Raw genomic sequence first — 126,901 nt, 5'->3', positions numbered from 1 at the left:
TGTCCTGAAGTAGCATAGTAACAATCACCCAGCAAATTTCTTTAACTGTTTGAAGCTTTCTGTGGGTGTTGTCTTTGCCCTTGTGGTCCGGAAGGCAGGCTGGCTCCCCAGCTCTTCCCCTGGGCTGGCTGACACGGACCCTTCCTGTCCTTGGTGTCAGGCGATGGGAATGACCGACCCACCACCGGCTTGTTCTCTTTGAAATCCTACCTCGTTTGGGTTCCTGACAGGCCCTGTGTTAGGAAAGACTAGAGAAACATCACACGAAACCCGACCGAGGCCTACTTGAGGCGAAGGAGAAAACAAAAAAAATATTTTATGAAGTAATGCGGCTGAGGTGTCACCCACTGGGTGCGGGATCGTGGCTATTTTTTCTCCCAGAAAAAAAAAATTGTTACGACTGTAGATGAGTCCGTCTCTGAGAAGGGCCGGTTAGAAGGACCGACGTCTGCAGACGTGCTGAGTCTGTGGTTGCAGGTGCCAGATGTTAAGCAGCACTGAGGGACTGGCGGTGGCCAAGGTCATTTCCTTCACTTAATGATAGTCCCCACTCCTGTGCCTGCTCCTCCCGCCCTTTATTTCTTGGCGGATCCTGGGGTGGAGCTAACCCCGGACACATCTGAAGCAGCAGAAGCTCTGACATCTTTTTTTAAATGCAACTTAATTTGTGATAGCTTTCAATGGCCCATGGCTTTTCTCACTGACCTCTAAGTACAGGCTGCGGGAGACGAGCATGTCATGAGTTAGTGCAGGGCGCACAATCCACAGGACCCTCCAGCAGACCTCTGAGTTGGCCGCCGTCACCCCCATGTTCTGGTTGAAGGCCGGGCAATTGCAACTGGGAACAGAACCAGGTTTGAATAACTCACACGTTCTTCCCCCTCACCCACCGCACTGCCTGTGTGCGTGCTTTTCTGTCTTGGGACAACTTTCTCATTACTGAAGTGGTATCATGTGGAAAAAACGTCAAAACCAACGACTTCAAGCCCCCGTATCTGTTTTCACAACGTTCTGACCAAGGTAAAAGAGATTAAGTTTTCTTTTCCTGGCTGTATCTTTGGGATAACCGAGGCACACTGTTGTCGGAAACGGGGCTGCTTGTTGTTAAGGCAGCGCAAGGAAACAAGTAAACAATCAGCAAAAGAAATACGTGAATCTGTATACCACTCTTTAAAAATGTTGGAAACCTTTGGAGGACTTACTGCATTTTCATTCTTCATATAAATGTTTGGTGCTCTGTGTAGTCAGCCATAGTCTTTTTCTTTCCAGTTTAAACTTTCCTCCAGAAAGATGTGGAAAAGGAGAGATGGGCTTGGTCAAGCCTTCCCAAGCCCGTTCGTCAAGTCGTCTGCATTTGTGTCCTTTCTTTAAAAAGATGCTTTACGATGTAGGAGAGCGGTTTTTGTAAATTAATAGCATCATTAAAAATAAGCTGGCCGCCTCTTGCGCCTCCCACAACTTCTTGTCATGCAAGGCTGCCCTGCCGTGCCGGGCTGTGCAGACAGGAGTTTCGCCATGGCCCTGGGCCCGGGGGAATATTAACTTACAAGGCTTCCCCTATTTTGCTTTTACATGTCTGAAACTATTTCAAAACTTACCGACTGAAATACAAGTTATTTAGTACACTTCACTAGAACGTGAGAAGTGCTTTTGTTCCTCCCCCCGCCCCCATTTAGTGTGTTTTTAAGCTATGTCCCGGCTGCTTCTGAATATCTGCAGGGACAAGTAGTCCAAGGTTATAAAAGGACAGTTCAATTAAAAAATAAGGTTGAGTTCTTCTAGGGTGAGATCCTGGGTGCAATTTAAGTGCTACTCTCTGAGTTTGAAAAAGCGTTTTCTTTTGTCACATTGCATGCCCTAGTTGCATGGGGTTGCTCCGTGGGAACCGAACTGGGAAACCGGGTCCTTTGGTTTCCAGCCGCCGGAGCCTCCTGACTTTGCAAAGGTGCCCTTGCCCCCTTCTCTCTCTCTCTCTCTCTCTGGGCTCTCTCTCCAGGCATCGGGTGCCAGACTGGGGCCGGGGGCCTGACCCCCTGAAGCCTCCTGGACAGTGTGAATTTTTACCACTTGGATCACCTTTCCTGCCTGCCTAAGCAGCCGGGGGCAAGCGGGACCATTTCTGTCCTCGCAGGAACCTCTCCCTGACACGGGGACAGACGCGGCCTGGGTCCAGGCACAGGAGTCTGGGAAGTGTTTATGGGGCTCCGGCAGCTGCAAAGGTTTGAGTCTCTTTGGCAGATGTTTGCTGTTCCAGCCACTTCATTAATGTTGGAAACTAAACCTCTGACTCTTCCTGACCAAAGCCCCCAGTCGTGATTGACAGCTGGGGCAGGCTTCCTCCCACAGAAGCCCTGCTCCGTCTGTGGGCAGCGGGAGTGAAAAGAGGGATGCAAGCAAAATGGAGACAGTGTTAGACGATGTTGCTAAAAAAAACCCAAATATGGAGGAAAGCGAGGAGAGATTCATTTAAGGAGAAAGACAAATTAAGTACAACTAGTTAAGATGTGAAGTCCCATCGTGTGCTTGGGTCTTTATATTAAATAATTATCCCAGGTTTCATGCATTTCTTCATCCCTGACAGATTCCCTGACAACCTTCTTTGTGCCGGGTGGACACTGGTATAGGCACGAAGACCGGTAGGAATCACAGCCCTGCGGAGTGGGGACATGTCTCACAGAGGAGATGACGTCTGAGATTGGTCTTCAACTAGTTTTTCAGGCCCAGAAGGAGGGAGGGGCTGAGGTGAGGAGGACATTCCCACAAATGGAGCCTCTTGTGTAAAGGCACAGGTTAGGAAAGGCCAGCCTTGTGAAGCAGGTACCATGGTTCCCATTTACGAATGAAAACACCGAGGCTCAGCTTTGGTTATAAAGGACAGACAGCTCGAGGCTCCAGACTGCAAGGTCTAGAATCTCTCCCCCCATTCTACCTGGGAACTTACGCCCTCAGACCCCCTCTGAGCTCTGTTGCCTCTGCAGCAGAAAATAGAAAAGATGGAAAATACAAGGATTAGTTGAAACCAAAGAGTTTATTTCTTTAGCTATTTAAAACTGCACATTTCAAATGAAAGGAGCAGCGTGCGGGAAAATCTGGACGAATTTTGTGCCCGTGGTCGGGTGGAATGCGGGGCCGAGGGAGACAGCTGGAGATGCCCGCGGAGTCGAGCTTCCGGAGCGCCGGCTCTGTCAGCTCCTGTGAGCTGCTCGTAGCCTTCGGTGCTCCGAGACGCGCGGGCGCAGGAGCGCAGCTCCAGACCGGGGGTTGAAGAGAGGGAAGTTGGAGAGGAAGAGGAGAAGGAGTAAGGAATGGAAGAGAGGGAAATAAAGAAGGGGGTAGAAGATGGGGAGGAGAAGCGAGGATAGAGAGAAAAGAGTTGGCTGGAGGAGAGGAAGGTGAAGGTGCTGCGAACAGTGGGAGAAAGGGAGAGATTGGAGGACTGCTTGGAAAGGAGTTAGCGGCTGTGAAAGGAATGGGGAGGCCCCAAAGGAGTCAGGAGGAAGAAAGGCAAAGAAAGGCACTGCAAAGACCGGCCCGGGCGCCAGAGCGCGCGCATTCCGGGAGCGCACTGTGGGGACTGACAAGAGAGTCGAAACGCATAACGCTCAGTCCCCGGATGGCCAGATGGAACGAAGAGTCTCCCCTCAGTCCGCGCTGCCCGTGGGGCCGCCCCCCGGCACGCCGCAATCAAATTCCTCCAGACACTCATTTCCCTGCGGCTGCTGACAGCTCCGCACTTCCCAAGGGCAATTATACTTTCCCACCCTAGACTGTCCCTGGCGCGAACGCCGCGCCCTTGGGACCTCTCGGGTCCCTGCTCCCCCTGCACCCAGGAGAACCCCTCAGTCTTGGCGCCAGACGGCAAGACCGGGCTGATCGGAGGGTGAGCATCCTCCGCGCGTCGGGGAATGGCGGGCTAGCCGCGGGGGCGGCCACTGGAGCCGGAAGCGCGTCCAGGCCCGCGGTGGTCACCGCTGGGCCTTGCTGCGGGAAGCGCGCCGCCTTCGCCACCCCTGGCCACTGTGCTGGCGGGCCCTGGAGACTCCCTTGCCTGGATTAGGAGAATAAAGGGAAACGGTTGTAAATGGAAAAGGAGGGGATGAAGGGGCACATTCAGACTACTTCGGGAATGAAGTTCCTCAAAGGAACCTTGTATGTTGCTCGGCTCTGATTCGTTTTATTACGATCTGTTTGCTCCGTGCTTAATGATTAATTCTCCATCTGTGTCCCTTCCCTCAGAGTCGAACCACGGATCCCGGCTCGAGGGTTGATAAGCTTACCCCGGGCAAACAGCTCCTGGGAGAGCCCCCCGAGACTGGGGCCGATTCCAGGTTTCAGTGAAGAAATGGCACCAGCCCCAAACTGGGTCTCTCAGAAGGCTATCCGCACGCATCTGAACCCAGAGCCCCGGGGAGGTTTCCGTGGACCACTGGCGTGGTGGCTGGGCGAGGGACTCCTCGCCCAATAACTACGACTGAAAACAAAAGTTTCTACAGATATGGTTTGGGCGGTCAAGCAGGAGGAAGAAGAGCAGCCGCTAAATATGCATGTGCCTGTGCGGCTCCCCGAGCCCTGCGCGTGGGGAGGGATGGGAACCAAAGTCTCCTAGCCGGGAGTGTCCGGTTCTCCGAGATGCCGCGAACGTTCTGCCGGAGAAGCGTACGCCGGCGCTCTGGGATCGCGCTGCGCTGGTCCTTTCCGGGACTGAAAAAGTTTATAAACAGAATTTTAAAATAAAAAGGAACACACGCTTTTGTTGGTTACTCTTCTATACTTCCAGTTTATTTCTCGGGTACCGGACAGGGCGAGGGTCGTCTCTGATATGGGATCTCCACGGGGCAGTCAAGTTTGCTCTCCGCGCAAACGCCGTGTGCTCTGCGTCCGCGGGCAGCGAGCGTAGAGGAAGGACGGGGCAGCCGCAGTCCTAGGGTGAGGGCCGGAGGGGGTCCGCAGGGAGGGAGAGAGGTACACTGGTGCCCGGGGGCGCCGGCTCTGTGGCCAAAGCCCCCCTGAGACTCCGAGGGGACTCGGTTTCTTTCTAGTAAGAGAGGTAATCGCGCGGGTGCGCTGGGTTGGCGGCAGCGGGAGCGAGGCCAGGAGGCTGAAAAGACGCACTCGAAGGAGGTGCCCCGGGATCCGCGCAGGGCAGGGGCCCAGTCCAGGCCTGCGGGCTGGGCGGGGCGCGCTCCCGGTACTGCGCGCACTCTGGAGCGCGCGCACACTGTACACTCACGCACACGCACACACCTGGAGCTCGCTCCAGAAGGGGGGCGGGAAGGAGAGCCCAAGCTAGTGTCTTAAAATAGAGAGGCAGGCATAGGAGCGTGAGACGCCAACAGGCGGGAGCAGGCAAGGAGAGCGGCGGGCTCGCGGCGCGCAGGCTCCTGCCCGGGTGGCACAAGCTGGCTGGGCGCATACGCCCCTCCGAGTGTAGTGACTCCGCACCCGGCCCTGCAGGAAGCGCGCTCTGATTGACAGTTGCCGTGTCCCAAAAAGGCGCGGCGAAGATGCTGATCTGCGGGTGGGTCTAGACGCGCGGCCGGCGCGCCGGGTGCCCGCTCCCCTTCACGCCCATCTAGGGTTCCGTGGCCTCCTGGCTGCGGAGGCGCGGGGCAGAGACCGGGTGCCCGCTCCCCTTCACGCCCATCTAGGGTTCCGTGGCCTCCTGGCTGCGGAGGCGCGGGGCAGAGACCCTACCGGCGAGCCTGCTTTGCGGCCCCTGCTCACGATGCACTGCCACGCGGAGCTGAGGCTGAGCTCGCCCGGCCAACTGAAAGCAGCCAGGCGGCGCTACAAGACTTTCATGATCGATGAGATCCTTTCCAAGGAGACCTGCGACTACTTTGAAAAACTTTCCCTCTATTCCGTGTGCCCGTCGCTGGTCGTACGACCCAAGCCCCTGCATTCCTGTTCCGGTAAGATGCCCCGCTAGGGGGGTTAGTCGGGTGCGGTAACTCTTAGGCGGGTGTTGGGCGCTTTACCGCCTCTGTCCTCCCGCCGGGGGCGAGCGGGAAGGCCCCGGGGAGTCCTCTTCCGTGCCCCCGCAGAAAACTAAACTGGTCAGAGGCGGGCACTGCAAAGGCGAGTGCAGCCAGGGAAAGGTGGTCAAGGTGTCGATCACTAGGTTGGAAATGAAGGGGATGGCAACCGCGCCCCCGAAGCTGGCAGCGCGAGCGGAAGGGCGCTTCCTCCTTTTCAGCGTCGCCGCGGTTCTCAGCCAGAAAGTTCCAACTCTTGACTTGGTTCAGAGCCTAAATCATTGTTTCAGGAAGTGGTGTTGCTTCTCATCTGGAGCAAACTCCAGCCTCTTGTCTTTACTGGGAATTTTACAAGTTAATCGGTAACTGGAGGCTCTCAACAAAATCCTGTGCTCTCTGGACTTGACTCAGAAGGACCTCTTTGTGGGGAAGTAGTTCTGGAATTCGCAGCACTGTGGTGCGAACCCAGGGGTGCGGTTTAAGTGCCCGCTAAACTGAGCTAAAAAAAAACCCCAACGATAACAATAAAAACATCCTCAGATCCGGGGTCCTTTGTCTGCAACTGCTGAGAGCAATAGTGACGGTAAAGAGCACTTCATAAGAACACTAAAAACGGTGTGGCTTATGTAAAAACGAATCCAAAAGTATCTATGATAAACTTGGAATGCATTGAGAAAGGATTTAAACTATTTAAACACGGGTGTGGCAAAACAAAACAGCCCAGAAAGTTGAAGCAATTTTTTTTATCAGAAAAGTGATTGACCGTGCTCTCAACTCAAGGTGGAAATATGGTATTTCTAAACCAAAGGAAACTTTGAGGTTATGTCTGTTGCATGGGTGGCATGAAATTAATTTAATTATATCTACATTGAAAAAGGCAAGCGAAGAGCTAGCAGCGTGTTTGAAAAACGCTGTTGGAATGTTCAGGCCCAGAGCGGCTAGCTAGCGCACAGGCTTGGAATCCCTCCTGTTCTGTTGGTTCCTTGGAGGTCCCGGTTGGACAGCCAGCGTGTGTGTGGACACGTACTGTCCTATTAAAACCCAGTCGTTCCTGCATGCATTCGGTTATGAAGTGGTCGTCATGTTCACTCGCACCTTTGTAAAGTAAATTGTGTCTGTGAGGCAGAACTAGGCCCAATAGTCCACAACAAGGCTTGTAATGCTGAATTTTAAAAAGCAAGAAATATGCAAAAGAAGAAACAAAAAAGAAATTTTAGGAACAAAGTCGATATCCTTGACATCCTTGGTGTTTTTGCCTTTGTGTGCCTGCTGTATGCAAATCCCTGGACAAAGTGCCTACACAGATGTTGGGCAGGGGAGGGAGGCTGAATCCTGTTTTGAACGTGAATAATCATTTGCTACAATAACTCCAATCCTTTTGAGGCAACCGAGAGGATCTGTTTTAACCTCAAATCTCAACGCAGCCTGCTCAGACTGCGTACTTGGAGGTTCTAGGACAAAACAGAGCACCTTCTAAACACCCAGGGAGAGCACAGTGCCAGCAATTTTTTTTTTAGTGACTTTGTGCCGTGCGTTGATTTGAAGGCAGCTTTGCCTGTCTTTTAGCAGTCAGGGAATTGGATCATAGAAGAAAACATGCCAGAAAATGAGTAATAAATAGCCTCTGAAAACAGTGATTCCATCAGCAGCCCCCGCCATCAGTGGGGGCTAAGTTTCTTGTTTGGGAAATAAATCAGAGGAAAATAGAATGATTCATGTAATGCTTTCTTGGAGTTAAAAGTGAACTGCACATATATCACGAACTGAAAGTGTTGCTCAGTTTTGTGCTTTTGGTGTCCTTTGATGATTTGGGGGAGAGGGTGTTGCTGGCCGAGGTTTTCTCGCCCCATCATTGAGCACTCGCTTTCTTCACATTGTTCTTTTGAATATGTGTTGTGATTTTGCTCCAGTTAAGATTTAAAAGACAGAAACTGGGATTTACCAGTGGAATTAAACCCATAAAAACTGGCTACAGTAGTTCATACTTTCCGATTCAAAGCTTTCAGTAGGTTTACGATTACAGTTAAAGCCTTACATGTATTAGATCATGGGAATCCCATTAGTGACTTCGTTAAGGTTTTGCAAAAACCCTACTAACCCTACTTTCAAAGCATTTTTGTTGATTTTAACAGTTATGTTCAGGGTCAAAATCTTAGATGGGATGAATTTAATCTTTTTTTAGCAATTAATTTTTAAAAAAACAGCAATATGTTCCTGTCATCCTTCATCCCTAATGAAACTATAATTTTCCCCCTGTGTGCAGATAACTGGAACTAAATACAGAAAAAGTTCAAATCCAGTGAAAGGCACAAATTGAAATTAAAGTTACGGAATTTCCTCATCCTTTGATTTGCTCTCTTAAGATTTAAACCATGAGCAGAAGTGAACTTTGTCAGGTAAAAGAATGAAAACCAAGATAAAAAAGTTACCACCCTGCACAATAAATGCATAAAATTGGGGTGGAAAGAGAGGGATAGCATTTAAGAAGCTACCACACCATTGAACAGTCCTTGCTGTTTCGATTTAGTAGCTGAAGGGTCCGTGCGAGGTGCTGAAGCCCCTCGGCGGGAGTGCATGGATTCAGGCACACTGGGCAGTGGAACCACTTCACATCAGGAAGGTCATCGCCTGACAGTAGTTTACTATCAGACACTCTAACCTGAGTGAAATACTCATCTTTAAAAAAAGTATTCTTTATCTTAACAGGCCCTTTCTTAGTATAAATGTGGTAATTTTAGTCTTAGAAAGCTGTGTCTACATCACAGTAATCTCCTAAATCGCATTGTAATCCTTGAGAAAGGGAATCCTTGCCTTCTAAGCCAAAGTAAAGGAACGTTTATTATTAAATTTAAAATAAAAATTAAAAAAACTAAGCACAAAAGGAGCCTCCATTTGAACACAGGTTTGTTATTCAGATCATTATTGAGTGAGATGTGGAATATGTTCAGAATTAACTTAGTATATAACATGTTGGTCTTTTCTTTAAATTTGATTCCAATAATCCTCATTCAGAGTAGAGACATATTGCCATTTAGAAATCAGTACCAATCACTGAAACATTTGAACACTGGCGGTGACTGAAGGCCAAAGGTGAGGCGCAGTTTACCATCGTGAATGCTACCTAACTCCAGGGAGCATTGTTGATTTTTCTGGTGGTGATTTACATTTCTTCACGGAAGGTCACTTGAAGAAACCCTGCTTCCCAGGACGGAATGGGTCACAGGGGTACCGGCACAGTGGCTTTGGAAGGATTTCTCCTTCAGTTTGGTCTTTAGACACAGGCAGCGTTTCTAAATTTGAGGAGTGTTGGAAAAAATGAATAACTTGCTTCACAAAGACAATCATGTGACCTTTGGCCTAAGAGTTTTTGTACGAGCATATTGAGAAAGCAACCCACTGTGCTAATTACTTGTAATTTATTGTAATTGCTTATATTATAACCTGGAATTACCCTAGACTGGCACATGCACATTTGCGGGAGGTGAATGTAGATATTTGGATATTTTACAACCCATGCCTAGGACATGACTTTTAATTATTCAATTAAAACCATAGTCTAACTCCTCTCCCCTCCGTGGCAGAATGGTTCTGCAGGCTCTCTCTACGACCTACCTTGGCCAGTCTTGTCAGACAGCTGACTGGGTTATGGAACTGGAAAGGATCACAGGCCAGTCTCTGCAAGTAGAAGGTACTTTGTTGCAAAGCGCTAGTGTCAAACCAGTGCTTAAACATCTTTTCAGTCCAGACTATACACTTCTGTCCTCGTTAGGGTGCTCAGAAATCAGGAAGACTTTCCCAGCGTGGTTACACACCCAGGGTAAATTCGTGCAGTCACACCCAGGGGACAGTCAGCCAGCCAATTAAAAGGGGGCATTTCGGGAAGGGTGTTTATCTTAGGAGGCGGCATTGAGAACATTTTATCCTTTGGTGGGTCCAAGAGAAACAAGTGGTTTGGGGTGGTGTCCTTGGGTTCATTTTTTGTCACAAAGATTGGGTGTCATCTCAGTGAAAGATGAAATGAGGTGCAGATGTGTATAATGACATCTTTGGGAGGTAGGGAGCCAGTCAGGGCTTCATGGACTTTGCTCCAGGGGTCCCCCCAACTCGCCTCTGTCTTTTAGTCAGAAACCAAACCCGTAGGAGCTTGGGAACTGGGAGCTAGGCACCGGAATGTTAATGGAGAAATGTAGACTGGGGTTGGGGAAACCGATCATTATAAACAAGCATTTGCATTTTTGCCAGAGGCAAAAAGGCTTTTATTAGCAATTACTCATAACTGCTTCTCCTCTTCCCATTGTAAGGGTAAATAAATCAAGAGCTACTCAGGATACAGGACTCATTCAGGGTCAGACTGTGTTTGGGGCTGAGTTCTTTTGCCATCCCCAACTGTGGTTTCATTATTCCTTAGATTTCATAACTCCTTTGTTGAGTAGAGATGCCGAGGGGTTCTGTAAGGAGGCCGTTTCAACTAGTGAATATTCAGGAACAGTTTCTTCTCGGCTTCTGATTCTTCTAATTAGCGAATAGGAAAATAATCAGAAATTTAGTTTACAAGTTAAAATACCTCTCCAAATTCCTGTAGTCTTCCGTTTCATTGAGTTCAATAATTTATTTCAGAAATATTTATACTTGCTTGGTGATGGCACTGTTATGAGTCATTATTTTCAAGTGTATTTTAAATTTTGAAGGACAGTTAGGATATGTAGGAAAGTTCTCAGAACTACTTGCAAAGCCACTTCCGAGTCCTTCTTAGCTGAGCTCTCGAGTATGTGACTGGCAGTTTGGACCTGGTATAGGGGAACGTTATGACTATTTTCTAATGTTGCTCACTGTATGGAATTTTCTCTTTGAACTCCACCTAAGAAGTGTTATCACCAGCAAAATTGTCATATTAACTTCGTTAAATGCAACTCCAATGAAACTGTATACGTAGTAGCTCTTTTGTGAAACCAGTTTCCTACAGATATGCTGGTTAGTGTGGTTTTCACTCAGATCCCCGGACTGAAAACAGAATTCGTGATACGAGTGTGGGTGGTGTAAAGTTTCTAGCTTTAACCTACCTCAGGGATTTAAACGAAAAGATCGTTAGGTTTGATATACCCCAGAAATCTATGTGAAAAGCAGGAAGGATTGTAAAAAGCGGTAAAGAGAGATTAAGGCAAAACAAAACCTAAGAGGAATAGGGAGAGAGAAAAACTGATTTAAAAAAACAAAACAAAACTCTCGAAGCTACTCGGTTCAGCCTTGCATGAGTCACGGGGTCCTTCAGAATGGCTGTAGGGGCAAGACAGAGGTGGCTTCTGAAATTCTCTGTCTGGGTAAGTGACTAAAGTTGATTTCACTTGGGCACCTACAGCATTTAGCATTCGCTGCAGAGGACTGAATTAATTTGAACCCAGGAACAATTTGGGGTGTTATTTGCACTGTTTTGAGGTCCGGGAGGCAGAGGGACAGAGATGAAAGCCAGGCTCCCTCATTTGTATTAAGCCTGTGAGTGTCGAAGGGTGTTGTGAGCTTCATCCTGCCTGCCTGCCACTTGTCCTGCCAGAGTGCAGTTAATGCAGGGCCTGCAGCTCAGTCCGCTGATGAACCCTTAACTGGAATAGGATTAGAGGGCTGCAAGGATTCGGATGAGATGTGTAGACTGGAGCCCTCCCTTAACCTTCTCTTTGCGGGACGTCGGCGTTCTATACCTGCGTCCCGTGGGGTTGGTGTTTTTAGGGTGGGGAGACGGACCCCACACTCACAGTGAGGGTAGCCTTCCTCTAAGGGAGAACTCCCAGCACCGCCACACAGCGCTCTGCTGCGGTGGCTCCCTTCCCTCAGCAGCGGGATGACGAAGAGGAAAGGAAGAGCAGGACTGAGAATACTCGGGTGGCAGAACCCCTCTGTCCCACCTGCCTGTTGTCTGCCTGTTTCAGCTGATCCTGAGGTTGGAACGGTTCTCTCCTCCTCCACAGCCTGGGTGACAACATTAGACTTGGCATTAGAATTTATCATTAGTGGGGTTTAGATCAGGGCCTTGTACAAAGTCGGTGGCCTTAGCTAACTAAATACTCTGTTTAGAAAAAAATTTTAACCAGAAAAACCCTTGGAAACCCCTCAGGATTTAAATTATTTTTATTGCAGCTTAATAACAGTTAGAGAAAGAAATGTCTTGTTAAAATTAATGCTCTAAATAAAAACACAGTTAATTTTCCGTTGCAGCATCTAATTACTCATCGTCACCAGGGCATTTTTATTTGGCAGTTTAACTTCTTGAAAGTGGAAACTTGGCACCCATTTCAGGAACCAAGCAGGGCACCTAGATGGATATCAGAAGATGGTCTAATTATATTTGGGCTTGAGTTGACTCTTGCACACGATTGCTCTGGAGAAGACAGGCAGGGAGAGGGCCTCTTTCTTTAGACACTAAGGAAAGTCTCTGCTGGTTTTAGTGCCAGCTGAAATTGAACACGGGGAAGAGATCATTCTGAACGTTAGGCAATGGGCAAGCACGTCTGAAAAGGGACCCTGCCAGCCACCGACCGCAGCTGATGTCAGGACTACTTGATAGGCCCGGACCACAACTACGTCTGCTTCCTGACTCCACTGGCAGAGCCCAGGGGATAAGAGCGCACGGCCTTTCTCCGAGGAAAGGTCAAGTTGTAACTGATGAGGAGCCAATCTGAGAGGATCTCAACACCAGACGAAGAATGTTAAGGGTGAAGGCAGGGAGGCTGACGTGATGCCTTTTTATTGCATGTCTCTGGCTTACCAACCTGTCCTTAGGAACATGTTCTCCTGAGTACTGGGGGCAAACGAGTATTTTCACAGGGTGCACTCATTGAATAGGATTGGCTGCCACGTTGGTGATATCGGTGGACTTTTTGGTCATTACTACAGAAAAACTTATGTATGTGATAAATGATACAGTGATTGTCCTTCGGCTCTTCTTATCCAAGGATCACAGATGGCATGTGGGGACAGGGGCTGGTCTTGGGCCCCATGGACTCTTGTGAAGTCATGGCTGTGTTCCCTCTTCTGAACACCTGGCAGGGCTCTAGAACTGACTGACCTGCCAGCCTCCACAGCCCATCCCCCTCTTCCCAGAGTTCTTTTCACTCTTTTTAAAAAAAATATATTTATTTATTTATTTTTAGAGAGAGGGGAAGGAGAAAGAGTGGGAGAGAAACATCAATGTGTGGTTGCTTCTTGTGCTTCCCCCACTTGGGATCTGGCCTGCAACCCAGGCGTGTGCCCTGAGTGGGAATCGAACCTTTGAGCCTTTGGTTTGCAGGCCCACGCTCAAACCACTGAGCTACACCAGCCAGGATTCTTTTCACTTTTTAACGTAATTGATTCAGGCTCACAGTTATTTTCATAGCAGGTCACAGCCACTTGGGGATGGAAGGAAATGTGACTTCGATGTTTGGTTTAAGCAATGTCTAGGGGACTCAACCCCACATTTTTCTAATGGTAACTCACACACAGCCAAGCACTGATGTTAAGCCTCTGTGTCAGGAGAGTTGCTGAAATAGCTCTTCCCAAGACCTTATTCCAAGAGGAGCCACAGATTTAGGAGAAAAGCCAGAAATACTTTATATCTTGCACCTATTCCTAGTTGGAACACTAATAGAAATAATGACCTCTTTTGAGTGCCTGACGTGTAATAGGCACTGAACTAAGTGCTTTATGATCAGCTTCGAATCGCCCCTAAAAGATAGATATTACTGTCTCCACTTTACTAACAGGAGGTTGAGACGTTAAGCAACATTCTCAAAGTCACAGAGTATGGAGAGATCTCTTAGAAATTAGAAAAAAGGCAAGGAGAACAGTGGGCAATTCATAGAAACGAAGGTCTAGATGGCGCGTGAATGCGAAAGGATGCTCTGCCTCACTGGCCATCAGGAAACACGTAGAAGGCAAGATATCACTTCATACCCATTAGGCAAACGCGAAAGAATCTGACCCTGTGGGTTAATGACAAGGATGCGGAGCGGTAGACATTCTCGTAGGCCGCCAGCGGGGGCGCTATTTGGTGCAGTTACTTTGGACAGGGGTGTGGGAGCAGCCAGGAAAACCGCAGACGCACACGTGTGCTTGGCACTTCCTCTTCTGCGTGTGTGCTTAGAGAAACCACCACACGTGTGCCGAGGACATGTGTACAAGAGCACTCATTTCTACGTTGTTCGTGATGTGAAAAATCTAAAACAATCTAACTGCTTTTCAGAAGGAAAAAGGATAATCTTACGTGCTCTAGTTTTTATGCAGTGATGAAAATGAATGGATCAGATCTACATGTGTTAATATGGATAAATTTTAGGAATACAATGCTGAGGGAAAAGACAAGTTGTGGATTGACACAGTCTGACCCTGTTCACACAATGCTTGAAAACGTGTAAGCTAATACCACATACTGTTTAGGGAGGTAAGGGCACGGGATTAGAGCAGGCCACCCGCAGGTTTGTATTTTCCTGTGTGTGTATTTATTAAGGAAAAGGCCGAATGTAGAGGTGGCCCAGCATTGGGATTTGACAGAGCTCAGTCATGGGTACACAGGTGTCCATTAAGTTATCCTTTGTACTTTTTTGTATGTTTGAAATTTTCTATAGTATAAACATTGAAAAATGATAGTATGAGAGGCCCCCAATATGCATGAAACCCTTGATCTTATGGAGCTTTTGATGGCTTTCTTAATAGCTCTTCTATCCCGAAACAGAAGCTTTTCAGTCGCACAAAGGGGAAATTAAAAAAAAAATAGTCAGACGCATGTACAGCTCACACTGAAACAGCCACTGCGGCCACTGCAGTTGGTGTTGGGAATCTTCCTTACTTGCTTTGGCTGGCTGGGGACGTTGTTTATCACCAAGATAGCCGCGCGTCCCCCGGAGTGCTTTGGCGTATGAGCAAATGGTTTCTGGGCTGGGTTCTAGGGCTGGAAATGTGTGTTTGTTTTTTCCAACTACACATTAATAATCATACAAGCAACAGTCATTGGGTCCCCCACCCCCCTCCTTAATAGTGTTTAAAACCCCAATAAATAGCCTTTTATTGCATCTTGCTTTTGTAACTATTTGCTGGTATGATATGTCATTCTTGGGTTTTGAGAACGATCCATTGTTATTGACAACTTAACTTTAAAAAATCATCTAGGGACAGCTGTGAACACCACCGACCTGAAGATGTTACAATGTAGTTTCTTAACAGGGAAGAATGATGTCGATATGGGTTTACAAACTGGCTGAGTCTCTTTATATTCTGTAACCAGGACTGGATTTTAAAATTGCATTTGATGTGTGGTATCAGGGACTGTTAGGGAGGGATGGGAACTGTCACCATGGTGACCGCACAGAGAGCTGTCTGTTTGGGATAATAAATGGTCATCCTGTGGTTTGCAGAAGTTAACCAAGACCACATACAGTGACAACTGGGGAGGGCAGATGCTTTGTTCAGCCCATCTTAACAACCCAGCCATTTATCTCTTCTCTGCAAAATACATAGTGCCCACTTAGAAATATTACCTGAAGACATTTTGACAAAAAATGCAGCCTTTTAGGAGCTCTGCCTTCCTGTGTTTCTTCAGAGGAAAAATACTCCTTAGCGTGAATGAAACAGTTTGTACCGTCAAGAGCTCGCCAGAGGGTTTCCCCTCTCCCGAGCAGCCCCCTCTGCGGAGGCACACACGGAGCAGAGGAGAAAGTGCTAAATCAAAGCCCTCTCGGGCCCTCGCCAGACCTTTTATAGCCAGGGCCGCTGTACCCTGACCTTTGGCAGGGCGCACCACGGTCAGCAGGAATTACTGACCACATCCAGAGGACTGTGGCCAAATTGGACACGACTGAAAGGAAGGTGGATCTATCAGATTTGTTGCCAGCGGACAGACTTTCCTGGGTGGCGGGAGCTAGTCCTCTGAGCACGCAGTGCCCAGCGGCTGGGCTGAGTCCAGTGGGCTGAACCGACCGGTGCCGTCGGCCTCCTGCGTCCCTTCGGGGGAATCTTACTCCTCGTACAGCGAGGGAGCTGGCTGGACCTGGGGCTGTGGGCCGAGCGGTCGCACCCAGAGAGACATCCTGGAGAGCCGCCCTGCGGCTGCGGAAGGGAGAGAAAACGCAGGAGGCCTGCTCCTGCGACCCAGGGAAGTCTGATCCCAGGAGACAGACCAGCAGACCCGCCTGGGAGCGTCTCTGAACTACTTGGGGGAAAGACAGGGGAGATTTAGGGTGTTTACGGTAGCTTTTAGCAAGTTTCACCAAGAGAGAGGAATACATTTTAACAAGGTTCCAATCCGAGTCCTTTCTTTTTCATGAGTGAAAATGTTACTGAAATTGTTGGTGAATCACCCCGGAGGAGGTTCTTTGGGAGGCTGTTGTCACTTTTGCTGTCCCTGGATATCACAGTAACCCATTCATGCTCTTAAGTGGGTCAGACAGCTGCGTATTTTGGAAGAGCGTTTTCAATCAGTTTAGAGAAGAGAGTAAAGGCACATCCTATGGGCAGTTAGAACAATTAAATCCATGAAGAGAGTCTGCTTCAGTTTTTAGGGAACTCAAAAATAGAAATGACAGCAACTCTGAATGGTGGTGTTGTGCGCCAGGCACCGGGTGCTTGCCTACCTTAAGGCACTCAGGCGAAATCGAGGGTCTAAATGAAATGGAGCTGTCACCGATCTTCAGGTGAGCAAAGTGAAACTCAGGAAGTTAAGGACTAGCGAGCAGGCCACAGGAGTAAGTGGCCCAGCTGACACTGGAACTCAGGTCTGTCTCTTTCAGTGTAAAGTTCCATGCAGCCTGGAATTTATTATTTGACAGTATGTAAACCTGCACTCATGTCTATCCCTTCCCACAGAGGCCCCCTGCTGTATAAAAATCAAGGTCCGCAGGAATTTATTGGAACCGATGAACCTCTTTATACATTTTAAAAATCATTTCATGTATGCCGGTAAGTCTCTCATTCCCTGTGATGATGGGAGTTTCTGAGTGATTCCACAAGAATTCTAAGAAGTAGCGCAGCCTTCTGAGAAAGTGTGGTGGTGGGGAGATTATAGGCTTGAAGCTGTCCTGCAGAGGGACAGGGTCCTTAACTATCTGACATTCCCAAGGTTCCTTAAGTCATGGAGCTTCCGGGGACTGTGGTTCTCTGAAGAAAGCCTTTCCAGGGTAAATGAAGGTGGAATTTCCTTTCATTTATTATTGTGAACCAGAGAGAAAAGGCTTAACAACTTAATGCCAGACAAATGCCTTTTTAAAAAAATATAATTTTTAAAAAATATTTTATTTATTTACTTTTAGAGAGAGGGGAAGGGAGGGAGAAAGGGAGGGAGAGAAACATCAATGTGTGGTTGGCTTTCACATGCCCACGCCCCCTACTAGAGATCTGGCCTGCAATCCAGGCATGTATCCTGACTGGGAATCGAACCAGTGACTTTTTGGTTCTCAGGCCCGTGCTCAATCCACTAAGCCACACCAGCCAGGGCCTGACAAATGCCTTGATAATTAAGGCTTGGGATATTTGTAATGAAATATTTGTTAAGTTCAGTAGGAAAAAAAAGTCTGGCCAAATGGTTTGGTATCTCTTAAACAAAGGACTAAGAGATTAATTTTTCACATTATATGTAGTTGTGCTGGGGTGCTCTTGGGAAACTGTATTTTTAAAAAGTTTTCTCTATGACTATAATGAAAAGTCAAGTTTGGTTACCCCTATAGTGTAGATAACAGCTCAAGGATGAGGCTGATATCATTTATACCCTAGGACTGAAATGTATGAAGCCATTTAGTGGATGGATTTTCGAGTCAGATGGTCCTGGGTTTGTTTGCATGTATTGTCTGTGTGACCTCAGGCAAGTCATTCAATCTCTCTGTCATGCAATTTCCTCATCTGGAAAAGGAAGATAACAATAACTGCCTAATAGGGTTAGTCATGTAGGTTAAATGAGATAATGTATGTAAAGCTTTTAGTGTAGTTCCTGGCACATACGTGCTCAGTAATTGATGGTTTCTATTAAAAACAATTACCTTATAATAATAGCCTCCTCTTGGTTGACTGAAGCACAGCCCTTCAGGGAAAGATCAGTGTGATGGTGAAGTAAACTCAAGAAAAACTAAATATCCTGAAAAAGTCCCCACTTCACTCTGGAGCGTTCTCGTGGGTTGCATCATTGCACTGGCTGCCTTCTAAGGCCTCTTGCCACCTGGGTGGTCTGCCAGCTTTTCAAGTTCCAGTGTTCCCTGGATAGCTGTGTTTCACCTCTCCCCGCCCTTCTGTTCTAGGGTGTGAATTCAGAATTTTGTACATTTGTAAAGGAATGGCATGCACAGGTCCACACTACAGCATCACATGTGTGTTGCTACTTCATTTTGTAGAAGAGTCGTTTAGGGTTAATTATCCCAAAGAAATACTTCCTCATGCAGCTGTGCGCCTCAGGAGGTTTTTTTTTTTTTTTTTTTTTTAGAGAAGTGGCAGAATTTCTCAACGTGTTTAATTTCTTCTTTGAAGAGTAAAGTTAGGGATCGCCTTTCCTTTTAGAAGAGAATGTGGTGTGGAAAAAGGTAGTCGTGTGGGGCTCATGGTTGTCCTGGTGTTGTATTGGGTCTGTGATTCAGCGGGAGCTGTTAGAAGGAGCCCTGATTTTACGGCTCTCAGGTGGCTACAGTTAGGACGGTGTGCTGAGTGGTAACGATACCCGTTTTGGGGAAAGGGCTGCATGGACAAGGCTTCTGCATGGATTTTTCCTGGAATTGTGATTCTCAACTAATCGCCACCGGTGTCTCAGGAAGTCAAGTGTTGGCTGATGTAATACTTTACCTTGTGAATCCGTTCCACAGTGTGAGAAAAATTCCCGTGATGAGGCCGTCTCCTTTTTCATGGTGTGAAGGAAGCCCCAGTGAGTAGGGCATCATTACCTGGGCACAACCACTCATCGTGAAGGTTCCTATCAGCAATTTCTAGTGGCCTCATCCAGGTTCGGGGGGGGGGTGCCAGGTGGAAGCAGGGGGGCTGGGACATGTGTCTGTGNCTCATCGTGAAGGTTCCTATCAGCAATTTCTAGTGGCCTCATCCAGGTTCGGGGGGGGGGGGTGCCAGGTGGAAGCAGGGGGGCTGGGACATGTGTCTGTGTCCTCATCGCTGCCATGGAGCCGTACTGACTTGTCAAGGAGGACTGACTTGGTCCCCAAGCTCCTCAGAACCATTGTTCAAATAGGACTCGGTTGGAGATAGGGATCTCTGGCAGCTTGTCCAGAACACTCTGTCAAGCCTATGAATTCAGAGAAGCGGTGCACACGCATGTGTTTGTTCCAGTGGGGAGGAGGCGGGAGACGGGAAGGGACCGTGGCAAACACGGAAAGAAGAGTCAGGGCAAGGAAGCCAGTCGTTCTCCTGAGCAGGGATCTTCAGAGGCTTGCTCAGCATTTGTTGTCCCCAGTGGGAAGTCCACTTTTAACCTGAGCATGGAATCTTCCATTTCGGACGTCGCCCTGGGAGGATGTGCTCATTACCAGAGGCGTTCCTCAGGACTGACAGCGGCCAAGGACTCAGGATTGGGCAACGGCCCGCCCAGCTGCACATGCAGCCTAATCATCATATATATTAACGATGTCTTAAAGAATTTCATCATCCTGGGTCACAAAGGATCATTATTGTTACATTCTGACACACTAATGGTGTTCCTGTGGCGCCACCCAGGCAGTCTTGTGCCCTTGATGTGAGGGGCCAGTGGGGGAGCAGGGGTTCGAGTGTAGATCTCATCAGAAAGCTGCTCTTCTTGGGCCCCCACTGCCCCATTCTGTGACACCTCAGCACCCCGGTCTCTGCTATCGGTGAGACAGCCCCACCTCCCCAGGGTGTCGGGGAGGGGTGACTGATTAAGGAGACTAAGGCAGTGCTTTGAAAAGCTGCAAGTGCCTCGAACATGAGCCATGACTTCACGGTGCGGGGCGGAGGGGGGTGGGGAAGCTGGCAGACTCGAAGCTGTCGCTGTGTTTTTCTAGACAGCTAGGCCAGAGGGAGAGCAAACCCAGCTTACCGCCTCCTTTGCTACTGCCATGAGCTAACAGTGGATTTTATATTTGTAAGTGGTTGAAAAGAAACACAAAGAAGAAGAACATTTTGTGACATGAACACCGTGTGAACCCCAAACAGTGTCCGTGAAGTTTCACGGGAGCACAGCCACACCCATCTCTTCATGGGTCGTCGGTGGCTTTGGTGCTGCAACGGCAGAGGGGAGCAGTTTCGACAGACACTGTATGGCCCACAGGCCCGAAACAGTTGCTCCCTGGCCACGGGCAGGGAGAGTTTGCCCACCCTTGAACTAGACCGTTGGAAGTGGGGCTCCTCCGTTGCACAAAACTGTTATGACTGATCCACAACAGGTGATGTCATTTGTTCTGGGTCAGAAAAACGCCTCCTTTGCTTCTCCCCCGACCAGGGTTCTGCTGTTAGCCTGTGCGGTGGGAAAGGCCCCAGAGTGGGAGTTTGGGGGGGGGGGGATTTTGCAGCAATTCTCTTAAACTGAGATTGGGCCCTTCACTCTGAGGATAGATTTCCAAATCTTTCTAGAAATAAATAATAGGGGATTTCTATACAGTGAGAGAGGGGTTAAAATATTTACTATAAAGTATTTGGGATTCAACTACATTTGGGGTTTTTTTTTAGGGGGGCGTTCTAACTGTCACTGGCTTTCCTATGAAATGTAAGGATGACCTGGGAGTGTGAAAATTATTGTCATTTTCAGTTTGAGGTTTGGGTGACACTTCATCTGCTTCTTATTTCCCTTTAATTTGTAGCCAATCCCTTAGAATAATAGTAATAATAATAATAATAATGGAAGTCATACAATCACATTACCACAGCCCCTCCCAGAAGGGCTGGCATAGCTGGAGAAAGCACTTAACTGCAAGGATACCGTCCACTGTGGAAATGGACGTCTCCATATGCCATGGGGATTTTCAGCTATTCAGGGTCAGGGGCGACCTAGTCTGTTAGGAAGGACGAGGCATGACTCTTAGGTGCCTTGGTGGCACTCTTATTTCCATTTCAGCACTTGGGTCAGGGTGAGACTTCAAGTCTCTGAGGCAGCCTTTGAGGTAATGAAACCCAGTGGGTAGTGGGAGATATGAAATTGTTCTGATTCAGCTATAATTCCCAAGGCTGGGTTTACCCAGACACTAGGCTGAGAATCCTTCAGATTAAACCCATACCACTAAAGTGGAGTTGGAGAGGGGTGTCTATGGGTGGAAGGTAGAGTCACTTCAGAGGGAAAAAATGACTGGTGTTGCTAGGCAAAATTCTACTTCAAAGTGTGTGTGGTACAAGCTACAATGGATTGTCTTACTCCAGGTCAGAGAGGAAGTTCACAGAATGACCATAACGACAATGATTAACAAAATAAATATAATAGCAAACACTTGTAGTTACTACGCATAAGAAACGTTTCTGAATGCCTTACATGAGTTAACCTATTTAACAATAACATCAGAGACTATTATCTCATTTAGTCAACGAGGAAAGAAATAGAAATAGAGAGAAAGGTCTTCTTTGGGTGAGATAGTATGGAAGAGGAGAAGAGAATAACATTCCAGGTTGTGTAGACATTAACTACATTCAGGGATAATCTTTCATTTCTACAGTGCTAGTTAAAAAACAACCACTCAAAAAATATGGGTGGAGAAGCAGAAGAGGAATCCAAACCTGTCGCACATGCTATGTTCTTTTAAATACCACTTCTCGAAAATAGCTGTATGGCCCTGGCTGGTAGGGCTCAGTGGATTGAGCGCGGGCCTGCGAACCACATGATCACGGTTCGATTCCCAGTCAGGGCACATGCCTGGGTTGCAGGCCAGTTCCCGGCAGGGGACACACCAGAGGCAACCATACATTGATATTTCTCTCCTTCTCTCCTTCCCTTCCCCTCTAAAGATAAAATTTTTTAAAAAAGAAAATAGCTGTATGAATCTGCAGTTTCATTTCTAAATTAGAAGCCACAAGCTTCTTTTCATAATAATATTGGGTTTTTTTGCTTCAGTGCATCTGAATTGTATTATCACTTAAAGAATAAAATCGTTAATAGCATCTATCCTGACAGTTCAAGGTTTGCTTTTGAAGATCGCTTTTCTCAGCCCTGCCGGTTGTGCTGGCCCTGGAGAGAATTTTGTTGTGCTCCCACTGCCTGGTTTCTGGCATTGATGGCATTTCCAGTGTCTGATGATGGGGCTGTCGCCGGCTGTGCTGGGAGACAAGCACCGAGCTCAAAGAGGGTGGATGAGGGAGAGCCCAGGCCTCTCCCCCACAGCGTTGTCCACATGCCGCCCTGGGGCTTTCTCGCTAAGGAATCGAAGCTTTGGGAAAGAGCTCTTAATGAGGTCATTTGAATTGGACTGGGTTCGCAGGCAGCCCACGTCCAGCCCTCTCTTTCCGCCCCCATCCTGAAATAGCCACGGTTCAGCATGGAAGAAATGCACTCCCTAATCCTCAGGAGCTGGTGTGCTCTGCATTTGCCAGGCGGTGGGTTTTGACTTTCTTCCCCTAAAGGAGAGCCTCTAAAACTTAAAATCTGTTTTAAAAACCTAGTAGGAACACAACAGGGCTTAAGTCATACCGCGTGGCTCGAGTTTCCAGCCCTGCCACTCGCTTGGTGACTTTGGGCTAGCAGCTGGGCTTTTCCGGGCCTCTCTCTCTTTTTCGACTGAAATAGGTATGATGACCCTGATGCTTCCAGGTTCGCTATAGAGACTGAATGAGCTAACTCTGCTGAATCTTATGTGTGCAAAGGGTTCCGCCTATGAAATAAATGGAAAAGAAGAAATATATATCCTACGTGTTTCCCTGTGTTTCTATGTTGGGAAGCCCAGGGACACATTCACGAGAAGCCAGAGCCTGCCAGAGCCCTGTCTCACATCAGCCGCCTCCTTCCCCTGGGCTCTCTGCAGGCAAGGCTTCCGCCTTACTCTTCCATATTTTGGGCATATAGTGGGTGCTAAAGTCAGGATGGTTTTCTAACTTACTCAACTGCTGAGAGCGGTCTCTTCCCAGTGTCTTTTAGTGCTCTTCTTGCTGTGGACAGGGTCTTTCTCTTGCTCAGCCCTTCCTGCTTTCCCCACACAGTTGACCTTCTCCTGTCCTCGGACCACCCTGAGCCTACACCTACAGCTTTCAGATATTGCTGCCCCCCATCCATTTTGGGGGGGGGTCTAAGAATTTATAATATGTGGCTTGTTACACTTTGCTAACAGGTTTTATTATTAGACATGGTCTGGTCCAGGGTTGTAATCCTTAAATTTAATGCCTTGTTTATCTATAGTACACTGTCTGCTGTTTTTTGGTTTTTTAGAAAATTCTCTAACTTCATGTTAATTGTACTGCACTGTGCAGGATAATGGTCCATTTCCTGCTCATCAGCAAGACTAAAGTGAACCCTGTTTGGGTGGCAGGTAGGAGTTAAATGGCAGCTGTTAAACAGTGCATAGAAACTTCTCTCAATGGCTTAAACATGAGCAAGGAATTGGAGTAATAGAATATGCTGGAATTTGATGAGGACACTGAAGGCTACAGGTCACTAGTGCTCTGGGATTGGAACTTGCAGTTGTAGACAATGACTGCACCTCCCAAGACAAACGCCCTTGAGCATTTAGCCCCACGATGCCCAGAGGAAAGGCTGTTTCAACTACCAGCAAGGTCCCAGTGCAGCTCGTGTGACTTCGTGCTCCCTTGTCACATGACACTCATACCTTTCTTCCTTAAACTTCCATCTAATAGAGACATATGGTCTTGCCACTTGGTGAACCATAAAATTGATGATCAGAATAATTGCAAGACCTTCACAAACTTTCAGAGAGGAAAAGTGCTAAGAGACTTGAAGAAGTAAGTCACCTAAGACACATAACTGGTATTGAATAGTTTTTTGTGAAAGAATCTGACCTAATCTAGTGGATATTGAGAAATGCCCTAAAAATGTTTATAGCATCATGTAAGGGTGCTGACCCATTGGAAAGAAAACTATGAATGACCTCACTAGCCTCTTTTTGTGCACAGGACATTGGACAGATGGCTGTGATTTTGGGGATGTCATACAAAATCTAAACAAGTTTATCAAAAACTGACAATGTCCTAAGAACCCTGAATAATCAATCCAAAAGAACATATGAACCTTAATGTTCATAGCAGCACAATTTATAATAGCCAAGTGCTAGAAGCAACCTAAGTGCCCATCAGTAAATGAGTGGATCAGAAAAATATGGTACATGTACACAATGAAATACTACACAGCAGAGAGAAAGAAGGAGCTCCTACCCCTTGTGACAGCATGGATGGAACTAGAGAGCATTATGCTAAGTGAGGGACAAATACTATATACGCAAACAAAACGTAACCAGGGACATTGAAATTAAGAACAATCTGATAATAACTGGAGAGGAGGTGGGAGGGGATAATGGGAGGAAGGGTTTTCAGGAACATCTGTAGAGGAGAAAACCAAGTGGGGGGGGGTGTGGAAGCAAGGGAGGGAGGTGGGTTTGGCTGGGGCAGGGGAGAGTGATGGGGGGGGAAATGCAGACAATTGTAATTGAACAATAATAAAATAATTTTTAAAAATAAAAATAAATTATTCATTAAAAAAACCTTACAATATCTGCATTAAAAACTTTAGTGAATTAAGTGTAATCCTTACATGAAGGAGGGATCCACACTAAACTTCCTAATTAGAGCACAGAAAAGCCGGCAGCCCTCATTGTTTCAGCTAGAATTCTTTAGTTAGAGCTGGTTGATAACATACTGCTGTGCATCCCCCCCAGGTGTTGTGCTCAGACTGGAGTGTGGTGGTGACAGAGGGCTCCAGCCCTCATCGTTGTCGGAGATGCACATGAGTAAATACAAAGTCGCCAGCACAACATCACAGGACACATTCTGTGGCAGGGGAAGGCCAGTGTGCTGAGGGGTGCCTGGCCCCAACCGGGACTTGGGCGGCACTTAGGGAAGGCAGCCTCTAACCTGAGACTGCAGGGTGAGCAGGCAGGCCAAGCGGAAGGCTCCAGCAGAGGCGGAACATTGCTAAAATGAGTTCCTTTTCCTGAATGCTATCGTGAACATAATGGAACTCTTTTTTTGATGGTTGAAGAACTCCTGACCTTCAGGTAATTATTTTTACCACCAGTCTTTTTATAATGTTATAGATACAGTTATGCATTAGCAGAAGTTGTGTTTCGAAGGGAAGCCAGCATATGCCCCAGCTGGTGTGACTTGCTTGGTTGGAGCAGCATCCTGGAACCGAAGGGTGGTGCTTTCATTCTTGGTCGAGGTACACACCCGCATTGTGGGTGTGACCCCAGGGCCCCGCAATCCTGGTCTGGATTGCAGGAGAGGCAACCAATAATGCTTCTCTCACACTGATGTTTCCTTCTCTCCTTTCCTTTCTCTAAAAGCAATAGGGGAAAAAAGTAAATCTCCATAAACTCAACCTTATACTTGTGTAGGAGAAGGGCAATGCAAACCATTATGGTGAACTGTATGTTTTTGAATCATGACTTGTCCTTACTTCATAAATCCATTTTTCTACCTCCCTTTCATCATTGTTGCTTTGGAGGGTCAGGATATTATCCAAACCTCTTTATCAAAGTAGGGCTTTCTGTTCACCAGGAATGGAGGCTTCATATTTGATATATGAAGTTTACTTTTAATTTTATAATGAGCCCCTAGAATGACACGTATGAGTTCTTTCATTTTCTTTTGAACAGAGATATCGTGCCCATAAGTATGCAGAAATTCTTAAATATCATACAGGAAACTTAGGGAAATGAAAATATGATTATGTACCTACACGTATTTGCCTGTCCCAAGCAGATGTTCAATAAATGTTTGGTGAAATAAATTTAATTGAGAATATAATCATTCACAGATCATTGAGAAGTGTTAGAATCCTAGTTGCAACAGGGGGATTTAAAAAAAAATACATACTTGGTCTTCCCATTGGAATTTCAGAGCTTCGTGTGTGAGTATTTTTTATTCTGGCTCATTTGTCTTTTGTTAGCTGAGTTCACCAGCACCTGTACGGGAGGTCAGGAAGTGTGTTAGTTCACTTTGCACAGAACACAGTGCAGCAGCATTGGCAAAAGCTGAGTTTGATTTCAGTTCTAATACTTGACCTAAGGAGAGAGAGCCAAGTGCCGTGACGGGGTTGGTGAGAGAAGGTGCCTAAGTAGCTGTGAGTTTTCTTGTCCTTAAAAGGCTGGGAATTGCTGTGTTTTGTTCCTTCCTAATACGGTGGCTCAGAGAAAGTCATACCACAGGACTTTACATCCCAAACCTACCATTTTGCGATTTCAGTTCAACTCTAAGGATGTTTTCAGAAAGAGAAAAAGCGTCACCAGTTTTGTCAATAGCTACTCGAGGAACATTCATGACAGGCTTCCTGTATGAGAGCCCGAGGATCAGCCCATGCCCACCCGGTGGGTTAGCCCGTGGTACTGCACTCACAGCGCCCAGGGCCTCAGCCCTGAAGGCTCTCCTGGAGTGTTGTTAGAGGATTATTCCGATTACTGTTGTCCTAGGAAGACTGTCGGAGTGACCTAGAGGGGCAAAGGACAAGTGGCTCTTTGGGCCAAGAAAACAAGTTCCACTTCAAGCCAGCTGTTGCTTCTCTCAAATGTAGAGAGCTGGTTCTTGAGAACCGTAGACCTGCAGAGCACCTTCATCTGGCAGGGAAGAAATAGCTGTTAAAGTCGTCTGAGAAGACATTCACGGAACGCCCACTCTCTGCCATGTGGAGGGAGCAGCTACAAAGATGAATTGTCAAAGGGTTTACTGGGTAATAAAGGGATGCAAATGTAAGTCAATTCAAGTGCTCCTGGGAAAGGTAAGCACAGTGGCACTGTAGGAATACAAAGGAAGGGACTTAGCCTGGTCTGTGTGGGAGGTAGCAAGAAAAGGCTGGGGAAGCTTTTATGGATGAGAAAATCTGAGCTGACTCTTAGAACATGACTAAGAATTAGCCATGGGAATGAGATGTGTGGGGGAGAGGGGAAAACACGACCAAAGATAAAGGGGTTTGAGACAGTGTAGCATGTGTTGGGGAGCTGAGGGCGGGTCAATATTAACAGAACATGAAGTGTAAAGAGAAAGTGCTGAGAGGTGAGGGTGGAAAGGGAGGGGCTCATGCCATGGAGTTTCTATTCTGTAAGCTCTGGAGAATCACTGCATGCATTTATGCAAGGGAATGACAACTGGATTCAAGTTTGGGGACAATCATTTGAAAGGATGACTTTGACTGAGACAAGGCTAAGGGCAGGGGAACCACTTAGGAGGCTCTTGCCATCATCCAGCCCAAAGCCAATGAACTAGGGCGAGTGGCAGAAGTGGACAAGGTTGGCACCTTTGGGAATCCCAGCATTTAATGGGCGGGAGAGAATTAGACTCTAAGTGAAGCCCTAGTGAGAGCGAGAGAAAAGAAAAATCAGAAAAGAGCATCAAGAAGAGAATTTCAAAAGGAATAGGTGATTCGCAGTGTTCAATGTAGCTGAGGGATGCAGTTGACTGAAGACGGAGAAGTGGGCAGGGCAGCGCCCCCTAGGGTGTGCTCTGAGCGCCAGCAGCACCCGCGGTGTCTGGGGACTTGTCAGGAGCGCAAACTCAGGACCCACACCTGAGCGTGGAAATGGCTGTGGCTGACCTGGACATACCTGCTTTGGAATGGTCGAGACAGAATCAATACTGCAGCAAATCCGGGAGGAAACGAGAGATGAGAAAGTGGCAATAATACGGCCTTGCCAGAAACTTGGCTAAGGCAGTGAAGAGAGAAATTGTGAGAGGTGGTTGAAAGTCAAGAAAACACGCACTTAGCATGGCAGAGACTTCAAGCACCTGTTTTTTGGCTTAAAGGAAACCAGAAAGGTTGAGGTCCGTGATAAGCAGGGTGAATAAAGAGAAAACAAATATGGAGAAAATGCCAGTATTCTCACACAGAAGTGAATGAACAAATGTGAGTTGTGGTGGTGTGGGGTGAGCATGCTGGTTGCTGTTGGAGCCGTGAGCTTGGCTCTCAGTTCCAGCTCTGTTGTTCGAGGCTTCTTTGAGAGGCGTCGCTGTGTGTTTGTAATAGCTGACAGCTTTTTAAGGCACAGACCGGTTTGAATTCTCAGTCCCTTCTCAGTAGGTGTGCGAATTTGGACAAACTATTAAGATACTCTGAGCATTAGTTTCCTAATCTCTGAAAAAGGCATAACAAGACCTGCTACACAGGATTGTGAATGAGAATGTGTGTGTATAAACTCCTGGGTGCCCCGTGCTAATACAGCTGATCCTCATCCGATGTGGGTTTGGACTGCATGGCTCCACTTACATGTGGATTTTTTTTTCCCCAGCAAATACCAGTGCTCTTTTCAGTCCATGATTGGGAGTCTGCAGATGCTGAGGGCCGACTGTATGCATTAATTTGAGCATTTCTGGGTTTTAGTGCCTGAGGGGATCCAAAGCCAGTCCCCTGCAGATACCAAGGGACAATTAAGTTTTGGGGAGTCAAGTTATTTGCAGATTTTTGACGTATGAGTTGAGGAGGGTTTTGGTGCTCCTACCACACATTCATTTTTTCAATAGTCTACTGTGTAGATATGATAAACACTCAAGAAATCAAGCTAGTTGATGTAAAAATTAGTGCATGACTAGGTAGGCCATTTAATATGGGAAAGTTGCAATATCCCCATCTGTGAAAAGGGGCTATTAATAGTGCCCTCTCATTTAGAGCATTTTATAAAGACAAAAATGAGCTATTTATGAAACACTTTTATGTTTGAAAAGTTACAGGAGACATTTCAATACGTTTGTACATTCTGAGACTTTAGTGGTCAGGGGATTAACTGACTGGTTAACTCCTTCTGTGACTTGTTCTTAGTCAGCCTTCTAAAGGAGAAGTCGGTCAATTAATTGATCAGTCAACAACTGATAATTGAATGTTTTAAGTATGTAAAGTAACATTCTGGAAACTGAGGGAGATCCAAAACAAAGAAACGACAAAACCCAGGAAAAGTTTAAAATCACCAATAAATTAGATAGTAGAGGAAGGAAGTGATTCTGGCAAAGTGAGGAGCTGAAACCACACACAGTAACGAAGTTGTCCAGCGGAGGATCGCATTTGCAAATCACTTCCTTTTGCAAAGGCACAATGTTTGGAGGATCTGGCTCATACTAAGACCAGTGGTGGGGTGCTGGTGTTCCTGGAATGAGGTGTTGCAGTCCAGGGGCTGAAATGCCTCACCTGTAGCTCCACTGCTTTGCAGAGCTGTGAGCACCTGGGCTTAGCTGTTTGGAGTGGTAGTCACTGTTGGTTGTTGACTTTGAAATCGTCTCTTCCTCTCTACTCCTCAAGCACAGGATAGTTGGAAGAAATAGGAGTGGATATAGCAGGACAGTGCTGCAAAATTAATTTTTATCACGGAAATTGCAGAATAAGGCCTGCGCTGTCTTCTTGCAAGGAGCAATGGTTGAAGGCTGTGTGAAATCTGAATCTGCCCCTGGATGTTATTCCAGGTTCATCCACGAGGCTGCTTCTGGCTTCCAGCCTCTGGCTTTCCGGTGGCAGCTTCCATTCTTTGATAGCTGTTCCCCAACAGACCCCACCACCTGCGGCCACAGCGCTCACTCAGTCTGGGTGTCCCCCCGGCGGGTGGCGATTGTGCAAGGTGTATCTCCGCTACCACTTGTGACTGTTCATTTTCTGTTACCATGTAACTGACCAGCATTTCCTGCTGCAGTTTTGATGTGCGATTGTGGGGTCCTGGATGTGAAAGCAACAACCTAGCCCCCACACTCTGTTTCTTGTTGAGACAATTCTCGATTGCTTCCACTGCGGCTGGATTTCGGGTCAAATGGTAACTTGTGCTTTTCTGAAGGCCTGGCAAGGTCAGTAGTGCTAAGGACAGCACCAGGACAGGGGTTAGTGTGCTGACCCAGGAACCCAGTCTAAGCATGATTTGATCAAAGCTTCCATGAGAGATAATCTAGTATCCATTTCACCCTGAAATCCCCCAAAGGAGAACTGTTGAGGCCCATAGCTTCACAAGCTGCCATTTTTGACTGCCGTTGCCACATCTGTGAGTAAACCCCAGCGAGACTGGAGATTAGGGAGGCTGCAGGCTGTGGTCGTGAACAATACCCCATTCACAGGTGACAAGGGCAGGCCTGTCTCACGTGCCAACCCAAATAGAGCTGGGAAGAGATGTCGCTTTTATATCTTGCTTCGGGTGATTAGAACCAATTAAGAGGGTGACACATAGTAGAGACAGGGGAAGAAAACACAGAAGGTGTCACCTTTTCCCACTTGTCCCAAGAGAGAAAGTGGGGGGTTGCCATCTGCTTCCCAAGTTCACTTATAAATTGCTGGATAACCAGTTTCTCTGTTGACCTTTCTGGGCTCTTCTCCCTCTTGGTTCCTAAAACAATGATGCTGCCTGCTCTGGGAGGGCCCTGTTGTCTGAAGTCTGGTGGGAAATGCTTCTCTCCTTGCAGAGCCTCGCTGTGATTTCATGTCTCAGCCCCAGGGGAACCCAAAGCCTGCCCATTTGGTGTGAGCAGTGAACGGAGGCTTCCAACAGGTGCCGTTGCGCGCTTGTTGGATAAGGAGCCATCCGAGGGCACCAGGCTTGTTTTGATCTTTGGTCAGATGGAAGGCTTTAGTGGGATGCCCTCTCTGGCTGGGGAGGGGCCTCTTTGATCTTCCTTTGCCTAAGAGTCAGAACCCTCTTCTCTGTTTCCTCTAAGGACAAAAATAAATGGAGAAGCTGAGTTTGGGAACAGCTGCATAAACAATGCAATTTGGAAGTATGCAAAAAAATACGTGGGTTATATATACATTCATGCATATATATCCTCTTGATCCATGTTTTGCATCCTTGTGACCATCGCTTGATCTGAGAGGGATTTCCATCCATGCAGTGAAATCCAGACCCTTGGTGCTCAAGGGGTTCAGGCCTCAGATCATTTAGGCAGGAGCATGTCTATCCCCCACGCATGGAGCAGTTCAGGGACAGTCCAGCAACAGGATGATAGAACGGCACCTCTGCCCTTTAATACGCCCAGAGTAGGCTATTCACCCTCCGGAGGGTACACACCTGGAGCAGACAGTCTAGTAGAAGTGAGGGGTTTCCACGCAGACGACAGTCTGTGAGGCTGAGACAAACCCATCTGCGTTCCTCCGCTCCTGTTGCCCAACGAGGACTTTCTTTGGACGTCTCTCACTTATTTACTGGGACCATCCTTCTGGGCTCGCAGGCATGAAGTTTCGGTGTGGCCTTGATTTGTCTCCTTACGTTCCCCTCTGTCCATCAGTCTCCATAAACTGTGTAGTTTCTCCTTTTCATCTGTCTCTTCATTGACACTGTTCGTTCAGGCCACTATTATCAGGACTGTTGTAACAGTTTTCAATTGATAATATAACTTTGCATTTAAAGATGATAAAAGAAAACCGTTTGGGTAATACGTATGAGGGAATGGGAAGCCCAGACACAGCCTCGGGCTCTCAGGAGAGCACAGCAGAACAGTGACTTTCAGAGGGCAGCAGGGGCCGATCTTCCAGCTAGCGCTCTCCCAACTGAGCTATTGTGGCGGCTTCTGGTGAGGATGTGGAGAAAGGGGAACCTGCTGCTGGTGGGAATGCAGACTGGTGCAGCCACTGTGGAAAGTGTTATGGGGATACTGCAAAAAATTAAAAATGGAACTGCCTTTTGACCTAGTGATCTCCCTTCTGGGGGTGTATATCCAAAGGAACCCAAAACATTAATTCAGAAGAACATAAGAACCCCTATGTCCATTGCAGTGTTATTTACAATCACCAAGGTATGGAAGCAGCCCAAGTGTCCATCGGTAGATGAGTGGATAAAAAAACTGTGGCACATTTACACAGTGAAATTCTGCTTGATGTTAAAAAAGAAAATTTTATTCTTTGTGACAACGTGGATAGACTGGGAGACCATTACACTAGGTGAGTAAGCCAGTCAGAGATGATTATCCTCATGTGTGGACAAATGAACAAACTGAACTACTGAGCAAAATAGAAACAGACTCATAGAGAGCAGGTTGACAGCTGTAGGTGGAGGGTTAGGGGCGGAGGGACTGAGCAAAAAGGAAAAAAGACTCATGGACACGAACAACAGTGTGGAGATTGCAGGTGGGTGAGGGAGAGATAAGGGGATTAAAGGGTAATGGAAAAAGTACAAGTTAAAAAAAAGACAGCAGGTTAAAAGTATATAGAACTATTTTTCATATCTCATGCTGGCCTGCAGTTATTTTCCATGACGTTTTCTCCCTAACCTGTCTTACACGTTTGGTCTTCATACCTCTGGTCACGATGTTCCCTCTGCCTAGAAGCCTTGCCTTCCTTCCTTCCGCCTAAACATCTCTGCTGTTCAGAGTGCGCCTCGTTGCCATCTCCTTCCCTCCACGTACCCAGCAGGAGTTCTCATTCCCTTGACAGAGTTTCTAGAACCCTTACAGTACTTATCTGTCTCTTTACTAGATTATGAATTTCTGAACAAAAGTTGTTTTTGTTTTAATTTGTCACAGAGGATAGCATAGTGCCTCTCATATGCAAACTCACAAATAAATACTTAAAAAAAAAACAAAACGGAGCCCTGGCCAGTGTGCCTCAGTTGGTTGGAGAATTGTCCCGTAACTGAAAGGTTGCAGGTTCGATTCCCAGTCAGGACACATGCCTAAGATGTAGGGTCTGTCCCCTGTCCAAACACATATGATCCCTGGTCCCGGTACACATGGGAGGGAACCAATTGGTGTTTAACTCTCCCGTTAATGTTTACCTCTCTCCCTTTCTCTCTTTTTAAAACTGATGAGAAGATGTCCTTGGTTGAGGACACTTCAAATAAAATACAATAAAAATTAAACAGATGGGGGGCCCTGGCTGGCGTAGCTCAGTGGATTGAGCACAGGCCTGCGAACCAAAGGATCGCGGTTCGATTCCCAGTCAGAGCACATGCCTGGGTTGTAGGCCAGTTCCCTGCAGGCCAACTCCCAGCAGGGAACGCACAAAAGGCAACCATACATTTTGATGTTTCTCTCCTTCTCTCCTTCCCCTCTAAAGATAAATAAATAAATAAAATCTAAATAAATAAATAAATAAACAGATGGCATAAAACCATGATAATCACACACTCACTTAATATCCCTTGTGCCATTATTTTTCCAGCTTTATTGAGGTATAACTGACAAATAAAATTACAAGATATTTAAAATATGCAATGCAATGATTTCAGATATATATAAACTATAAAAGGATTTTCCCTATAAGTTAATTAACACACCTCTCACCTTCACATATTTACCTTTGTGTGTATGTGAGAGCCCAAGTTCTGACCAAATTTCAATTACACAGCACGGTGTCACCAACTGCAGTCGCTGTGTTTCCCATTAGGTCCTCAGGCCTTGTTCGTCTTAGAGCTGGAACTCACCACCCTCTTACCAACCTCTCCCTTCTCCGCCCTCCCTCCAGCCCCTGGCAACCTTTTTCCCACTCTCTGTTTCTATGGGTTCTACTTTTTTTTTTAGATTCCATTTATAAAGGATACCTTGCAGTATTTGTCTTTCTCTGTTTTTGTGCCCATTATTTTAAACAACCATTGAAGAAGCTCTTCATGTATAAAAATCACAAAAAATCATTCAGTTCTCACAATAATCATATGGCATCATTATTACTTTTGTTCTCATTTCACAGTTTGGAAAAACAAGGCTCAAAGAAATTAAATAATTCCTCCAGGACTATCCACCTTGTTAGTGGCAGAGTCTGAACTGAGGTTCAGGCCTGACTCCACAGCTCACGTTTATACGCGTCTCTGGGCTGCAGTGTCCCTCAGGGGTCCTGCCTGGAGGTGCCCGGGGAGCGAAGCGCAGCCCCTGCTTCCCGGGAGCTGTCAGGCTGGTGGGGGGGCTGGCGTGGAGTGACAGTTTGACTGCAGTTAGGGGCCACTGGAGGGGCAGTGCCTGTTGTAAATGACTGTGGGGACGTAGGAGAGGGGACACAGGGAAGGGCACCTCACAGCCATCAGTGACTGTGTCTGGGAAGGGGGCTGTGAAGGGAGTGGACATGCGTCTTTTCTCTGTGCTGGGTTAGCCAGCCCCATTGGAGACAACCCGCGATTGTTGCAGTTTAGCCTACATTTCATGCTAAAAAAGTGCACCTACCCTAAGTTTCTGGATTGTTACCGCTTCTGAGGTAATAGGTAGTCTGTAAAATGCATGAAATAGATGATGATGATGATGATGATGACCTCTGTCTTCTTCTTCACCTCACACCTTGGAGCCACACATTCTAAATCTAACTTTCCAGGCAAGGGCCCCTCTAGTATTTGAAGACAGCTTCTCAGCCCCTGCTGAGTCACATCAGACAAACTTCCTCCACGGTCATTTCACACATTCCATGAACCTACTTGGGGCATTTGTTCTGCGTATAATGCTATTTGTTAGGGATCCAAGAAGAAGAAGGCACGACTCTTTTTCTTCTTTTTTTAAATTTAATTCTTGTTCAAGTACAGTTTTCTGTCTTGTATTCCCAGCCATGCCCCCCCCCAGTGCTCCCCACCTCCCTCCCATTTCTGCCCCCCACCTTAGTTATTGTCCATGTGTCCTTTATACTTGTTCATGTGAGTCCATCCCCTTTTCCCCTATGATTCTCTCCCCTCTCCCCTCTGGACCCTGTCAGCACGTTCTGTATTTCAGTGTCTTTGGTTACATTTTGCTTGCTTGTTTGTTTTGTTGTTTAGATTCCTGTTAACGGTGATATCATATGGTATTTGTCTTTCACCACCTGGCTTATTTCGCTCAGCATAATGCTTTCCAGTTCCATCCATGATGTTGCAAAGGGTAGGAGCTCCTTCTTCCTTTCTGCAGCATAGAATTCCATTGTGTAAATGTACCATAGTTTTTTGATCCAGTCATTGACCGATGGGCATCTAGGTTGCTTCCAACTCTTGGCTAGTGTAAATTGCGCTGCTCTTTACTCACCCCACCAACCACCCTCAACCAGCCCAGGAGCTGATAGGCTAGTTCTGTCAGCAATTCATGAGGTAGCATTGTTTCTAATTCCCTGTTCTCGTCACCCTCTGTGCAGACTCGAATGAGGTTTAAAGGGGGTTTACATTTGGACCCAACTCTCCACCCACAGTCTGTGTTCGGTGCTTCTGTTAACGACGCCTTGGGGGGGATGGCTCTCTGAACTGGAGTTTGTTCAGATCCCACCTTTCCACCGTCCCCACTCCATGAACAGCTTTCAACACAGATGTTTTCCATGTTATTTATTCATTCATTCAGTACACGTTGAGTCTCTACTCAGGATTCAGAGCTCTACTAGATGCTGTTTCTAAGATACAGCTTTGGACTAAGATGCAGTTTTAGAGCCAAGCTCAGTCTAGTGGCAAAAACATAAATAAACATAAATTACCAATATAGTGTGATAAATGCAGTGGTAGTAATGGATGCAAGATGCTATCCAGTCACAAAGGTAGGGCATTTAACTCTCTCTTGGCATGGAAGGCAGGGGGTGGGAGAGGGTCAGAGAAGAATTCCTGGAGGATTTGGTGCCTCCTTTAAAGCTTGGAGCACAAATAAAACTGAAACATGTGAAGAAGGAGAACCAGTCAGACAGACCAATTGTTGGGAGCAGGGGAGGGGGCGGCGACTAGAACAGGAGGTTCCAGGATGGGAGAGGAAGGCAGGTGGGCAGGGCTTTGCATGCCATGCTATAGAGATTGGATTTTTGCCCTCAAAGCCATCTAAAGGTATTCAGTAGTCCCCCTGAAATACAGGGGTACATTCTAAGACCCCAGATGGATGCTCGAAACCCCAAATACTACTGAATCTTGTATATAATGGTTTTTTCTTATACATATGCACCTATGATAAACTTAGTTGATAAATTAGACATGGCTGGAGATTAACAACAATAACTAATAATAAAATGGAACAATTATATCAATATATAGTGGACCCTTGAAAAACATGGGTTAGTACGGTGTGGGTCCACTGATAAGCAGATTAAAAAAAATACAGTCGGCCCTCCATATCCCCAAGGTTTCCCATCTATCAATCCAATTAACCACGGATCAAAACAGTAGTGTTGATCCATGGTGGAGAGCCTGAGGACGTGGAGGGCCAGCTGTATACGTGGTCCTATACCATTTTCCATAATCGACTGGCGCACCGGTGGATTTTGGTAACCACCAGAGTCCTAGAACCAATTCCCCACAAATACCTGGGACGACTGAGTTTTGGGGGACTTAAAAGTTATACGTGGAGTTTTGACTGTGTGGGGTGGTACCCTTAACCCCCGCATTGTTCAAGGACCAGCTGCACTATATGAAAAATTATGTGAATGTGTGTCTTTCAGCAAACTAGCATGAATTTCTTTTTTTACCATTTCATGGATAGAAGATTTGTTCTTACTGCAGCAACCTCCGCATATGATTTTTCTTTCCTTATTAAGTCAAGAACGTTTTTTAAAAGATTTTATTTATTTATTTTTAGAGTGGAGGGGAAGGGAGGGAGAAAGAGAGAGAGAAACATCGATGAGTAAGAGAAACATTGATCGGTCACCTCTTGCATGTGTCCCCAACTGGGGACCCAGCCCTGCAACCCATCCCTGGTCATGTGCCCTGACCAGGAATCAAACTGGTAACCTTTTGCTTTGCAGAATGATGCTCAACCCACTGAGCCACACTGGTCAGGGCTTAAGTCAATAACTTTGACTTTGTACTTAAAAAGAAACACTTTCTGGCTTCTCTCTGGCATGTCCAAATTGCTAGCATCACTACTCCCAGGCCTTGGAACAGTAAAACAACAGATTTGAACTCACACGCTTCGATACCAAGACAGTTGATCGATAACCGGATAACTGAGGGGGCAACTTAGTGACAAGTGGGCAGGGAGCATGGACAGCACAGAGATGCTGGACAAAAGTGATTCACACCCCGGATGGGATGGAATGGAATAAAATGAGACTTCACCATGCTACTTAAAGCGGCATGCATTGAAAATTTAGGAATTCTTTATTTCTGCTATTTCCCATTGAATATTATGAGAGCATGGTTCACTGTGGGTAACTGAAACCATAGAAGGAGAAACCACGGAAGGAGGGGACTGTTGTATTTGTAGTGTGTTGGTTTAGCTCATTCCAAGCTTTAAAAATCCTCTTTTGTGTCAAGCAATGTATTATTTCTTTGTGACATAAGAGGATTTGATAAGAATACTTTTTCTAGTTTCTAGACAAATTTTAGATAATATTTGTGGAAAAGGAATAATAAATAAGACCAGGACTGAGGTCTCTAATGTGTCCTGGAAGGTAGCCATTCAACAGCACTGAATGCAATGGTCTCCTCACCCTGCCTGACCTGGCCCTTGCCTGTCCCTCCGAATTCCTGTTGTGCTTCTTCCTTCGCATCCTCGTTGCTGGTCTTGGAACAGAGGAAGCCTTGCCCTGTTTCTGGCCCTTTGCACATGCTGTCCCACTAGTGCGAAAACTCTTTCTATGGCTGTTTTTCCTCAGCCTTCAGATTTCTTCTAGACAGGTCTCCTCTTCAGGGACTCTGCGTCTCAGCCTTCTCACCTGTCAACCTCAACCTGTCTTTTCATAGCACTTATCACACGTTGTGATGATGTATTTGTTTACTTGTTTATTATATTATATGTTTATTATATTTTTACTCTCTCTCTCTAGACTGTAAGCTCTCTGAGAGGAGAAGACCATGTTGATTTTACCCACCACAGGTGATATGAAGTAACAAGGTTTCTATATAAATATCCATGAAATATGGTGGAACATGAACCCTAAGAGATGGGCAATGATCTTTATGCTCTCAGGGTAATTAAAGAGGAGTCTGTCAGTATCCAGAGTCCAGAATGATGGCTACATTATTGACAAGCTGCATTTTAACAAATCTTTTTCCAAATGCATCCATGGACTGGCTTGAAATAGGTCTGTGATGTAGCACTGAGGGTTGGGTGAGGCTCACGTAAGGCCAAGCTCAGAAGAAATGGATTTATTCACTCAGAGACAGGAAGACTCTAAGCTGCATTATGGTCCATAAGCATGTCAATGAGCAAATCGCTTGGTTGTGAGTTACATGTCAACCCTGGCTGCGTAGTAGACTCACCGGGCCTGGCCACAGCCAGCCGTCTGAGGACTTCAGGGGCTGGGCCTGAGAATTCATCTACCGTAAGAGCTTCCAAGTTTATTTTATTTTATTTCATTTCATTTCATTCCTCACTAGAGAATATAGTTATTGATTTTAGAGAGATGGAGGAAGAGGGAGAGAGACAAAGAGAAACAGAGACATCAGCATGAGAGAGAAACACGGACCAGCTGCCTCCCACATGCGCCCCAGCCTGGAACCAAACACACGGCCCTCTGGTGCGTGGGATGCCGCTCCACCCAACGGAGCCACCTGGCCAGAGCCCAGAGTCATCTTGATTTACAACTTGGACTGAGACTCATAGGGATGGGGTGTCTGTGGAAGATAACCGGATATAAAGCAAGACTTTTAAGTGCTTGATTGGAGCTTGAAGTTTATTTCTGAAAACTGAAGCGATGATATAAGGTTGGCCACATAAGTAGTTTAGAAAAGACGTGCCGGTGAACTTGGAGTAGGGAGGTGTTTTCATGCCTGGGGCGTTAGGGACTGCTGACCAAGTGCCGGTTCTGTGCCCAGCCCTGAAGGAGGCTTAGAGGACAAAACAAGGAACTTGTTTTAGACAGAGGGAAACAACAGGACAAGATTGAAAGAAAACAGTTATCTGCTGCTAAATTATGGTTGGAAATGTAAGTGCATTAAGTGTTTGAAGAGGCATCCTTAGATATTTTTGGAAAAAGTTTCTAGTTGCAGGTAGAATTTAAGTTTTGCCTTAAAGAATAAACGTTATAATTTCAAAGGCAAACAGTGAGGACACCATGCTAAATACTTTCCACAGATCACCCCATTTAGTTCTCACAGTATACTTATGTATAAGCCGAGTGTTATTATCTCTGCTGGGTGGGGGGTGGCAAAACCGGGGCTTAGTGAGGTTAAAGAAATTTGTCAGAGGTCACGTAAGTTGTTAGGCGGTGGAGTTGAACTCCAAACCAGGCTGCGTGGCTCTTGAGCTGGGCTTGCAACCGCCAGTGACAGAGCCAATGTGAGCACAGGAGGGAGGCCCAAGGGGGCAAGGTGTGTTTCTTGCACAGTGAGTAAGTAGCAGGTCAGGTTGAGTAGATGTTTGATTGGAAAAGTGAGTTGGGGCCCACTTCAATTTATCAGGGGTTTTGATTGCCGTTTTGTGGAATTTGACTATCTTCTAGACACTGAGGAGTCCTCGAAAGCTTTGGAGGTAGGCAATACAAGGACAAAAAGTATTTTTTTAGGAAGACCATAAAGTCTGAAAACTCAGAGACCAGTTAAAAAGATGTCTCAGTGGCCAAGGCATGAAGGCTGCAGAGCTGAACAAGGTCAGTGTCAGCAGAGCAGGAAAAGATGGGACAGGTGTGGGCACCGGAGGGGAAGGACTGTACTTCATGTCCAGGATGGCAGGCAGTGTGGGAATGGACAGTTATACCTCAGAGGTGTTTTGGTTTGATAGCAGTTTGAATTTCCTTACATTACAGTGAAGTGGGGGAGGTTTGGGGGTTGACAAGGTATATTTTTCTTTCAGGAAAAGGCAATTGGTGCCTTGGCCAGGTGGCTCAGTTGGTCGGAGCATCATCTCATACAAATACACACACAAAGTTGCAAGGTCATGGGTTTGATTCCTAGTCAAGGCAGACACATCCTTAGGTTGTGGGTTCAATCCTTGGTTGCGGAGCCTACAGAAGGCAGCAATCAATGTTTCTCTCTCTCTCTCTCTCTCTCTCTCTAAAATCATATCCTCTAGCATATCCTCAGGTGAGGATTTTTAAAAAATTAAAAAGAAAAAGACAACTGATGATTTTTCTGAAATGAAGCTCTAAATTAGATCTAGGCTTGTAAAGATTCTATGACCTTTGATTAAGTTCAGTCCTGGATATTACTTAATTTAGGCCCTGTGACTAGGCCATTTTATATGGCTTATCTAAGTGCTCCTAGGAGAAAGGAATTACATAAGCACAACCTTTGATTCTAATGTAGGGCTCTGGTAATGCTCGTATTTCTTAGCATACCAGTAAACCTTATTTCTCATTCTCCTGCTTTCATTTTTGTAGTATTAATTACCGCTACTAGCTAGGGTACAGGTCTTTCTTTAACAACCTGGGATCTTTCTCTACTGAAGACCCCCTCTAAGTCTTGGATGGGGAACTTCCACCCATCCTTCCCTAGGCTTCCATATGCTGAGTTGATATTTGTGTCTTCCAGTCCTACGGGAGCCCTACCAGGGGATCGCGCAGTGAGCATAAGTGAGGAATGAATAAGCACCTGCTTGTAACTCTACTGTGATTATTGTCACGTGCCAGCAAGAAAGGCGCCTGATTACCAGTACCCTGGGTATGTGAAAATGCTGTGAGCTAGGTGTGAGAAATTCGAATGCATTATTACTAATGATTTTCACATGGCTAAAGACTTTAGGCCAAAAATAATTAGAGTAAACAACAGAGATGTCGACACAGTTCCCAAATAATGAGGTGGCAATTAATGAGTGGCCTTATTGGGTTTTTTTTTTTTTACTCTGGGGTATTAAGCATTTTATTTCAAGGCATGAAAGCAGGACAGTATTGCTCATTTTTACTTTTATTTAACACTGTCATTTAAATTTAATATTACATCTTTTATTTTTTAATTTAAAAATTACATGATTTCCCCCTCCCTGCTCCACCATAAACCTCATGAGCAAGAGTGGTTTGGGTGCCTTGTAACTTTCTCAGTTCACTCATTGTGATAGGCTCCATAACTGGGCTCTTAATACATGTTCAATGGTGTTAACCATGATAATGATGAGTTTTCGGTGTGCTAGCATTGCCTGACAATGCAGACTCTGGTACTTTTTGTGACTTCCTTGTGTGGGGCCAGGCTGGCCATTTGTCCTCCTCATGCCCCCTTTTCCCTTTGAGACAAAAAAGCATCAGGAAAAGACTTTCTTTCTTCTTTCCTTATCTCTTCTCCCTCCCTCCCTCCCTCCCTTCCCTCCTTCCTTCCCTCCTTTCTTCCCTCCCTCCCTCCCTCCCTCCCTCCCTTCCTTCCTTCCTTCCCTCCTTCCTAGCAAAATCTGCAGAATGTCATGGGAAACGCTCCCTCAGGACTATTCCAGGCAGCCAGCATTCCTTCCTGCAGCTGTGCAGAGATTTCGGATAAGTGATAATGGTCGCTGTGCTGACCTCATTTATTGTAACTTGTATATGAAATGCATCTCCTGTCCCCTTCAGCACGTCTTCCTTCTCCTTCAAAAAAAAACAAATGCTTGCAAAGCACTTCCCAGATCACAGAGCCCTGGTGTCAGAAATGTTTTGGCTCTTTCTTAAAATTAAATTGTTCAGAATCGTAAGCTGATGGGTGAATGTATTCTTCATTGTACAAGACAGGTAGATAAGGCACTTACCAAGGCTTGGTCTAATGAACCCCTCTTCCCTCACCCCAAATTTTCTTTGCACCCCTCCTCCTGAAAAAAAGAGGTGCCAGCATGCCATTTGAAGTTCTGTCTCAAGCCATAGGCAACCTTAGATGTTTTTGAAGTGAAGTCCCACAAATTTCCTTAAATCCTCACATGATACTTTTCTTGAGACCACTTATTATGGGGTCTGACATCACCTGGGCTCTCCATCTGCATCTCAGGCTTCTCAGAGTCCATGCCCTGAAAGACCCATCCAGTTGTCCAGTTTCAGAGATGTGGACTTTTGTATAATCTCTGGCCCATTGTTTTATCTTTGTCTTTCATGCATAGAGTTGCCTTAGATGGGCTGGCTGTTCTCCACGTGGGCACTTCAAGTACAAGGCTTTCCATTTGGTCTGCTCATGAGTTCAGGACCAGGGACTGGTTTGGAGGATGAGACCGAATGTGCTTTTCAAATCTTAACACTGTCATTCCGTGGGTTCTGCCACTTCATCTCTGATTTGGGAATCACACCGGCAGTGTCCGCACCCTAGGTTGTTTACCCAGCCTTGACAGATGGGCGACACTCAGCGATTGTTGTGAAGAGAGCAGGGTGTGGTTAGGGGTGGAGGTGGGAATGCTGGTGAAGAAAGACGAGCAAATGTTGGTGTGTGGAGAAGTGGGAGAAATGGAGCCGGGGATGGCAAAGTTTGGAGGACAGCCTCCTACAGAAACTTTTTCAGGAGTTACTCAGAAAAAAGAGCTGGCTGTGTTTCTGCTCAACTGTCTTGGTCTATAAGGCCCAAAGAACTGTGAAACTAAGAATGGCTCAGATCCTTGGTGATTAAGGTTAATAAGAGGGGTTCTGGTCAGGAAGGAAGTGTGGGTAAGTGCGGTACTCAAATCCTCCGGCAACCACAGCATAATTACAATTAAACTACAGAATAACTGTTGTTCAGAACTGCCCAAGATCTAGCTGAATGGATGTCCTACCACTGAAGATATAAAGAAAAGCCACCTAGAGACTGGTGGAGGCGGGGAGGGATGTGGGGCAGGCAGGTCCCACACCATTCCCATGACTTTTATCTGTGTGGCAGATAAAAGTTGGGAGGGGTATCTTAGCTGTGGACATTCCCCCCTGAGGAACAAGGGATCCCAGGTCCACACCAGAGCCCCCAGCCCAGGGTTCCAGTGCTAGGAAGAAAAGTCCCCATAACTTCTGGCTATAAAAACCAGTAAGATTGTAATGGAATGAGACAGAGGCTTCTAGAGTCCCAGACATTCTTCTTAAAGGGCACATGCATGGACTTACTTTGATTCACTCTCTCTGAGTTCCAGCACTGGGGCAGCAGCTTGAAAGAAACCAGGAACATATGGGGAGGAACTGAATTGTCTGGCACCAGGGCAAAAGCTGGAGGCACAGCTTTGTCCCAGACAGAACTGGAATGGAGCTATATATGAGGCTCCATTGACCTGGCTCATACTGTTAGCCCTGTGCTGGTGATTCTCTGAGATATACCCCATTGAATGTGGGGGCCCACTAAGCCATTTCTACTGGCTTTTCCTTAAAAACAGTCTGACTTGGCTCATGCTGCAGGTGTGTCTAAAATTTCTCAAACAAGTGGTATCTGGCCTTGGCTTGCCCCATACCTCTTGCTAAGAGGCCCTAGGCCTGGCAATAGCAACTTCCAGCCTTGGTTCACAGTTTGGCCTCTCCTAGACACCTCCAAGCCCAGCACAATAAGCAGCCATCAGCAGATCGCTTCATAGCTCATGCTGGGTGGCCCCGGGCAAGGCACAGGCAATGGCTGATCTTGGCCTGGACCTCCTGGGAAGTCACAGCACCAGCATACATCCAGCAGACAGATTCAGACCACATTGAAGCACAACCCAACCACCTCCACAACTGATACACTTACAGGGTGAACTCAGTGGGCACCAGAGCCCTGCTGACTTAACTCTCGCTTCGTGGGGTTGGCCCCTGCAGAGTTGATCCTCCACAGTCGTCACAGCCAGTCCTCAAAGCCAATCAGACTCGGAGTAAATCCCTCCCATTGAGATGCCAACAGTAATCAAGGCTCAACTACAACAGAAGGGTGTACATTTCCCATGGGGGGGGGGGAGCGCACCTGGTGTGTTCAGTGTGGGTGATAAGGAGGCCATGCCACTGGATGCTACAGGANTCAGTGGGCACCAGAGCCCTGCTGACTTAACTCTCGCTTCGTGGGGTTGGCCCCTGCAGAGTTGATCCTCCACAGTCGTCACAGCCAGTCCTTAAAGCCAATCAGCCTCGGAGTAAATCCCTCCCATTGAGATGCCAACAGTAATCAAGGCTCAACTACAACAGAAGGGTGTACATTTCCCATGGGGGGGGGAGCGCACCTGGTATGTTCAGTGTGGGTGATAAGGAGGCCATGCCACTGGATGCTACAGGACATCTACTACATTAGGCCACTCTATTGAGCCTGGGAGATATAGCAGCTCTACCTGATACATAAACAAACACAGGGAAGAAGTCAAAATGAGGAGACAAGGAAACGGGTTCCAAATGAAAGAATGGAACAAAACTCAAGAAATAGAACTAAACAAAATGGAGATGAACAATCTACTAGATACAGAGTTCAGAACACTGGTTATAAGGATGCTCAGTGAACTTAGGAAAAGAGTAGATGAACTCAGTGACAACTTCAACAAAGAGACAGGAAACAGAAAAATAGATTTAGAAAACATAAAAAAAGACCAGTCATAAATAAAGAATGTGTTAACTGAAATGAAGAACGCACTACAGGGAATCACCAGTAGAGTAGATGAAGCAGAGGATCAAAGTAGAGATTTGGAAGATAAGAAAGCAGATAGCACCTAGTCAGAACAGCAAAAACAAAAAGGAATTCAAAAAATGAGGGTAGTATAAGGAGCACCTGGGACTACTCAACATTCCAACAACATTCCAAGCGTACCAACATTCACATTATGAGGGTGCCAGAAGGGGAAGAGAGAGCAACAAACTGAAAAACTATGTGAAAAAATAATGATAGAAAACTTCCTTAACCTGGCAAGAGAAATAGAAGTTTGGAAAGTGTAGAGAGTCCCACACAAGATGAACCCAAAGAGATCCACACCAAGACACATCATATTTAAAATGCCAAAGGTTAAAAACAAAGAGAGAATCTTAAAAGCAGCAAGAGAAAAGTAGTTAGTTACCTACAAGAGAGCTCCTGTAAGACTATCAGCTGATTTCTCAACAGAAACTTTTCAGGTTAGAAGGGATTGGAACAAAATATTTAAAGTGATAAAAAGCAAGGACATACAACCAAGATTACTCTAACCAGCAGAGCTATCATTTAGAATTGAAGGAGAAATAAAGAGCTTCCCAGACAAGAAAAAGCTAAAGTTCATCGCCACCAAACAAGCAGAACAAGAAATGTATTACAAGAACTGTTAAAGGGTAATCTTTAAGAAGAAGAAAAACAAACCCAACCATATGAATAATAAAATGGCAATACATACATACCTATCAATAACTACTTTAAATAATGAAATCATGCTCTCTGCAACAGTATCGATGTACTTGTCATGCTGAGTGAAATAAGTCAGACAGAGGAAGACAAATGCCATAAGATTTCACTTGTCCGTGGACTGTAAAAAACAAACAAAACCCCCAAACAGGCAGAACAAAAACAGGCTCATAGACACAGAGAACATTTTGATGGTTGCCAGGTGGGTGGGATGTTGGGGAGGTGGCTCAAAGTGGTGAAGGGATGAAGAAGTACGAATGGGTAGTAGTCACAGAACAGTCATGGGGATGTAAAGTAGAGCATAAGGAATACAGTCAATAATGTTGTAATAACTATGTGTGGTGTCAAGTAGGTGCTAGATTAATCGGGGTGATCACTTAGTAAGTTGTATAATATCTAATCATTGGTTTGTACACCTGAAACTAGTCTTGAAACTGATATAATATTGTGTGTCTACTGTAATTAGAAAGTAAAAATTAAGGCATGTAAAGCAAAAAAAAACAATAGTAAAAAGTTGCAGAGTGCCTCAGTTATACTGGGAGTTGATATTTTAGGGGCTGATTATCTCCCCCTTGATTTCTGACCTGGTAGAAGCCCTAATCAGTAAGTGAATAGGTTAAAATGGTGTCATCTCTAGTTTGTATACGGTTACTAGCTTAGAAATGTAACAACCTGAACCTGACTCTAATAACTTCATTATAGGCTTAAAATGTAAAGGGCCATTCTGGTTCTTCTCCTCTCTGAATGGATGGTTTCCACTGAGATTTTGGTATGGTATACTTTGGTGGCTGTTGAGGCTACTTTTGGAGGCTTTTGGAGTGCCCTAGGAGTCTGTCTTATCTGTATTTTAAAAGGCATTAGAACACTCCTGCCTTCTGCCAGTCCTTTGCTGAGTTGTGGTGTAACACTGTGGACAGAGCCAGATCAGAGAGGGACACTGCAGTGCCCCAACCCCTTCTCAGCTCCATTCCCCAGGATGGGGAGGTGCTGCTCCTGGAACAACCTCATCCCACCCCCTCACACCTGTGATGAGAGGCCAGGCAGGAACTGTCCTGAAAGGACCCAACTGGGCAGTGGGGTGGAGAGACTTCAGGGTGGGACCATGAGAAGAGAGCCCTGGCAAGACTGAAGGAGCCATGCCTACAGGGCAAAGGGCATGCTTAAGTTCTTCTGTTTGGGGATGTAAAAGCTCCTCTTGTCAAGAATCCTCTTTTTTGTGTGCTGAATCTGAATAGCAGAGATAAATACACATTGTGGTTGTCAGAGGGAAGTGGGCCTATGGCAGACTTGCTTTGAGTCTCTACTGGTAGGTACACAATGGTGTGGGGATTGGGTTCTGTGATGCTGATGGCAAGAAGGGAGATGTTTTGGAAAGGGCCGCGCTGCTCCGGGGGCCTCCTGTCAAACAGTAGTGACACCTACATTTCCATAGGCCTTTTCAGTTTATAATAGAATGTGTACAGTGAAATATGCCAATTAATACATTGACATTTTCATAGTTTCCCATTTTCTAATTAAATTTCAAAACCTTGTTCTGATATCCATCTCATTCAGGAGGTAACAGATCCCAAAATGTTAAAACATACACTCCTTTTAAAAACGTGTGCTTTGAAGTTATCTTGGTGGCGTTCCACACTGCTATGTATTGATCCTATTTTTCTTCTGTTGATAGAATGACAATTTTTGAGCCTGCAACTCTGAGCTCAACATCTCCTGAGAAGTATTTGTTTTTGCAATTATTTTTCTACAGCACTTGCTAATGTGTTACCAGCTGGGGAAATAAATTTGACTAATTAAGGGAAACCCAAAGTGATAGTGGTTTATATCCTTAGGAATAATGGCTGCAAGTTCTATTAGTGCCTCTTCTCACATGGTCAGTGGAGAAACGGCTCATGGAAAATGAGAAAACACCTGGGCCTTTGGCTACAAATCCAAGTTTTTGCCCATTTGTGTGGCTTGGCTCCATTCTTTGGTCTTGTAACATGGTCATTATTTCTGCGTGAGATGGATTTCTATATGTCGTATGTTGTTTTGACCCAAGCCGTTCCCTAGGAAACACAACTGCTGGCTCTCTTTTCTTGCCTGGGTTAAAAGGATAGTGCCCTCACTCCTTCAGGTCCGGCAGAGCCGCTCCTTCATCTTTCAGAAATCTGGGGACTTCACTGGCTTTTCTGTGTGTGGGAATATACATACATTTTGGGGGTGTTCATATGTCTATAGATTTAAATTTTCTACACTGAAACACTTTGCTTCCTATTGGAACACGTTAATGTGAGTTAAGAAAAAACATATATCCTTAAACACTTGCCCTTTTCTTTTGGGACTCGGATGCTGTGTCATGAATATTATGGGTTCTTTGAGATAGGGGTTAACTCTTCTTTTGCCGTATGAGCCAATACCAGTGCGTAACAGCTCACCAGCACACCCTGGAAGAAGCAGAAGGTTCTAACAAGGCATGAATGTACCTAGACTGTCAGGACCACTGGAATATCAAAAAAGAAAGTCCCTGGTAATTATGTTCTAATATTTTTGAAAGTAGGATGATCTAAATTAAAGAGCAAGGCCATGAATCAGATTTCTGTTCAGACCCCAGATACATGTCCTAGTCATTGGTTACTTCTCATGAGGTGTGAGAGAGAGGTGTGTTTGTGTGTGTGCAAAGTTTAGCCCATGGGGGTGCTCAAAGGTCTCCTTCCTTCGTCCCCTCTATCTACCCATTGCCTTGAGATTGTGGGTGGAATTTAAGAGACATGAGATTGATTGAGTGGCTTGTTGAGCCTCTTTTTCTTTTGGAGAAGTGAACACTTCCTGAGGCCCTTACAACAGGGTGAACTTTTGTTATTATTATTATTAGTATTAGTAGTAGTATTTTAATGAACAAATCAATGTCAATGTTGCAGGCTGAGTTGTAATAGAATCAAAAGTTTAGCCTTATTTTCCTCTTTCCTCTCTTTCTAAACATGCATTAGCCTGATTTACAAGAAATTTCCAAGCACAAGTCTTTCAGATTGCCTGGTAATATATCAGATTATTAGCTGTTCTTCTCTGATGCACTCGAGTTTCCTAAAAAATAGATCCCATGGGGATAGCCATTATGGAAAACAGTATAGAGATTCCACAAAAATTAAAAATAAAACTACCATAAATCCAATAATCGCATCTCTGGAGGTCTGAGCTCTGGTCCTGGGTCAGACTTTGACTTTCTGTGTGACTTTGTTTAAGAACCCTCTGCCTCACCCATTCAAGAAAAAATTATCTCTGTGTTCTGTTATTCAATGCACCATTCACTATCAATCAGAAAGCCTCAAAGTCTTAATTCTGCATTGTGAGATTTATTCAAAAGTAGCTTTTTTTTGCCTTTAGTAGTCATGGTCTGGATCATCTATGGAGATATCAGATGAGTAAATAATTTATCAGTCTCCTTCCTTGTGGACTGAGAACATATAGTTGTGCTGGAGAAGTCGGCATGGATGCATTAATACTCTTATTCTTGCTACTCCTTCAGTTCAGTCAATATCTGTTCAGTTGACATCCTGTGCAAAGTATGAGAAGTATAAGGCGAGGACTTTACAACTGAGATGAGAAATGTTGGGAAGACATACTGTCTCTGGTGTGATAGTGTAAATAAAATCATTGCATCTTGGTACCAAAAAGGGACCTTAAAAACCATCTAACTTCACCATTTACAGATGAGGAAAATTTAGACAGAGACTTCCTTGTGGACTGAAAGCTAAGGGAACTTGTTTTTTATCCTCGCTTAAGGATATTCTTTCATTGCTTTTAGACAGAGGGGGAGAGAGAAACATTGATGTGAGACAGAAACATGGATTGGTTGCCTTCTCATACATATCCAGACTGGGGATCGAACCTGCAACCTTGGTATGTGCCCTGAACAGGTTTCAAACCCTTGACCTTTTGGTCTACAGGATGGTGCTCCAACCAACTGAGCCACACCAGCCAGGGCAAAGCTAAGCACACTTAATGGCATTCAGGGTAGGGTGGATCTTAAAGACAGGATTTGGTTCAGTGCAGGGAAGGGGAAGGCCTTCATATTGTAGTCAGCAATGGTCTTCGGTCATCGTTGACCAGTGGGTACCATGTTCCTTATAATTTACACACAGTGTGTTGCAGAATCTTATTGCTGTTATTTCTACTATCATCCCTTATTACTGTTTTCCCTTATTATCTACAGGAGCCAGACCCAAACATGAATAAATACTGATGTCTGCTCTATAGTTTTCCCAATACATTTTGGGGATACACTGCTGCCATTTGATCTGAATGGTGAGAGCAAGAGAATAAGGAGAAGGACCCTTTCATTCTATTTAACAGGATCCTTCCACCAAATACAGAGTTTCTCTTTTCTTCTCTAATGGGGTATATTCTTCCCAAGTTTGAGCCCTTTTGGCAACATAGTTCTGTGCCCCCTGATTGCATTAGCTGCATAACCTTTAAGGAGAGAGTTTTATCAGGAAATAAGGAGATACCAGGAAGAGGAGATTTAAACATAAAAATCATATGACCATATGATACTGAGACATCCTGTGAAAATGCCCGTGTTTGCCAATCACAGCAAAGGGAAATGTTGGATCATAGACCATGTATTAGGGGCCTTACCAGACACTGGCTTGTCTTTGAGTGTTCCCATGGAATGGCTTTGCCCTCCTGTTCCAGCAGAGTGTTCTTGCCACGGGCCCCACTCAGTGGGGCCAGTCTCCGCATCCGAAGTTCTTCAGGTCGTCTTCAGCAAAGCACAAATGCCTTTTAAAAATCTGTTTTCTCTACTCCTGTGATTCCCTTACAAATTTTTTTACATTTAGTATTTGGCAAATTTCTGTATTTATTTGTTCGTTTTTATTCTCTGTTTCTGTTTGGAATCTCAGCTAAAGTCATCCCCCCAAGTCATCCCAGTTTAAGTGACGCTCTTTCAGGGGGTCCCAACCACCTACACTGGGTTACACCCTCTCACTGCACACTCTTTCCAACACTCTAAGCTGCTTCATTCTGAACGGTCTGCTGTCCTGCTCAGACCCTAAATCAGGCAGGGACCCTGTCTGTCCCATGTGTCCCCAGTTCTTGGCACAGTATCTGCACTAGATAGCCCATAATTTGTTAAATTGAATTGAATTTGTATTCCCTTTCATTCCACTTTATTTCTAATGCTTTTCAGTGAAAGGCAAGCTATGGAGAGCATATTTCAGCTGGGAGAAGGACATTAAATTGGATTTAGAAAATTACATTTTGGCAAAAGGTGTTCTGAGTTTGGCAGGTGATTCTCCCAGTGGGTAATCAAGAGCTGGCCTGTGGCCGCACAGGCCACTAGCAGAAAGCCATCAGATCGCCTGAGGTTCTTTTTCTGGAAACTCTGCCCAGTGCCTTGATGTGATGCACATTTTTCCAGCCTGCTGGGTGGAGAGCCCTAACCCCTGAGGACAGTTCTGGAAATGTCAGAGTGGGGAGCTTCCAAGGCTCTATCAAAGAGTTGCCGCTGAGTAACCTTGTTGAAGGTTTACCATTCTTGGAATTCTTTCTGGCTGTTTCCAGGGGCCCTGTGCTCTTCAGCTTTCTCCACCATGTCTGTCTTGCTGGCAAGTCCTGTCTCCTTTTCCAGCCCGTGGGTGACGATGTACCCTGAGGTCCAGCCCTCCATCCTCTGTTACTCTTTTTTTTTCCAATAAATAAAAGTTTTTTATTTTTTATTTTTTAAATATAGTTTATCGATTATACCATTACAGTTGTTCTATTCCCCCCTTCATTCCCCTCCACCCGCACACTCCCTCCTGCACCCTTCTCCCCCCTTAGTTTATGACCACGTGTCTCAACTTCTTTAGATTCTATATTTCCCCCACTATTCTCACCCTCCCCCCTATCTATTTTCTACCTACCATCTATGCTATTTTCTGTGCCTTCTCCCCCTTTCTCCTCCTCCCACCCCCCTGTTTCTAACCCTCCATGTGTTCTTCATTTCTATGGTTCCACTCCTGATCTAGCTGTCCTCTTGGTTTGCTTTTGTTTTAGGTGTGGTTGTTAATAACTGTGTGTTTGCTGTCCTTTCACTGTTCATATTTTTCATCTTCTTTTTCTTATATAAGTCCCTTTAGCATTTCATATAATAAGGGCTTGGTGATGATGAACTCCTTGAACTTGACCTTATCTGAGAAGCACTTTATCTGTCCTTCCATTCTAAATGAAAGTTTTGCTGGATAAAGCAATCTTGGCTGTAGGTCTTTGGATTTCATGACTTGGAATACTTCTTTCCAGCCCCTTCTTGCCTGTAAGGTCTCTTTTGAGAAATCCGCTGACAGTCTGATGGGTACTCCTTTGTAGGTGACTGTCCCCTTATCCCTTGCTGCTTCTAGGATTCTCTCCTTCATTTTGGTCTTGGCTAATGTAATTATGATGTGCCTTGGTGTGTTCCTTCTTGGGTCCAACTTCTTTGGCACTCTCTGAGCTTCCTGGATTTCCTGGAAGTCTATTTCCTTTGCCAGACTGGGGAAGTTCTCCTTTATTATTTGTTCAAATATGTTTTCCACTCATGGCTGTTTCTTTCCCCCTTCTGGTACCCCTATAATCCGGATGTTGGAACATTTAAAGATGTCCTGGAGGTTCCTAAGCCTCTCCTCATTTTTTTGAATTCTTGTTTCTTTACTATTTTCTGGTTGGATGTTTCGTTCTTCCTTCTGGTCCACTCACTTGATTTGAGTCCCATTTTCCTTTCCATCGCTATTGGTTTCCTGGACATCTCCCTTCATTTCAATTAGTTTAGCCTTCATATGTTCCTCTAATTTGTGACTAAGTTCCTCTAATTTGTGACTGTACTCTACCAATTCTGTGAGCATCCTGATAAATAGTGTTTTAAATTGTGCTTCTGAGAGGCTGGCAATCTGTTGGTCGCTTAGAGTTATTGGCTCTGGGACTTTGAGTTCTTGCACCATCTTTTGGGCTGTTTGTGCCTGTTAAGTAGCAGGAATGGAGCCCTAGGTTTTCACCAGAGCAGGGCAACTCGGTCGCTGGGTTGTGACGTTGTATGTGGGGGCGGGGTCAAAGAAGGACAATGGCTTCCCTCCGGCGCCCACCTCCGGGACCCCCACCAGCACCTCAGCCACCACCGTCACCAGGGCCACGCGCCCTGCTCCACTGCACGCGAGTGTGCCACCACTGTCAGCCCTCCACCACTGGGTTCGCCCCCTGGGGCCTGCGTGGTCCATCTCACTGCTCGCGAATGTGCGACCTTGGTCAGTCTGCCCCGCACCCGGCTAGGTCCGGGCTGCCTGTGCTCCTAGGTCTGTCCTTCCCGACCCTGCTCCGCTGCTGGCTCTGCCTCTCTTACCGTCCCCGTTGAACAGTTCATAGCTGTTGGACTTCTGTATAATTCGGTTTTCTGGTCTCTGGGTGTGTCTTAGTTCTCCAAAACTTTTGTTGTATCCAAACTTGGTTGTGGGAGAAGGCACAGTGTTTCCACCTATGCCTCCATCTTGGCGGAAGTCCATCCTCTGTTATTCTTAAATCTTTCTTCTCTGGGGATAAATCCTACTCTGAACCCTTCATCTGTGGTTCTGCATAAATTTACAACTCCATTTCGGGGCCCTTCTGCTAGGGCACTGGTCTGTGACTCTTCCTGCCTGGGAGGTGTCATTCTTTGGGAGGCTGATTGTCACCTCAAACTAAATGTGTATTTATAAGCCTTATCTCCCCTCCCCGCAAATTCTCAGATTTCAGCACCCCTCCAATCTTCCTCCACCTTCTACATGTCTGCCCCTCCTCTCCTGCCTCACTCTGGTACTTTTCCAGAGATGTCTGGTTCTTGGTGGTGCCCCTGGAATCCATTCTTTTCTTTCCCCTTATAACCCAGCTCCTCCTCTTTCACAACTGTACTCTCTAGCGCAGTGATTTTCAACTGGTGTGCCACAAGAATTTTTAACACATGCAGTACCCAACTGTGCAGTCAGGAGCACTGACTTCTTTTCCCTTCCAGGGCGTCCAACCTGTGGCCCGTGGGCCACTTGCAACCCAGGATGGCTGTAAACACAAAATCAGCCCAACACAAAATCACAAATTTACTTAAAATGTTATGAGATTATTTTTGTGATCATACGTCACAATGTATTTAATGTGTAGTCTAAAACAACTCTACTTCCAGTGTGGCACAGAGATGCCAAAAGGTCCTACACCCTTGAATCAAATAAAAAAAATGACAGTAGTCAATACAATAGCTGTCCAGTGTGAATGAATCAAAATTATGCCTATTTTTGTCAGATCAGCAAAAAATATATTTTTTGGTGTGCCACAGAATTTTACTAAATACTTTATGTGTGCCATGAGATGGAAAAGTTGAAAACTCCTTTTCTGGATCACAGCTCTCTGTCCTAGATTCCTCTGGTTTGCATGCCAGTCTCAGTCTATACTTGCCACGTGCTTCTTTGTTTTTTATTTTTACCTGTTATTTTCATACCTCATTTCCCCAATTGGAGAAATTCACCTCTTGTAGGCAGAGACGAGGCACTGTTTCTCTTCCTGTCTCTGGCAGTAGAAACAGCACACAGTAGCCGTCTGGCAGAGTTCACTGATGGTGCTGACCTTGAACTAGGGGAGCCCTCCTTGTCAGCTTCATGCAGACTCTGTCCCTGGGACACCAGGACCTTAACTGGAAATTGTGAAGCACGAGATGTGAGGCGAAGGGAAGGATTAGGTTAGCACAAGTGTTGTGACTTCTTAGTGAATAGAGGCCTCTCTAAAATTTGGAAAATTAGTGCTTTTTGAGTGTTTAAAATAAATGAATGCCTTTTTGGTACAGTTCTTCATTGTTTAAGACTATTTTCTTCATAATTATTATCCATTATTATCCTATAACAACCTTGTGGAGAAGCATTGTTATTACCATTTTATAGAAGATAAGACAAAACTTGGAAGTATAGTTTGACCAAAGCCATAGAGCCCAAAGGTGTCTGAACCGTGTTTCCAGCCCTACTCTTCCAATTCCTGGTCAAATCAGTCCAAGTAAGGCACAGAATTAAACACTAGAAAGATGTACTTTTTTAAAAATATATTTTATTTATTTATTTTTAGAGGGGAAGGAAGGAGAGAGAGAGAAATATCAGTGTATGGTTGCCTCTAGTGCGTCCCCTGCCGGGAACTGGCCTGCAAACGAGGCATGTGCTCTGAATGGGAATACGAACCGCAATCATCTGGTTTGCAGGCCTGTGCTCAGTCCACAGCCACCAGCCAGGGCTGTACTTTTTTTATTTTTGTCCTAGAGAAGTGTGAAATCTACTGAACAGTAGTAAACAAATTAGCTCTTGCTACAAGATTCAAATTAAGTAAAGGTGAGTAAGGACACAGACCGAATGCTGTGGACGCAGGAAGGTAGGAGTGGTGAATCAATTCGGTCTTTGTACCGAACACCAACAGCTGCTCTAGGAAGCTTTTCATCAGCGAGTGATTACGAGGTATGGAAGAAAGCAGGTGTGGGTGTCTGCAGGCAGGGGAATGGGCAGGAGGGGGAAGACAATGCCATTTCTAGCATGTTCGTGGCTCAGGGAGACATGAATGGCGATGGCTCCAGGGTGGGCGATGACCACATTGGGGTGGCATGGCACTTTAGGATGGGAAAGGCCGCGGACCTATCAAGCCAGGCTGGCTTCTTTGATTTCACTTAGCTCCCAGTGCAGCCTGGCGTTTTTGTGGGTGTCTGCAGTTTTGATGACAAAGCAGGTTGAACATGGTACGACTGAGCTTGTCTCTTTGCAAGATCAAGACTCTGAAAAGATACCGTGATGATGCAATCGTCCTGCCAGTTTGTTCTGATGGCCTCTGCTTATTTTCCAAACTTTTCCCCCCATCTTTCCAAATCCTCCAAATGTTCTCTCTCTGCTTCATCTCTTTATTTGTCAACCTTTGTGAATCTTCTTAAGATTTTTATTTAATTAGATGCTTATTCCATACTCTACATTATGGCAGTCTCATGGATTTTGGAATAACTTGATTCCATATGTTTCTCATTTATTTATACTTAACTCATCAAAATGTTCCCCCCACCTCCTTTGATGAGGTAGTTAATGGCTAAGATGTTTTGTAAGCCTTAGAGTTGGCCTCTTAAGACATTTTTCTCTTTTCTTTAGTCATATAAAGCCGTAACCTGTGAACACTGCCATCTGTTTCATTAACCCTTGGTGGGCTAAGAAACTTAAGTGTATCGCAAAGTTAACGCCCACTCAGAGCCTCTTTATATTTCCTTTCCTCCCTATGTCCCCTTCTTTCTCATGCTTGCAGATCACCCACGTGGGCAGACAGTAACTAGACGTTGATTTCTGGTCACCGCTCACCCACAGTGCAGACTTTCTTTAGTCTACTTTCAGCATGAAGCAGAGCAAGTTAATTATAACCCCCTTATCTGTTTCCCTGAAATTTAAAAAATGACCCCCACACAAGGATATGTTTATTGTTTTTAGAGAGAGAAAGGAGAGAGAGAGAGAGAGAAACGTCAATAGGTTGCCTCCCGTATGTGCCTCAACCAGGGATTAAACCCACAACCTAGACGTGTGTCCTGACCAGGGATTGAACCTGCAGCCTTTTGGTGTATGGGACAGTGTTCTAACCAACAGAGCCACCCTGCCAGGGCTCCCCTGAAGTTTTTAAAAATTGACTTGGGTCCATCTTGTGTTCCACCAAGTTTATCCTTGTTTGCTGATGCCTAATCTTGGGGACGGCTGTACTTCAGGACATAAACTGTTCTGTGAATTTTAATACAAGTCTGCAAAACCACAGCAGTTGTTTCTAGAGTCCTGATAGTCCTAGGGGGCTATCTGGCGAGGGTGGCCCTTGGTACATAGCTGTAAGGGCACTTGAAGGCCTCTATCTGGTTAAAACCCAGCAGATTCTGGTGTTGCTGGATGTTGCTCTGCATGTGAATGCAGAGATGAAGATACATGTGCGTAGTTCACAGGGAGGTCTGCTTTCTTGATAAGACCATTTATCCACTTTAATTTGGCACACTCGGAGAGTATCAGGCAACAAAAGTGAAAGGAAGGAAGGAAAAGGAACTAAGAGCCATTAAACACCCGAAGGGCACCTGATGTACCTTATTGCATTTAATCCCCACAGTAACCTACAAGGGAGAACCATTATTGGCCCTAGTTTTAGAAGAGAGAATTGAAACTAAGGAAGTTTTGGTAACCTGCTTAAGGTCACCCCACAAGTCACTGGTATCCTTTCCACTACCCAAAATTACCAGCCAGTTCACATGGATAACTGAGCCTATGGGAATAATTGGGTGTAGGTAGTTTTAGGACTTTTCCCAGGAAACAGCCAGAGCTACCCAGTTGTTCCACCAAGTCTCTTTCAGGTTAGCTGAATACATCTGGACCATGTCTGTGTGCTGCATGTCCCTTTGAGAAAATATGTTTTCCTTTGAGGGCTTTTTCTCATCCAGGGAAACCAGGAAAAGCCACTCAGGATGAGATCTGGTGAACAGGGAAGGCAGTACATGAGAGTCATGCTGTTTTTGGTCAAAAAAGGTCAACTGTTCAGAATGGTGCGGGCAGGCGCGCTCTGCATCACCCACCACGGAATCAGCAAATGTGTTGAAAGAATCTTGAAAAAAAAAGTTCACTGAAGCCGAACGCAGCCTCTCTCAACAACACCAACTGGTACACTGACACAGACGGGTTCCTACAACACTCATCCAGGGGGAGAAGCCTGTGCTACAAGGGGCCCATCCTCCAGAAGATAATTCCAATTTTGGGGGGTCTCCCCTTATATGTGGATCACACATTCCTGGAACATACACCAGTCAGGCAGGCAGTGTGGAGATCCTTACCCACTCAGAACTTTGGCCTCTCTCCGTTGACTGGAAACGTGGTCATGGAGAGTCCATTTTGGGGCCTGGTATGTTGGAGGAATGGAAGAGAAGCCCACAGGAGGTGTGTAGGAACAAAAAGTTTGGGGATTCCACTCCAAAGTTGAAGTGCAGCTGCAGCGGAGTGGACTGGCTTCTGTGGGGAAGGACTGACAGTGAGATGTGCCTGCAGGCGGTGCAAGCACGTTTACATCTGTGAGCTCACAGCCACTTCAGAGTAAGTGCGCACGGTTCAGCCAACCGCATGTCCCACGTCTCCCCAGGCTCCCCGGTGAGTTTGTCTTTTGGCATCAGCTTTCCAATAATGCACTCAGGTTTTCTGATCCAAAACGGATTCTCAAGGCAGCCAAACACTTATCAGGGAACTACTTCTGGGGACCAGATACCCACGGCTATGTGATAACCACCCTGCAGCACAACATTGGTCAGGGGGATTGGTGGAAGAAAAACACCGTTAGAAAATGCATTCATTGCGGTCATGTTTACACCGCTTTTATCAACTAGAAATATGTTTGCTTAAACAACATCTTTGCTTTATTTCAGTCATGACTCCCTCCCAGTAGCAGATAATGTGCTCGAGTTTCTCAAGTGTACGCACATGATCCAAGGGCAGCCGGCAGCCGTCTTCAGTCAGCATTTTCACAAAATGAGAATTCTCAGGAAAAGAGACACACTTAAACCATAGTGTTATACATTATCTGCTTTCTCAGGAACTGCAGTACCCCCTAATGCATGCACTAATTTATACATCTTTCCCCATTTTTAAAACCTAAATTTGATTTTTAGTTAAAGTATAAATACGTAGCTGGACTATCTCATGGCGCTTTTGTGCGAATATGAAATGGGCGTGTGCAAGTGCTATGTGAAACTGAAGCTCTGGGCCAACCAATACGCTGTTTTGTTGGAAATCAGGTCATACACTAAAACAAGAGAAGACAGCAGGCAGCTGGCTACAGTGTATTTTCTCTCACTGGTCTGCGCCCCCATTGGTTTGCCTCTGGGGAGACTCAGGGCTTCAAAGACCCACGTGGCCCACCCTGGCTCCTCCTCCAGCCCAGCCATGCTCGTTCCTTCCTCCCCAAAGGTGGGAATCCCACACCCCGAGCTCACATAGTGCCTCAGCGTGGTTGTGTGCATTTCCGATGGTGGTCGTCCTGACACCCCCAAACGGTCACAACCCTCATAGTGGCCTTGTGCCTGTGCCTCCAACCTCAGAGGGTACTCTCGGCTGGTGGGAGAGAGTGCAGTTTTGTCGCAATTTGCCTCACAGCATCAGGTCAAGAGTCCTAGAACTATAGGCTTCGTTGATGGGTGTTGCCTTAAATCATTATCATTCATCAGATTTTCTTGTTTTTGTTTCTTTAAATAAAGGTTTTCTTTAAGGTGAATCTTCATGGGCCCAAATTGCATAAATATCCAAAAGTGATTTTAAAATAACAGCAATTGCTTTCGGCCTACCAGAGGACAGTATCATCAAAATAATTGTCTCAGCCTGAATGAATCTATAAAGTTAACATAATTCTAATAACATATTAAGTGGGATTTGTTTTTTCAGAGACTAGTGAGATAATTCTAAAATTTAACTGGAAATAGCCAAGAAATTTTTGTAAAAAGAATAAAAAGTGGGGACTTGTTCTACCCAATAACAAAACTCCATAGAAAAAAATCCATAATAGTAGCTCATGTATGAGCTCCATAGAACAGGGTTTAGAAAGAGACACATGTATACATAATATAACCTGACTATTTTTAGGGCCCCATGTGGCCCAGTGTATGCACAGAATTACGTTCAAAGACGACAGAACTTGGACTACAAAGGCCTTGAACATGAAGATCTTTAGTTTTTCTTAAAGAAGTACATTCATGAACTTTACACAGCACACCCCTTAAAATGCATTCCAGAAATCCTCTGCGAGAAGCTTCCGCTCTCCCCAGAGCTGCAGATTCATGGCTGCCTCTAAACCCCATGCCCTCCCTCTGACCCATGGGGTTTCCCAGCTCTTGCCCCCCCCATCCTCTCCTTTCCTGTCACCCACACCTTCACGCAGCAGCATCCCAGTTGCCTTCTCTGTGATGACCACCTCCCCAGGGGACCGCGCTACACAAGGGTCATTGTTTTCCCAGTTTGTGTTTCTGGAGGGTAGGAGATTTTCAGAATTCTGGTGACCAGAGTTCCCCAGCAGACTCCGAGAATTCTGATGCTCAGAAATTCCCAGCCTTAGCGCTTTAGGAACTTACAGTATCTTAGAGCTGGCGACGTAAGTCATTGGACGAGTCTTCATGTGGCTTTGGGATTGTTCCCTATGCATTTAGAAAAAACAAAGTGATATTTACATTTTACAAAATAAACACTTTGTACTATGTGTGCCAATGGATTAGCATACCTATTACTATATTTGGAACATATGTATGCTTTTATATACATAGGAACAAGTAGGAATTTTATCTCTCCATTTTGGATTGAAAGCTGGGAGGGAAGACTTCTACTTTATGTATCTCTGAATTGTTCTATATTTCTTTAATAATAAAATTATGTTACTTTGGTAATAGAACAAAGTAGCAGTTAAAATATTTGACTGTGTTTTGTTTTCACTTATATTCAGTCAACATTCACTATTTTAGGGTATGGTTATCAGTTCGGACAGAGGCATAAAGCTATGTAACCACTAACACAATCCAGGTACAAAACAGTCTCATCACTTCACCCCCTGCTGACCCAATTCCTTTCTAGGCAAAATTTTCCCTTATCCTTAACCTCTGGCAACCACTGATGTCTTCTCCACCTTAATTTTGCCTTTTCCAGAATATCATGTATGTGGAATTGTACCGCCTTTCAAGTCCGGCTTCTTTCACGCTGTGCAGTGTGTTAGATTCATCTGTGCTGTTGCAAGGATCAGAGATGTGTTCCCATTTTATTCCTGAATAGTGGGCCATTGCACGTGTGTGCCACAGTTATTTACCCATCCCCTGCTGAAGGATGTCTGGAGTGTTTCCGATGTCTGTTAGTTACTAATAACACCACTGTAAACATCTGCATATAGGTTGTTGCGTTTCCTTTTGACTTGGATTAATGCCTTGGAGAGGGCATTGCTGGGATTTCCCCCCTTGCTCACTCTGCTTTTTGCTCTTCTTTGAACCCAAGCTCACTCCCACTGCAGGGCTTTGCGCGAGTCGCTTCTGTGCCTGGAATATCCTTCCCTGTGTTTCCTCGAGGCTCTCCTCTCCACTGAGTCACTTGTCACCTGCTGAAATATCACCTTTCCACAGAGGCCTTTCCTTGATTCCTCTGTCTGAATTACTGTCCCCATCTTCATAGTCTGCTACATTTTTTAAAAGATTTTATTTATTTATTTTTAGAGAGGGGAAGGGCGGGGGAAAGAGAGGGAGAGAAACATCAATGTGTGGTTGTCTCTTGCCCCCTACTGGGGACCTGGCCAGCAATTCATGCATGTGCCCTGACTGGGAATCGAACCAAGTGACCCTTTGGTTTTCAGGCAGGCACTGAGTCACACCAGCCAGGACACAGTCTGCTACATTTTTTCTCCATAGAGTTTATCACTCCCTGGCACTGTATATTTATTTCTTTACCCTCTACCTCCCTGACTGAAATGTAAGTTCCGTGACGGTGGGACTTTGTAGTCATCACTGCTGTATCCCCAACCTTTACAACAGAGTATAGACAACAGTAGATGCTCAATAAACGTTTATGGCAAGATCGAATACAGGATTATGTTAAGACCCACAGATTCCTTTCACCCTGTTTCACCCCTACTGCTTCTCTAGAGCTAATGACTGTAAATTGTGTGGTGACTAACTTCCTGGACTTTTAAAAATGCATTTGTAAAGGCAGACAGAATTTTTTATGATAATGCAAATTGTTCTGTTTTTACATTTTCTCTCAATAATATATTTTAGACATTTTATAATGTTAGTTTACATGTAGTTTATCTGTCAGTGTGTATAAGTATACAGAGTTCTTCTTAATAGTTACATTGTAGAACATGCTATAGATGGACCACGATTTAACCATTTTCCTGTTGATAGATAATATGGGTGATTTTCCTCTTTTCACTATTATCAACAAGGCTGCAGTGAATATATTTGTACATAAAACTTTTTGCCCATAGCGAATAGGTCTCAAATTCTGGAATCACCTGGTCAATAATTTGATAGATACTGCTTAGTTGATCCTTCTGAAAGAATATACTGTTTTTGCACACTCATCAACATGTGAGTGCTTATTTCCTCATATCCTTGCCAACACTAAATATTACCACACTTCCAAAATATTTTTCAATGTTAGGCAAAAAAATTTTTTTAACTTTCCTATAAAAGAGAAAGTTGAAACTCAGGTGATTAAAAGCCTTATTCAAAAGTAGGCAACTAGCTACTTCCTGTACTGATAAGCTCTTAGGTTTCCAGATTTAGTTAGACTGCTTAGTAAAGAAACTTTTGCCCTGGCTGAGTTGTTCAGTTGGTTAGAGCATCATTCCATACACCAAAATGTTGTAAGTTCAATCCCCAGTCAGGGTGCATACCTAGGCTGTGGGTTCGATCCCTGGTTGCAGCGTGTATGGGAGACAACTGACCGATGTTTCTCCCTCACATCAATGTTTCTCTCTCTCCTTCTTCTTCTCTCTAAAATCAATAAACATATCCTTGCACACGGATTAAAAAAGAAAGACAGTTTCTTTGGAAGAAATGGCAGAACTAAAGGAGTAAACTAATAATTTGAGATAAGAAACACCTGCCTGTGTCAGAAAATTTCAGAATCTTCTTTCAAGTCGTAGCATTTCATAACATACAATGGCAGATCCCAAACCACTGTCCGGTGTCTTCATTTTTTTGCTGTAAAATATCATTTCCAGATGCTTTTTTTTTCTTTCTTAAAAAGAACCTACAACACAAAACCTCAAGTGTTAGCATTGGCTGGAGATTTACTGGAAGTAGTAGCCCTTGGTGATTTATTATTTAACAATGTTGTGGTTTTGACTGAGCTGTGCTAGAAGTATAGTCAAAGAACAAGAGAAGTCTTCTGTTTTGATAGCTATGACTGGGTCCAAAACAGAAGCATAAAAATGAATAAGAAGAGAAACGCCAACCCAGAGAAGAGAGAGAACACGAGTAGCACCTCATGATTCGTGCTGTGCATTGCTTTGACCCAGAGCCAGGGTGAGTGTGTCTGGCTCAGGTCCTTGCCTTGTCCTCCTGGTGAGTGGTCAGGGCTGGACTGAGTCCCAGAGGGCAGCCCCTGAGTCCCTTTGATTGTCATTAGGTAGCAAGATGGGCTTGGGATGAGAGAAACACTTTTGTGGCATCAACAAGTTAGAGTTTGGAGGATTCTTTGACATGATCTACTTTTACCTACTATATGAATGAGAAAACTGAGGCCCAGGGAGATAACACGGTTTACACAGGTAATGGTCAGGACACTTGAAACCTGATACTGTTGAATCACGAAAAGGAAGAGTTTAGTTGAACTTCAGAGACGTACATATTCTTGGACAGAAAAGTACTCTTGCCTTGATAGTCCTCAAGCAGGAATGTCACTTAACTAGCCTGTCTGCCACCCTGCTGTCCTCGCCCTGCATGGCAGACAGCATTAATCAGCCTCGGTTCTCTTTCCTTGGCCAAGCTCTGGCCCAGCCTGAGAATTCTTCACACAGCTCTGTAGGCAGCTAGTCATGATGAGTCTGAGTTCTCATGTGAATTAAAATCGTTTCGCACCGCCCCCCACAAGCAACCCAAGTGACTCAGGATGGTGATAAGAGCATGGGACTTCAAGCCAGGAAAACTTGGTTTGACTCCTGAATCTGCTTGTTTTGAACTCTGTGGTCTTGGGCAAGTCCCTCAGCCTTCATGGGACTGTCTCCTTGTCTCGGAGATGAGGGAGTTGAATTAAAGAGCTTTTCAGCATCCTTCCAGATGTGAGAAATGTAATGATTCAAGGTACATAGACTTCTCAGGAGGCATTCATAGTTACAACCATGTATTTTTATAAAGACCACAGGTGGGTCTGAGGCAATTTGTGTATTACCAATCTATTTTAGCTCTCCTACCCATATGTTTCTAGTGTTTTCTGACCACTTCTCATCTGTTCAGTCCCATTGACCCATATCTCTGAAACCACAATTTAGGGATTCAGAAGAGAGAGGGTGGGGAGAAGAGTCACTTAGAACTGTAGGGAGAAATGCAAATTAAAACCACAATGAGATACCACTTTACACCAGTCAGAATGGCTATCATAAATAAACAAACAAGTGCTGGAGAGGTTGTGGGGAAAAGGGGACCCTAGTTCACTGTTGGTGGGATTGCAGACTGGTACAACCACTATGGAAAACAGTATGGAACTTTCTAAGAAAACTAAAAATGAAAGTGCCTTTTGACCCAGCAATTCCACTATTAGGAGTATATCCTAAGAACCCTGAAGCACCAATCCAAAAGAACTTATGCACCCCAATGTTCATAGCAGCACAATTCATGATAGCCAAGAGTTGGAAGCAACCTAGATGCCCATCGGTAAATGACTGGATCAAAAAGCTATGGTACATTTACACAATGGAATTCTATGCTGCAGAAAGGAAGAAGGAGCTCCTACCTTTTGCAACATCATGGATGGAACTAGAGAGCATTATGTTGAGCGAAATAAGCCAGGCGGTGAAAGACAAATACCATATGATCTCACCTTTAACAGGAATCTAAACAACAAAACAAACAAGCAAGCAAAATATGACCAATGACACTCAAGTACGGAACAGGCTGACAGGGTCCAGAGGGGAGAGGGGAGAGAATCATGGGGGAAAATGGGAGGGACTCACATGAATAAGTATAAAGGACATATGGGCAATAATTAAGTCGGGGGGCAGAAACGGGAGGGAGGTGGGGAGCACTATGGGGGCCAGGGCTGGGAATATAAAACAGAAAACTGTACTTGAATAAGAATTAAATTAAAAATTTTTTTTTAAAAGAAAAAAAAGAACTGTAGGAACCTCTTCTCAGAGATGGGAGACTTGAATGTTCTCACACACTAGGCTGTGCAAATCTGCGTGTAAGTCAAGACACATCCATTACAGATCTTGACTTGCTTCCTCTTCCCCTACCACCTTACAATCTGGAGGCCCTGCCAGTCAGTCTCAGCATGTGGTCCTCCAAGGGCCCCTGGCTTCCTTCCACCCCTGCTCCTTGGGTGACTTGCCTCCTTGTTTGTCTTCCAGGCCCCGCTTCCCTTCGGGCATATCCTGTCCTCTCAGTGATCACCCGGCAGCCCACAGTCATCTCTCCCCTGGTCTCCACCACCCCGGGAATCGCCCAGGCACTGTCCCGCCACCCCGCTGCAGAGGCTGCCTCTGCAGAGGCCCCGGGCTGCGAGGCCCCAGGCAGCAGCGAGTCAGAGACGGAGCAGCTCACTCATCGGCAGAAGAAACCGCGCCGGAGTCGGACCATCTTCACCGAGCTGCAGCTCATGGGCCTGGAGAAGAAGTTCCAGAAGCAGAAGTACTTGTCCACCCCAGACAGGTGAGGACACAGGGAGGGAGCTGTCTGCAGTTAAGACCCTTGAGAAGGGGAGGCTCCTTTTGCTGTCACAGTGGGACACCTAGGCACAAGGACTGTTAGGGAGATGTAGGACACTGTCAGGATTCCAGTCCATGGCTCACCTCACCTCAGCCTTGGTTCAACAGCATCCAGCCCCCATGAATTCGTCACACTGGGCCCCGGAGGAACCTGCCTGTCGCTGAATTGGTATTGCTCACCGTCTCTCCATATTTTCACTTAACCACTCCTGTATAACAAGCAAGGTACAAGTTAGTAGATGGTTGCCCGGGCTCTCAGCTGGGAGCAGGGTTGGTTTATAAAGTCGCTCACACTTAGGGGCAGATGCAGTGGGACTAAGTCTGGAACTGGGACCCGGGGTCTCAGTCTTCCCCTCACTCTCCCGTTCCTTCCTGGTCCAGTCTGCCGCTTGGCTCCTGGTAGAGAGGCAGGGTTAATGGGGTTGGGGAGCTGTCAGACGTCTGGGTGAATTTGATGACTAGCAAGCCAGAATCACTTGGCTGAGGCCAGGGAGGACCTGGGTGACACTCCCTTCTCTAAACCCTGTTGAGATCCAGATGAGAGTGGCTGGGACTCCTGAGTTACTCACAGGCTTTAACACCTCACCCTCTTTCTTTAATTTAGTCTCTTAACTGAAACGTGTCCATGAATTCTTGTCTTATCAGGTCCCCCAGACTCTCTCTGGCCCTCACTGTGATCCTATTTTTTATTGGGAGTGTTTTCTAGGAGAAAGGGAAGGAAATGCAAATGCATCTCTTAAGCCATTTAGTAGCTGTGTGATAAAAATTCAAGTGAGGTTTACAAATCACGGACTAAAAGAGAATTTGTTAATTGACTCAATTAGTTGAGGGGGCGCCATCAGCTATTTGCTGAGGGTCTTCTGTACCAGGCACTGTGGGAGGGGTTACAGGTCCAGAAAGTATTAGACAGGAGTCCTGCTCCTTAGAAGGTCTCTGGGAAGGGAGTGACTGCCACGCTACAACCCAGGGGGCTGGGGGCTGGTGCCGGTCTGGGACCACAGGGATAGTCCCAGACTGGCACTAAATAGGACCACAGGGATGTTGCTGAGTGTCACCGGGTTAGGGAGGGCTTCTAAGAGCAGGTACCATTTAGGAAGAGGCTTGATTGCAGGAGGGAGAGCCACAGAGGGGATGTCACACCAAAGGCACAGAAACATGACACTGGGCATGTTGAGGGAACTGCAAGGGGTCGGGACACCTCCAGCTAAAGGTGTCACTGGGGGCGTGATGGGAGATGCGGCTGCAGAAGTGAGAAGAACTCATTTGCCTAGCCAAAAGATGTGCACTTTGTTGTTTGGGCCACCCATCAGCAGCCATTAAGAGCTGAAAGTGAGATGGTTGGACTTTAGAATCCTCACGTGGGTGGCACCATAAATGATTGATTAGAGAGGGATGACATAGAGCAGGGATACCAGGGAGTCTAGGGAAAGTCACAGGAGGTCCAAATGAAGGTGGTCACAGTGGGAATAGAGAGGGGAGTGAACAGGTTAGAGAACAAATTTGGGATGGAATGGACAGAATTGGCATTGCCACAAGGAAGGGAAACGAGAGTTGAGCATTCTGTGGTTCCTGGGTTGTGCCACCAGGCATGCAGGGACACCAGAATTGGGGATTAAGAGATGCGATCTCTAGGTATTAAATGCCTATTTTGATGGCCCAGCATACAATGAAGAGCCTCACATACTGGGGCAACCAGGTGGAGTGGGCACCATATTTTATGAATCACGTGGTGCTATATTCAAAGACCTCCAATGTGTATGGGTACAATTTTAGGCTTACTTTCCAGAGGTCAAGCATTTTTTTTAAACCGGAGTGTTAGTTCCCAGTAAGCCTCCTGGGGCTTCCTGCTACCTGCCCAGGCACCTCTCAGGTGACCTACACAGGGCTGATTCACTTGCCTGGGGAGGAGGACACCATCTGGCTGGCACTGAAGCTGCCGCCTTAACCTGCCCTCTCAGATGTTCCTCACCTCTGTACGTGACGGTGACCAGGGCCAGGAGCACGCCCTCCTCCCACAGCCCTCTCCCTCTTCCTCATTATTTGTTTCTCCAGTTTCCTAGGTGACTCCATTTAAACGAATATGCAGGGAAGTGAGAATTTGTAACGGTGGCAGGTAATGAGAGAAAGCTGATGACAGTGAAGTGTGTTTCTGCAGCCAGAGTGAGTCAAGGGCGCATTTTTCCCAAGTGAGCTAACGCCATTTGCTAACGCAGTGGCAGAGCTGTGAACTGAACCTTCCACTGAAGAATGTACCTGGTGGCCTCTGGTGAACCGGCCCCGAGGCCCGGTGAGAGCCCACCTGTGTCTAGGGAGGCCTGGGAGACCAGAGTCTGTGGGGTTGAGCCCTGGGCTCTTGGTTCTTAGTGAATGACTTGCTTCCTCCGTGGGGAGAGCTGAGTGCTCTTGGCACTGGGAGTTTATTAGCTTCAGTCTGTTAATCACCTTCAATAAAACTGTCAGCTTGCAGTAGCCCTTTTACTGGGACAACCAGATACATGTGAGTGCAGCTCTAAGACAGGGTCTGAAGGCCTCTGAAGAAAGACTGTTTATATACTACTAGAGACTTAAACAGTGCACTCCGGTCAGAGCACAGGGGAGCAGCGGCATTGGGAGTGCCAAGAGTTAGCACCTGGAACCTTCGTTGCCTGTACCCACCCCTCTTCCTGATGGGAGGATGTTGCTCATCACCCCTGAGGTGAGAAAGTTGGAGCTGAGAACCCACCTGAGAGTCCCCATGGCTCTGCCTGGTGGCTGTGGGGGCCTGTGTGAGAAAATAGACCTCGATCCACAAATCACAATCCCCCAAAACCCAGAGATCTTCAAAAATGGTGGAACTGCTTAAGCTGTATCAAGGGTGCTCGGCCCCAGTGGCTGTTTTAGAAGTCCACACTGCCTCAGTGACCAGGACTGGAACCACGTGGGGAGAGCTGATGTTGGTTCTGAAGATGGCCCTTGTGGTTGTTTCCCAGGTAGATCTGTGGTTCTTAGCAACCTAAATCAACAGCTACATTATTGAGGACCAAGGTTGAAAGCCGGGTTCCCTTTCTCATTTCACCTGCTTCTCTCAGCTTGTTTGCACTCCTTGTGACAAGCACCCTTGCACGTTCTTTATGAAAGCCCAAGCAAGAGCTTCCCTTTGACAGATCTAACTTATACCAAAAAATGGTGGGTGGAGGTGAGGCCCCACCCAGGAGGAGGCGTACAAGTCTGACATGAGTTGATTTGAATCCAGGCTCCACCTTTTCCTCTAGGATCAGCTAGCAGAGCTCAGCACATTATTTTTCAGTACAGGGCCAGAGAGGAACACTAATTCGAAGGAACATAAGCACTGCTATGTGTGTTGCAGTGTAATTTACAATACCCAAGATTTGGAAGCAGGCCAAGTGTTCCATCAGTAGCAGATGAGTGGATAAAACAATTATGGGACATTTATGCATTGGAATTCTACTCAGCTGTGAAAAAGAAGAAAATTTTACCCTTTGCGTTGGCATGGATGGTCCTGGAGAACATTATGCTGAGTGAAATAAGCCAGTCAGAGAAAGACAAATACCATATGGTTTCACTCAAATGTGGAATCTAATGAACACACTGGACTGACAAGCAAAATACAGACAGACTCACAGCTAGAGAGCAGACTGATGGCTCTTGCGGAGAGATTGAGGGGATGGGGGTTTGGAGCAAAAAAAGAGAAAGAACTCATGGACACGGACAACAATGTGGTGATTGTGGGGGAGAGGGAGGGAGAGGGAAGAGGGGATAATGGGGATAAACGGTAATAAAAAACAATAAAAATAAACTATTTTTTAAAAAAGTAAATATTTTAGGCTTTATGGGCAATACAATCTCTGCTAAAATTACTCAACGCAGAGGCTGTAGCATGAAAGCAGCCATAGACAATGTGTGAACAGATGAAATTTATTGGGACAAATGCGTCCCAATAAAACTATGTGTCCCAATAAAACTTTATTTACAAAAACAAGCAGCTGACAGGATTTGGCCATGGTGTCCAAGAGATTCTAATCTCTTTGAGCCTCAGATCTGTCATATGTAAAATGGGAATAATTATACCTATTTCACAGAATTGTGAAAGGAATAAGTAAGATGAAACATCGCCAAGGGCTTAGCACAGAGCCCAGGACACCGCAGTACTTGGGAAGTGTTTGCTGTGTGGTTGGCATTTACCCCAACTGCTCCCTTCTCAGGAAAGGCCTTGACGTTCAAGACCTTTCAGAAGGCTGCAGAGAAGTGCAGAACTGTTAGCAGTAGGCTGGGGAGGAGGAGGAGCTGCGGACGTACTGTTTCTTTTGGAATCTGGCATTATGACAATTCAGGGAGAGTGCTGTGACTCAATCCATCAGAAAGCATTTCTGAGCCCTCGTTCTGGGGTTAGAATGTGACAGGCATTTTGTGGTTACAAAAGAAGCAGAAGATGTACTCTGCTCTTGCAGGTGAGTTAGGGAGGCAGAAATAACTGATGTAAAGCAATTAGAGGCCAGCTGAGAACTGAGAGCCACCTGGGTGGTGGTGGACCCATGGGTGGGAATAGAGGCAACAACCTGTGTGAGCTGGGGGTGTCCAGGAGGCTCCTTTGCAGGAGGTGGGACTTGAGCTGGTTCTGGAGTGAGGAAAATACAGATTTCCGTTTCCTCGCCAGTATAGGTTCTGAGTCAGAATCTTCAGTTTGTGTACAATCAGAGTAAAGACTGTCAGGTTAGGAAGGACTTTGCAGTGAAGGCTCCGAAAGTATTTTCAGATCCAACGCAGACAGTCCTTGGTGGTGGGCATTCATTTCTAGCTTCCCAGAGTTCCATCCACAGGGCTTTTGGAAAGAAGGCAAAGCTCTTTGAGGAAGAATTGGTTTAATGGGGCAAGTTCGAATTTCGATAGCAGTGCCTGGAACCAGTGAACAGGACCCCATCTCTACTGCCCTTTCTCTTCTGCCTCATCTTTCTTTTGCGTCTTATGCCTTTTAGGTTGGACTTGGCCCAGTCTCTGGGACTCACTCAACTGCAGGTGAAGACTTGGTACCAGAATCGCAGGATGAAGTGGAAGAAAATGGTAAGGAAGAAGAGAGTGAGTCTAACCACGTGCCTACTGTTGTGGGACAAATTCTTCCTGCAGGGCTGGGAGGCAGGCGCGGAGGACCGTTTGGTGGTTTGGGCCCCAGAAATCGGAAGGCCTTTTATGGTGCCGGCTGGGAGGGGGCGCCCTGTGAACAGAAGGATAAGCCTTCTGGATTTCCTGACCAGAAGGATATTCTTTTCCACCGTTTCCTTATAAATAACAGAAAATGAAAACCCACGAGCTGCTCAGTTGCTGGATTTAACCCCACCTGCTAGCCTTTGCAAAGACCTTCCTTCCCCCTCCCACTTGTAGCTAAGAATAGAAGCCAGTAGTCTTTGTTTATGATGACATTTGGGATGCATCTGTTCTCCTAGCTGGGTGTCCCCTAATGCAGGGATTCTCAGGCTTCAGTGGGCATCAGGCTAACCTGGGTGGCAGGTAAAGATGCGGTGCTCCGGGCTCCCCCCAGCATTCTGATTCCGTGCCCCAGGACAGTGATGGGAACAGGCATGCTGGCAAGCGCTCAGCTTCCTCTGATACGCGTGGTAGAATGACTATGGTTTCCCAAATATGGATCTAGTGCCTAGCTCGTGAATCGTTCCATCTTTGTTTTTTAACTGAACTTGTTAGAATAAATATGACTTTAAAAAAAGGATAAATGTCTACATTTTGAGGAACCAAGTTTCAGAGTAGTTTCCCCCCGACTTCTTTTTAGAGGCACGTTAAATTAAAATTTTCCAAAGTAGCTCAGTGTTTCATTTCCAGTTTTGTAATCCGTTAGGAACAAGGTCAAAGCCCAGAGAAAAGAGGCAGGGAGGATGAGGGCAGGAAGGACCTCTGCTCTATTCCTTAGGGCCCAGGGCCCAGGGCCTCTGACCTGAGCCTCTCTCATATCCTTGCCAAATCGGACTGAGCCCCTCTCCTCTCACTCGGGCCAGGTGGCCCAGGCGGCCCAGGCGTGCCTGCAGCATGTCCTAATTTGCTAATCCATCTGATCACAAGCCATCTTTTCTAAGGACGGACTGGAATATGAAGTTTTTCACCTTTACTGAAAAACGTAAGTTCCCCCCAACCTAGTTCTCCCCCGCCAAATTTAGTAGATATTTTAAGTAGGTAATAAGTATAAGACATTTTCTCAGTTTTGTGTTTTTGTCTAATAATATTTTTCTTAAAATTTTAGTTCTTGCAATGCCTGCTATTGAGGAAAAAAAATAAATTACTAATGAATATTAATGGAAAAAGTAGAAAAAAGCCAACAAGACAGCATTTATTATATATCCTGAAAGGAATTTTGGGGCAAATCTCATCATTTCCTCTGGGGGGTCCTGACCTTGAAGAGGGAACAGTTTTCAGCTGCTGGCGGCTGGGCTCATGGAATGCTCTCGAAGTGGGGTGGAGAGGCTGGCTGCATGTACAAACCTATACTGCATGAATCAACAAATAGGCAATTAGCATCTCTCGTGAACCATGCCTTGTCCTAGGTGCTATAGGAAGTAATGAAATAAAATAAAACCCTTCATAAGATTTATGATCTAGTTGAAGAATCAAGGTCCAGCAAGCAACTCCGGAGTGACATAATTAAGTCCCAGTCGTTTCCTTAAAGATTTAGTGCCCCATCGGTGTTCAGAAGGGAGGTGTTGGGGGCGGCTGCAGGGAGCCGTTGAAATTGAAGGATGGATGGGATTCTGTCAATATGCAGTTACTCACACAGGTAACATGCTCTGAAGATGCATGGCTGAGACCTTCTGGGGGATTGATCTCTGGAAGGATCAGATTTGGGAATTTGAAACACTGGGCCAAGTTCCCATGCTTGCCCCTCCCTGGCTGATTTTGGGCAAGTCCCTTCACTGCTTTCGGTGCAAGTTCCACCTCCCACCTCCTTCCTTGTCGATCATCGTCATCCAAATCAATATCTCCTGAGTGTCAGAAGCATTGTTTAACTTGGTTATCAGCAATCTCTCCATTAGTCAGATGATTAATGAACTGACAGCCCGCCATTGCTGCCAGCACCACCCAGTGCCCGTGGGACAACGCGTGTGCCTTGGCCTGTGATGTCACTTGTTTTTCACCAGCCACTGTGCTGCCGGCACAGTTGTGGGCCGGTTAGTGATGGTTATCACTGTCGTATAGAACAAGATGGAAGGGACATAGCTGACTTAACCTCAGAGAGCACTCCACAGGCCAACCAAATTCAGGTCACTTGAGGAAATGAGACCACCAGGGTTTCAGTTAACTTCAGCGGTCACTCATTTAGTGAGCCCTAGCAATAGACATGCCAAGACAAGATGCGACCCCATCCATCAACAAATAAAATTAGAAAAGGTACTCAGTCAAGGGGAGGGGCAGATCTGTAAACTAGGAATTATACAGAGTGACCTGGGCCATGACAGAAGGGCTCACAGGGTTCAGAAGCAGCATGGAGACAGGAGGGCTTCACGGAAGAGGTGCCATCTAAATTGGTCCTAGTGGGCAAATGGAAATGCGCCAAGTGAAGGTGGGAAGAGTGTCATAGGCAGAAGAAAGGGACAGAGGTATCTGGGGACTTGATGTACTTTGACTTGCAGGATGTTGTTCAGTTGTGGGTCTGAGTTCTGACTCCCACAGAGCAGCAAGGCATTGTGGGGAATCCTGATTGCTTCATGTATTTTCCTGGTGAAACTCTTTCAAGGCTATCTCTTCAGGTACTGGGAAGGAAAATAAAAAGATAATTGGGTAATAAAGATGTCTCAAGGCTAGTAACCTAATTGGAACTGGAAAAAGATTAGCGCTTGATTCTCAGAGTTATTCACGCGGCTGCCAAGGACAGTGCTGCCAAACCAAGATAGCATCTCTGACTAGTTTGTACCGGTCAGCGTTTGTAACCTATAGCGGGTTGGGTAAATTTCAGCTTGCACATGAGATGGGACACTATATTCCCTTTCTGTTTGGCTTTAGTTCCAGTAGGACTCACAGTGTTTTGCAATAGATGGAAAGAGCCTCATTATCAGAGATCTGTTTCAGCTGTGAAATACAGTACACATGGAATCCTGCCCTGTGAGGGGACCCAGAGGGGCACAACCTTCCTCTGCCCATTGCAGAGTTGGGTGGGTCCCGCACCATGTGCCTACATCTCCTTCTGCACTGAAAGTCTCCAGATAACAAAGGATTCGGTGAAATTGCTACCAGCTGCTATCTATGTAATCTTGGGCAGGTTACTTAACCTTTGTGTACCTGTTTCCTCATCAGTAAATGCCTAGTATGCACCTTATAAAGTGGTAGTATTAACTGAGCCAATCCCAATAAAACTTAGAATAGAGCCTGCCACATAGTATACAACCAAGAAATATTAGCTGGAACTCTTCTTCTCACTATTATTATTTAAAAAATTATTTAGCTAGAAATTCACAAAATTCATGTCTCCAGAGGATCCAGGCTTTTGGAGCCCGAAGAGATAAGCCAGGTTCCTGGGATTCTGATTAAGAGCGGACCTGGGTGTTTGTCCTCTCTCATTGCCTCCACGCCAGCGTCGCCCCTGTCATGCCTGTCATTGTGGGGTAGTGGAACATCCCATCTGCAAGTGGAGAAAGCCTGCTAAACAGTGTTCTGGGGAGAGACCCATGCCAGAGAATCCACACTTGCTTCTCAGCTCCGTGGAAACAGCCATCACCTACAGGGCTGTCACCTTTCCGTGGAGTTGTGGATAAAATGGAGAAAAGGGAGCAGGAGCACTTTGGGTAATTAATCTGTGGCCTGGGGTCTGCTGGGAGATGGGGTGATTAAATATCGGAAAGTCAGATATAACAGCAGCACAGTTTATGCATCCCTCGTACGTTGCGCACAGTTAAATGCTGGTAAGAGTGTTAGATTCCAGGGCTCAGGGGTTTTGTGTTTAAATCTTGGGCCTGCCCTCTGCTTGCTCTCTGACCAGATGAACCACTTCTGCCCGCTCTGCTCACGTTCCTGTCTGAATAATGGGAGAGGTACAAGGCCCCTCGCTGCATTGACATTTTGGGCTCCCTAGTCAAACCGTCTCGCCCCCAGCTAAGCACCTTGGAAAAGGAGCAAAGGCTTTGTCCTGGCATCCTTAGCAGTAGGTCACTGGGACACCTAGTTTTAAAGCTCAGACAAGGGCTGTCAGCAGACATGGCTAATAGAAGTAGATGCTGTGCTGAGTAATTTTCCAAGAGACATGTGACCTTGTATGCAATGGGTTGTCTGGCCTCTCACAACCAAGAAGAATAATTTGGCCCTAGGACTAATAGGGGAGTAGGGGGTCCTGGGAGAAGGGTCATGGGGTGCATGAGAATGTGCACCTTCTGGTGCGGGGCAGTGGTGAGTTCGTTGCATCTGTCAGGTGTGCGAGAAAGCAGCCAAGAGTGTAGTTATCTCCTAAAGATTGCTTGCACTGGAATGTTTTATTCCATTTAGAAAATGGTGTGATTGTTTTGAAATGTGTGTGTGTGTGTGTGAGTGCGTGCTGGAGGGAAACAGCCAGGTGGGGCTGATCCAAGCTGTGTGGGTGGTGTTCTCTAATTGCTGGGCTGGACTTTCTTTTGCCAATTAGGTAGCTTCCTGAGGCCTGCCCTTTTATAACATGATTACTACGTGGGGCAACTTAATTTTGTATAACCTCTTTCATACCCAGTGGATCTGCTTTCAACATGCCAATTCCATCTTGGCACATTCAGGTGCTTTCAACAGGCTGCACTGAAATCAAAATCAGATACTGACTTAGGTGAGAGAAAAAATACAGGGATGTTTTCTCCCCAAAGGTGGATTCTGTCAGCATCTATACCTTGTTAGAGGTCCCCTTCAGATCTGTGTGTTTGGGTGGGAAGTGCAGTGGTTGAACAGGTTCCCAGCTAAAAGGAGGTGTTTATTGAGAACTCACGGTTTTCCTCATACTGTACACAGAAGTCAGCTCAAGATGAATCATAGACCTAAATGTGTAAGCTAAAACTATAAAATTCTTAGAAGAAAATATGAGTAAATGTTCATGACCTTGGGTTAGGCAAAACCTTTTTAGATATAGCACCAAAGGCTCATATAACAAAAGAAAAAATAAATCAGGCATTAGCAAGATTAAAAACTTCTATGCTGCAAAGGACATCAGCAAAGTGAAAAGATAACACACAGCATGGGAGAACATATTTGCAAATTTTGTATCTGGTAAGAGACTTGTGTCCAGAATACATAAAGAACTTACAACTCAATAATAAAAAGAGAATCGAATTTGAAAATGGGCGAAGGATTTGAATACACGTAGACGTATCTCCAAAGAAGATACACAACTGGCAGGTGAAACGGTGCTCAACTTCATTAGTCATCAGGGAAATGCAAACCAGAGACACAGTGATGCCATGTCACACCCCCTGGGGTGGCTGTAACCAGAAAAACCTAAGTGCTGGTGAGAATGTGGAGAACTGGAATCCTCATATACTGCTGACTGGATTGTACCATGATATAGCTCCTTTGAAAAATAGTGTGGCAGTTTCTCAAGATATTAAACATAGACTTATCATGAGAACCAGTCATTTCACTTCAGGGCATACACCCCAAAGAAGTGCAAGAGGGCCCTGATTGGTGTGGCTCAGTTGCTTGGGCGCTGTCCCACCAAGTGAAGTGTCACGGGCACAGGACACTTGGTGGGGCTGTGGGTTCAGTCCCTGGAGGGGGCTCATTCAAGAGGGGAATGAGCAGATATTTGGGACTTGAACAGATATTTATTTGCACACTCATGTTCACAGCAGCATTATTCATAGTAGCCAAACGTGGAAGCAACCCAAGTGCCCATCAAGTGGCCGTTAACTGATGAATGGGTAAGCAGAATGTGGTATGTCCATACAATGGATATTATTTGGCCATAAAAAGGAAGGAAATACTGATACATGCTGTAACATGGATGAACCTTGAAAACATCATGAAGTGAAAGAAGCCAGCCACAAAGGATGACATGTTACATGATTCCATTCCTATGAAATGTCCAGAATAGGCAAATCTGTAGAGACAGAAAGCAGATAAGTGGTTGCCTGGGGTTGAGGGGCAGGGTTGGAGAACAATGGGGAGCGGCTGCTTGTGGACATGGGATTTCTTTTGCAGGGTGATGTTCTAAAATTGGATTCTGGTGATACTTGCACAATTCTGTGACTATACAATCACTAAATTGTACACAATAAGTGAATGAAATGTATGGTATATGAATTCTGTCTCAGAAAAGCCTTTTTTTTTTAAAGGACTATTGTTTATCAAGTCACTGCATTCACTCTTACAGTTCAGCCCCTGGGAGAGCTCTGCTGCTGCTTCAGGAATACACAGTCAGCAAATCTTTAGTGGCTGCAAATCTTTAGTGGTTGCAAATCATAGAGAGTTAGCTGGAAGTTCCATGCTTGGAGAGCAAGAAGCAAGGGATGGATGCAGGGTTTACCTTGAAGGAGCTTTGTCCGGATGGGAAAGATGAGAGTAAGCTAGGTGTGTAAGTAGCAAAAATATATCCCACAATGGCTGCCCAGAGAATCAGCAACTACGCCATGCCAGCATTCAGAGTCAGTGGAGGAAGAAACGTCTGCTATGTCCCAGAGTATTGGGTTGGACAAAAAGTTCGTGGTTTTTTTTTTTTTTTTTTATACGACAGCTCTAGTAGTGTTTAGTTGTCTTTAACTTCATTCAAAACAATTGTGTTAAATTGTATTGTAACAGCTGCCATGTCAGCCTGCATTTTTTTAAAAAACTTAGCAAAATCGGTGAATTTTTGTTCTGCCATTGTAATATTGAAGACGGAAGGAGATAGGTGACATTTTCAGTGTAAATTATGCTTTATTCTTTCAAGAAAGGTAAAAATGCAACTGACATTCAAATTTGTATAGTGTATAAAGAAGGTGCTGTGACTGACTGAATGTGTCAGAAGTGGTTTGTGAGGTTCCTTGGTACTATGGACATTTTGGCCAAATAATTCTTTGCTGTGGGGCGTCTTATGCATTGGAAGGTGTTTAGCAGCAGCCCTGGCCTCTAGCCACTAGAAGCCAATAGCAGGAGATAGCTGACATATTCAGAATATCCAAGTTAATAAAGTTATTGGTGAAAATGAAAAGTTTGTCTTTCATTTCATGGAAAAAACTAAGTGGACTTTTTGGCCAACCCAATAACACAAAAATATTTTAAAAAGTATTCCTGACTGTCTCATTATTCTTGTGTAAGTCACAAATAGGGATAATGAATGTACAAGTCCTTTGAAATCAGCGAAGGCCATTTCGCTGATTGGGGGGACAGGCAAATAAAAACGAGTAAGGGTGCTCATGGGGCATATTGCGGAGGGCATTTAACTTAGACTGGGGAGCCCAGGGAGCCTCCCAGAAGGAGCTCTGTCTAAGCCGAGTCAACCAGGTGTGCTGGGTGTGAGGGACATTCTGGGCAGAGGAAATCTGCCATTTCAACAGTTCTGGTCCTTCATATCTGTCTGTCATCCTCTCCATCACCCTGGGAGAGAAGATATTTTTATCCTCACTTTACAAATTAGGAATCTGAGGCTCAGCCCTTAAAGGACTCTTCCAAAGACAAAGCTGATGAGTAGCCAAGCTAGAATTTGACCCAGCTATTTCACTGCAAAGCTGGAACACTTTACTATGCTCTACTACTTCCTTCAACAATATGTGACGATGTTTGATGATATTCTTTTAAAAACTGTTCAAGTGCAATTGGCATTCAGTATTATTTTATATTAGTTTCAGGTGTATAGCACAGTGGTTAGACATTTATCTTAGACACGTAATTCACTGAGTGGTCTCCCCCATAAGTCTAATAGCCACTGGGCACCATACATAGTTATTACAATATTTTTTACTCTGTTCCCTATGCTGTACTTTGCATCTGCATGACTATTTGGTAACTACCAATTTGTAGTTCTTAATCCATTGACCTTTTTCACCCAGCTCCCATCTGGCAAACGTCAGTCTGTTCTCTGAATCAATGAGTTTGTTTCTGTTTTGTTTATTCATTTGTTTTGTTCTTTAGATTCCACATATAAGTGAAGTCATATGGTATTCCCTTTCTCCATCTGATTTATTTCACTGATTTATATTATAGCATAATATCCTCCAGGTCCATCTGTGTTATCACAAATGGTAATATCTCATTGTTTTCATGGCTGGATAATATTCCATTGTACATATGTACCATATCTTCTTTATCCAATCATCTATTGATGGGCACCTAGGTTGACTTGATACCTTGGGTGTTGTAAATAATGGTGCAAAGAACATAAGGGAGCACATAACTTTTTAAATTAGTGCTTTGGTTTCTTTGGATAAATACCCAGAAGTGGAATTGCTGGGTCATATGGTATTCCTATTTTTAATTTTTTGAGAAAACTCCACACTTTTTTCAAGCAGTTGCACCAATTTGCAATCCCACCAACTGTGCATTAGGATGCCCTTTTCTCCACATCTCTCCAACATTTGTTTGTTGCTTTATTGATGACAGCCATTCTCACAAATGTGACGCTATATCTAATTGTGTTTTGAAGTTGCATCACTCTGACAATTAGTGATGTTGAACATATTTTCATATGTCTATTGGCCACCAGTATATCCTTTTCGATGAAATGGCTAGGTCAGTTCTGATCATTTTAATGGCTTTTTTTTGGTGTTAAGTTATATGAGTTCTTTATAAGTTTTGGATATTAACCCCTTATCAGATGTATCATTGGCAAGTATCTTCTCTTATTCAGTAGGTTGCCTTTTGTTCTGTTGATGGTTTCCTTTACTGTACAAAAACTTTTTAGTTTTATATAGTCCCATTTGTTTATTTTTTCTTTTGTTTCCCTTGTCTGAGGAGACATATTAAAAAAAATCACTAAGAGCAATGTCAGAGAGTTTACTTACTATGTTTTCTTCTGAGACTTATGGTTTTGGATCTTACATTTAAGTCTTTAATCCATTTTGAGTTTATTCTTGTATGTGATGCAAGAAGCTGGTTTAGTTTTTTTTTTTTTTGCATGTATCTGTTCAGTTTTTTCATTGCTATTTATTGAAGATACTATCTTTACCCCATTGTATATGTTCTTGCCTCTTTTGGTATAGATTAATTACACAGGGGCATGGGTTTACTTCTGGGTTCTCTAATCTGTTCTATTGATCTACATTTCTGATTGCCAGTAACATGCTGTTTTGATTACTATATCTTTATAGTATAGTTTAATACCAGGTAGCATGATACCTCCAACTTTGTTCTTTCTCAAGATAGCTGTGGCTATTCAGATCTCTTGTGGTTTTATATAAATTTTTGGATTATTTGTTTTAGTTCTGTGAAAAATGATATTTTGATAGGGAGTGCATTGAATCCATTGCTTTGGGTGCTATAGGCATTTTAGTGATGTTAATTGTTCCTATCCATGAACATGGTATATGCTTTCATTTATTTGTACCTCCTTCAAGTTCTTTCTTCCATGTCTTATAACTTTTGAGTACATTCATTGTTTAGTAGCATGGCACTGAGCCTCCAAATGTTTGTGTGCTTTCCAGTTTTTTCTTGTCATTGACTTCTAGTTTCATACCATCATGGTCAGAGAAGAGGTTTGTTATGGTTCAGTCTTTTCCAATCTACTGAGATTTGTTTTATATCCTAAATACCCTGGAAAGTATTTTGTGTGTCCTTGAAAAGAATATATATTTTGCTCCTTTAGTGTGAAATGCTCTAAAAATATCAATTAAATCCATCTGGTGTAATGTATCATTTAATGCTGTGGTTTTCTGATTGCTTTTCCATCTGGAAGATCTATCTACTGATGTCAATGGGGTGATAAAATCCCCTTCTATGACTGTAGTGCTGTCAATCTCCCCCTTTACATCCATCAAGCTTTGCTTTATATATGTATGTTCTCCTATGTTGGATGCAGGAGTTTCCAGGAGTTATATCCTCTTGTTGGGCTGATCCCTTTATCATTATATAATGTCCTTTGTCTCTTTTTAGATCCTTAGTTTTAAAGTGTATTTTGTCTGATATAAGTATTGCCACTCCATTTTTTTTGTTTGTTTCCATGGGCATGGAATATCTTTTCCATTCCTTTACTTTCAGTCTATTTGTGCCTTTTGATGATCTGAAGAAGGTCACTTGTAGACAGCATATATGTGGGTCTTGCTTTCTTAGCCATTCAGCTACTCTATGTATTTTGATTGGAGCATTTAATCCATTTATATTTAAAGTAATTATTAATGGGTATATGGTTATTGACATTTATTATTTATATTTATGGCTTTCCCCCTTCTTTTAAAGAAGTCCCTTTAACATTTCTTGTAATACTGGTTTGGAAAGTAATGAACTTTTTTAGATTTTTCTTGTCTCAGAAGTTCTTTATCTCTCCTTGAGTTTTAAATGATAGCCTAACTGGGTAAAGTAATCTTGGTTGTAGTTCCTTGCTTTTCATTACTTTGAGTATGTTGTGCCAATCCCTTCCAGCCTGCAAAGTTTCTGTTGAAAAATCAGCTGACAGCCTTATAGAAGTTCCCTTGTAGGTATATAACTGCCTTTCTCTTGCTGCTTTCAAGATTCTCAATTTTTCTTTAAGCTTTGCCGTTTATTTATGAAGTGTCTTTCTATGGAGCTCTTTGGGTTGATTTTGTTTGGTCCTTCTGTGCTTCTTGGACTTGTGTCTACTTCCTTCACGCAGTTAGGGATGTTTTCAGTCATTATTTCTTCAAATGGGTTCTCAATCCCTTGTTCTCCCTTCTCCTTCTGGTTACTCTTACGATGGAATTGTTGTTACACTTGATGCTGTCCCAGAGGTCCCTTAAACCATCCTTATTATTTTTTTTGTTTTTGCTATTCTCAATGGGTATTTTTTGCTACCTTGTCTTTAAATTGCTGATTTGATTCTCTGCTTTATCTAATCTGCTGTTGATTTCTTCTAGTGTATTCTTCATTTCTGGCTGAGGTTTTTAAAATGATTTTTGTATATTTTTTTATGCTTACTATCTCTTTGTTGAAGTTCTCTCTAAGTTCCTCGGGCATCCTTATAACTGTTATTTTGAACTGAGTATTGGGTAGTTTGCTTGCCTTCATTTTGTTTAGTTTTTTTCTTCTGGATTTTTCTCCTTTTCTTCCATTTGAGACATGTTTCTTTGTCTCCTCATTTTTGACTGCCCATCTGTGTTTGTTAATATGTATTTGGTAAAGGTGCTACATTTCTCAGTTTTTGCAAGACAGCTTCACTGTAGGTGACCTGTGGGTGCCAGTGGCACAGCCTCCCTGGCCACCTGAGCTGGATTTTCCTGGGGTGTCCCTCGTGTGGGTTGTGTGTGACCTCCTGGTGTAGTAGATCCTTGATTGTTGTTGGCATGTCAGTGGCTGGGATGGACCTTCAGGTGACTGGTCATGAGGGTTGGCCATCACCACAGTGCACAAGATGCTGTGCAGGAACTTATTCCACGAAGGGGGATAGACCCCAGCAGGCTCTGGTGCCTGCTGAGACCTCCCTTTGGTTCTGCCATTTGTGGAGCTAATTAGATGGTTGGTGCTCTGTTGTGGTCTGAAGCCAACCACTGGGTATACTGGTTCTGGAGCCTTAGGAGTGGTTCCAGTGCAGGCCATGTTCAGCTGCTGCCTGTGACTGGCCTAGAGCTACCTGGTAAAGCTGCAAAGTGATCCATGATTGGTACGTGCCTGTGTTGGACCTGGAAGTATCAGGGGAAATCCATGCTGCAAAATGAGTTTTGTTGCCACCAGTTCCCAGCCTGGGGCAGGTCAGCAAAAAGCATGAGGCACCTTGAGGTCTGCTGCCACCTGCCATCTACCTGTAAGTCTCAGCTGTTGAAAGAGCCTTGGGCAGTACATGAGTTTGGTGAGGTGGGGTCTCAGGAATCACCAGTCTAATGAGGATTCAGATTTGGCACCAGTTCTGAGTGTGGGGCAACTAAGCAAAACGCACAGGGCACACCAAGGTCAGCCGCCACACACCTGGGGGCTGTGGATCTATGAGATTTTTTTTTTTAAAGATTGCAGCGTGGGCCAAGGCTGGCTGCCTGCTGCTGAAACAGCCCCTGGCATTGAATGATTTGGGTGAATTGGGGTCTCAGGGGGTCATGAGGGTGGAGTGAGTGTTCAGCAGGATAATGCAGAAGTAAATTTGGTTGTATGGCAGAAGGGCTCAACACAGGAAAGATGGAGCCCACCTTCCGACAGTGTAGGAAGATGGCTTAACACAGGGACAGTGGTGGCTGTCCCTCTAGCCTTTGCCCTGTAGCCACACAAATCAATTTCTCTTTGTATGTTTCTGATGCCTCCCAAGCCAATATCGCTCTGCTAGATCCCTTGATGAGTGCCCACGAGCAAGCAAGTCTGTGTGTATGGGCCCTTTAAGAGGATGCCTGGGTTGACTTGGCCAGCTAGGTCAGTTGATTAGAGTGTCATCCTGATGCTCCAAGGTTGCAGGTTTGATCTCTGGTCAGGGCACACACCAGAATGAACCAATAAATGCATAAATAAGTGGGACAATAAATTGATTTCTCTCTTTCCCTTCCTCTTTCTATAAAAATCGATAAATAAGGGGATGCCTGGGCTTACAGCAGCATTTCATCTCACCCAGATGGACAGAATCCCTGCTGATTTTCACAGCCAAATGCTGTGGGATCTCCCCTTGCTGGCACTGGTGCACCCGGATGCGGAGCCCGGTTTGGAGCTGGGACACCTTGCTCTTCCAGAGGGACCTCTGCAGCTGTCTCTCCTGATTCTCCACTGCAGCACGTGGGTGTGGGACCAGCCCATTTGGCCATGTCTCCACCCATCCTAGCAGTCTTCTTAGTTATAGGACTTCTGTTCCACTTGTCTTCAAATGGGTCACTAGGTTGAATGTTCTATAATTTAATTGTAATTTTGATGTGATCCTGGAAGGAGGTGAGCATAGCAGTTAGCTACTCTGCCATCTTCACTGGAAATCTCATCATCTTTGTTCTTTGTTCTAAATATATTATTTCTTTATTTCTAGAGAGAGGGGAAGTGAGGGAGAGAAATATTGATGTTTGAGAGAAACATCAAACAGTTTCCTCTCACACACCCCTAACCTGGGACCTGGCCACAATTAGGCGTGTGCGCTGACCAGGAGTCGAACCGGCGAGCTTTCGGTTGGCAGACTGGCACTCAACCCACGGAGCCATACCAGTCAGGGCAATAGCTTGTTCTAATTACAGAAATACTTAGACATGATCATTGTTGAAAAGTTAGAAAATACAGAAAAAGATATATTAAAACATTTAAAAATTATTCATGACCCTGACACTGTAATGAGGTGGTATGTAGTCATCAAGTCCCCAAACTGAAACCCGCTGGCTTATAGCCTGTGTTTCACACAAAAAAAATCAATACTTTCCATGGTATTAAACATACTCCTACAGGATAACTGTAATGGTCATCAAATATTCTTTCTTTGGGATATACTATAATTATCTACTCAATTATGGTGGACATTTTAGTGTAACTATTCCAACTTTATGATGATTATTTTTGCAGATCAGATTTTGTCTTTGGTGACTTTCTTAGGCTAAATCAGTAGAAGTAGAATTTTCGTGTCAGAACATATGCACTTTAAAACATTTGATGGGAATTCTCAGGTCGCCCTTTGAAAAGGTCATACCAGTTATGCTTTGACACCGAAGTATGAGTGTTTATTTTCCTGCTTGCTACAAATGTTGCCTTTTTTTAACTTGTCAATTTTATTGGTGCAACATTAATATTTTAATTTTCATTTCTTCTCTTTATTGAAATTGGATTTTTAAACGTGTTTGTGATCTTTTTATTTAATGCCAAACTCGTGATTGTGACAAAGTGCATTGAGCATTTCAAGAGTGAAGATGTGCTTGTAGCCTGTAGATTGAAAGTAGTTTTTGCCAAACCCTGTCCCTGCTGGGAAGGAGTGACGTGGATGCCTTTGTGTGGTAAAATGGAGGGAAGGTGTTATTTCTTGGATTTAATGACCATTTCTCTCCCACGTAGGTTCTTAAAGGTGGACAGGAAGCACCCACAAAACCCAAAGGTCGCCCCAAGAAGAACTCCATCCCCACCTCAGAAGAGATTGAAGCTGAAGAGAAGATGAACAGCCAGGCCCAGAGCCGGGAGAGCCTCACGGCCTTGCAGGGAGGGGAGGAGCTCTGTGACACACAGGAACCGAAAGCCCACGATGTCCCCTTGGAGGTGGCAGAGCCCCCAGGCCCGCCACAGGAGTTGCCAGCAGCCTCTTCCGAATCCCCACCATCAAGCTAAAATAGAATCCTTTGAAGGGAGAGGGAGACTAGGAGGAAGGAGAAGAGAGAAGACAGGAGAATAGGGAGAGAAAAACCTCTTAGGAAGCCTGGTAAACTGAGGGAGAAGGGGTTCACCTGTCTCCTTCCCTTCCCACAGGTTTTGGTGGTGTGGTCACTGGTAACTGCAAGCATTTGAGGATGACTTCCTTGCCTTAAGCCCTTCTCTTCCGGAAAGGATGCTTCTGCCACAGGGTGCCCTGCGTAAAGGGAGACAGTGCCTTGAAACTGCCTGTCCCAGCTGGGGTGACGGCTGTGGGGGCTGGTCACGAGCCCCACCTGGCATACTGGATGTCCCAGGCTCTCTCCCTGCCAGCCTCTGGGCAGCCAGTCATCCAAGCAGAAACATAGGGAGGACTTGGGCAGCTTGCCCAGGCTCCTTGCTGACTCAGCACTTATTTCTGTAGTTTTAAAAGAGAATTTAATGTTTTGGTTGTTGTTGGGGGGGTGGGTTGGTGAGGGCAGGCTGAACGAGTTGGGGGAAGGGAGTTCTGAGTTACTGCAATTGTTTCTGAATAAAGTTTGTTTGTTTGAAGATATGTGTGCCTTGGAACCCATTCTAAGATGGGCAGGTGACTTAAGAACCGATAAGCCTTGTTTTTCTTGCTTCATGAAGTTGCCATCCTTGAAGTTGCAATGCAGATATGTTAAGATAACTATTTTTTAATTAAAAATAAATCTTTTGAAACGGTTGGGTTTATGGTTTTTTTCTGGGGAGTGCGTTTAACTCGTACTGAATGTGTTTCTGGAAACAGAGACCCAGACACAGAGCACAGCTCCCTGGGCTTTAGTTTCCAGCCAGAAAAGAAAAGTCTGGGCCCGGCCCACGGCGGCTCCATGCAGAGAGCAATGGAAGACACACCAAGCCGCTTTTGGGTGAGGAAGGAGCAGCGAGGCTCTGTCAGCCGCCCCTCTCGCCGTCCGCCGGAGCAGCTCTGCTCCCAGGTACTATACATTCTTGGGCTCCCAGCTTCAAAAGTGGTTTTAGTCTTTTGGAAGAGATCATCAATTTCTTTGCTTCAAAAATTAAATTCTATAAAAAGAAGTCTTGCTTACCCTCCCACCCCCTCTACCCTATGCCCTCTGGCGCCTGCAGGCAACCACCGGTACTGGTTTCTTGTTTACCTTTCTGTACTGAGCATACACCTGGATGGCGGGCTCTGCAACTTCTAACCAAAGATTTGAGGGTTACCTGGCTAGAGGTGCTCTGTGAGGTGCCCAGGCGCTTGAAATTCAGAATGCTGTCCCACTTTTCAGAAGACCTGGGAGGAGGCGGGCTCTAGATGGCCTGCAGTGAGAAAGCTGATTGCATATGCTTCTCACACAGCCTGTCGTGGTCCTCGTCCTTGGCACGCTTGCTTTCGGTGTCCTGCAGGGCGGAGCGCCCACCCTACAGACTGCCCATTATGGCAATAATTCCATGGTCACTGTGCCGGTGGGGGCTCAGAAAATATAAACTGACTTGAATAATGGCCTCAGCTAGGAAGCAGAACTTGTTGCTAGTTCTGTAAAGCAAAGCATCTACTTCTTTTCAAAGTGAAGTAGGTCTGTCCTGCTTGTTTTCAATGCTCTGGCCACCGGTTGCCTCTGTCAGCAGGACAATAAGACAGTGAGTGCCGGGTCCACCTTGCTAAGGCAGTGCCTTCATTGCTTTTGCAGGTGAGATCGACGAAGAGAAATCAGGTTTTTTCCTTAACTCTCATGAATAGACAAAGGAGGGAAGGATCTGGCCTCCGAGAACCAGTTGGTGCAGACCACACCCAGCCGTCTGTGTGAGGTTCCTGTGTGGTGTGTGCAGAACGCTGTCTTTACCTCTAGCGCACTCCACATACAGTTTTACGATCTGCCTACCAGGTACTGTCACGATGGGCCAAAGAGAGTGCGCAGTGGCCAGAGTCAGCAGGTGGGTTGGTGCCCAGTGAGTCTCCCTCCTGAGGAACTGTTCTGTCCTACTAGCCCCCTCCTCCGGGCCCCCAAAGGCCTTTCAGTTGGATTCTGTTTTTCTGTGATGGTTTTCTGTCTCTTGTCCTGGACTCATCTGAGTTACTCTGTAGTGACTGGCATTGCACAGACATATGCGTGCACACACAGTGTTCCCGAGCCTGGGTTACAGGCTCTGTGCCTGACTTCCAGCCCTGAGTCCTCGGCCTGTCATCTTTGGTATTGTTTACTCTCCCTAGGGTAAACAAGGGTTTCAGTGGAGGCTTTAAGACCTCAAATTAGCTTCTCTTTTGGAAGCCCTGAGCCCAAGGTCAAGTGCATTTATAAGCCTCGGGCCTGTCCTCCTGCCTCAGCTCTGTATGGCTTTGCCCTGTGACTCAGGATGGGTCAGGCCTGGCCTTTCGGACACCAGTGGGCACTGATTCAGTGCCAGGCCCTGCTCCCTCCACCCCAGTCTTTCCCTTTTGCCTCCAGTTCCCGGGACTCAAGACAAGCATCCAGAAACCAACCGCACGGGTATTCTGTGAATCGTGGTGAATCGCTCTGTGCAGAGTCTTGAACAGGGTTGTCCAGTGGCCTTCGGCACCCAGGAGTTCCCTCCATGGAGCAGTTTCCTCGCTTTCTCAGCCCCCCGGAATCATCCCTACCTTTTTGGGCCTCGCCACACAAAATTATTCTCTCCTTTCTCTGACATCCAGAATGGTAACCCCTGAGAATTCAGGGTCTTATCTGAGGGTCTGGTCAGTTGTTGCTTTTTGAAGTTTTCCAGAGGAAGGGAGCTGGCGAAGGCAAACTGACCCGCTCTGTGAGGAGCGGAGTGCACTTTTAACAAGCCCTGTGAGTTGGTGCTGCTGCTTGCCCTGTGAAATGCACTGTTTCCTCTGGTTTTACGGGAAGCTCATGAGTCCAAGAGAGGTTGTCTTTCCCTGGATCAGAGTTAGAGCCAAGGCCATGGTCATTGGCAGCCTTCTCTCCTCCCACGCCACCAAGTCTGTGCCTTTTCAGGGACTGCTGCTGCTGCTGGTGGTGGTGGTGGAAATGCTTTCAGCAGCAGACTGCTCCCCATAGTTCAAATTTGTCCTAATGCTGGGATGGGGGCAGGGGTGGGGGCGTTGCTTCGTGGGCAACAACACAAGGTGAGGCAGCCAGGAATAGCGCCTCTGCTCCCGTCTCTCATGTCTCTCACGTTAGAAAGTGAAAAACTCCTGGAGCAGGTGCTGGCCTCCCGGAAGGGGTCCAAGGGTGCTGACCAATGAGCCTGTGTTTCCGGTCACTGTGTCCTCTGATTTGCGTCTCTGTGGTCCACAGAGGTTTGCGGAACTTCCAACTGTTACTAAAGGGGTCTCACACTATAAGCCCTGGGCCCTCAAGCTAGTCTGAAGAAATCTATCAGAAACCGACCTTAAACAGACTGGTTTTAAATTTTTCTGAGACTGGTGAGTTCTAGAACAGTCTAGAAGCTTCTCCCTCCTCCTGGGAGTCTCTCAGTTCCACTCTGAGAAGCTTCATCCACCCCCCCCACCCCTGCTCTGTTCCCACCTGTCCTTGTTCCTGCCTGCCTCAGCTCCCTTGTCGCTTCTCCCCTCCCCCGTAAGCACTTGAGGCCACCTCTTCCTTAATTAGCCTTGCCTCTTCTCCAGTCCCATCTCACAGATTCCTCTCCTTTGTCCTTGTCACCGTGGTCCGGCCTGCCCCATTTCCAAAGAGGACACGGACTCATTTTGTTTCCCTGTTAGAGAGTAAACTCCTAGAGGCAGCTTCTTCATCCCGACTCCTCTTCCCGTCCTGTGATTCTAAAGGCCCGTGGACAGATGATTTGAGGTCCCGAACGCTCCTGGTCTCCTGCCGACACCTCCCTGGACATCCAGAGGTTTCGTGCTCCCTCTGGACATCCAGTGTGGTGGACACAGCTGCTGCCATGCAGCCTTGAGGCCCCAACTTCCCTGGTCATTGATCACTGTTAGAACCACACTTATAGGCTGTGAGGCTGCCGGTTGCCAGCACCTTTCAGAGGCAAGAGGGAAGGCAGAGCTAAATCTCTTTGCTACCTGCAGAAACATACCCGTCACCCACAGGCAGCGATGCTGGGCCCATTTCCCCAGGGACAAGAGGGTGAGGGCAATGGGGAACCCATCCTTGGAGGCCCCCATGACCAAGGGTCAGTTCGCCCCCATTTCGCTGACTTCCTTTGGGGAAAGGTATCGCCAAGAAGAGACCCTCAGAGAGTTTCCCTGAAGGGGGTCGCAGGTGGCATTGCAACAACCAGCCTGGGAGGAAGACAAACGCCCACGGAGGCATCTGTCTGAGACGAAAGTCGCAGCCTGTCCAGGCCCAGGTGCTCCCCGGCAGCTGGCAGCTCACTGATGGGGAGTTCAAGCGGGCTCACCAGGCGATGTGCGGAGGTGGCTGAAGGGAGGGGAGCTCATCCTAGAGACTGGTGGGAAGGTCACAGCCGGAGTCAACTCTGACACCTCGGGAGGGGCAGTAACCAGAAGCATCCTACCCACCTGATATGGAGGGAACTGGGAGAGACAGCAGTGACTGGAGAGCAGGCCCCGAGCTGTCTGGGGTCAGAAGCTTCAGCCCTTAGAAAGGGCCTAGTTAAAGAACAAATATAAATGACCTGTGGCCACAGACAACAGGGCAGGGATTGACTGTAGGAGCGGGGTCGGGTGGGGCAGCGGGGAGAAATGGGGGAAAATTGAGACAACTCTAATATAAGAACAATAAAAAGAAAAAAAGAGAAAAGAAAGCAGCCATAAGCGGGGTTCCCCCCAGTTCAGGTCAACAGGTATTTCCGAAACACCTGTCTGTGAGGCTCACTGTGCAAGTGCTAAGGGCCGGGGCGGGTAGTAATGTGCCCCCACCCACGATAAGCTTGAATCCTCTTGGAGAAACGAGGTTTTGGGAGTATTTATACCTGCCCTCACCAGTGAGGTGGCGTTGTTTCAGGGCAAGGCAGGTGATTCATGGGATACCCGCCCCTCAGCAGGCCCTCCGCAGGCCAGGCCCACTGAGGGAGGAGGGTGACAGTCTGAGCGCCTGGTGCACCTGGAGGGGTGATCACCACTGGAACAGCAGGTGTGTGCTGAATTCACCTGAATATGCCTCTAATCCAAAATTGCCACTCAAATCCTGGGTGGAGGATGGCTTGGGGAGGGCAAAAAGATCCTGGTAATACCTCTTGAAATCTGGGTGTGGATCCCGGAGGGAAGGCGGTTGGGCACGAGCCCATTCTGGCTTCACTGCGTTTTGCGTCTGCCTCACTAGTGGGCAGTGGCTGCGGCAGCCTTCCCCGCCTCCCCTCCTGCCACCTGGCCTGCCCATCCCGCTCTGTTCTGAGGCGGCCTCTACCTGGCTGCCCTGCTGTCTGCCTCTGGTGAATCTTGGTCAGCAGCAGCCAAGAGGGGACAAGAGGGGATGGCCGGACGCTGCTTGCCGAGGGGCTGCAGTAAATCACCGTGACAGGCTCCTTTCACATCTGACCTCCTTTCTTTCCCAAACCCTCTTCCCTTCTGTTTATTTTTGTAGCAGGTTTATTAGACACACAGTTAAGAGCCCATTTAGCTCTGCAAACTGTCATCGCGCCTGCTTTATGAATAAGGCCATTCACTGACAAAAGCCTCTAAACATGCTTTAAAGAGAAGGTGGGGAGGAACAAGGGGCAGGAGAGGAGGAGGAAATAGTGCCCGAGGTCAGTGAGGAGGCCAAAAACAACCGAAACCTAAGCACCGGCCTCTCCTAGAGCTCAAGAATGTAACAAGGGCCCTCAGAGTTGCCTTGAATCACCCTGTTCATCAAGACGTGTGTCATCTCTCCTGCAGGACGCTGGGGTCTAGAGTTCACTCCTTTGTCTCAGCTGCCTGAGGGCATACGGCTGGGGCGGGCTGAGCCTAGGCTGTGCACCTGCTCAGCGCAGCTGCCAAGAACTTCAAGGCCTGTCAGGCTGAGTCCTTGCGCCTTGGGAACCCTCCTCCTGCTTCTGCCCAGGCTCCCCTCCTTCAGGTGGCATTTATTCTCCAGCATCCAGGTCCTCGGACACACACACAGCCCTGCCAAGAGTTGCAAGACCACAGGGCCGCCGTGTCTTTTTCTGCACTCTGATTTTGCACCAGCCCCGCAATGAGGACTGTTTGCATCGTCGCATTTCACCACCTCTGCAGCCCTCTGAAGTAGGCACTGTTATCACCTCCACTCAGAGATGGGGAAGCCCAGACAACGAGGTGGAACAATTTGCACAGTCACCTAAGGCAGCTGAGCCAACGTCCTCCCCACCCCCGAACTGGGCCTGTGCCTGCTTGTCCTTAGGAGGCTGAGCTGACCAAGCCTGATCTCAGGGCAAAGCACTGATTTAGACAGACCATGTGCCCCCCAGCTTCCTCTGCATGTGCTTCTGCCCCTGCTCCCAGCCGCTGTCACTGGGTATGTCTCACAATGTGGGGTGCAGATGATGGACCTCCGTGTGCCCCGAGTGTGAATGAGCAAGCCCCCATCCATCCATGTGGACCTGCAACAGTGCCGGCTCCTCACCTCTTTTATCGTGTGTAGTCTGGGGTGCGGGGGTGCGCTGTTATCTCTTTTTGCAGTGACCTTGGAAAGGGGTGCAGGTGCCAGGAGCAAACTCGGAGGGAGGGGGCATGTCTGAAGCACAGTAACAGACCAGGGTCTTCACCATGGAGTGGCAAGCAGTGCCAGGGGGCATTGCTTTTTACCCCCCCGGTGGGAGGGGCACAGGCAGGAGTGCCTGGGGTTCGGTGTCCTCTGATCTGGCTCTGGATGCAGATGCTGCTTTCTCGGTGGTTCTTGGAGTTACCCCTGAGCTCTAAGCCAGCCTTGGAGCCCAGGCTCTGGACCTGGAGCCTCATGCTTCTGCTCCTCCGAGGCCCTGGAGCTAGTTTTCCTCTTCCTGCTTCTCCCCTTCCTCTTCTTCTTCTCTTTAGTTTCTCTCTCAGCCATTTATTATTTTTTTACTTGCAGTTTGTGTCCAATGCGAATAAATACCTTAATAGGAGAAAGTGACTATGACTCAAAGCACAGTTACATGATACAGTGGACAATTAAAACAGGTGCTCAGGCCCCAGCCAGGTAGGCCAGTTGGTTAGAGTGCCATCCCCTTATACCGAGGTTCTGGGTTCGATCCCTGAATGAGAATCAAGCAGTGAATGCAGAAATAAGTGGACTAAATCAATGTTCCTCGCTCTCTTCCTCTCTACAATCAATCAATCAAAAATGTAAACATAGACAGATGCTCAGCTTGCAAGTATGAAGCAAGGATGAGAGTTCACCCACACAGAGAAAGCTGGAGATGTGTTGGAGCTGGGTATTTTCGGCTGCTTTCTAAGGATGGCAAATATTTGCTTTTGTTACCAAGGCTATTGTGCTTCTCTGGACCCAGAACACCAGCATGGTCCCGGCAATCAAAGAATTCAATGAGTGCGTATTTCTAAAAAAGGCCTCTGCACATGAGACAGATGCTCCAGACCCACTTTCCAGAATCAGCCTGGTCACTGACCATTGTATCCTAACGGTTACAGCACAGGCTGACACACAGCGTGCTCCAAAGGCAGTTGGTTTTATTCGTAAAGGCGGGAAAATGTACTTACAGAAATAACGTAAGAGAATGGTTGTGAGCTCAATTCAGGTGCATTTCCAATGTTCAATATACCTTAATGTGGCTTCTTTCAAGATTTACAAATAGGTGTTCAAAATGTATCTTTTAAACTTTTACATATTATTATATATGTATGCTGAAATAAAAGGCACTAATTTAAAGTTACTTGAGGTCACAGTCTTGTGGCTGAAAGAATTGGACTCTCTTGGTGAATGAAAATATGTGAAGGGAAATGCCCAGCTTTTAACCTTTTCAGCATACAAGCAAGGTTTAATAATTAGCCTTGGATTTGGGGTCATTTCCAACCCATCATTGCCCGCCCTGGCACATGTCAGTTACTTTCAGCAAATCAAAAGCAAAACCCTAAAGAAAACAATTTAGATGCCGAGAGAGCAGTGAGGGATTAACAATGGAAAACTTTATCTAGAATCCGTCAGCCCTAAGTTAGCACCGATGAAACAACGTGCAGAGGATTTAAAATAGAACCCGGAGGTTCCTGCCACTGTACACATAATATCTAGTGATTTTATAGACTTATTGCTTTGATGAGCTGAAGTGAAATATGTATTCATCCCATTTTCCATTCCTTTATTCTGGATCAGCAATTTTCAACCAGTGTGTGGCAAGAGGCCCATTATTTAGTTGCAAAAAAATTCTAACACATGCCATACCTGACTATTTGGTCAGGGACACTGACCTTCTTTCCCTTTGATAGGCAAATTAAAAAATGATGACAGCCAATGCAACAATAGCTTTCCAGTGAGAATGAGTCAAAATTATATCTAGTTTTGTCAGGTTGGCAAAAATAGAACATACTTTTTGATGTGTCACAAAATTTTCATTAGTTTTTGTGTGCCATGGACGAGAAGGGTTGAAAGTCACTGCTCTAGAACAAGTGAAAAATCTTTCCTTTTTTCTTTTCTTTAAAAAAAAAAATCCCTATCTGCGGACATGCTTGCTGAATTTTAGAGAGAGGAGAAAGTGGGGGGAGGGGGGAGGAGGCAACACCTGTCGCCTGCCTCTCCTGATGCACCTGGCCTGGGACAGACCACAACCTTCCTGTTTACCATATGGTGCTGCAACTAACTGTGAGCCACACCGCCCTTGCTGAAAGCTTTCCCCCTTGTTTCCAAGGTGGGGTGGTAAGCATCCCTATTTCCTAAGCCGTATTTAATAAGTTTACATCTCTCTTTTGTCTTCTATGAGAAATTACATTCGCCAGATTTAGCATTGGCATCCACCATCCAGTGAAATCTTTCAGATGTTCTTCAAACCAGCCACATTTGGGATTCTCAGTATTTTCTGAATCATATTTGTATCAACAAAATTAAAGAGTAAAGAGTAAAATTTAGTAGATTCGATATGGAAATTTTGATGTTTGATTTCTTATAGCTGTTCTGGACTTTAAAAAATAGCGTCCTCAATTCTGGAGCTAGGGAATTGTAGCGATTTTTCAGCCGGAGGCCTTACATCTGAACATAAGAGCTGCTATGTCCCTAAAGTCTCTTTTTATCTATAGGATTCCTTTCCATCTCTCTCCTTCCCACTCGCAGTTTGTTTGTAAGTTGGATGTATTGTTTCCATGAATGTTAAAGGGGTTGAAATTGGGATGAACTCATGCTGTGTTTTATCTTTTTAAAAAAAGTGTTTCCTAGCTCTGCCTTTTGGAAATATATAAAAACGATGGTTAACTAACCCAAAGGCAGTGAAAACTCCTAGCACTTGGATGACAGCCTCTAAAAGTCTGTTTCCCACTGGAAGGAACAGCCTCCCTGGAAGTGGCCCATTCCGGGTCTGGGGCGGGAATCGCACACGTTTGGCTTGGAATGTCTTGTCCCGCCGGAAAACAGCAAAGCTATCAAACACCGCTGGGTCCTGTCAGAAGGACATAGAGGACTTAGGAGCTGATATGAAGGTGCTTTCTAAAAGTGTCTGTAAGAATCATAATTGCAACAGGTTGAAGTAATCAAATATTTTTAAATCCAAGTGTTAAGATTTGAAAAATAAATGTAATCCATCACCTTTGAATAGATGCTAGGAAACGAATTCATGATTTTAGAAACTGGTAAATAAGTGGAAAATAAGCATTTACTCTCTATGAACTATGCCTCTGAGTAAGCAGTCAGAGAGAGTAAGGGAGTGAGGAATGACTGATGTAGGGTGTCACCATTCAGACCTTATTGAGTTAGTGAATCTGGGCGAAGATTGCCAACGTATGCTGGCGTCACAGAAAGGGACACAGCCAGACATCATACAAGTCCTTACAGAAGTACACACCTCCACCGGTGAAGGGACCTTGCAAAAAAAAAAAAAAAACTAAACTAAACCTGATCAAGCTTCTACATCAAAATGTCAACTTACAGAGAATAAAGGGACAGAGAACACGTTCACTAAAGCCCTCGTGATGCAATGGGTAACATCCAAACAACCTTCCCACTAACACTTCTGTGTGGGCTTCCTCGCTTTGACCCCTAATGCGCCCTTAGGGTCCTACCTCAACAGTCACGCTGTGAATCTTGTCACCATCCAAAACTTCTCTAGCTTGAAAATGACTAATTCAATCACTTACTCTCTGATCACAGCTTTCAATTCTTCCCCTCTTAGTTCAACTATGTCCCCTACAACTATTCTGGGATGCCATCGGAACCTCCATTGTGTAGGTTTATTGTCTTACAAAATATTAGCTTTCTCCTTTTCACTTCTCATTCACCTTAGACTTCACACTCCATTAACAATCTGAACTTCCTTTCTATTCATCCTTTTGTGGTTGCTCCCTAGCAAAATCTCCAACCCCCTGTGAACCGAACTATCTACTTCCTGCCTGTCTGCAGGAGGGCCCTGGGCGGCTGCAGGAGGAAACCCCCTGGGAAACAAGATGGGTACTGCTACCCATTCATGCCCAGCCACCTCACCCGTTCCTGCAACAATTTCTGGAAACCATCTTCCTTTTTCTAGACACATTATATCCCACCTGCGATGATGATTTCAGACTTTTTTCACCTCACTCACGGCAGATAATTTTGCCTCCACATTTCCTTCAAAAAAAAAAAAAAAAGAAGTCATTTACCCTGGCCGGGTGGCTCAGTTAGTTGAAGTGTAGTCCTGTATACCAAAAGGTTGTGGGTTCGATTCCTGGTCAGGGCACATACCTAGGTTGCAGGTTCAATGCCTGCTCAGGGTGCTTGGGGGAGGAACCAATCAATGTTTCCCTCTCATATCTCTCTCTCTAACTCTCTCCCTCCCCCTTCTCTACGCATATCCTAGGGTTAGGATTTTAAAAAAAATAAAAGGAAGAAGCCATTAGATGGGACTCCCTCAACTCCCTGCAGACAAACCTACAGACACACACATCTGGACCCCACCACATTTCCATCCCTGCTGTTGCTGAAGAGGTGTCCCTACCCCTATGCAAAACCACTTCCTCAACCTGTGTCTGGTGTCCCACCTCCAACTTTTGGAGACTTACATAAAGAGCGTTCCCTCTCATTCCCTCTTCTTCAATCTCTGCATCTATTACATATTATTTCAGTAGCTTTATTGAGCTATAATTGACATACAATAAACTTTATATATTTAAAGCTTATAATTTGACAAGTTTTGACATGTGTATGTATATATATATATATGTAAAACCATTATCACAATCAAGATATTGATTGGTGATATGTCCTTGGTGAACATATCTATTAACTCAAAAGTTTTCCTCACACCCCTTCTGATCCTCTCCCCCAGCCTTTCCCTGCCCCTCTTCCCCAAGTAACCTCTAATCTGCCTCCTATCACTGTAGATTTGCTTGTATTTTCTGAAGATTTATACAGATGGTACCAAATGGTGTGTACTCTGCTTTTGTCTACCTTCTTTCACTCAGTATAATTATTTTGAGATTCATCTATGTTGTGTATACATAATTAATTCATTTTTATTGTTGAGCAGTACCCAATGTATGCAAAAAACAAAATTTGTTTACCCATTCACCGATCGACGGACATTTGGTTTGTTTCTAGTTCTGAGCTATTACAAATGAAGCTGATAAAAAATTAATATACAAGTTTTGTGTGAATGTCTGCCTTTCTTTCTCATGGGACAATACTTAGAAAGGGATCATGGGGCTGGTGGGTTTCATTTTTTAAAGAAACTGTCAAACTGTTTTCCAAAGTGGTTGTACCATTTTATACTCCCACCAGCACTGAGTGAGAGTCCTTGTTCCCCCACGCTCTCAGCCACGCTCAGGATGGTCACTCTTTTTAATGTCAGGCATTCTAATAGCTGAGTCATGGCTTCTCACTGCGGTTTTACCGCTAGTGTGCATTTCCCTAGTGACTAATGACACTGACCTTCTGTTCATGTGCGGATTTCCTGCTTGTAGATTTTCTTTTGCAGAGTGTCTGTTCAAAACTTTTCTCCATGTTGAATTGGGTTGTTTGTTTTCCTACTCAGGTGGTGTTTTAGTTCTTTTTATCTTCTGCATACAAGTCCATTATCAGGTATGTTCTCCGCAAATATTTTTCCCCACTCTGTACCTTGTCTTTCTATTCTCTGATACTTTTGATAAGCAGAAGATTTGAATTTTGATGATGTCAGCTTTATTGATTTGTTCCTTTACAAATTGGACTTTTTGTGTCCTATCTAAGAAAATTCTGCCTAACTCAAGGTCACAAAATTTTTCTCCTCTTTTCTTCTAGTAACTTTATAGTTTTAAATTTTACATTTAGGTCTATGACCCATTTTTATTACTTTAATTTTTTATTTGTTTACTTACAACAATTTCTAATTCTAAATAATTTTTAATTTATTGCGTTTATTGGGGTGCCATTAATTAACACAATTGTGTAGGTTTCAAGTGTACAATTCTAAAGTAGATCATCTGTATATTGTATTGTGTGCTGATTTTTTAAGACATAGAGGAAGGGAGAGAGAGAAACATCAATCGGTCCCTCTTATATGTGCCCCAATTGGGGACCGAGCCCACAGCCTAGGCATGTTCCCTGACAGGGAATCGAACCGGTGGTTTTTCACTTTGCAGGATGATGCCCCACCAACTGAGCCACACTAGTCAGGGCATGTGCTAATTTTGGTATAAATGTGAGAAATAGTTGAAAGTTCATTATCTTTTTAATGCTTTCTCTCATTCTCGCTTATGAGGAAGTAGTTTTTCATAGCCATTTATTGAAAAGATGATCCTTATTCCACTAAAGTGCCTTTATATTTTTTGTCAAGAATCAGTTTTCCATATATGGATCACTCGATGGGCTAAACCTGATTGTAAGGAAGTCTGCAATATGTGGTCCCACTGTGTGCTCGGGAATAGAAGGAGATGTGCTCACTCAATAGCTACCCAGTGTCTGCCACGGACTGCCCTGAGTCACTAAATACTCTTCATTCTTCTTCACACAAATAGAATACACCCCACTTCCTCAAAGAGAACAGCCCCAAATCTAATTCAGCCATTACATCCTGCTCCAAGCCTTTATTTCTGACAGACTTCTCTGTCAAACACAGTAGAAGCTTCTCGTTGTATGGAAATCTGTGAAATAAAAAGGTGTGTGGTCTGCTTGCTCCCCAGCCTTCCAGCATCCACACACCCCTAACAAAATATCATGGAAAGTGACTGGATAAGCTTCATAGGTTATCCTATCTGCAAAAGATGGAATAGGAAACACAGCAACTGCTGGTCTACAGTCATTGTAAAAGCATGCTGGGCAGGTACTATGAAATTCCCCTACTAACTCAGGTCAGTGGAGTGGGAGGGAGGTTCCTTGATTAGACAATATTCTCTGGGAGAGACTTGCTTGTCCATTGTCTTCTGTAGCTACTGAATCCAGCACTTAGCACTCAGGTTCTTCCACGTCCACTTAACGAAGTTCTCCCCGCCCCCTCCTTTGGGGCTGAACAGCCTTATTACCTCATACACGCTTATGTAAGTTTGGGGGCCCAGGGATTGTTCTGATGCTTGAACAGTTAAAGACTTTTTAGCATGGGTGTGTGGTTTCTTTGATAATATATAGACTTAAAATTTATTTGGCTCCTCTTTCATTTGCTTCCAGTCAGTTCCATATACCAGTAACTATACCTCAAATTCTTTTCAAGCGCAATTCTCAGTGGTGATTTGCTTCTTTCTTCCTCATGTAGGTTATTTGCTCCTTTGAAGCTGGCTGAGTTAATAGGATTGGGTGAAAAGACCACAACACTTAATCTCTTCGGAAAGGTCAATTTTTTTTCTGAGCTCATTTTTTGGGGGATAATACTTACCCAGCACAGCCAACAGTAGCCAATACATGCTAACCCTTGGACTCTTTCCAACCCTTACTCCTGGAGGTATATGTTCAGTATTTATACACCTGTCTTGCAAGGTATCATAGGCAATGTTTCAATCAAATGTTTTGCCATTGCAAACACATTTCCTCCCCTTCATTCTCAGTTTTCTTGCTGCCTATTACCTCACTACTACGCCAATGTCACATATTTTGGTGTTTTTTTTTAAAGATGGCAGGACTCTACCTCAAAGTATCACATTTTGTACAAGCCAAAGCATACTTACTGCTCTAAGAGACAACCCCCAAACTTTTGTCATTTAACACAATTAAATTTATATTTTGCTCATGCAATGGTCCAATGTGTATATTCCCAGTCGGGTAGTTCTCCTTTGTGGCTTTCCTGCAAGCTGAGCCTCAGGGATTTCATTTTAGGGTCTCTGTTATTTCTTTTTTTATGATTTTTATTTATTTATTTTTAGAAAGAGGAAAAGGGAGGGAGAAAGAGATGGAGAGAAACATTGATGTGAGAGAGAGGCATCAATTGGTTGCCTCTCAAGATGCACCCTGAACAGGGACCAAACCCACAACCCAGGCATGTGTCTTGACCAGGAATTGAACTGGTGACCCTTTGCTTGGGGGACGGCACCCAACCCGCTGAGTCACGTGGGTCAGGACAGCTCTGTTATTTCGTAATGCCTCTTCAAACCCTGTGCATCCAGCTGGCAGATGATGGGCAGAGAACACAGTAGAGTTTCCAGGGCTAGAAATGGGATGCATCCCTCCACCTGCAGTGTCTAGAGCTAAGTCACATGCCATATCTAATTGAAGGAAACCCAGAAAATGTAGTCTCTTTATACTCCCAGGAAGAAGAAATGGGTTTGCTGAGCATCTACTCTGTCTCCGCCAAACCAAGGGTGGTTTTTGTAATGATTCCAGCTATGAGAAAATAAAACTAAACTGTTCCTGATATTATAGTTCTCAAGGACCAGGTAGAGCAGAGGTGATTCTGTATTGGGTTAAAAGTGGACTACGTTATCTCTGAGGCTACTTTCCACTTCATGAAGAGTAGACTAAAAGTCAGTTAATAAGCCACAGCCAAAAAGATAATTAGTAGGTTCACAAATCATGGTCTCATCTGCCCTTCTACTCTAAGGCCAATTAGTTGTATAAGGCAGGCTTTTACTGTGGTTGGCGGTGATCACAATTGTCTGGTGAGCCTGGCTAGATTAGTGAATTTCAGACGAACTTGAGGAAATGTAAATACACTTTTGTTTATTATCATCTGTAATCAGGCCAAAATATATACTTAACTGAATAATTGCCTCTGGGAAGGAAAATATAAACTAAAGCTCAGTAATTACATTTGCTAATTACCAGCCTTTTTCAAACTCTTACCCATGCCAGTAACTCCGCTAGCGAAGTGAGAGTCTTTATACTAACCTGTAATCTTGAAATGTCAGGAGGGTTCCCAAAAGATTATCTTTCCCTGCTCCAAGGATTTAAGGGGCTGTTCTTCTTCAAGGAGGAGCTTTATGGCGACAGTCCTCATCATGAATTCTCTTCCAGCAAACTTCCTCCGTCATGTGAAAACTTGGTCATGGTACATTCAACCTTTAGGGGCACAAAAAATACTGTGAAAGGTGGAAGTCCTAGAAGGAATGGCAGTAGTGACTACCATTTTGTAGTGTGTTACACTATATGTATGTATAATAAAATTTTATGTATATTATATATATGAAAAACACACTTATTTTCTGTTATTCAACAGAAAATTGAGTTTTTAGTTGTACTGCGCGGTGCATCAGGCCTGAGTAAGATATAGGTCTTTCTTCAAGTTTATCTTAGTCTAGGTAGAGGAATATAAGCATGTAAAAAACTATGCTAGAAATCACTACAATCTACAATAGGGCACAAAGGACAAAGTGTTTATTTCCAGCTAGGGGATTGGGAAACTGAGAACAGAAAAGTTTCATAGAAAGGGTAGTGGTTGAGCCAAGCCATCATCTTATCCAATTATGACAACACCCCTGGGAGGCAGATGGTATTCCCATTACTCAGATGAAGAAACTGAGGCTCAGCAAAGGTCACATGACTCATCCAAATACAGTTGGCCTTGAATTGTGGCCGCCCGCTCTCTCTCCTCCACTCTGCTTATGCAAGCCATGTATTGGTTGCTAAGTTATACACACACAGCAGATTTTCAGAGCCCGATTTCATAGCTCAGCTGATGGTGCTGACTGACATTCACCTTCAGTTCCCTCCTCACTGTCTCTTCAGAAGACAAGGCTCTGTGGGGGTGGCAATGCTCATCCAGGCAATGCTCATCCTCCTTGCTGTCACGTGGGCTCCCTCCCCTCCCCTCCTTTGAGTTTTCATTCACGGGACTCAGCTTGGGTTTCACCTTCTCTATGAAGTCCTTCCCCTTCTCTCTGGCCCCACAGAGCCAGCTTCTGCTCTGACCTACCCTAGCACTGATTGAAATGGACTTACATTGTTCTTGAGTTGATGACTCTTACTCTGTGCTCCCCCCTCTCTTAGGCTGAATACCCCTCAGGCAGGGACTGTCTTACAGTGTCCTACCCCAAGAATCTGGGCCAAAGCTGAGCCCATGTTCAAGCTCCCCCAAGTGATGTTTATGGGACGAAGGTTTTATTTGGGAGATATAAAAGGCAATGTCCTTTTCTCCTCCTGTTTTACAATACCCTTACTTAGCAAAACATAAAGTTGGTAGTCTACAAGGAGTCCTTCCTCTGTGTGTGTGTGCTCACATGCATAAGTAAATCTTATTGGTTTGTGGACTCCAAAAGTCTAGGATCCACAGCTCTAGTGAGTGGTTCCAAGTCTGAGGGATGTCAGAGTCCTTTAGGGCAGCAGAACACAGATTCTTGGGCTTTGTCTCAGAACTGAGGAACTGGAAAATGAAGGCTCAGACAATTGTGGGCCTGCAGATCATTCTGATCATGGATAGTGTTTAAATCATGCCTCAAACAGGCAGCTTCAACCTGAATCTCAGCTTCTCATCTTCCTCCCTGAACAACATGAGCTTCAGCACATGCTCTGGCTTCTCCACAAGCTACCAGATCTTGGGCTCCATGCAGTTGCCAAGCTACCGAGTCTGGCTGGCCAGCAGCGTGGCCAGCGTCTATGCAGGTACTGGGGGCTCAGGATCCCAGATCTCAGTGTCCCACTTCACCAGCATGCAGGACAGCTGGAGATCTGGGGGCCTGGCTGCAGGGACAGACAGGAATCTAGTGGGCATAGGGGGCATCCAGAGCAAAAAGGAGACTGTGCAATGCCTGAATGACCACCTGGCTTCCTACACGAAGAGGGTGAGAAGCCTGGAGACTGATAATTGGAGACTGGAGAACAGAATCCAGAAACACTTAGAGATGAAGGGGTCCCAGGCCAGAGACTGGGGACATTATTTCAAGACCATCAAGAATCTGAGGGCTGAGATCTTTGCAAATTCTGTGGACAATGCCCACATCATCCTACAGATTGACAATGCCCATCTTGCTACTGGTCACTTCAGAATCAAGTATGAGATGGGGCTGGCCATGCATCAGTCTGCAAAGAATGACATCAATGGGCTCCAAAGTGTCACTGATGACATCAACACCACTTGGCTGTAGCTGGAGACAGAGATCTAGGCTGTCAAGGAGAAGATGCTCTTCTTGAAGAATAACCACGAGGAATAAGTAAATGGTCTACAAAACGAGATTGCCAATTCTGGGTTGACTGTGGGGTTGGATGCCCTGAAATCTCAAGACCTCAGCAAAATCATGGCAGACATCCAGGCCCAGTATGATGAGCTGGCTCAGAAAAACTGAGAGGAGCTAGTCAAGTACTGGTTCCATCAGACTGAAGAGAGCACCACAGTGGTCACCTCAGAGACCACTGAAATAGGCTCCGCTGAGATGACGATCACAGAGCTGAGATGTACGGTCCAGTCATTGGAGATTGACCTGGACTCAGTGAGGAATCTGAAGGTCAGTTTGGAGAACAGCCTGAGGGAGGTGGAGACACACTATGCCATGCAGGTGGCACAGCTCAATGGGATCCTGCTGCACCTGGAGTCAGAGCTGGCCCAGACCCGGGGCAGAGGGGCTGTGCCAGGCCCAAGAGTATGAGGCCCTACTGAACATCAAGGTCAAGCTGGAGGCTGAGATTGCCACCTACCACAGCCTACTGGAAGAAAGGGAGGACTTCAATCTTGTTGATGCCCTGGACAAGAGCCACTCCATACAAACTACCCCAAAAAACATGACCCACTGGATTGTGGGTGGCAGAGTGGTGTCTGAGGTCAACGACACCAACTTTTGAGATGTTAAAGGCAGCAGAAGTGGGGCGCCCCACAGCAAGGCAGAAGGCCAATAAAAAGTTCATTGAAAGATTAAAAAGATAAATCATGCCTCAAACAATTGAGAGGGTTTGGATAGATAATGATGAATGAGGGAGGGAGGGAGAGAAGGAGAGAAAAAGGGCTTCAGAACAAGAAAACTGTGGGAAAAGCCGTAGCAGCTGAGAAGCAAACTTCTGGAACGGCAGGTGGACCATGTGGGGTAAATGACCCATACAAGGAAGTAGTGGGGCTTCTGGTTACAAAGGTAGGTGGTGGCTAAAGTGTGGCAGCTTTGAACTTTATACCCAAAATAGTAGAACCCCCAAGAGAGAATGGGGTTAGAAAAAGGGAATTACTGAAATCCTGATATGTAACAATCATTGTCTTTGGGTGAACAAATAATGTCCTACCTACTTAAGGATGCATTCTTTCTCTTTTTTTCTCACCCAAGGACATGCTTACTGATTTCAGAGAGAAGGGAAGGGAGGGGAAGAGAGAGAGGAACATCTATGTGAGAGAGAAACATTGACTGGCTGACTCTCCCACACAGTCCAACTGGGGATCGAACCCACCACCTTTTGGTGTACAGAATGATGCTCCAACCAATTGAAACACTCAGCCAGGGCTTAAGTATGTATTATTTCAATGAGTGCAGATGCTGTCTGGGTTAATAAAATATAACTTGATATCAATATCCGCTGATTATTAAGTAGCCTTTGGTTATATTTCCCATGATATGGGAAGCTATGAATTTTTATAACCAAAAGATTGAGAAGAGGGAATCCCTGGAGGTGTTTGAGAAAAGTAATGGGTGCTGGGGGTGCACAGAGGAAGGGAGCTGTTGACGGTGGAGACAACACTGAGAAGGCTGCCTGGAAGGCTCCAGGGTGAGCTAATGAGGACCTGCATGGAGGTGAAGAGCAGTGGGTTTGATGTCAGCACCACATTTTGTGGTCTGGCTGTGAGTCAGCTGCTCCTTGATCTTCGTACATGTCTGTCCTTCTCAGACCCATCCAAGGCCCCATGTCTTTGCTCAGCTATATTCCCTGAGTCAGGGGATTTTCCTCCTGCTTCTCTCCATGCAGAGCAGCTGGTAACAAGGTTTTTGATGAATGTATCTCGCTAATGACGATCTTCCAACATAGCCCTTCTGGCTTAAAAAGATCCTCCTGAAAATAGATTTCTCCAGATCAAAATCTAGTCCTGAATGAGTGACAGCAAGAAAAATAAGCCAAAAACCAGCCTAATAACTCTGAGCGAGATCAGATTTAAAGAGGCAGCAATCCTTTAATCCCAGGTGCTATTGCTTCTGCTGCAGACCCTGGAGTCCACATCACCACACAGAAGAGCCTCGGCCTAAGTCCACAGCCACCTGATCCCCAGAAGAGGCAGGGAACACTAGCTGTTCCCAGAGTGGGCATGATGGGCAGGCTCCTGGGGGTCAGGTAGGACTGGACATGCTGTAATGTTAGCCACAGCCTCCCTCTCTCTCTTCTGGGAGAAATTGGTGTGACCAAGATGCAGAGAACCCTAATCCTATCTTGGCACGGAGGGAGCCTGACATTTGCCAAGAATTTCTACCCAGAAATCCTGCTTTATAAATAGAGGAATCAGTATGTAAGATTGTGGCCAGGGTCAATGAGGCATTTTTGCATGGTGACAGAAAGACGGAATTTCCAAGAGGAAGGGACATTCCTGACACCAGATCCAGTCTTCCTGTCTCAGGCAAGACTGTATTGTGCTGTGGGCTCACCTGGCTCCTTTCTATATCACTGGCACTTCCGTTTCAGTGGAAGAAAGTAGTATAGGGATACAAACTCTAAACAGGTTTTTACTGATCCCTAATTCACAGAGTTCTTTGACTAATTGAAATTGTGTGTCTGGGTGTACTAACTTCTAAGTGTGACTATGAATAACAGGAGTTATAGATGAATATTTAAATCAATTATGATATTGTGGAGTGGATATTAATTATTTGTGGTCATCCTGCAACTTTTAGCTCCTCCTTACATTTTGGGAACTTATCATTTTATCAATTCTTTGTCCTTGAGGAAGAAGTGAGAAAATTCTCAACCACAGACCTCTCCCAGCTATGGTACACTCATATGTCTTAGATTCTGGCAATCAGCCACATCCCCCTGAGACTTGGATTCAGAAGTAAGAAATGTGGAGAGATAGCCACATATGAGTGACCAGCCTTCCAGCGGATGTGGTAGCAGAAGTTTCCAGATCTTAGGGAGTAGCAGTGGTGAAGTTTCTGGCTGTCAACTGTTATGAGACCAAGTGGTTGGACCTTGTTTTGGGCAGCTTACCTTCAAGGTCTGGCTCTCTTGGCCTCCAGGAGATTCAGTAAGTTAGTTAACATTCTTAACCCATTCTCTCAAAGTGCCAGAATGGCTTTGGAAGTTGGTCTTTGAATCTGAAGAGCAATCAGTGTGTCGTAGATCACTGATTGGTACTTGGAATGATTACCAAGTACCAATAGACCCTCAAGGAAATGGTGACATGGTGGTTGGTTATCTGAAGAGGCAATGACTATTTAGTTAGTGTTGAAGAATGGGATTCCTTGTGGTCCCTGAGCAACAGTGATGAAACACTTACTGCAATTTCTTGCCTGACCTACCTACTCAAAACTCTGGTGGCCTCAGTGGTATAGGGCCTGAGGAATGCAAGTCTATGGGGTGAGCTTACTGATTATTCCTCTGTTGGACAGTTTAAAGAAAGAGAAAATTTGGCCCTGGCTGGTGTAGTTCAGTGGATTGAGTGCCAGCCTGTGAGCTGAGAAGTTGTCAGTTCAATTCTTAGTCAGAGCACATGCCTGGGTTTCGGGCCAGGTCCCCGTTTGGGTGTGTGTGAAAGGTAACTGTTTGGTTCTTACACAGTGATGTTCCTCTCCCTTTGTCTCCTTCCCTTCCCCTCGAAAGAAAGAGAGAGAGAGAGAGAGAGAGAGTTTTTATCTCCTGAGACTATCCTGCAATCACATTGCTTCTATGGAGCCATGTAGCTCCATCTTGCAGCCATGGAGCTGGTGTAGGTGGAAATCAAACTCATAGTAGGGTGCTGAAATATAAAACAGGTTGAATTCATAGACTTAAGAGTGTTCTTATGTGGAAGTTAGAACGCTGACTGGGGAAAAAAGAGACATGGAGATTTGGTATGGGGACATCTAAGAGCATCTCAATTCCCAAAGTCTCAGAAGGAGAAGCTCCTTTTTCCTTCTTCATTGAGGCTGTTCCTGTCTTGATTAAATACCTGCAATTACCTTGTCTGAGGATGTTACCTTATAAGTACCATGTTGTTCTCAAGCACTATGTCAACCACCTCTCATTGCCATCAGACCTGTAACTAAAGTCAGATCCTAGGATATGCTAGGGGAACAATGACAAAGTCAGCCAGGGGGAAATGAAGTCTTGCATGACAAAAATAACTATGAGATTTAGCCCATTGATATGTTTAAAAATTGGAAATATGCGTGGCAATGGATGATAAGAGGCTGGATCAAGGCAAGGATAAAAACTGAATTTTGGGTGGAGCAAATACATTAATATGAATTCACTTAGTGGGGATTTTGACTTGAATGTGTGAGTGTAAATAGTTAGCGGTACTTTAATGGTCTCTCACTTAGTTGGTTAAAGCTTAGTTTTAACAAAAATCTATACAAAATGGAATCTGAGATGGTAGATGTCAGGAAAAAATGTAGGAAGATTGAAATCCCAAGACTTCAAGAAGAAAAAGAAGGTTGGAATGAATTATTTTATATGTGACCCACTCAAAAACCCTTAACTATATTCTTTTTTTTAAGATTTTACTTATTTATTTTTAGAAAGAGGGGAAGGGAGGGAGAAAGAGAGGGAGAGAAACATCAATGTGTGGTTGCCTCTCACATGGCCCGCTCTGGGGACCTGGCCCCACAACCCAGGCATGTGCCCTGACTGGAAATTGAACTGGCAACTCTTTGATTTGCAGCCTCGCTCAATGCACTGAGCTATGGCAGTCAGGGCCCTTAACCATATCCTTGAAAGAGCCTAGAGACATTCCATTCTCTATAGTCCTGAGATTAGTGAAGGGAGCACAAATGGATTATTTTATTGTAGCTGCTGTTTTCTGTAGGCTGGGGATACATGTAGAAGATGTTACCATTGCAACAATCTCTCTGATTGAATGAGGATTGTGGGAAACTATGGCGACAGAGGTCAAGAGTAGAATTTAGCCAACATGAATCAAGGTAATCCTGGCGTGCACACTAGTTGGGATTCAGATGGATAACAAAGACTTTGACTTCTAGCTAAGATAGAAGAGCAGGAACCAGATTTACCCTCCCACCTGAAATACCTAAAAAGCAAGACAAAATATAATAAACAATGGTTTGGAAACTTGAAAATCAGGTAATAAAGGAAAGTTATCCTTAAGAAATGAAAAGCAAATACGGGGACCTTCATGTAGATACCAATTTACGTCCTGAAGAGTGTTTCTGGGGAACTTTCCCTTGGTGCAGAGGAACAGAGCTGAGTAGAATTTGATATGGCTCCTGAGTGGAAAAGACAAAACTAAAAGTGTAGGGAAACAAGATGATTGTAATTTGCAATGCAAAGCACCAAGAGGAAGGACTTGCGTGGGGAAAAAGCTCTGCAGATCTTCAGAGGACCCGCCTTGGATCTAACCCAGAGTAAAGGTTAGTGAATGCACAGGAGGAAGCTACTCAAAACCAGGGAAAGAGCCACGGACATGAAGACTGTTTGGGGCTCACACACAGCTGAGAATAGTTCCTGTTCTCACCTGCTACAGTAGAAAACTTTATAACTCATGAAACATTAGTTGGAATATTCAGAAGAGTTTTGCTTCAGTAGTGGGGAAGATTTAGTCCTAGATGCTGGTCTGGTGCCAACAAACTCAACATAACAGCAAGACTTAAGAGGATCAGACTATTTCCAATAATTTAACTGGATTCCAAAAACAAAGCTGCAGAATGTTTATAGGAAAGTAAAAATATTCAGCACTAAACATTGTAAAATATACAATGTCTCATATTCAATAAAAACTTATTAGATAGGCAAAGAAGCAGGAAAATATGACCTGTAATGAGAAAAATGAAATTAATCAAATCAAACTAACTAGAACTGATCAAAATGATGAAATTAGAAGACAAGGTTATTAAAACCATTGTTATAATGGTTATAATGTCTGACATAAAAAATTTATTGGATCCGGTTAACAGTAGTTTAGACATAACAGAAGAAAAATTAGTAAGCTTTTAAACATGACAGCAAAAACTATTCAAAATAAAATATTTAGAGAAAAAGATTGAAGAAACCACATAGGGTATTAATAAGCTATAGGAAATTTTTAAGTAGTAGAATGTACATGTAATTAGAGCCCCAGAAGAAAAAGCACTGGGTAGCAGAAAAAAATATTTAAGGAAATATTGGCTGGAATTTTCCAAATTTGATGAAATCTTTTCAGTCCACAAATACAGGCAGTTCAACAAATCCTAAACACAAGGAGCATGAAGAAAACTACACCAAGGCATATTACAGTTAATCACTTAAAATGTGATAAATAGAAAACTTTAAAAGCAACCTGAAAACACCAGTATGTAGAGAAGAACAAAGATAAAAATTACAGCAAATTTCTTTTTGCAAGCCAAAGCAGTGGAACAAAGTCACTGAAATAATGCAAGAAAGAAAAAACACCTTTCAACCTAGAATTTTATACCCAACAAAATGAAGGTGAAATACACTTTCAGACACACAGAGCTGAACAAATATACCACCAGGGAACCTACCCCACAATAACTGTTAAGAAAGTTTTTTAGGCCCTGGCTGGTGTAGCTCAGTGGATTGAGCGCGGGCCTGCGAACCACACAATCGTGGTTCGATTCCCAGTCAGGGCACATGCCTGGGTTGCAGGCCAGTTCCCAGCAGGGGACTCACAGGAAGCAACCATACATTGATATTTCTCTCTTTCCCTTCCTCTCTAAAGATAAATAAATAAAATCTTAGAAAAAAAAAAGAAAGTTTTTTAGACAGAGGAAAAATGAAACATGGTGGAAATCAGGATCTATGTGAAAGAATGAAGAGTATTTTTGCTCTTCAAATAGTAACTATATGGATCAATAAAAAGTGTTTTTTATTATTTAAATCTCTTTTAAAAAAATTGACAGTCTAAAAATTCAAAGCAATGTAGTACAGAATTTATAGCATGTGTATAAATAAAAGTTTGAACACAGCAGACAAAAATGTGAATCTATAGCCCTGGCTGCTGTGGCTCAGTTGGCTTGAGCACTGGCCTGCAAAACGAAAGGTCACTGGTTCAATTCCTAGTGAGGGCACATGCCTAGGTTGCAAGCCAGGTCCCCAGTTGAGGGTGTGTGAGAAGCAACCAATCAATCCATGTATCTTTCACACATCTATGTTTCTCTCCCTCTCTTTCTTCCTCCCTTCCTTGCTCTCTAAAAATAAATAAAATATTTTTAAGCCATTATATGTAAAATTTTTTTAAATGTCAATCCATACAAAGATTAAAGAGGACTGAAAATGTTAAGTATATAAATAAATATTGAAGACTTTTTTCTTATTTTAAACACCTTTCAGAAAGTAACTGATAATTTTTAAAAAATAATGGCAATGCATTGTGAAATTTACAACATAAATAGAAGAAAAAAGTATTACAACATTAGCACAAAAACCGAGAAGAGAGCAATGGAAGTATATCGTTGTAAGATTCTCACACTTTGTGTAAAATAGTATGATAATATTTGAAGGTAAACTGTAGTAATTTAAAAACATATAGTAAAAACTTTAGAGCAAACTCTAAAATAGTTAATAATCATTTTATGTCTATATAGACACATAACTATAAATTATATAGATATCGCCATATATCTATGTCTGCCTATATTATAGTTAAGAAATCATTATATGTCTATATATTTATATATAGATATCAACATATATCTATATCAAGCTATCTCTATATAGCATTTTTCACAGAACTAGAACAAATAATCTAAAAATTTACATGGAATCACAAAAGACCTTGAATAGCCACAGCATTCTTGAAAAAGAAGAACAAAGTTAAAGGTATCATACTCCCTGATATTAAACTACATACTACAAGGCCATAGTAATTAAAACAGCATGGTTCTGGCATAAAAACGAACACAAAAATCAGTGGAACAGAACAGAGAGCTCAGAAATAAACCCATGCTTATAAGGTCATCAATCTATGACAAAGGAAGCAAGAATATATGATGGGGTGGAGACAGTGTATTCAATAACTGGTGTACAGCATTGTGATTAGATAATCGTATACTTTATTTGCAGCCACCTCCCTGATATTTCAAGTACCCATCCGGTGTCACACATAGTTGTTACAATATTAATGACTACTGTATTTTTCTGCATATAATGCACACTTTTTTGCCCAAATTTTTAAGGGAAAGCTAAGGGTTGTATTATATACATGGGTATTACTAATTTCATATCTACAGAAATGTTTTTAATTCTTTTATATATGCTTGTGTGTTAAAAGTGTAACTCTAGAAAGCAATAACAATATCTGTATGCAAAATAATACCCTGGAATATGATAATTGGTTTTGTTTCTAAATATAAATAAGTAAAAATTGAATTAAAAAATTAAAACGAAAGATGATTTTTCCTGAAATTTTGGGCCAAAAACATGGGTGTGCATTATACATGGCAAAATATGGTATATTCCCTATGCTGTACTTTACAACCCCAATGACTCTTTAATAATTACCAATTTGTTCTTAATCCTCTCACCTTTTCCACCCACTTCCCACCACCCCCACCTCTCTGGCAGCAACCATCCATATCCATGAGTCTGTTTCTTTTTTTTCTGTTGATTTAATCTTTTTTTAAATATATTTTATTGATTATACCATTACAGTTGTTCTATTCCCCCCCTTCAATCCCCTCCACCCACACCCTCCCTCCCCCACCATTCTCCCTCCCTTAGTTTATAACCACGTGTCTCAAGTTCTTTGGATTCTATATTTCCCCCACTATTCTCGCCCTCCCCACTATTTTCTGCCTACCATCTATGCTATTTTCTGTGCCTTCTCTCCTCTTCTCCCCCTCCCACCCCCCTGTTTCTAACCCTCCATGTGTTCTTCATTTCTATGGTTCCACTCCTGATCTAGCTGTCCTCTTGGTTTGCTTTTGTTTTAGGTGTGGTTGTTAATAACTGTGTGTTTGCTGTCCTTTCACTGTTCATCTTTTTCATCTTCTTTTTCTTATATAAGTCCCTTTAGCATTTCATATAATAAGGGCTTGTTGATGATGAACTCCTTGAACTTGACCTTATCTGAGAAGCACTTTATCTGTCCTTCTATTCTAAATGAAAGTTTTGCTGGATAAAGTAATCTTGGCTGTAGGTCTTTGGATTTCCTGACTTGGAATACTTCTTTCCAGCCCCTTCTTGCCTGTAAGGTCTCTTTTGAGAAATCTGCTGACAGTCTGATGGTTACTCCTTTGTAGGTGACTGTCCCCTTATCCCTTGCTGCTTCTAGGATTCTCTCCTTCATTTTGGTCTTGGCTAATGTAATGATGATGTGCCTTGGTGTGTTCCTTCTTGGGTCCAACTTCTTTGGCACTCTCTGAGCTTCCTGGATTTCCTGGAAGTCTATTTCCTTTGCCAGACTGGGGAAGTTCTCCTTTATTATTTGTTCAAATACGTTTTCCACTTGTGGCTGTTTCTTTCCCCCTTCTGGTACCCCTATAATTCGGATGTTGGAATGTTTAAAGATGTCCTGGAGGTTCCTAAGCCTCTCCTCATTTTTTTGAATTCTCATTTCTTCATTCCTTTCTGGTGGGATGTTTTGTTCTTCCATCTGGTCCATTCCATTGATTTGAGTCCCAGTTTCCTTTCCATCACTATTGGTTTCCTGTGCATCTCCCTTCATTTCAATTAGTTTAGCCTTCATATGTTCCTCTAATTTGTGACTTTGTTCCTCTAATTTGTGACTATAATCTACCAGTTCTGTGAGCATCCTGATAAATAGTGTCCTGAATTGTGCTTCTGAGAGGCTGGCAATTTCTTGGTCGCTTAGAGTTATTGGCTCTGGGACTTTGAGTTCTTCTTGTGCCATCTTTCGGGTTGTTCGTGCCTGTTCCATAGCAGGATCAGAGCCCTAAAGTGTTCACTAGAACAGGGCAACTCAGTCACTGGGTTGTGACGTTGTATGTGGGGGCGGGGTCAAAGAGGGACAATGGCTCTCACTGGTATTGCAGGGCAACTAAGTCGCTGGGTTGTGACGCTGTATGTGGGTGCGGGGTCAAAGAGGGACTCTGGCGTCCCATCTGCCGCCTGCCGCCCTGGCCCTCACCGGTGCTGAAGGGCAACTAAGTCGCTGGGTTGTGACGCTGTATGTGGGGGCAGGGTCAAAGAGGGACTATGGTGTCCTGTCTGCCGCCTTCCGCCACGGCCCTCACCCGTGCCGCAGTTGCTGCCGTCAGTCACTGGGCCCACGCGTTTCGTCCCACTGCACGCGAGTGTGCCACCGCCGTCAGCCCTCGCCCCCTGGGGCCTGCGTGGTCTGTCTCACTGTGCGCGAATATGCGCCCGCGGTCTGCCCCGCAGCCCAACTGGTTCCTGTCTGCCTGCACGCCTGGGTCGGGGCCCTGTCCTGCCCGACCCTGCTCGCTGCTGGCTCCGCCCCTCTTACCGTCCTCGTTGAACGGTTAGATGTAGTCGGACTTCCGTATAATTCAATTTTCTGTCGTTTGGTTGTGTCTTTGTTTCTCCAAACCTTTGTTGTATTCAAACTTGGTTGTGGGAGAAGGCACAGTGTTTCCACCTATGCCTCCATCTTGGCGGAACTCTGATTTAATCTTTATTGTACTTTTTTTCCCATCACCATTTGGTGCTCTTCTATTCCCCTTGCCCCAGCAAACCCCACACTGTTGTTCGTGTCCATGGGTCCTTTTCCCTTTTAGCTCAATCCTGTCACCCCTAACCTTCCCCTGCACCACCCCCCTCAGCTGTCATCCTGCTCTCCATCTATGAATCTGTCTCTGTTTGAGTCTATTTCTATTTTGTTTGTTCATTTTTTTTGTTCTTTAGATTCCACATATAAGTGAAATCATATGGTATTTGTCTTTCTCTAAATGACTTTTTTCACTTCACATAATACCCTCTAGTTCCATCCATGCTATCACAAATGGAAATATTTCATTCTTTTTTTATGGTTGAGAAGTATCTCATTGCATATATGTACCACAGCTTCTTTATCCAATCATCTATTGATGGGCATTGGGGTTACCTCCATATCTTGGGTATTGTAAATAACACTGCAATAAACATAGGGGTGCATATATTCATTTGAATTAATGTATTGGGTTTCTTTGGCTATATACCCAGAAGTGAAATTGCTGGATCATGAGTAGTTTTATGTTTAATTTTTTGAGGAATCTCCATACTGTTTTCCATAGTGTCTGCACCAATCCGCATCCCCACCAACAGCGCACGAGAAGACCTACTATTCTAAGGAAGAAGCCAACTAAGGTGCCAGAGTGTGATCTAGAATCTCTGAAGCAGATCTACTCTGCTGGGACTTGAGTTCAGAAGCAAAACATAAGAGGAGGTGGCTACACATAAGGGATCGTTATCTAGAAAGCATGCTTGGTAAAATTAGCTAATTCTTCACTGGTGGTAGTGACGGAATTTCTGGAATCTGGTTTCAGGAATTATAAGGCAGCATCTGTAGAGACGTTTTTGCTAGAGAGGTCCCTTGAGTGTGGTTGTTGCCCCGCCTCACATTCTGTCTCTCTGGTTTTCTTGGAAATTCACTGAGCTCATAATACCCTTTAATAATTACACACATTATTTATTTTAATAAGCCAACTGTGTGGATCTTGTTGTTTGCAAACACAAACCCCAACAAATCCTCTGGTGTGCTTTTTAAATGGGCCCTTTAGTGGAACTAGAGTTCTGTGCCTTCCACAGTAAGAAAACAGAGAGAAACAATTTCAGAAAACACATGCGCGGCAGGGTGTCAGAGATCCAGATACAGAACACAAATTTTCTCGCCATCTCTATCAACAGGGCTTACAGGGGGAACAGACATTCACTGAGGCTCTCCACCCTGAAGAGAGACACCGGGTATGATCATTCTTTAGTCCTATGTGTGCGGCTTGCCCACATTTTCTCCTAGCCTGTGGCTTGCTTATTCATTCTCTAGAAGGTATCTTTTGTTGAGTAGACATTTTAAATTTTGATGAAGTCTGAATTTCAAATATTTTTATATGGTTACTGCTTTCTGAATCTTGCTAGAGAAACCTTCACCCACCTTTCGGTCATGAAGAAATCCCCTTAAGTTTTTCCCTATCAATTTTATGGTTTTAGCTTTCACATTTAGGGTTATGATCCATTCTGGATGAATCATTGTGTGATGAGCAGCAGGAGTGCATTGCTCTCCATGTAGGCGTAGGGTCATTCCAACACTGTTCATTGAAAAGACTCTCTTTTCTTTTGGGTGGCCTTAGCATCTTTCTGCAAACCAAGTAACCACGTGAATGCGGGTCTGTATCCAGGCTCTCTGTATAGTTTTAGTTTCCTCCTTGCTCATCCTTATGCCGGCAGCACCATCTTGATTATCACAACTTATAATAAATGGGCCAGCAGATCGTTTGCCTTTTGACGTTATTGTTCTTTTTAAAATGTGATTTTAAAATTGACATATAGTAAAGAGGACTTTTTAACATTGTATGGTTCTATTAATTTCAACACATATGTAAATATATGTAGTCATCACCACATTCAGAATCTGAACAGTTTCACCCTTTCCTTACTCCTAATCCCTGGCAACCACTAATCTGTTCTTTGTTATTATAGCTTTATTTTTTTAGAAAATTTATAAATGGAGTCATACAATATGTAACTTTTCACAGTGGTTTTTTTCACTGAGCTAAATGCCTTTGATATTTAACCAAGTTGTTGCATGTAGATATGGCATTCCTTTCATTTGTTGGCTAATATTTCATCTTATGAATGTATTATAGTTTGTTTATCCTTTCACTCATTAAAGAATATTTGGATCGTTTCCATTTTTTGGCAATTATAGAGCTGCTATAAACACTCATGTATGGGTTTTAGTATAAACACATTTTCATTTTTCTAGGGTTGTTCTTTAACATGACTGTTTTTGATATGCTAAGTCTATCACATTACCACATTCATTTTAGAAGCAGCTTGTCAGTTTATATAAAGTCCTGCATAGATTTTGATTAAGATTGCACTGACTCTCAGATGGAAGAACCTGCGTCAGACAGGGAGCCTCGGCACCATCACCCCAGCATTACACAGGACAACTCCAAGCAGGAGCCTGTTTACCAAGCACCCTGTCCCGTTGTCCCCGAGTCGCCTGGCAAGAATTTGCCCGACACATGTGCTCTACTCCAGAATGACCTGCAAACTGCTTACACTTTAGAATGCAGGAGTTTAGCTTCCTGTACTAATTATTTTATTTAAGGAAGGGAAGGCTTTGTTTCCTAGGAAAGAAATTTCATGTTGGAAGAAAATAAAAATAGGTATTATTTGATGAACACCAGCCATCTGCCAGATGTTTTGTGTACATTATGATACTAAAACAACCCCACAAGGAATGTTAGCATTCCCATTTTACAGATGGAGAAGGTAAAGCCTAGTTAAGTGAAATAACTTGTTAAGATCATGCCAACATACTGGACACAGTTAAGATTTGAGCTCAAGTATGGCTACCTTAAAATTCCATGGTCTTTCCACTACACTACATTTTCTCTGTCCTATTTCCTGACAAAGATGATGACAAAGGAGATGGAAAATGTTTCTGGACTCAGGAGGTATTCTGAAGAATACTTGGCTTCTGATCAAGATGGCAGCACAGATAAATGCAGTACTCATTTCCCCTGCAACCACATCGAAATACAACTAAACTACAAAACAACCATCATTCAGAAGTACTTGAAATCCAGCTGCACCTAAGTCCTACAATTGCAGATGTAAAGAAGAGGCCCCATCAAGACTGGTAGGAGGAGCAGAAATTCAGAAGGGCTTGTCACACACCCATGTGTGGCAAATAAAAATCAGGAGGGATTCTAGCTGTGCAGGTCCCCCCTGAGAAGTGAGAGACCCCATCCCCACAGCAGACCCTACAGCCCAGTGTTCCAGTGCCAGGAAAAGAAGTTTCCATAACTTCCAACTATAAAAGCCAGTGGGGATTGTGGCTGCATGAGTTTGGAGTCCCAAGCATTCCTCTTGAAGAGTCTGCACCCACACACAGACTTACTCAGACTTGCTCTGAGTTCCAGTACTGGAGCAGGAGACTGAAAGACACCAGGAACGCAGGGAGGAACTGAAATATCTGGCATCAGGGCTAGAGCTGGGTAGGGGGACAGCTTTCTTCCAGACAGAGTTGCTGGCAGAAGCCATTGTTTCTTTTCTGAGCCCTCTGCCCATAGAGCTGGCAGGTGATGAGTCTCCATCAACCTGGGGACCCTGTTCCACCCAACTCATGGGCTCACACAGCTGTTTCCCATGACTTTTCCATACAATCAGTATATCTTGGCTCATGCTGCAGACTTTCCTAAAATTTCCCATACACGAAGCATCTGGCCTCAGCATGCCCTATTCCTCTTGCTAAGTGACTGCAGGCCTGGCACTAGTGGCAGTCAGCCTTGGTTCACAGCTTGATTTCTCCTAGGCACCTCAAAGCCCAGCACAAGCACCAGCCATCTGCATATTGCTTTGTAGCTCATGCATTTAGGCCCTAGACAGAACACAAATAGTGGCCAACATTAGTCTTACCTCCTGGGAGGCCCCAGAGCCAGTGCACCCAATGGATAAGATCACCCAGTGGATAGATTCGGATCACATCAAAGCACCACCCAACTATAGGGAACCGTTTCACATAGTGTGGGAATGTAGCCCAGCCCCCACTTGGAAAGGCCAATGGGGAGCGAGGTCCAGGCACACAGGAGCCACACCCACAGGTAGGTTCTTTCATGGGGAATCAGGCCTGCATTGTACCTATTCTGCTATGAGCCTGCTTTTGCTATAACTCCCTCACCCTGAATTGAGGCAGTAAGCACTTACTGTAACTTCCTAAAATCTGAGCTAAACCTCCCCAGTACGGAGTGTAACTGGTTCAACCACTTTTCCCCTTGGTCTGCAACATTCTTCTCTTTGAAGTATTCAGCAACATTCTTTCTTTTGTTATCTGTAAAAGGTAATCACCTGCAGTGAACCTGTGCATAGTAAATGAGGACCATCCGGATGTAATGTGCCCAGAAAAGCAATAATAGCTTGTCCAGGCAGGAGTTGGCCCCTCTCTCTTACTTAGAGAGTGGCCATGCCATCCCTTTTTCTCCACGGGACTTCTGTAGTTCATGTGAATCTGTTCATTGTGGCCACAACACACGGATCCTGCCAGCCAGGATCTGCATCACCCAACTAACTCCACAAGTGACACATTCAAGTGGTGGACTTTCCTTTTTTTAAAAAATCCTGATTATCATTAACAAGATGTTGACATTCATACACTAAAGGTACAGAACATTTCCATCACTACCAAGATCCCTCATGTTGCCTTTTTAAAAATTAAATTAAATTAAATTAATTTTTTATTGTTGTTCAAGTAGTTTTCTGCCTTTTCCCCCCACCCCAGTCTAACACTCCAGCCCTCCCCACCTCCCTCCCATTTCCACCCCCCCACCCCATTATTGTTCATGTGTCCTTTATACTTGTTCCTGTAAACCCTTCACCATTTCCCCCTGAAATTCCCTCCCCTCTCCCATCTGGTCACTATCAGCCTGTTCTCAATTTCAGTGTCTTCGGTTATATTTTCCTTGTTTGTTTGTTTTGTTGGTTAGGTTCCTGTTAAAGGTAAGATCATATAGTATTTGTCTTTCACCACCTGGCTTATTTTGCTTCTTAACATAATGCTCTCCAGTTCCATCCATGCTGTCACAAAGGATAGAAGCTCCTTCTTCCTTTCTGCTCCATAGGATTCCGTTGTGTAAATGTACCAGAGTTTTTCGATCCATTCATTTACTAGTGGGCATTTAGGTTGCTTCTAGCACTTGGCTACTGTAAATTGTGCTGCTATGAACATTGGGGTGCATAGGTTCTTTTGGATTGGTGTTTCAGCATTCTTAGGATATAATACTAGCAGTGGAATTGCAGGGTCAAAAGGCAGTTCCATTTTTAGTTTTCTGAGAAAATTCCATACTGTTTTCCACAATGGTTGCACCAGTCTGCAATCCCACCAACAGTGCACTAGAGTTCCCTTTTCTGCACAACCTAATACTTATCGTTTGTTGCTTTGTTTATAATGATAGGTGTGAGGTGGTATCTCATTGTGGTTTTAATTTGCATCTCTCTGATAGCCTTCGTGTTCCCTTTTTATAGCCATCTCCTCTTCTCTCCAGCCTTCACCTTGATGCTTAACTCCTGGTAACCAATAATTAGTTTTTTGTTTCTTTGACTTTGCCATTTCAACAATGTTCAACAATGGAACTATTCAGTAGGTAAAATTTGGGGATTGACTTTTTTATTCAGCATATTTCTCTGGAGATTCACATGGGTTGTGGTGTGTATCAATATTTCTTTTCTGTTGCATGCTTATTACATGGTATGAATGCACTACATTTTGCTTATCCAGTCACTTTTTGAGGGTCATCTAGGTTGTTTGTTGTTTTGGTTATTATGAATAAAGCTGCAGTAAACATTGGTGACTAGGTTTTGTATAAACGCAAGTCTTCATTTCATTGGTAATGCCCAGGGGTGCAACTGCTGGGTCATATGATAGTTGCAAGTTGGTTTCTTTCCCCGCAGCTCTATTGAGCTATTATTGACCTGAAATACATTATGGACATCTAACTAAGTTTAAGATATACAACATGATACAAGTATATATTGTGCAATGATTACCTCAGTAAGGTTAGTTATCACCTCCATCCTCTCACATAAGTATTTTTTTCAGAGAAGATTTAAAATCACCTCTCTTTAGGTGCAAGTAGAGACATCATTGTTAATTATTGCCCCCATGCTATACATTAGAGTCCCCCAAATTATTCATCTTACAGCTGAAAGTTTGTATTTTTGACCAACATCTCCCTATGTCCTCCACCCCACCCCAGTCCCCAGTAACCACCATTCTACTCTGTTTTTATGAGTTTGGCTTTTTTAGATTTTGTTAGTGAGAAAATATATGTGAGAATATATATACTGTTTTTCTCTGTGTGACTTAGTTCATGTAGCATAATGCCCTCAAGGTTTATCAGTATTGTCACAAAAGCCAGAATTTCCTTCTTTTTATGGCTGAGTGATATTTCATTACACACCCACTTATATATGCATAGTCTTCAGCTATTTATATACCAGTGGATGCTTAGATTATTTCTCTCTTGGCTCTTGTGATTAATACTGCAATTAACTTGAGGAAACAGATGTTTCTTTGAGATAGTGATTTAATTTCCCTCAGATATGTACACAGAAGAGGGCTGGGTGGATCATATGGTCATTCTAATTGGAATTCTTTGAGGAACCTCTCTACTGTTTTCCATGGTAGCTGCACAACATACATTCCAAGCAACAGTGCACAAGAGTTCCCTTTTCTCCACAACCTCGAAACACTTGATCTTGTCTTCTGGATGATAGCCATTCTTACAAGTGTGAGGTGGTTTGGATTTGCATTTCCCTGATGATTAATGAGGTCAAGCATCTTTTCCTGTACCTGTTGGCCATTTGTATGTTTTCTTTGGAAAAATGTCTATTCAAGTCTTTTGCCCATTTTTAATTGGATCATTTGTTTCTTTTCTATTGAGGTGTATAATTTTTTCATATGTTTTGGATATTAACCCCTTATCAGATACATGATTTGCAAATATTTTATCTAGACTATGGGTTACCTTTTTATTTTGTTGATTGTTTCTTTTGCTGTGCAGAAGCTTTTCCATTTGATGTAGTCCCACTTCTTAATATTTGCTTTTGTGGCTTGTACTTTTGGTATCATATAAAAAAAATCATCACTAAGACCAATGTCAAGAAACTTTGTCCTTATGTTTTTTTCTAGGAGCTTTATAGTTTTGGGTCTTACATTTAAGTCTTTAATCAATTTCAAGCTAATTTTTGTCAGGGGTCCAACTTTATTCTTTTGTGAATATCCACTTTTCCCAACACCTCTTGTCTTTGAAGAGACTGTCCTTTTACCATTCTGTATTATTGACTCATTTGTCAGATATGTGCAGACTCATTTCTGACCTTTCAATCCTGTTCCTCTGGTTTAGGTGTCTATTTTTATGCCAAGCCCATACTGTTCTGATTACTATATCTTTGTAATATAGTTTGAAATCAGGTATTGTGATGCCTCTAGCTTTGTTCCTTTTTCTCAAGATTGCTTTGGCTATTTGGGGTCTTTTTTTAAAAAACTATATATAAATGTTTTTTTAAATATTTATTTATTTATTTATTTATTTATTTATTTATCTTTAGAGGGGAAGGAGAGAGGAAGAGAAACATCAATGTATGGCTGCCTTTCATGTGTCCCTGCTGGGAGCTGGCCTGCAGTGAACTGGCCTGCAACCCGGGCATGTGCTCTGACTGGAAATTGAACTGCGATCCTCTGGTTCTCAGGCCCGCACTCAGTCCACTGAGCTACACCAGCCAGGGCTTATTTGGGGTCTTTTGTGGATTACTTTTTCTGTTTCTTACAAAAAATGCCATTGGAATTTTGATAAGGATTGTATCAAATCTATAGATGGTTTGGGGTAACATGGATGTTTTAACAATATTAATTCTTCTGATTCATGAACATGAGATATCTTTCCATTTATTTGTGTTTTCCTCAATTTTATTTCATCAAACTTTTGTAGTTTTAATTGTACAGATCTTTCACTTCCTTGGTTAAATCTGTTTCTAAGTATTTTATTTTTTTATGCTTTTGTGAATGAGATTGTTTTAGTTCCTTTTCAGATAGATTGTTATTAGTTGCAGAAACACAACTGATTTTGTATATTGATTTTGTGTCAAGTAACTTTACTGAACTTGTTTATTAGTCCCCACAGTTTTTTAAGGTGGAATATTTAGGATTAAAATAACTTTTATCTTTTATTTTTAATGTAGGTGTTTATCAACATAAATTTCCCTTTGAAAACTACTTTTTCTGCATCTCATATGTTTTGGAATGTTATGTTTTAATTTTTGTTTGAAGATATTTTTTGTATTTCTCTTTTGATTTCTCCTTTAACCCATTTGTTGTTTAAAGTATGTTGTTTAGTGAGAAAGAAGAACAAAGTAGGAGGGATCACAATACCTGATATCAAACTGTATTACAAGGCCACTGTAATTAAAACAGCCTGGTACTGGCATAAAAACAGGCACATAGACCAATGGAATAGAACAGAGAGCCCAGAAATAAACCCAACTCTCTACAGTCAATTAATATTCGACAAAGGGGGCAATAACATAAAATGGAGTAAAGATAGCCTCTTCAACAAATGGTGTTGGGAGAACTGGACAGCTACCTGCAAAAAAATGAAACTCAAGCACCAACTTACACTATATACCAAAACTAATTCAAGGTGGATAAAAGACTTAAATATAAGCCGTGAAACCATTAAAGCCCTAGAGGAGAACATTGGCAGGAAAATCTCAGATATTCCATGCAGCAAGATTTTTACTGATACATCCCCTAGAGCAAGGGACATAAAGGAAAGAATAAACAAATGGGATCTCATCAAAATTAAAAGCTTCTGCATGGCTAAGGAAAACAGTATCAAGATAAAAAGAGAAGCAACAGTTTGGGAAAACATATTTGCCAATGATACCTCAGACTAAGGTTTAATCTCCAAAATATACAAAGAACTCACTCGACTCCACTCAAAGAAGACAAGCAACCCAATTAAAAAATGAGCAAAGGACTTGAACAGACACTTCACCAAGGAGGACATACCAGAGGATCCAGAAACACATGAAAAGATGCTCGATATCACTAGCTATCAGAGAGATGCAAATTAAAACCACAATGAGATACCACTTTACACCAGTCAGAATGGCTATCATAAACAAAGAAACAAACAACAAGCGCTGGAGAGGTTGTGGGGAAAGGGGACCCTGGTTCACTGTTGGTGGGATTGCAGACTGGTACAACCACTATGGAAAACAGTATGGAACTTTCTAAGAAAACTAAAAATGAATGTGCCTTTTGACCCAGCAATTCCACTATTAGGAGCATATCCTAAGAACCCTAATACACCAATCCAAAAGAACCTATGCATCCCGATGTTCATAGCAGCACCATTTATGATAGCCAAGAGTTGGAAGCAACCTAGATGCCCATCCGTAAATGACTGGATCAAAAAGCTATGGTACATTTACACAATGGAATTCTATGCTGCAGAAAGGAAGAAGGAGCTCCTACCTTTTGCAACATCATGGATGGAACTGGAGAGCATTATGCTGAGTGAAATAAACCAGGCGGTGAAAGACAAATACCATATGATCTCACCTTTAACAGGAATCTAAACAACAAAACAAACAAGTAAGCAAAATATAACCAATGTCACTCAAATACGGAACAGGCTGACAGGGTCCAGAGGGGAGAAGGGAGAGAATCATAGGGGAAAAGGGGAGGGACTCACATGAATAAGTATAAATGACACATGGACAATAATTAAGGTGGGGGGCGGAAATGGGAGGGAGGTGGGGAGCACTATGGGGGGCAGGGCAGGGAATATAAGACAGAAAACTGGACTTGAATAAGAATTAAATTTAAAAAATTTAAAAAATAACTTAAAAAATAAAATAAAAAAAAATAAAGTATGTTGTTTAATTCCTCTTATTTGTGAATTTACCAGTTTTCCTCCTTGTGATTTCTAGCTTCAAACCAGTGTGGTCAGAAGAGAGACTTGATATGATTTTCATCTTCTTCCATTTTTCTAAGGTTTGTTTTGCGAACTAACATGTGTTCTATCCTGGATAATATTTCACATTTGCTTGAGAAGAGTGTGTATCATGCTGTTGAGCAGAATTTTCTGTTATGTCTGTTAGGTCCACTTGACCTAAGGTACCGCTAGAGTCCAATGTTTCCTTATTGATCTCTTACCATCATTAATAAATAGTAATACAAGAACAAACCATTTTGCATAGTCAGAACTATAAACCTAATTTTGGCCCTGGCTGGTGTAGCTCAGTGGATTGACGTGGGCCTGTGAACCACACGATCACGGTTCGATTACCAGTCAGGGCACATGCCTGGGTTGTAGGCCAGTTCCCAGCAGGGGACACACAGGAGACAACCATACATTGATATTTCTCTCCCTCTCTCCTTCCCTTCCCCTCTAAAGATAAATAAATAAAATCTTAAAAAATAAAAAAACCTAATTTTGCCTTCCCTGCATTTATCTCTTTTTTATTAGAACGTTTAAGTTCTACTTTTGAAACAAATTTTAATTATTTAATATAGTGTCATAAACTATAGTTTATGATAAAAAACATGTTTTTTACTTTGTCCTGCATTTATAAAGACAGTATTAGTGATGGTAGACACCCACTGAGAATGTGCTGTGTGCCAGACATCGAGGATACAAATACACATGAAAAGGCATGAATTCAAAAGAAGCAGAATTGTCTCCATTTGCAGATGACATGATATTATACAGGGTGTGACAAAAGTAGGTTTCCAGTCATTCATATGAAAAAGTAATGCAATGATGAGTAAATAACAATACAAGAACAAACTTTGTTTTGCATACGCAGAACTGTAAACCTACTTTTGTCCCTCCCTGTATGTGGGGTGATGGGTTAGATATGTTAATCAGATGAGGAGAACCCTTTCACAATGCACACATATATCAAATCACCATTATGTCTCACTTTAAACATCTTACAATTTTATTTGTCTATTATTCTTGAAAACAAACAAACAAACACAGAAGATATGGGGACGATGGCAATGGTGGCACCATCGTTTGAATATCTTATAATATGCCCTAAAAACAGGACAAGTGTAGAACACAAATGAAAAACCTGTTGACACCATTTACTTTGCAACTGAGCATATGTCACTCAACAAGTCACAAAAATATAGCAGTGAGAATAAAGCATCCATAACTACAAGACCCGATGGTAGCATCATTGGTGTGGGAGTAAGCAGAGAATCAGCAAAGGGGCATCTGAGGGTCCTAAAAAGAGGAGAAGCCTAAATCACCAACAGGTGCAGACTGGAAATTCCATCAGTCTTGTCTGAGAATAGCAGCCCAAGCGGAGAGAAGGTTGTGCAGACTCCAATTCACACATGAATTTGAGGGGTCTACAGTGGTAGAGAAGAACAATGGTCTCCAGAGGTATCCATGCTCTACCCAGGGGTATTCAACCTTACGGCATCTCTGCACCACACTGGGAAAAGGGAAGTTGTCTTAGGCCACACATTAAATATATTGCAACATGTAATCACAAAAAATCTCATAATGTTTTAAGGAAATTTATGATTTTGTGCTGACCTGCATTCATCGCCATCCTGGGCCTCATGTGGACTGTGGGTTGTGGGTTGGATGCCCCTGCATCCTTAGAGCCTGTGAATCTGTTACCTCACACTGCAAAAGAGGCTTTGCAAATTAGGAGAATGAATTTTGAGATTATCCTGGATTATATAGATGTCCCCAAACTAATGACATGAGATCTTAAAAGTGGAGAACCTTTTCCAGTTGGATGAGAGACATGCAAGAATGGGTCAGAAACATATTGAGGAATTAAACTGAAGATACATTTTTTTCTGCTCAAGCCAACAGAAAGAGTCTAACTAAAATACCAAGGTCTTAAAAAGTTAGAAAGGAGAAAGAATTAGGAGTTCAATACGTATACATTTGGAAGAGTTTCCATTTTTAATTTGTTTTTAATTGAAGAGAGGACATGGAATGAGTATTTAGGCATTTCGTGCCACCCAGATGATAAAGTAACCTGTTCTAAGGCCAGTCATGCTCAGACTGCTGGGAAAGAAAAGGAAGGAGACAGCAGAGATTTATGCTGTTTGGCATAACACGTTGAGATTCTGAGATTATGCCCAGTGAGATGAGAGTGGGCCTCCCTGACATCAGTGACCAGCCCTCAGTCAGCCTGTTTAGCTTATTTAGTGATTTGACCTTGCCGTGAGGTCTCTGTGGCATTAAGGACAGAGCAGTGGATAAATGACAAAAGAAACAATGACAACCTCAGCTGTGCCAACCTTACACTCTGAGTCTCCAAGGGACTGAGAAGGAGAATCCTAGCTGCTTGAATGTGGGGTTTTTTCAACCGGGGGGGAAAAAACCCAAATACCTATTAAGCCTTGGTTTGTCTTTGGCTCTGGGTTTATAAGCAAAATGGTCCCTGCCCTTGTGAAGTTTATCAGTGGTTGGGAACCAGACATGGCGACGAAGCAGCAGGATGCAGGCCAAATTTCATAGCTGGGAGGGAATGTGGAGATCGTCAGTCACCCCTCACTAGAGAAGACAAACTAAGACCCAAAGAGGTTAAGTGACTTACTTGCTCAAGGTCACAGAGCCAAGAGACAAAACTGAGACTTAATCCTGGGCTGGTCCGTACAGAATCGTTTCATTATACCAGTTACCACTTATTAAAGAAATACCCTGTGGTGAGTATAATTATATTACTTCATTTAATCTTCATGGCAGCTTCCTTATGTAGTTATTGTAAGTCCCACTTTATAGACAAAGAAACATAATTTAGAGAGAGGTACGTAAACTTCTAAGACTGCTCAATGAACCAACGATAGTGCCGGGGCTGGAACCCACTGGAGCCAACCGATCTCAAAGTTCGTGCTCCGTGCAGCCCCTGCTTCTCCAGCTGCCTTTTGGTGCGGACAACTCGGGAGTGAAGGAGAACGTAGCCCAGGCCTGTGTTAGGTTTATGCCTGATTTCCCTTCTTAGGGCTGGTGGTTTTGTTCCCTCATCTGAGTATCACCATGTCAGGAGTCCTTGACAGTGCCTGCTTGGAAAAGGGGAACATTATGGCCCAGAGCAGTAAAGAGATCCATTCAAATACTCCGAACATACCTCAGGCTTCGAAAAGGACAGAGTCCGCTGTGTTTGAGCAACTTCCGTCCATGCGTGTTCTTTCATTGTGAGTGTTGCAAGGGAGCAGGGCAAGAGTTACAGGTGGGTCTGACCCCTCCAAGGGGCACCTGGAATGAAAGTGATGGATTCCAGAGTATTATGTAAACCAAACAGCTTGGTGTAGTAGAAAGAGCATGAGATTTTGACTGAGTCTTGATCTAAGTTTGGCTTTGACCCAAGCATGGGCCTTTTTCCCCTACTTCCAATGGTCTATGAAATGCCTCTGGAAGAGAGGCATAACTGCATGCCAGCCTGAGAGAATGTTTAATGAAGACACAATCAGAGCAGGAATGGGAATAATCAGGAGGACTTCCTTTAGGACATGAGCATTATAAAAAATTTTAAAGTACTAGATCTCTCTTGTCTTGGAAAACACGTAGATGCCAACATCACCCCAGAGGCCACCAGCACGTCCTTGTCCATCCGGCACCCCTCATGGAAGCCTCTGCCCCATCTGGGCTCAGCCTCCCTGGCTCCCACTGTCGGCCTTTAGGGAGGGGTTGACCTTAACTAACAAAGCAATTCTTTGAGAGCCAGAAAGAAAGGCATAGGCTGGACTTTCCACCTGCTGCTTGCCCATTGTGCAGGAGGTGGAGGGGAAGAGGAGGGGCAGGGGCAGGGTGGCTCACAGTGGCCGCAGTCATTCCCCAGCTGTGCAGGAGCCAACCGTGCTGACGGGCTGGGCCTCCCCCACAGGCTTTCCCTGGGACCAGACAAAAGAGGAACAGAGAGCAGGAAAAGGGTGGAGGCCTCAAGTAAAAATTAATTAACACTATCTATTTTTCTTTCTTTATCTAAAGGTAATCTCTTAATCTCAGGAACTGGAATTCCTGTGTGCCCTTTGGTCTATAACCAGAAACAGAAGAGTCGGAAGGAATCTGTCCTGTTCAAGGTCTCACCTAGTAGATTTCCTTTTCTCAATGGGTCTTTGTGTGACAATCTCCTGTGACTTGAAGTGCATCTTCTAGGCTCTGACACGGGTGAGGCACATGTGGCCAAGGTGAGCTATCACCAGGAGAGCTTTGACTGGAGAGATGGGAAAAAGCAAGGAAATTGGCCTTTTGGGATTTGAGTTACTAAGGGAAAAGCGAAACTGTCATTGTTTCTCAGCTGCTGCTGAAGACATTCTTAATCTCAGCAATAGAGTTTTCTCTGCACCCCATTATGCCCCTTTCTCTCTGCCTCCTTCCGGTTGCATGTCAAGGACTAAGAAATTCCAGGCCTTGAGATTGGAAGGCTCTTTTGGAGGTCTTTTAATCTAGACTCCTACACAAAGAAGATGGGCAAGTCCTCAGTTCCCCAGGGTTCCATTGTCTAGAAGTATGGAAGAGGAAGAAAAGGGATGACGGGGAAGGAAATATGAAGCATAATTTGGAACCAGGTGGAAACTTGGAAGTTACTCTCATTATTCTTCATCTAAGGCAATTGCACCCCCATTCACCAAGCTGCTCAAGCCAGACTTTTGGGAGAGCATCCTGGATTTCTCTCCTTTCTTCCCCCAAAGGGCACAACCAATAATCTGGGCCATTACAATTTCTTGCTTAGGTTATGTTCTATCCTTCATTGATCTCCCGCTCTGACATACTGTGATTCTTCGAGCTAATTTATAAACCACAATAAGAATTTTCTTTCTGCCACATCATGTCTCTCCCCTGCTTCAATGGCTCACCATTGCTTTTAGAATACTTTTCAAACTCCCTAGTATAGTATTCAAAGATCTCCATAATCACTGGGCTCCTGCTTTTCCTGCCATGTGTCTGCCCACATTCAAAGCTCTCCTGAACTGGGGGGACTTCCGCCAAGATGGAGGCATAGGTGGAAACACTGTGCTTTCTCCCACAACCAAGTTTGAATACAACAAAGGTTTGGAGAAACAAAAACACAACCAAAGGACAGAAAATTGAATTATACAGAAGTC

At 44.6% G+C, this 126,901-nt stretch overlaps 1 protein-coding gene and 1 pseudogene across 2 annotated transcripts; both read left to right on the top strand.

Annotated features, from left to right (window-relative positions):
- The first annotated feature begins 5,435 nt into the window (after positions 1–5,435).
- Positions 5,436–84,416, top strand: BARX2 (BARX homeobox 2). 2 transcript variants are annotated; one of them, XM_037038198.1, is made up of 5 exons: positions 5,436–5,602; positions 5,675–5,912; positions 64,043–64,343; positions 69,373–69,457; positions 83,420–84,416. In XM_037038198.1, exons 2-5 carry the CDS (start codon positions 5,726–5,728, stop codon positions 83,684–83,686), a joined length of 840 nt encoding a protein of 279 aa, XP_036894093.1. In that variant the 5' UTR covers positions 5,436–5,602; positions 5,675–5,725; the 3' UTR covers positions 83,687–84,416. The 2 variants fall into 2 exon arrangements, with proteins under 2 accessions (XP_036894093.1, XP_036894092.1); XM_037038197.1 differs by lacking the exon at positions 5,436–5,602 and having other exon boundaries at positions 5,625–5,912.
- Positions 84,417–100,538: 16,122 nt separating this feature from the next.
- Positions 100,539–101,853, top strand: LOC118981455 (keratin, type I cytoskeletal 18-like; annotated as a pseudogene).
- Positions 101,854–126,901: the final 25,048 nt, after the last annotated feature.

The sequence above is a fragment of the Sturnira hondurensis genome, unplaced genomic scaffold, assembly GCF_014824575.4.
Source record: "Sturnira hondurensis isolate 20B ecotype Veracruz unplaced genomic scaffold, ASM1482457v3 Scaffold0024152, whole genome shotgun sequence".
In the NCBI taxonomy this organism is placed as follows: Eukaryota; Metazoa; Chordata; class Mammalia; order Chiroptera; family Phyllostomidae; genus Sturnira; species Sturnira hondurensis.
Note: the sequence above shows the minus strand (reverse complement) of the source record. Positions and strands in the feature narration are given on the sequence as shown.

What these genes read in the sequence shown, in the direction of transcription:
- BARX2 (XM_037038198.1), top strand. Translation starts at nt 5,726, where the DNA reads ATGCACTGCCACGCGGAGCTGAGGCTGAGCTCGCCCGGCCAACTGAAA. An exon ending in GCCCCTGCATTCCTGTTCCG is followed by an intron (nt 5,913 to 64,042) that starts GTAAGATGCCCC and finishes TTTGTCTTCCAG; the next exon opens with GCCCCGCTTCCCTTCGGGCA. An exon ending in GGATGAAGTGGAAGAAAATG is followed by an intron (nt 69,458 to 83,419) that starts GTAAGGAAGAAG and finishes TCTCCCACGTAG; the next exon opens with GTTCTTAAAGGTGGACAGGA.